This window comes from Symphalangus syndactylus, chromosome 17, assembly GCF_028878055.3.
Source record: "Symphalangus syndactylus isolate Jambi chromosome 17, NHGRI_mSymSyn1-v2.1_pri, whole genome shotgun sequence".
Lineage (NCBI taxonomy): Eukaryota > Metazoa > Chordata > Mammalia > Primates > Hylobatidae > Symphalangus > Symphalangus syndactylus.
In genome coordinates, this window is record NC_072439.2 from 50,998,076 (window position 1) to 51,122,687 (window position 124,612).

Consider the following 124,612-nt stretch of genomic DNA (forward strand, 5'->3'; position numbering starts at 1 on the left):
ACCTGTACAGTATATAACTATGCTGAATGCTGTAGACAATTGTAACACAATGATATTTGTGTATCTATACATCTGTAAACGTAGAAAAGGTACAGTAAAAATATGTTATTATAATCTTATGGGACCACCATCACATATGCAGTTTGTCATTGACTGAAACATTATTATGTAGTGCATGACTATTTCTAAAAGTCTAACAAATGATTAATTGCAGCTTTATGATATGAAACATGATATCTAGCATGCCAAATTTAAGTAAACAAAAATAAGAATTTAATTTGGAAGAATTTATCTGTTTTATGAGCTTGGACCACATCTGCATGAAAACTTTACCAGATCATTCTGTATTGCTATATGCAAATAACTAGCAGAGCCTAACAGGGGCTAATAACTTTCTTTTAATCATCAAATAAACAAACCATAACTAAACCTGTCTTCAGAGGCAAAGATTAGTCTTAGTAAATAGAAAGTACCCCAGTTTATTATTAGACTGAAATTTCTCTCTTTGAAGTGGATATGAATTTTAAGGTGGAAGGCTTTTTCTTAAAACCCTGTTTTTAGTCAGGAAGTGTATGTCTAAAAGTATGAAATGGCTTTTTTTTTTAGCTGAAGAAAATCCTGATAACAGTTGACACTTTGTGTTAGTATAATTTTTTTTTTCTCTCAAATACCTCAAAACATTGTGTATTTGCTAAAGGCTACTTGTTGAAATAGATTGGTATAGAAGAAAGCATGCGATATTTGAACAATTCTTTCATTTAGAAAATATTATTGAATGAGCCAAGTTCTGTTCTACTCACTGGGAATACAGCAGAGAACAAAACACCTACCATCATGCAACTTACATTCTACTTGGGGAAACTGAAAATATAAAAATGAAAAATGAAATACACAATATTAGTGGTGAGTGCTATGGAGAAAAATAAAGCAGAGAAGGAGAATAAGGAGTGCTAGGGAAAACAGCAGGGTGAAGATCAAAATCTGATGCTACCAAATGACCTCAAGTAAGATACTTCAAGCCCAGCTTCAGTTTCCTCATCTGAAAATCTCAGGTTAATTGAAATGACCTATGTTAAGGCAGACAGTGGAGGAGCTTCTCTCACCAGCTGGTAATAATCTTAACTAAATGGCTTGGTACAGAAAACTGAATCATGTTGCCCAGGATGCCCCAAGGCCTCCTTCTAGGACTGCCTTGAACAGTTGTGCCGTCCTGTCCACTGAGAGGAATGACGAAGGACTAAAATCTTGCTCAGATGCCACTGGCCATACCCTGTGCCTTGCAAGAAGCTGCTTTTCGGTCCACAGAGATGGGGGGCATCTTTCAGCCGTTTATCCTCCCCCAGGACAGTTTTTATTCTAATTGGCATGAAGCCGCGATGTGAACCAGCAACTGTCTCAGCCATTTGCTTTTCATTTTTCACTCAGTGCTCAAACTCAGCCCCAATCTTGTGGATGGAAAGATGTTGATCAGAGCACAGTAACCACTCCCAGAGTCACTTGTTTCAGCAAACTGTACCAACCAACCATCCAACAAACAAACCTGTTCAAATAGTTGCTGAGGGTTCCAGAATGTATGCATAGCACACCCCTCATATTGGTGGTGAAATGAAATGGTTAAACAGTAACACTGCGAGCAGTGCCCTTGTGAACGTTTTATGGTGTAATGCAAAAAAGGTCATGCAGTCCATATTTCTGTTCTGTTTTGTGGTAGTTACTCTTCTCATCAAAAGGCATGTGGCAGGAAGTGGGGAGAATTCTCTGAGCCTTAGGATTATTTAAATAGGAGGGAGAGGGGCCGGGCGGAATGGCTCATGCCTGTAATCCCAGCACTTTGGGAGGCCAAGGCAGGTGGATCACGAGGTCAGGAGATCGAGACCATCCTGGCTAACACGGTGAGACCCCCGTCTCTACTAAAAATAAAAAAAAAAGCAACAAAAAATTAGCCAGGCGTGGTGGCAGGCACCTGTAATCCCAGCTACTTGGGAGGCTGAGGCAGGAGAATGGCGTGAACCTGGGAGGTGGAACTTGCGGTGAGCCGAGATCAAGCCATTGCACTCTAGCCTGGGTGACAGAACAAGACTCTGTCTCAAAAAAATAAAAAATAAATAAATAATAAATAAATAAACAGTAAAATAGGAGGGAGAAGGCACTGGGAACTAATAAGCTCAGCCATTGGCAGAGTCATTTTGCACTGCAAACTTCATTACAGTGATTCCAGAGATAGTACTTAAAAATGAACTTTGGATAATGTTCCAGTTGAGAGTTTTCTGCACTCAAGGAATGCACCACAACAGCACAGACTGGGGTTAGACAAAAAGGAGCAGAGGGGCACCAGAAGAAGCCTAGGAAACTTAGAGCATTGCAAGAAAGAGAGGAATCTAGACTACCAAACAGCCTGTCCTCTTAGCTGTGCTTGTCAAAAGGTTTTTACCTCAGAATCTCAGGGTATATCTTTGTTATAAACAACTAGTATATGTCTAAGTTAACAGCTTAGTAACCTGAGTACAGTTATGTAGCAGAAGTTTTCATCATTTTCCACATTTTCTTTTTTTGTCGTCTTAAGGATTTCTGGACTGGATGAATCTTATCTGCATTTGGCAATCATGATTCTGAGACTGTGAGTGGCTAACGTTAAGGAAGCAGCCTCCTTTACAGAATAACCCTTCTGTTTATTTCTGTCTGGCAGGATGCAATCTCTATTTACTGCCACTATTCCCGTATATACCTTCTAGTTTCATTTTTTGCTGACCCTTGAGAACTGGCTCTTAACCCCTACTCCATGCCAACAGAATTATTAGGAAATCATCGAGAACTGTCCTTCACTTTGTGACAGCAGGAGACTCTAAGTACAAAATAGCGGGTCACTCTGACTATGACCAATCGGACAGATAACCACGCTGCTTTCTTTTTCACAGGAAATTGTGTAACTCTGGAATTTTAGAGGTGAGTGTGGTCACGTACAGACTTTGCTAATGAGTACACTGACTTGCCCTAGCACAGTGTGAGCATTGCTGATCCTATTCTCCCCTATCATTCAGGTCATGAATGTTTAGGAAATGATCTCTCAGATAGGTCTTCAGTCATGCCACCATCACCCTTTGGCTGCCTATTAATGATGGGTCATGGCCCTATTCATCAGCTCCTCGGATGTAAAATGGTCTCAGGCAAGGGAAGAGAGAAAGCCCAGACTCTAACATACAGAAAGCCTTAACATACAGTGGTACTATGGGAAAGAGACTTAAAAAAAAATGGCATAAGAATTTAACTGAATCCTTCATTCTTTTTTTTTCTTTTTTTTAATTATTATTATACTTTAAGTTTTAGGGTACATGTACACAATGTGCAGATTTGTTACATATGTATCCATGTGCCATGTTGGTGTGCTGCACCCATTAACTCGTCATTTAGCATTAGGTGTATCTCCTAATGCTGTCCCTTCCCCCTCCCCCGACCCCACAACACTCCCTGAAGTATGATCTTCATTCTTGTTCTCTCACTACCTTGACTGTTACAGAAATCAAAGCATGTGATTTATCAAAAATGAAATAGAACCACAATAATATAATTATAATTTTTAAAAAGATTAAAGAACAACCCTTTTTTGCAGGAATAACTTAATTCACTACTTTGACTACATAGAAATTTAATGCATGACTTTCTTGAGACACTCTCCTCTCATAACACCCCTGGCCCATTTTCTCTTGTTTTGACACCATGGGAGGGTTATGTACACTGCATAGCTCTTAATGCTCTGATTTGTGTCCTGGTCTTAATTTACAAAAGGTGACTGAGTGACAATTCTGAGAGGACAATATCATTGAGAGAAAAGTTTACTGCTACTCATGATGGTGCCCCTGGAAGCAGAAGACACAGCACGCTACAGAGGGCCATGTGGGAAAGCACCGGAGTAGCTCCAGGCCGGGCTTCCCAGTCTCTCTGCACTCTGGAAGGAGTTTGCCTGGGTTGGGGTTGTCACTTGGTAGATTCCAAACCTTCATTTTGTCAGTTTACTTAAAGGTGACTGGGTTTTAAGGGGCTGATTGATTGTAAATAACTTGGAGAATAAATCAATATTCATTAATAAAGTTAAATAATTCATGTAAAATTAAAGTATAATAGGCATAATTTATATTATTGTTTTTTTTTCAATTTAGGGGCATTCCCTCCTTGTTTATAGATTCACTCAGAAAATTGTATTATGGAACACAGTTTGCTTCATAAGTATAGAGTTTGAGCAAAAGGGTAGATATTCTTTTTTGTAAATTAATTTTAATTTGTACTTTAAGTTCTACGGTACATGTGCAGGTTGTGCAGGTTTGTTACATAGGTAAACGTGTGCCATGGTGGTTTGCTGCACCTATCAACCCATCATCTAGGTATTAAGCCCAGCATGCATTAGCTATCTTTCCCAATGCTCTCCCTCCCCCTTACCCCACCCCCCGACAGGCCCCAGTACGTGTTGTTCCCCTCCCTGTGCCCATGTGTTTTCATTGTTCAGCTCCCACTTATAAGTGAGAGCACCCGGTGTTTGTTTTTCTACTCCTGCGTTAGTTTGCTGAGGATAATGGCTTCCAGTTCCATCCATGTCCCTGCAGAGGACATGATCTCATACGCAAAAGGGAAGATACTCTTAAAGCATGTTTCTTTTCTTTTTTCTTTGACATTTTAAAAATTAACATGATTTCTGTCTAAATACTGGGTACTCATTATTAGAATAAGAGGACCTTCCAACAGCTGTGCAGGGGACATTCCATTGACACATTCTTAGTCTTTGACTCTCTTCTGTTAAGAATTCATACAGATTACTACCCTTCCATTCAAATCCATTTACTAAATCATACTTTGCCCACCTGATAAGTCAAACTTTGGAACTGTGTTCTTAAATGAATGAATGAATTAATTAAACATTATTCTTGGTGAAATTTGGGCATATCTTTTGCAGTTTATTAAAGAATATTCTAGTTTTATCAGCACCTTTGAAAGTCTCAGACTTGAATGTTTCTATGGAAGGAGTTAGTTGCACCCATATTTCATAAGTTCTTAATAGTTTTAATATCAAATAATGAGGTATTATTGCTAATGTTGTCTGATGTTATAATAGCATTATTACTATATTATTATTATTATTATTTTTGAGACAGAGTCTTGCTCTGTTGCCAGGCTGGAGTGCAGTGGTGTGATCTTAGTTCACTGCAGCCTCTGCCTCCTGGGTTCAAGTGATTCTCCTGCCTCAGCCTCCCGAGTAGCTGGGATTACAGGCATGCGCCACCAGGCCTAGCTAAATTTTGTATTTTTAGTAGAGACGAGGTTTCACCACATTGGCCAGGATGATCTCCATCTCTTGACCTCGTGATCTGCCTGCCTCAGCCTCCCAAAGTGCTGGGGTCACACCTGGCCACTATATTACTTTTTTAAAGTTTTTTTATGCTGGAGATACATATTGGAGTTAAATGATATAATGTCAGGAATTTACTTGATTATACTCCAGGTTTTCATGTACCGCCTACACAGCTAAGAAGCTAGAAAGTAAAAACATGAACTCTTTTGTTTAACCAAGCTCTGATTTCAAGTATTCTCACTTACTGTCTAAAGCAAAGGCTGTTAGCCAACCCACAAGACATTTCTAACCCAGTCTCCCTTGTTCCTTTCATGATAGAGGCTACAAAAGTTCTTTTCCAGTCTCCTTTGCGGTTAGGAGTAGCCAGATAATAATGGTTTTGACCAATAAGACAAAGGCAGAAATTGGCTGGTGTCTTCTCAGATGTGACTGATGCTCCCTCTTTTTCCATCTTCTCTGCTTTCAATGTGGATGTAATATGTGGAGCTGCAGCAACCACTTTGCAACCATGAGGCAGCAATTATGAGGAAAAGGCCAAGAGAATTAAAGACACTGGCCCTCATATCATCAAATTGCTAAGCCAGGCTGGGTGCAGTGGCTCATGCCTGTAACCCCAGCACTTTGGGAGGCCAAGGTGGGTGGATCACTTGAGGCCAGGAGTTCAAGACCAGCCTGGCCAACAAGGTGAAACCCTGTCTCTACTAAAAATACAAAAATTAGCCAGGTGTGGTGGTGCAGGCCTATAGTCCCAGCTACTGGGGAAGCTAAGGCAGGAGAATTGCTTGAACCAGGGAGGTGGAGGTTACAGTGAGGCAAGATCGTGCCAATGCACTCCAGCCTGGGCAACAGAGTGAGATTCTGTCTTAAAAGATTGCTAAACCAATCCTAGCAGCCACTTATCTCCAAACTTTTTTTTATTATATAAGACAAATAGCACTGATAATTCTCTCTTAGGTGGGTTTTCTGTTGCTTATAGAACACATCCTAACTGGTTAGTACTGCCAGATATGAGCTCAGAGCTTGAGTCCCCAGCTTTTTTTTTTTTTTCTTTTTTTGTTCTGGACAACTGAAAATTATATATTCTGTAATCTATCATCTTCCAATCCTAAGGCATAATATAATATATAGATTTACATTTCAAAGATTGATTTAAATGGTTACCATGCTATAAGAATTTCATTTTTTAAAGTTTTACAAGTGTTGCAGTCTATGGTAAAGTCTTGGGTTGCATAAATTTAGTACTTTTTATAACTGAGCAAGACTTTGCTGCTGCTCTCTTTGTCTCTCCTACCTAACCCCACTGCATTTGTTAAAAGCCTTATTACATTACTCATAGGCACAATACAGACACCACTTCAGAGTCAATTTATGAAAATAAGAAGCAGCTCTCACACAAAATTTACTAAGAAAACTTTTATTTCAAACCAGTTTTCCTGGTACATTGTCATGAAAGTCTTTAGCTGGTTCCTCCCAGACTCCTTGGTCCCTGGAGTTTTCCTTCTTTGGCAGCTTTACCTTGGTTTATAAGCTTGTCAATACTCATATCATATCAAATATTTATGCTGTAGAAAAGTAAGTTTCAAAAATAGGTAATATTATGTAATAGCATGCAGTTCTAAGTTAAAATACAAAGCTAAAATGATTACATACATTTAAGGAATAAATACAAAATTTATATTAGTCTTAAGAACATCCTTAAAATAACTACCATCGCTTTTGCCACAAAAAGTTTACTTACTAAGTTAATAGCAACATCAATATCACCCTTCTGTGGGAACAGATGACCTGTAAATCCAATCAAATTTGACTTTATATTCTTTGAAATGCAAAATCTACTTTCCCAAAGAAAGAATGATAGCAACGGGGGATTTATTTCATGGACAGCATACCAAAGTCTCTTTTACTAAGAATGTGCACGAACACTGATAGGAATAAGGGCAATGATTATTAGAACTGTATCAATAATGATATTATTGACATTAATAGGATGTTGTAGGTAAAAATTATATTGGTGGCTAATCAGTTTTTGGTTTTGTTGACAAACGTAGTCCTGATATTGAGAGAAGATTCTAAGAAACTGTTCATGCAGACTCTCCTTTCTCTGCTTCAGAGGTTCTGCTCCGTCAGCCCTGCATGGAGCCCCACAGAGAAAATATTCACATAACTTGAGAGCTGCATGGTGTATTTTAAATAGTGTATGATATATATGTGTTCAATAGTTTTCCTAATTTTGAAAGTAATTTAAACTTTACAGAAACCTTGGAAGAAACAGATTATTAGTGAGATGTATTATTTCTTAATAAATATCTTCTTATTTTCTTAATAAATCTCACTAATAATTTCACCACCTAGAGAGAGTCATCAGTAACATCTCATAAATTTCTATTCAGTCTTCATATATATATTTCAGATACTATTTTGTAGACTGCTTTTTTTGCCACCCAGTATGGTATTATAAGCATTTACTCATTAAAAATTTTAAGACATGATTTTTAAAGTTGGATATTTTAGATGATATGTTGCAGTTTTTTACACACATTGCAGTATATCTTTGCTTGTTTTCAGTTTTCCATTAGCATAAAATAATGTGGTGATACATATTTTTCTGCCTTGTTGATAATTTTCTGAGATCAAATGCCAGGTGGAAATACTGAGTCAAAATATGAGGATCATGATTTAGGTTCCTGCAAGATCTGCAGAACCAATTTACACATCCACCAAAGTATATGCAATGCACCCTATCTCACCACACTGTTATTGATGCTATCATTAAAAATAGATAAATATTTGCCAAAATATACTCAAAAAGGTATTTTATTGTTGCTTAAATGTGATGTTGAAGTGATTTGATTATTGGCAAGTTTGGATATTTTTATAGGTTCAAAAGATATTTGTTTTTGATCTATGAATTGTGTTTATACCTTATATGTATATCTTATGTGAATCTGGATATTACATTTAACTCTAGAGTATATTTTATCAGATCATGAAAAGTTATCTGAGTTTTACAAAGAAAATAAAACTAGAGTATCTTGGTCATCTCAAAATAGTAATCTTTGAATGAATGGCACATCACATTATGTGAATGTATGATGCATTAAATATCCTTACATAAACACTGCATTTGTTTAAATATCACTTTTAATTAACTTAGCCAATGGATCTTACCTTTTCTTTCAAGTACAGTGTAAGTGCTTTCCATTCCAGCACCAATGTGCTCAAAAACATGGCAATGAAATAACCAGGTTCCAACACTTCTTGGATACATTTTTACAGTTCGATAGACCCCAGGAGGAAGGTCATAAACATCAGATCGATACACTCCCCAATCCTTAACAAGGAGATTAAACACCATTACATGGCTTATAAAAGATATCACCACTTGCTATAATTCCCAAATTCTAATATACCTAATTAGGTGACAATTAGAAAGCATTAGGTGCTGGGCTGGGCACGGTGGCTTATGTCTGTAATCCGCTACTTGGGAGGCTGGGGCGGCTGGGGAGGATGACTTGAGCTCAGGAGTTCAAGACCAACCTGAGCAACATAGCAAGCTCCTCATCTCTAAAAATATATATATATATTTTTTAAAGATGTACACTGGTTCAGTCTGGAAAGGTGGGACAACTGGAGGAGGTGAGGCTTCCAGATCATAGGTAGATTCAAAGATTTCCTGATTGGCAATTGATTGAAAGAGTTTATCTAAAGACCTATAATCAACAGAAGGGAATGTCTGGGTTAAGATAAGGGGTTATGGAGACCAAGGTTTGTATAGTGCAGATGAAGCCTCCGGGTAGCAGGCTTCAGAGAGAATAGATTGTAAATGTTTCTTATCAGATTTAAAAAGTGTCAGGCTGGGCATGGTGGCTCACACCTGTAATCCTAGCACTTTGGGAGGCTGAGGTGGGCAGATTATGAGGTCAGGAGATTAAGACCATCTTGGCTAACACGGTGAAACCCTGTCTCTACTAAAATACAAAAAATTACCCAGGTATGGTGGCAGGCACCTGTAGTCCCAGCTACATGGGAGGCTGAAGCAGGAGAATGGCATGAACCCTGGAGGTGGAGCTTGCAGTGAGCTGAGATCGTGCCACTGCACTCCAGCCTGGGTGACAGAGCAAGGCTCTGTCTCAAAAAAAGAAAAAAAAAAGTGCCAGACTCTTTTAAGTTCATTCTCTCCTGGATCAGGAAAAAGACCTGGAAAGGGAAGAGGATTCGCTACAGAATGTAGATTTTCCCCATAAGGGTTAGATTTGCAGGGCCATTTCAAAAAATGTCAAAGAAATATATTTTGGGGTAAAATACTTTGATTTCCTTTAGGGACTGCTATCTGTCATGTTGGTATCTTATTACTACAAAGAGCCTGTTCTATCAGTCTTAAGGTCTTCATTTTAATGTTAATGCTGGTCAGCTGTGCCTGAATTTCAAAGGGTGGAGAATATAATGAGGCATATCCAACCCTCACTTCCCATCATGGCCTGAATTAGTTTTTCAGGTTAACTTAGGAATGCACTTGGTCTAGAGGGGACTTAGAATTTTATTCAATTTTTCAATTGTTTGGGGGACTTAGAATTTTATTTTTGGTTTACAATGAGGATTGGTAACCAGAAAGACCAGGGCAGGATTAGCGGATTGGGACTTTCAGCCCCATCCCCTAACCTCTGGGGAGGAAAGAGAGGCTGAAGGCTAAGTTGATCACCAATGGCCAATCATCTAGTCAATCATGCCTATGTAATGAAGCCTCCATAAAAACCCAAATGGACAGGATTCAGAGAGGCTCCAGATAGCCAAACATGGTTCCTGGAGGGTAGCTCCCCTGGAGAGGGGATGGAAGCTCCATGTGATTCTCCTGTACCTTACCCTAGCATCTCTTCTTCTGATATTCATTAATACACTTTCTAATATCCTTTTTGATAAACCAGTGAATGTAGGCAAGTGTTTCCCTTCATTCTATAAGTCATTCTAGGGAATTAATTGAATTCAAGGAGGGGGTCATAGGAATCCCAATTTATAGCCTGCTGCAGATTAGCATATGAAAACAACCTGGAGTTTGTGATTGGCATTGGAAGTGGGGGGAAGGCTTGTAGAACTGAGCTCTCAACCTGTGGGATCTGACACTGTATCCAGGTAGATAGTGTCGAAATTGAATTGGAGGACAACTAGCTGGTGTCCAATGCAGAATTGATTGATTGGTTGCAGATGGAGGGAAATCTCCACACATTTATTTGTGACCAGAGGTCAAAGAAGTCTTCTGTGTAACTGATTGTGAGTGAAAGAACAGGAAAATCACTTTGATATTGTTTCTATTCCTATATTCTCAATCACCTTAATCAAGTTCTCAAACTTAGCCTCAGCAATATGAGGACCTATTGCCATCATGTACCTCTTGATGCAATGTGTGGGGAGCATTCAACATCACCTTTGTGGTGTTCTTGGCAAATTTGTTAAACATGGATCCAATCATGAGGAAACTATCAGGCCAATGCAGAATATGGAACATTCTATGAAACAACTGGCCTGGACCCTTCAAAAATGAAATGTTATGAGGGAGGAATTTTTTTTAAAGTCAAGAGGATCTCTTCAGATTTTAGGAAAGCTATGGCAATGGCAACCAAATGCTATGTATGCATCTTGATAGATCCTAGATTTAAAAAAAACAGCTATAGGGAGCATTTTTAGGACAACTTGGGATATTTGAATGGATTGTACATCAGACTATATTATTGAATTAATGTTAATTTGGGGGTGTGATAATTTTATTGTAGTTGGGGTGGAGACTGTCCTTAATCTTAGGGATGATTCAGTATTTAGGGGTAAAGAGTCATAATGTTTGCAATGCACTTTGAATTGCATTCAGAAAAAAACATAGAAGAGAAAGCTAATGTGGCAAAATGCATATGAGCATTCAGAGTATTTTTCTTTGTGTTACTGAGGGCGTGAAAAAGTTTTTTTAAGTTAGGATAGAAAGTACAAAACTAGAAATGACTATAAATGTCTTAGTTATCTATTAACTAACAATAGATTAGAGTGAGAAATGTACTTCATTCTTTGGTCAGCATTCATCAAATGTTCATGGGATATAAAGAGCTAAATTATAATTATTTACTTGAACCTGATATATTATAGATGATATGGATCAAATTTCTGACTTGGTCATTTTCTTTCCAGCCGTGTTATCTTGCCATGCTACCCGATAACTGGTTTACAAGACATCACAGGATATGGACCCATTGAAGGCTCTTACCTTGTATTCAAAGCTATGGCCATGAAAGTGAACTGTGTGAAGGTCAGCTTCATTCCCTATGCCAATCAGATACCAATTCACTACATCCCCAACATGAAATGTTAGACCTTGGTTATTTCCAAACAGTCTTCCGTTAATTGCTGTGGGAGGCAGGGAAAGGCACGGTTTATTATATTCAAAAAGGTTTTAAAATAATGTGGGCTTTTTAAAAATAACCACTTTAAAAAAGTATTATCATCCTTATAGAAAATATCATGGATGTTTTAAGAAGCAGCGGGGATTTTAAAGCCAGACTGAGGAAGTTGTTAAATGTGACCAAGCCATCCATTCAAGGATGTGTCTAATTCTAAGGAGTTTTTCTTGCCCAAGGAAATGAGGCACTTTGTGTTAACACAATCAGGTTGGATTTGACTATTTCACAACTAAGCATACTTATATTGGTGAATTGTGTATTTAAAATTATCACAAGAGACTTAGAATATTAGGAATGGCCAGGCATGGTGGCTCATGATTGTAATCTTAGCACATTGGGAGGCTGAGGTGGGAGGATCACTTGAATTCAGGAGTTCGAGAACAGCCTGGGCAACATAGTGAGACCCTGTCTGCATAAAAGAAAAAGAAGAATATTAGGAGTGTGCATTCTTATTTAACTGCCCTAAGTCAAACCTTTGTGATCTGCCACTTGTATGTCTGGAATGGCCATTTGTGAGGTTCAGGCCCCCTCTTGTCCTCTACAGGTGTGGTCTCCAAAGGGTAATGTAAATAAAATATGAAGATTTTATATATATATATATATATATACACACACACACACACACACACACACACATATCCTCTTCTTACTTTGCTGTTTTGTGTGCATCTTTAAAATGTATAAAATGCATTGGTACAGTGGTGCAAGTATATAATCTGTAACTATATATCTATGGAGGCTGAGCTCTAATGCTTTCAGCTGATGGAGGGATGTAATAGAAGAAACTAGAAGACACTGCTCTAGACTAGTGCTTCTGACACTTTAATGTGAATATGGCCTGGGGATTTTGTTAAAATTCAGATTCTGACTTAGGTCTTTGAAGCCTGAAATTCTGCGTTTCTAACAAGCTCCCAAGTGATGCTGATGCTGCTGGTCCTTGGGCCACACTTGGAGTACAAGTGCCCATATGAGTGCCAGAGTTATTCCTAAAATCTATCTCACCACGCCCTAGCTCAGTGTTCTTGGTGCTTTAGTACAGTGGTTCTCTACAGAAGGTGATTTTTTTCCCCAGAGGACATTTGGCAATGCCTAGAAATATTTTTGGTTGTCATAACTTGTGGGGAGATGCTACTGGCATCTAGTAGGTGGAGGATATAGATGCTGATAAACATCTACAATGCACTGGATAGCTCCATACAACAAAGAGTTATCTAACCTAAAAGGTCAGGAAGTTAAGAAACCCTGGTTTAGATCAAGTCTAAATTCTTTTTTTTTTTTTTTTTTTTTTTTTTTTTTTTTTTTTTGAGACGGAGTCTTTGCTCTTTCACCCACGCTGGAGTGCAGTGGCGCAATCTCGGCTCACTGCAAGCTCCGCCTCCCGGGTTCACGCCATTCTCCTGCCTCAGCCTCTCCGAGTAGCTGGGACTACAGGCGCCCGCCACCACGCCCGGCTAATTTTTTGTATTTTTTAGTAGAGACGGGGTTTCACCGTGGTCTCGATCTCCTGACCTTGTGATCCGCCCGCCTCGGCCTCCCAAAGTGCTGGGATTACAAGCGTGAGCCACCGCGCCCGGCCGATCAAGTCTAAATTCTTAACAAGGTGTTTGAGGTCTTCCACAATTCTGTTGGCTCTTTCTTCCCAAGTGCTATGTGACTTAGATCACATTCTTCCATCTACTTGGAATGCCATTTCCCTCCTTTTCTAACTGGACAGACTCCTATACAACCTTAAAAAATCAACTTGAATGTCTCTTCCCTATCATGAAGCCTTTCCAAATCTTGCAAATAAGAATTTAAAGCACTGCACTGTGTTTAAATTTCCGTGACAGCATCCCACCCCGCGTCATCCTCCTTGGATTGTAGCAATGCGCAAGTCTGGCGTCCCTTAGACTGTAAACAACATGAGGGCAGATGACCCATATTATGGGCCTTTGCATCTCTTTAGGGCCTCGCAAGGTGCTTTGTGCCCTCTATGACACTTATTAAAAAGACTATTGGTAAAATGGATGTCACCCTTGAATTAACTTTAAATTTACATATATTTCTAAAAAAGAAAAAAAACAACCTTAGAAGTGGGAGATTATTATATTTGAATTTGCCTTAGTTAAGGCTCTTTTACCCAGTCATATCTCTGACACCCCTCAGCTGAGCGGCTTAAGATGAGAAGTTTCCCTGGCTAAGAAAGTAAGTGAGATTGTTTATGTGCTTTCTATTGGAATAATTGTCTTGTTACTGTGATTCTAGAGGTGGGGAGGTCATCTAGATGTACCTAGATGCATCTAGTCACAGTCAACCTATAAAATAATATTGGTTGATAAGCATGAAGTTTTCAAACGTTCTGCCTGTGAAGGTAATGTGATGGGGAAAGGTGGGTGGGGCCATGTTCACTTTGGTTTGCCCCAAGCCCCACCTCTCTCTAGGTTCATCCAGGCAAAATACTTAGAAAATTATGGTAGTAAGGCCCTCCTGAAATGACAGCCGACGTTCCTGTTTTTACGTTGTCTGCATAGCTCTAGAAAGCATGAGCATTTGCTGTGCTTGCTAAGTCAGTAGTCTGTGGCATATGGGCAAGGTTTAGCACACTGCCTCTGTTACCACAGCCCATGAGCTAAGAATGGTTTTAAAATTTCTAAACAGTTGAAAAAAAATTTAAATAGTATTATTTCTTAACGTGGTATATGAGATACAAATTTCAGCATCCATAAATGAAGGTTTTGGCTCTCAGCCACTTTCATTTGTTTTCCTATTGTCTATGACCACTTTCATTCTACAGTGGCAGAGTAGAGTATGGCTTATGACAGAGACCACGTGGCCTGCAAGCCTAACTTCTCTACTATTTGGCCCTTTGCAGAAAAAATTTGCTGACCCCTGGTCTACATGATCTATACAAGTTCTATGTAGTTGAATTCTATAAACTGTGTGGAGCGAGGCCCTTTCATCTGTTTCATTTGTGCAGAGCAACCTGTGGGTTACCATTGGTGAGTCAGTGAGAGAATGTTACCGTGCATTTGGTTGCTGAGTTGAAAATTATCATCTTCCTTGTCCACTTGGTTTGGTTTTGAAGCATAGGTGTTGATATTGTCTTCAAAGTACCAGGATTCGTTCTCATTGAATATCATGAAGTGGAGAACACGGTGAACTATGTTGGGGTTGATGTCTTTGCGGCATACAATCAGAGGGCCTACCAGTCCACTGTAAAGATCCTGAGGAGGCAAAGCAAGATCATTCACTGTGGCCACAACTAACATTTTCCCCCACAATAAAAGAGGTAGAATCACGTTTTAGTTTTTAATGAGGTCAGATCCTGAGTTTTTAATTATCAGGATTCTGAGAGTGAGGAACAAAATGTTTGACATGCTCAATGCTTGACTGAAGAAAAATTGTAACCTCATTCATTAAAGTTGAAGTCTAAAGAGAACACCAAACCTCTGAAAGGGATTTTAGATACATTTTTCAGTGGATTTAGCTCTATTTTTGACATTTTAATAAAAAAAAATTTTGGTTTCAATTAGAATTCCTGGCATTGAAGTTGGTTGGCAGGAAGTCTAAAGGAGTTAGTCCCTTCACCTTTGTGCTTTTGCCCCTGCAGCAGCTTTTAGCTGAGAGTCTTGGTTTGTTTGTCTTCATTTTGTTTTTGAATTAAATCTCTGTGTAGATTCTTGCTCCAGGCAGAGTGGGCCAAGACAAGAGTTCAAATAGAATATTTGCACTGTTGTTTTTTTTTAGTGCAAATAAACTTGAACCCTATCGTTGAGGGTTTTAAATATAAGCACACACACATACAATCCCCTACATACACACACACACTCTCACACACACACACACAATATGTATATATATATATATATACTTCTTATTAATCATAGAATTATATCATTCTTTATTTATTATTACTATTATTATTATTTAGAGACTGAGTCTTGCTGTGTCACCTAGGCAATGGAGTGACCATAGCTCAGCATAATCTTGAACTCCTGGACTCAAGTGATCCTCCTACCTCAGCCTCCCATAGCTAGGACTACAGGCATGTGCCACCGTGCCTGGCTAATTTTAAAATTTTTTGTATAGACATCAGCCACCACATCCAACTGAATTTTAAAATTCTTTAGTGTATGTTGTTTTCTGTAATTCGAATACTATTCAGTGGAACAAAGTATAGTCTATTATTGTATAATTAGATATATTTTTCAATTCACAGTGAGACTATGTAAAGAATTATAAACCTAAGTAATCATAATGTAATAATTTATTTTGCTCTTGAAAAATGCAGATCAATGTAGGAATAAAAGCTGAACAGTAGTTAAGTTACTTAATAGAAAGTTTACATAGAACTAAGATTTTTAAGAGCAATGATAAATACCTTCTTCCTTCCATTATAATTTCTAGGAGGAGATAGGATGAGAACTGTTATTTGATTTAAAGTTTACCTTAGCTGCAGATACAGTTGAATAGTAAAACCAAGGTATGCATTCAAAGTCCAGTGAGGTAGGACCAGTTCTATCAGGTATCTGCCAAGTATATATTTGAATCTCTCCTGAAATAAACAAATGAAGTGTATTTAAATAGAGCTTTTAAAATCAGACTTCTTTATGGAGAACCAGACAATGAGCAAACACTAAAGCTATAAAAATAGTAGGCAGCATAGTCCTAGCTTTCACTTCTGGTTTCACTTCTTGCTTTGTGATCTTAGTCAATGTGGCAATTACTCAATGTGACAAAGCCTTGAATCCCTGCTCTGAACCTTCCAATGTGTGGATCACATGTACCTTTTCCCTGCTCTCAAGGCTGTGCATATTAGTCCCATTGGATCTTAATTCTATATTCTATGTTGCAGTGAAGTTCTTTTGCTCCCTCCCCACCATAATCTTGTAACTCCCACTTCCAAATCTCCATGGGAGTTATAGTCCTATGACATTAACCAACCCCACCCCCAGCTCCCAAATCTGTAACAATCTACCTAGCACTAACCCTTGCCTTCCAGTACCTCACACAATGCCTGGCATACAGCAGGTAGAGTACTCAGAAGTGTTTGTGGAATGCATGTAGTAGATCCTTTCCTAACTAATCAGAGCAGAGGACTGACTTGCAAACTCCCTTGATATGAGACTCAACAGACCATAGGACTGTTTTTAAAAACAAAAAGAAATATTTTACCTACCATCAAAGTCTATTGTCAGTCCCTCTGCTTTACAAATCTTTTCTTTCTGAATTTGGCTTTCATTGATACTCTTAATTTCCAAAACTACTTGTTTTGGTGAGCAACTGTACTGGACATTCTGATGCCACCCCTAGATCCCCAATCAAGAATGAAGAATATTTCACTCCAGCAGGTGTCAGCCTCCTTTAGAGAGAGCCTTGGCTGAAGAAAGCCACCTTGCTCAAGATTGCATCTAATGACTGCTGCAGGGACATAACAGCCCAGCTCTCTCACTCCAGCTTAGGACAGCTGAAGGTCACCCTATCTTCAGAACTGGGTTGGTTGTGACTTCTGCTGAGGCTGCATCTCTGCTCAACTTCACTCCCCGTCCAATCCTACTCATTTCTCATTCTTTCCATATTAGTTGATTCCAAAAGCACTATCTACACACAAATCCTCATATCAGAGTCTGCTCACTGGGCATTTTTAATTAAAATATATTAATGTTCATCTGAGTTAATTATGTTGAATGGCATGCTGTGTAGCAGTGATTCCATTCCATGGAAATGTTATTACATGGGGTCCATCATTTCCTCTTATTGGCTCAATCCTCCTCTACTTTCTCACATATTGCATCTTGTACTCAACTCCTACTTTAGCACTTTAGTTGCAGAGATTGAATATAGTATAAGAATACCTGGCAGCTGGACAGGTACAGAAGTGGGAGGGAGGGTGGACCTAGAGGAGAAATTCGTACACTGGGGAGGTGGACCTTGAAGACCAAACCTTCACTTCACAGTTTTACTCATGGTGCCCCAACCTGGAAGTAAACTTGACTTGCAGAAGGAACTCCCCCGCCAAACGCTTTCTTCAGGCCCATCTTACTAGTCCACTAGTCTCTCTCATCTGGAACTGCACCCATATATTTAAAAGAACATTAGCCTCATAGTCCTGCATAAAAGCTTTGGGGAGTTTTTTTCTCCCAAAGTAGTTACCTGGCTGAGTTGGAACAACAGTGGAATTATTTGTTTTCACTCCATGAGCATGAATAGAATATGGTCGTGAGGCTTTATTTTTAAAGATAATTTGAATTTTTTGACCAGGGTTGAGCAATATTAATGGACCTAGGGAATATAAAAAGAAATATGTCTAATTGTTATTTATTTTACATTATGAGTCATCAGTCTTCTTAAGTATTTACACAGTGACTTATTCTTATCCTTTTACTTAACATGCAGCCAAATGAAATAAAAACTTTTAACAAGTAGATCATTGCTGATTTATGAAACATGATTTTTGCCTGAAATTTTTAAATCATTCAGAATTTTATAAGGTTTTTTTTTGCCAGAAAACTTATTTTAATGAACATCGGTTTATGCCTAGGAAAACATACAATTTAAAAATGAAACCCTTTCTTTTCTTTCCTGACCAATCTCACCTTTCAAGCCTTTTATTCTCTTGCTCCTTAATCTATTGGAGGATTGCAAGGAGCTGCGAGGCCTGTTTATTGACCCAAAGTGATTTTCTCTCTTATAGACTAAAAATCTTCATTTTACTTTCTCTCCCTTTCATCCTAAGCCAAAAACTACAGGTATAAAATTCATTTTAAATCTTCTTTCTATTTGGAAGCAGACTGAATCAGTGGCTCTGAAAAATTCTGAAACACAGGTGGTTTTGAGATGAGATAAGCAGCAAGAACTTTCTGCAAACTTGTGCTACAGTTACTAAAATTAGGGCCCTGAAGATGCCTGCTGGAGGCTAAATGCTAGCTAAAGACAGGGTCTCTTTGCTCCATGTGACCTTTTCACCTCCCCAAACAATATGTATATTTTTTTCTTTTTAATAAAGTGTTTTCCTTTTTGCATAAATAATAATGGAAGCTTGAGGGTCAGATTACATTATTTATCTTCATGCATTCATCCAGAATCCTAGAAAAAACAAACATCCTGTGGTTACTAAAGATAGGGGCCCACTCAAAAGCAGCAGCAACAGGATAGCACAGGCTTCCCTCCAGGGCTCACAAAGAGACAAGCTCTAGAGGCTGACAGAGAGCAAAGAAGAGCAAAAATTCCTCTCCATCAGCATGTAAATCCATCTCCTCAGGATCCCACATCATAAAATAACCTCTAATATAAACATAGATATTAAGACTGAAACAGGAGTTGGGCATGTGGAAATGTCACATGTGAGCACCTGGGGTGACTCAGAGGTTTCCTACTTGATCTATCAAGGGTGGAAGAAAGAGTTGTAATTTTCCTCACTCAGACAGAAGACACTTAAATTTACATAAAGAAGTTCCTTTCCTCACATATACTAGGGTCCCCTGGGCTTTGTTTTAATTGTATTGAAATGATCCCTACACGCTACTTCTAAACTCCTTTCTAGAATTTTTAAATTCTGAGAGCAAGAATCCAGGTCATCTGAAACTGAGCACATTACTTTTCTACATTCTCCTTATTTTTTAGGAAACAACACTTGAATCATTTTTTTCCCTAATGAAAATACCTATCAGCAAACAAATCCGAATTACAGGTACTTTCCTCTGTCGAAGTAGAGGTTGACAATGGCCTCCATGTGTACAACAATCTCTAATGGCTGAGGACAAGAAAAACTCGAAAACCAATCTTATGGCATATCAATACCTAGTATATCGAGATGTTTTTCATCTTCATTCCTTTTTGTTTGATTTGTGAATGTGTTATCATCATATTGACGATATAAGACTTTCTTGTATTTGGACCCAAGAAGTGTTCCACTTCTATCCACATACATGCTTGTTTGGCTTTAAGAAAATAAAAACAGAAACCAAAAAAACCCACAAAGTTAGTTAATTTAACCATTAATTTAGACAAATAACTCATATGGAAGAACTTCTTATATCTAGAAGCTGTTTTACCTAAAAATGTAAGTCATCTTTTTAAAAAAATATATATTAATTCTAGCAAGATAGTTAGATATTCATTCTACATTTTAAAGCTTATTTTCACGATAAAATTTAGTTTTTATAAATAAATATATAGTAAGAGAGAAAACCAGAGAGAGAAATCAAATTGTACAAAAAGAGAAAAACGGGTGTCTTTAATTTGAAGTTCTCAGAAGAATAGAGGTAGAAGAAAATGAAGACAAAAGAAACACCTGACTGACTGTAGACACTGAATGTAGCTGAAGTTATGTTACTATTCCTGTAGTGAGATCAGACAGTAACATATGTCCAGGAAGGATGCAAGAAGTGAAAAGACAGGCAGGAAGAAATAAAGCCCGTAAGTAAGTTATATAGATATTTAGAAAGATTTGAAGCCCTTTGCAATTGAATATGTCACACACACACACACACACACATTTTGAAGTGATTTATAATTGAGAATATCCTAAACACACAAATACCACATCCACATACCCATTATGCACACATACACCATAACAAACACAAATAAATATACCACACACACCCAACACACCAAACACAAATAAATACAACACACACACAGACACAGACACACACAGAGAGACTGAAAGGAGAGAGGAAGACTCAGAAAGAACCATTAGAACCTTTCCCATTTAGAGACTGGAGTTATCATGGTACTTCTCGCTTTGTAAGTGGTGGAGTTCCTTCTCCCACTTTCTGCTAGGAGAATAATCCCATTCCATTTCCTCGGCTGCAATGTAAATAATTTTCTCCTCCTGGTATTGTGTTTGATCAGGGTTTGGCTTTCCACATTGCCTCACGTGATATTTATGTTTCATGCCTCCTAGATTGTGCTTTATTGTTATGCAAACCAAATCAAAAGTTCCTACAGACGAATACGAAAGGAATGGTTAAAGCTTTGCCTTCAGATTTCTTTCCTCTGTAAAATTATTAATAAGCTGCAACACTCAAAAGAAATATAGTAAAATCATCCATTCATTCTTTCATTAATTCAACAAATATTTATTGATGACCTTCTTTGTGTCAGACGTATTTCTAGGCATTCGGGAAACATCAGAGAACAAAATAGTTAAAAATTCTTGCGCTCAGAGTTCATATTGCAAGGTGTTGTGGAGACAGACAATAAACATGTTAAGCAACTTGTATGTATGCTGGAAGGTGATAAGAGCTATGATTAAAGAAAAAAAGTAAAACAGCGTGAGGAGGACTGAGAATTCTGGGTGTGTGTTGGGAAGGGCTCAAGAGAGCAGTGAGCAATATCATAGGGTAAGCAGGGTAGGCCTTGATGAGAGGGTGATACCTGGGCAAAAATTTATAAGAGATGAGGTGGGTCTGGAGGAAAAGTGTGTTCTCTCTAGGCAGAAGAAACAGGTGGCAAAGGCCCCAGGCCAGGAGCCTGTTTGGTGTGTGTGAAGACCACCCAAGAGGCCGGTGTGTCTGGAGGGAGGGAGCAAGGGTGAGAGTACTAGGGAGCGGAGGGCTAGGTCATGGAGCCCTTGTGGGCCACTGAATACATGATGGCATTCACTGAGTGAAATGGAGAGCCACTGTGGGATTTTAAGTCAATGAAGGGTATAAGGACACTCTAGCAGCTGTGCTGAGAATAGACTGGCATGTACAATGGTGAAAGAAACGGGATCTGCTGAGAGGCTATTAAAAATAATCGATGAGAGATGATGGCTTTGATCAGAGTGGTAGGTAGCAGAGGAGGGAGCGAAAAAAAGTTCAATACATTAAAAATACATTAAAAATGCAAAACAATGACAAAAACAAAAAAAAAACCCACCATAACAAAAAAACTCTAGCCTGATTCCGACCAGAACATTCCACCTGAATTCTAGTTTTTTTTCTTTTACCTTGCTAATTTTAGGCCCACCACGTGCTGACACTGCTTCTTGACAAATGCTCTCTTTCAACTCTACATATTTCTGTTGTTGCTGTGACTTTTGTGGAGGGTAAGGTTTAAGAAGCTGTACAAGGAAGCAAAACCTTCAGACTCACAGAGTTTGAGAAAAAGAATTTGTTTAAAATGAAATAATCCCTGTATAAGCTCTAGCACCATGTTTAACACATAATGTACTACTTGTTTGCTACAGTTGATATGCTCTGGAAAAGAGAATGAGACAAGGTAGTTTTTAAATCCAGAAAAACACCTGCAGGGGAAAGGAGAGGAAGGACTGGGGCAGGAAAAAGAAGTAACTTGTCCCTGAATGAGCATGCAGGTACATCTGCTAACAAAGAGGAGAAGAAAAAAGCACCAGAGAAAGATCTCTCTCTCTCTTTTTTTTTTTTTTTTTTTTGTGAGACCGAGTCTCGCTCTGTCGCCCAGCCTGGAGTGCAGTGGCACGATCTCGGCTCACTGCAAGCTCCGCCTCCTGAGTTCATGCCATTCTCCAGCCTCAGCCTCCCGACTAGCTGGGACTACAGGCTCCTACCACCATGCCCGGCTAATTTTTTTGTATTTTTAGTAGACATAAGGTTTCACCGTGTTAGCCAGGATGGTCTCAATCTCCTGACTTCATGATCCGCCCGTCTCAGCCTCCCAAAGTGCTGGGATTACAGGCGTGAGCCACCACGCCGGGCCAAAGATCTCTTTCTTTTCCCCTCCAATTACTCTGAATCACAACTTTTGTTTGTTTGAAAAGTAAAATTTTAAATTTTGAAATGAAGAAAATGTAGTCAAATGAATATTTGGCATTACAGAGTCAAGATACCAATTCTTAGTATTTACAGAGTAGTTTGTTTATCATATAGCCAGGTTTTGGTTGGTATCAGTCATTTTTGACCAAGATAGATGGATTTTGAAGGGGCAGGTATATGGGACAAGGGTGGATCTACTGGATTAAAGAAGGAACTAGCATTTATTGAAAGTCTAACATATGCCAGGCACTTTACTATACTTTAGCTGTCTCATTGATCATTGTCTATTCATTTTTGCAAATTACAAGTTTTTACAATTCCTATTTTACAAATGAGGAAACGAGGTTCAGAAGGAAAGCTGGTTTCCTTTGATCCCCACACAGTTCTTTGATATGGGGTGCCTTCTTTAAAAAAAAATGTTGCCAGCAAGGATCAACTTCACTGAAGCTAAAACATTTATCTAGAGAGCAAAGCTAGTAAGGAGGATAGAAAAAGAAAGGCACAGGCAGTAGGGTACGGTCGAAGCAAGAGGAAGGCCTGGGAAACAAATGGACAGAAGAGTAAGAAATGCAGAAGACAACAGAATGAAAATGAGTTTAAAGGGTTTAAAACATCTTCATCATTTTTGAAGAGCATTGGGATGGTTTAAAGCCTAAAGGACTAAGAGGACCTGAAAAAACTTAGGGGATTTATGTGTATAGGAAAATGAGATACTAAGGCCCTTATAAATGAAGTGGAGCAGGGCAAAGGTTTCTCAAGCATTGTTTGTATCAGTTCAATTTTTTTTTCCTGTACAGAATATTCAGTGCATATAAAGATAGTGCTTCCGCATACTTTAATGTTTCAGGCTGAATGAGAAGACCCACTGCTCACCTATAGAATCAGGTGTCATCGAAAGCGTCTGAGAAGTATGAGGAAACATAGGTATTGTGTCCTTTCTTGCTCCTAAAGAAGTGAAGGTATTTCCTGAAAAATATATCCCGTGTAAATCTTCCGCTGATCCTACACTAAAAACGTGCCACAGAACGTTGTCTCCTAAGCACATATCCAATCCAGGCAGATTTCCATACGTGTATCCATTTATGGCTGCAAGGCATTTGTAACAAAGGAAAGAGTATTTAATATTGGTACTTGATATCTTTTGAAACCCAACAAAGCATTAATCATGAAGCAGCTCATTCATGTAAAAAAAGCAAAGCAATGTTTTCAACTTTCCTCTCCTCTATTGTTATTTAATCACTTCATGGGGGCTAAAAATGACATTATAGAATTAGAGAATGACAGAATTCCATGATACTCTCACTGGGCTATTCCAGTCAAGCTCTTTCTTTTAGAGTTGAGGAAACCAAGGCCAGAGAAGCAGGTACTTGTCCAATGTCATATGGCTAATAAATGAAAATGTTAAGATCAAAGTCCAAGACTCCAGATTCTGGATCAACCCTTTTCCCACTGCACCATACAGTCTTCAAAAACCAACAACCAACCAACCAGCCACCCACCAACCCACCCAACCAGCTCAACAAACACCATACTCCATCCACTCTATGAATTTGGCAATAGAGAAGTACATGACTTTTCATATTTAGCTATAGATAAAATATGTTGCACCAAGAAGGTGTTGGTAAATGTTTGGTAGGTTAAATTCAAAATAATCACCCTAGTAGACAGTATTCTTCTTGGGAAATGATATTTATTTATTATTTATATATTTATTTATTTTTTGATATGGAGTTTTGCTCTTGTTACCCAGGCTGGAGGGCAATAGTGTGATCTCAGCTCACTGCAACCTCCACTTCCCGGGTTCAAGCGATTCTCCTTCCTCAGCCTCCCAAGTAGCTGAGATTACAGGCACCTGCCACCACTCCCGGCTAATTTTTGTATTTTTAGTAGAGATGGGGTTTCACCATGTTGGCCAGGCTTTTCTCAAACTCCTGACCTCAGATGATTCACCCACCTCGGCCTCCCAAAGTGCTGGGATTGCAGGCGTGAGCCACCGCACATGGCTGGGATATTTAAAGGAAACATAAGTGTATTAGCCAACCGTTGTGGGGAAAACCTAAGTCTCTTTTAATCCATAATTCTTTGGGCAAAATAAAATTAAGTGTTTAATGCATTTATCTTGTAAGTTAAATTGTTTCTTACAGTACATCTTATTTGAGGCTTGGAAGTCTGGATCCTCTTTATCTACATTTTCAGGCTCTGTTACAAATGTTCTGATATTTTCATCCAAGAGATTACTTTCATTTTCATCAAATATTGTGGCAAGTAGGTAAAACTCTTTGTCTACTCTTTTCTGTGGATGAGAACAGAAAAAGGAATAGACATGAAGTATAGATGGTCCATATTCAAATCTAGCCAAATGGTTGATCTGCATATAGGCTTTCCCACACAAGGAGATTGTGTACTTGTGAAAAATTTGATCAATTGACTTCCTGATTTTGGATAGTCCATAGAAAGGCACAAGTCCCAGTGAATGAATTATCACAGAACTAAGAAGTTGGAAGGAATCTCTATGGCTTTTTTCATATAAAGTGTTTACTCCAGGGATTCCTATATCTAAACTTCATAAACTAAACCATAAGATGTTTATAGTGGCTTTTAACATAATGTACTCTATGGAAAGTAGGTTAAATAAATAGTTTTCAATTCTAGAAAGTTTGAATTTTTAGGGCTTTTGAACAAATTTAATATAAGCATATTACTAGATTAAATGTAAAAATTATATGTATTATAAGAATTATGACACTATAAATATGACATATAGATAAATATAAATACATATTTATAATTTTGAATAAGGTATACATTGTTATATATGTATGGATTTATAAAGCTTTGTTACCTATACTTTTTTATATAAATGTAGAAAAGAACTAGATATTCACTTCTGAGTGAGAAAAAAGGGAAACACATTTAGCTAACATTTATTGAGCATCTATTATATGCCCAAGAGGAGCTGTGGTTATTATAAAAAATTAATAAAATCTTGTGTACACTTTCTAGAAAATCTTGTGTATACTTCCACTAGAAACAGTCTAGTGGAAGAAGCAGGCCAATGAAAACAATTGCATGGATAAATATTCTAATAGAAATGTGCCTAAGGGACTATGGTAACCTGCAGGAGCTTCAACTAACTTTAGTTACGGAAGATTGTCCAAAGGAAGGTACTCTCAGTCTGAGTTTCAAAAATGTCTCCCACTTTTGGCAGATAAAACACTGAGGAAAGGCCATTCCAGATGGAGAGAAGAGGGGAAAATCAGAGATGTCAAATAGCTTTCCTTACTCAGGGCCTAATGAGCTAATTCCATCATAATGCAGAATTCTACTTTGCCATTTAGAAGAAGCTAATTCTCAGTGTAGGGGTGGGAGGAGACATAAATATGAAGTAATTGTCAAGATCTGATGTGTTGGCTTCTGAGCCAACAAATTGTGGGGAGATCTTTATTGCAGGGAGTGCTATAAACAGATTCCTTAGGGAGGGATGTGGACTAGCTGTATTAAAGCAAGATAAGAGTGAAGACAGAAGCTAAGAATGAAAGGAATTCAGAAAGAGATGATAGTGCCTAAAATAATGCAGAGGTATTGGAGACTTAGTGATAAATGTGTAGGTGAGACAGAAGGAGTTGCTGATGAAAGTCGAAGCTTTGGTGATATTATTAACTAAGGGACAGAACAGAGGAAGAAGAGGCTGATTGAGGAAAGGGAAGGACAGTAAAGGTCGGCCCAAAAGGATGAGATGTCTGTGAGACATGCCAGGGTGCAAGTTTAATGGGCAGATACAGGTGTTTAGTTGAGGTAAGAATAGAATTGGGAGACATCAGTACACAGAAGTTGAAGCTGCTGATTCTTCTGGCGCTGAGACATTGTCATTTCTCTGCAGTTCTGTCTCAGGCACCTCTCACCAAGGGTTACCTGGCCATACACGTCAGGACTCACCTGTCTGCCATTGTCTCCACTTCCATTTCTACATACAAGGAGAGGCCCCAGAAGGCCACTGTTGATGTCTCTTTTCCCATTTACTGAAGAGTAATAGAACCAGGTCAAGCAGTTGGGATCTGTGGAGGTGGGACTCACATCTTTTGGAACTTCCCATGTATAGACAAATGTTGTGCCAGGACTTACATGTGAAGAGGGTGGAGGGGTACCTAGCAAGAAATAAACATTTACAGAATAGAACCTAAGACCATAAGTACACTAGTCTAGACTGGGAGATCTCTGAGAGCAAGAACAGATGTTTCTCTTTGGGTGACAGTTGAATAGGAACTAAAGTAATAACTCTGCCACAATAAGTATATAGAGCTGTTACACTGTGACAGGTAGGCTGCACAAAAGGAGTTATATTTCTTGCTGGCATTATATGGAGGTATGGCTCACCTGGACCTCCCTTGAGCTCTACTTACTTCCTCCAGGTGTTTCGTAGAATGAGCCCTCTTTGCTCTTGTTGTAATGCAGTCCATGAGGCTGAATGCTGAGTGGCAGGGAAGCATTGTTATAGAAAGTGATTTTGATGGTCTGTCCCACCTCTGCCTTAATAACAGGGCCTAGAAACCAACAGAGTTAGTAGTTATCTTTGGTTTTCATAAAGGTAATTGTCAGGTTGTGTTACTTGAGTAAAGTTCTTTTAGGAAGAAATTAAAGGGATGATGCCACGAACCCAGAAATGGGTGCAACTGCAAGAAGTCTAGATGATTCACGGTCTTATAAGGTCACTTTGGATCAAAGATATTAGATATTAGAGGAAGATTAGTCTCTTTGGATTTATAGGAATAAAGAATGTAGTTAAAATCACTGGGTGGGCTGGGCTCGGTGGCTCATGCCTGTAATCCCAGCACTTTGGGAGGCCGAGATGGGCAGATGGCCTGAGCCCAGGAGTTCAAGACCAGCCTGGGCAACATGGTGAAACCTGGTCTCTACAAAAAATACAAAAATTAGCCAGATGTGTTGGTGTGTGTCTGTGGTCCCAGCTACTTGGGAGGCTGAGGTATGAGAATTGCTTGAATCTGAGAGGCAGAGGTTGCAGTGAGCTGAGATCATGCCATTGTACTCCAGCCTGGGCAAAAGAGTGAGACCCTGTCTCAAACAAAACAAAACAAAACAAAAAAACAAAAACATCACAAAAATTAGCTGAGTATGATGGTGCATTCCTGTAGTCCCAGCTATTCCAGAGGCTGAGATAAGAGGATCACTTGAGCCTGAGAGGCGAAGGTTGCAGTAAACAAAGGTCACACCACTGCACTCCAGCCTGGGCAACAGAGCAAGACTGTCTCAAATAATAAAATAAAATAAAGTAAAATAAAATAAAATAAAATAATAAAATAAAATAAGTAAAATAAAATAAAGTCATTGGGTAAATTGATGTATTATTTTCATAAGGCTATAATATTACAGCTAAAATCTCTAACTGGGTTGATGAATACAGGTTTGATTGCAGAATATTTATAAATAATGTTTATAACCCTACAGGCTATGAATAGAATTTTACCAAGGATTCCAAGGTGTTCTTCTCTTGCCTTCTGTGTTTGGAAGGAAGCATCTGTGTATTCACGGTAAACCAGTTTTTTGTAAGTTCCTCCAATTCTGGTTGGACTTCGTTCAAAAAATAACTGGGATTTACTGTGCAGAGAAGGTAATACACAAAGAACTTTTATAGTCACAGTTATCATGTGAAAAGAAAGAATCCAAACACATCTGTTTAAAATATTTGTAATTTATTTCTGATTATAAATCTAAAATTTGGAAAAGAAAGAAAAATACAACAAAGAAAATGGAAATCTCCATAATCCCACCATCTATATATTACCATAGTCAGTATTTTCTGTAAATATCCTTTCAGTCTTTTGTCTATGCACATATATATAATTATCTATATGTATCTACCTAGTTATTTGTCTGCTAACTTTCTTTTGGAATAAAAATTAAAAGATATTATATCTGACTTTTTCAGGCAGGTAATAACAAATATTGCTATTAAAACAACTATTTGCAGAGATGCTATAATATTAAAAAGATAGATGTTATTTTTTTTAATTGTTATAATAAAAGGGAGCCTCTGAGAAGAAGTATTTCCCAACAATGAAGTGGTAACTTGCTGTGCCAAAACATCATAGAATTTTACAGCCAGGAGGATCAAGCAAAATGAATCTATTAATTCATACTTATTTTAGTCAATACAAAATGAGAGCAAGCCCTAAATCTAAATCTAGTTTTTTGCTCTAAGCCCAGTTATCTTTCTGACATTTAATACAAAATTTCCATTACACAGATTGAGTAATTTATTGATGAGCTTAAAATGTAAGAAAAGGACTAAAGGCACCCAGCACTCACATTCACAAAGAAGGACCAAAACACTGAGTAGATAATCACGAGTCGGATAGAGCATCTAAGAGAGAACACTGGAATTCAGCAGGAAAGTGTCAAAGAACATCTGAGACACAGAAGGAAAGGGAAGCAAGGCAGCTGTCACTGCTCAGATTGGCTGGGAGCCAGGAGAGGCTCCCCAGTGTGGGAAAAAGGTGAGAGATCCTCATCAGTCCATACTTCTATCATAGATTCCTGCCAATCCTAGCCACAGGAGAGCCCCTCAGCCCTTGCAGGCCCTGAGATGAGTAGAGAGAGTGGCTTGGAGTTGATACAATGGCATTATTCCAGAGAGGGAGTTCATGCTGCGTCCCATAAAACCCCCGAGACCCAAGTAGCTATAGCATGGCACCATTTTGGGAGCCCAGCTCCAACCAGACTGTATTCTGCCCCAGGGCCCAACAGCCCTTGTATCTCCACATCCCTGGAACCCCACCGACATTCTCCTGTGTCCACTCAGCGGGCTGAAGCACTGTGACACTGAAGCCAGATCCAGTAGAGTGGCCAGGTCCCCAGCACTCTAGCCCATAGGATGTTCTACACTGTGGGGCATGGGCTGTGCCATGCACCAGAGAGGCTACCCCAGAACAAAGGGAGCTGTGCGTGCCCTCTCCAGAGCTTGAGAGCCACCTGCCTGGAGTGACTGCCACTGATAGCAAACACTGCCCTCTCAGCAGCAGGGCTGCCACACACTTGAATGCACCTTTGGTGGACATGAGACCAGCCCATCTAGATGCTCTCCTGGAGTCTGAGGACAGGCACACCTGCCCACTGCTGCTTCCACTCAAGTGTGCCATCTTGGGTTCTGGGTATCGACTTGCCCTGCCTGCCACAGCTGTTCCTCATGTGCACTATCAGGGGATCTGAAGACGGTCTTGCCCCACCTGCTGTTGGCACCCAGGCATGCCATCTAGGGGCCTGAGGGCGAGTCTGCCCACTCTGCTGGTGCCCACACACATTAACTGGGAACCTAGGGATTGACCCACCATATCCACCACAGTCTGCACTCATGCACACCATCGAGGGCCTGAGAACAGGTCCACTCTGCCTGATGCCACCTCTGCCATTGCCCACGTGTGCTGTCCAGGGACCTGGGAATCGATCTGCCCTGCCTGCCATCAGCAGCATCTATGCACTCTGCCTCCCCAGGAGTCTCAGGGGGCCTGCCTGGCCTGCCAGAGCCCACAAGTGTTATCGAAGCCTGAGGATCAACCTGCTCCACCAACCACAGCTGAATTTGTACACTACTTCCAGGGTATGAGGACACATCTGCCCAACCTGCTGCCATCACCACTGCTGGCACCCACCTGCATGTACCACCTGGGGGTCTAGGGAATGGCCTATTCAGACTGTTGCTTCCACCACTGGCACTTATGCATGTCACCTGGGGGCCTGAGGGTTGGCCTGCTACCACTCCTGCCTTCACCACCCTCCATGCCACCCAGGGACACAAAGATATGCCCAACTCACCATTGCCACTGCTGACACCTGAGAAAGCCACCTGGAGGCCCAATAATTAGCCTGTGTGGGTCCTCTAACACCAGTGCCCATGTATGCTGCTGGGCCCCAAGGATGGGAAGACTCAGCCTGCTGCCACCACCACTGGGGCCCAAGGACGGTCCCATCTGGCATCCCCATCCCCAGCAAAACCACAGCCTCCACTAACAACAACAGCATAAGCCACCAAGGAACTCACAAGCACCACTGATGCTGATTACAGCTGAAGAAATTGTACAGAAACCACATGACTGCACACAGCAAGAATCAAAGCTAAAGCATCCTACCCAATCCACACTATAAATACATCTATAGAAAATGTCTCTTTTGCTACAAAAGCCACCCCCCCACAAAAAATGGGAAGAAGTGCAGATATCAATGTAAAACACAAGAAGCATGAAAAAGCAAGGAAACACAACACTTCCAAAACAACACAATGATTCTCCAGTGACAGATTCTAATGAAAAAGGAATCTATGAAATGCCAAAAAAAGTCAAAATAACAATATTGGAGCTCAGTGAGATACGACGGAACACAGATAAGCAAAAGATAATACACCATGATCAAGTGGGTTTTTTTCCCAGGGATGCAAGGATGTTTCAACATATGCAAATCAATCAATGTGATATATTACATTAACAGAATAAAGGACAAAAACCATATGATCATATCAGTAGGTACAGAAAAAGTGTTTGATACTATCAGACTATCAGAAAAACTTTTTGCCCACGTTTCAATGCTAATGCCAGAGTAATGTATTTTAGTGTTAGTTTTTGGTTATTAAGACAACAATTGCTAATATAGTCTTAGGTGTTATTGAGTACATAATATGTATAGAATATAGTTTAAGGATATCACATTCAATGACTTAATTATGCCTTCAGATCTTAGCAGGCGTGTATAAGTTACACACAAAAAATGTTTTAAAATTTTAATAAAATGTTATTGATGACATTGTCTGCTATGTTGTTAAATGTTTCATAAGTATAAAATAAATCCATTTTAAAGTTTTATGCTAGGAAAAAGATGAATAGTATATTTTCCTTTACATTGTCAGCCAGCGCATTTAGAGAAGAATTTTGTCTAGCAATGCTCCTTGGCTTCAAAATTTTCCAATTATTTTCTTATATTTATTTTATCAGTATATTTTAATTAGATGCCTAAATCTTTTTTAAAAGTAACTAGATTATGAAATTTTTCAATTATCTTAATTATTTAACTACAAATATTTTAACCAGTGAATCATTACCTTCCAGCTGCTGTTAAATTTTTTTTAGTGAAGAAATCTATACCAGATGGAGCATAGTTCCAAAGAATTTCCTTAGCAGCAATATAGTAACGTATAACATGTGTCCCAGTAACGAAGGCTTCTGTTGAAGGTTTCTGGCAATTACTTACTTTGAAAAATGCCTGCATACTCTCTGAAAAACAGTAAACCCAGATTGAGAATGTTATTAAAACATTAAGACAATTTTCTTGGTCAATACATATTTTCAGTTTTAGCCAACAATATTGAGACTTCCTATTTCTTTGAGAAATATGATGTATGAAATCAATGGAAAAATTTAAGATGTATGAAATAAGTACAAAAGTCAGGATGCAAAAATGAATATTAAAGGCATATATATTATTAGAGAATAATAACCAGCTTTGGACCAACTCTTTTGTGAAGATGGTACCTACATACTGAGAAGAATTTGAGAGTCCAAGAACATCTTCCCTCATGAATATGAAATTACTACTACTAGTCATTAATGAGTTAGTTGGTTTATTCAATTAATCAGTTGGCTGGAAGAAAGAAACTCAAGGCATGAGAAAATCAGTCCTCCGTTTTAATTTCAGAGCACTGTTAGTGGGAATGTAAATTAATATAGACTTTATGGAAGACAATTTGGCAAAATTTGTTAAAATTAAAAGCGCTGGCAGGCAGTGGGTCACATGTGTAATCTCAGCACTTTTGGAGGCCAAGGCAAGCGGCCTCACTTGAGCCCAGGAGTTTGAGACTAGCCTGGGCAACATGACAAAACCCCATCTCTACAAAAAACAAAACAAAAAAATCAGCTGGGTGTGATGGTGTATGCCTGTAACACCAACTACTCTGGAGGCTAAGGTGGGAAGATTGCTTGAGCCCAGAAGATCGAGGTTGCAGTGAGCCATGACTGCACCACTGAACTCCAGCCTGAGCAACAGAGCATGACTCAAAAAAAAAAAAAAAAAAAGCTCTCTGCCATCATATAGTTTCACTTCTTGAGAGTCATGAGAAGTATTTTCACAGACATGAAGAGACATATAAAAAGATATTAAATAAGGTCAGTCATGGTGGCTCATGACTGTAATCCCAGCACTTTGGGAGGCCGAGAAGGGTGGATCACCTGAGGTCGGGAGTTCAAGACCAGCATGACCAACATGGAGAAACCTCATCTCTACTAAAAGTACAAAATAATCTGGGCATGGTGGCGCATGCCTGTAATCCCAGCTACTTGGGAGACTGAGGCAGGAGAATCACTTGAACTTGTGAGGCAGAGGTTGGGGTGAGCTGAGATCGCGCCACTGCACTCCAGCCTGGGCAACAAGAGGGAAACTCCATCTCAAAAAAAAAAAAGGGTATTAACTATAACTTTGTTAATAAACCAAAAAGGCAGTAGCAACTTAAACATCTGTCTGTAGGCAAATGGTTAAATAAATTACAGTACAACCAAAATATGGAAAACTATGCAACAGTTAAAAAGAATAAGTTAAATATATAGAGAATGCATGGAAAGAGACTTCAAGACTTTGATATGAGTGATGAAAACAACAGAATATTATATGCAGTGTGATCTACTTACATAAAACAAAACACAAAACATAGCTATGTATATTTATTTCTACATGTTCATGTTTATGTTGTGTGAAAGTGCATAGTGAACAGGTTTTCAAATACTTGCACAAATTCGTTACAGTGGCTAAGATGGTGGTGGGGTGGAATTGGACTAATGATGTGTCCTTAAAGCAGCTCTCCAAAACTAAACACAAACTCTGATTTATGTGCTAATTTTTTTGTGGTGTAAGCACTCCCATTGTGACCAATTTGAAGCTACCAATAATTTAACGGCTGGATTATTTAACTCTCAGCTCTTTTGAGCTGGAGGCTAACGAATACTGCACTAGCCTTCTTTCACTTTTTCTGCCTGCTTTCCTCCACCTATTTTTCGGCCTCTTTTCCTCCTTCCCTCCTTCCATTTCTCCCACTTTTTTTCCTCCTTTCTTTCCTTCCTACCTTTCTTTCCAGCAAAGGTCTATTCATATATTCTTGTAATTACTTTAAAAAAATGGAGTAAATTAAAGCACAGAAAAGCTTCAGAAGGACATAGAAAGAGAAGACACACAGGAGAAAGTGATGGGGTCCCATCAGCCAACTAGGCTTTGAGGCGTTTTTTCACTTGGTCTAGGGCTGACACTAGTCTTTCTGCAGGGTTGAGGTAGAAAGACTGGCTTGAGGGTATGGTCTGAGAATAAGGTAGATAGGAGGTATTGGTGGAGCCGAGTGTATATTTTAATCTGAAAATTATCATCTTTTCTAAGTGAAAACTTTTTATCACTAAATTCAGTCCTTGAGTTATAATAGCCGTGAGTGGTTCTTCTTTTTCTCACACCCCTGGGAGGGATGCAGCACATAGAAAATCCTGATAAATACTTGTCATCTATTTGTTTGAATAATTAATTGAAACACGACACTAACCAAAGTTCGGGACTTACAAAAAGAAAGGTTTTCATCAGAGAAGTAAACTCCATTTTTCTACCAAAAAAATAAAGTTAAATTCTGTAATTCTAATGAAAATTATGTTTTCTGATTGAAAAATAACACAGAACGTTTACGTGATCATATACAGAGTTTTGTCATATTCAAGAATAAAAAAGATAAATAACATCATAACTGACCATTCTGTTTTTAAATGGCAAATGTGATTGGAGAGGGAAATAAACAAAAATAAGGAGGTTTACTTGACTAATCAATTAGAATTATTGGGTTCTGCATAATTTCTTGCTCTGCTTCCCATAGGATTTTGATACTTGTTTCCTCAATTAAAGAAAAAGCTATAATAATATCTGCTCTGTCTGACACTCAGGGTTTATATTCTCACAATGAATATAAAAGTTTTTGTAAAAACAGCAACCCAATCCTATATACTTGAAAGGATTTAAAGTAATCGAATGAAAAGCTCTCAGGGACCTGGGCTCCATCACTGACTGTTTCCAAAAGGAATCATATCACCTTCTTGGATATCGGTTTCTTCATTTGTAAGGTAAGACATTTGTAATGGGCTATGACCTTGGATGTTCTCTGACTCTGTATTATGAAAAAGTAATAAATCCCTACCATATATCTGGCATCCCAACATCCACACTCCGGGGGCCTTGGCCACCATGAAGGCATCTTCCAGTGAGGAGGGGAAGAGCATAATGGTGTCCTTTCTGTGATTCCGAGAGATCAGAGTTTGTCCGCGGAGGTAGACGGGGTGTACGTCAGCCACGCCACCCATGCCAACAAAATACCACTTGACCCTATCTTCAGCACACATGGTGAGATTGGGCAGGTTTCCATAGATGTACCCATTTATTGCTGAAAATAAATGTATATTAATCAATCAGGCATGATAGATCAGTGCCACCTGGTAAAAATTCTATGTATTTCCTCATCATATTAATATAAACCTCACAATGTCAACATTGTTCTCACACATAATCTATAACATCTGATTTGTGTTTCATGGGAAAGGAGTCCATATGCATTGTGTATGATGAGAAGTGAGGGGAGCACAAAGGTTTAAAGGCAAGAGGAGAAAAAGTTCCTGAAAGGCATGAAGCAGTGAAATGGGGAAAAAAATAGAAACTAAGTTCATGAGAGAAGAAAGCAAGGATAAGGGTGACGGATTATGATGACATCATTTCTGAAAAATTCTATGTTGGATAAAAACACATATTCATAAAATATTTGGTCAATTATGTCTTTGTTATTCCATATTTTATTACTTAAAGTTACATCTTTCTTAGGTTTTTACTGTCTATTTTAAATCAATATCAGACTTCAGAAAACAAATATTGACCAAACTTTACTTGCTATCGAACTTAGGAAATGAGCAGGCTTTACTAGTGATTTGCATTTGCATGTCAACCCAGTATACTCTGAGTGAAATGCTGAAAAATATAAACTCAACTAAATAAACTTGAACAAAGGGAAATGACTGAATATGATTATAGAAGTTAGAATTATAAGATATTATGTATGAGAAAGTTCTTTTTAATCGTACATTGCATGCTCATGCTCTCCTCAAAACGGGGATCACTAGTATTAATTTTGCCAGATTCAGTAAATGCACGAATATTTTCATCACTATACCAGCTTCTGCTTTCATCAGTTGTAGAAAACATCAGAAAATAAGACCTGTCAATATCTTTTTCAGTGTCTCCTTTCAGTGTCCCTGAAACAAAAAACACATTTCTTACTTTTCATATAGACATTAATTAGAACCGTTGTTATAGATACAACTACTTTTACAATCTACAGTTTTGTTAATTGTTAGGGCACATGAAAAAGGTAAATGTTTGCGATGTGGGATGCCGGTTTTTGTAAAGTTTACAACAAACTTTAAAAAGCATATTCTCTACATGAAGCCATATTTAAAGAATCCATACTCATCTTTACATCAAATCAGTAACTTTCTGCAGTGTCTGCATCTGATGACCATTATCGCGTGAGATTGTTCAAAGTCTAAAAATTTGTGCTTCCTCAAATGAAGGATAACTTTAGTTCATACCAATTTATTTATTCTTCTATGCTTATATTCAACAAATATTTATTGAATATTTGTAACGTGTTAGGTACTATGGCAAGTGTTGAGTTCATAAAAGTGAACAAGACAGTTATCTACCCTTGCAGGGCATACAATCAAGGGTGGACGCCATCAATTAATAAGATATTATAGTGTGTAAAGTTCTATAGTAAGGAAGAGCTCAGTGTTTGGGAGCTGGTTAATTTAATCTTGGGTATGGAAATCTTTTCTGAAGGCAGTGACACCTCAGTTGATATTTAAAGGATGAGGAGTTTGCTGGGGTGTACCTGTAGAGAAGACTCCAGGCAGCAATTAAGATAAAAGGAATTTGGACTTTATCGTCAGAACAATCAGCAGTCATTGAAGGATTTTAAGCGAAGGAGTGACAGAATCAGAATCATCCTCCCACCTTCACCCTCCAGACAGAAAGCCAAGTGGGGATGAATTGAAAGGGGAAGCACTAGAGACTGGTGGGGCAGCTAAGAGGCTGTTGTGGGTATCCTAGCAAAAAGATGGCAGTGGCCTGAACTAGGTTAGAGTTCGTGGAGCTGAATAGAAGTGAGCCGACCTTGTGATGTGTAGGAAGTAGAGCTGGCGGGACTTGACTGATGTATTTAGCAAGTGATGAGGGACAGGGCAGTATCAAGAATGATACCCAGAGTTTTGTCTCCAGTGACTAATTGGAGCATACTGGGGCCGTTCCCCAAGGCAGGGAACACAGAAGGAAGGGAGAGATTCAGGGCAGGAACAAATGACGGGTTTTGGAATATGACATATTTAGGTGCCAATGAAATACCCAAGTAGAGACGCCAAGTTGCCAGGCCTGACCATCAGTAAAGGAGTTTGAACTAAAGTTACAGATTTCAGACTCATTAACCCACAGATGGAAACAAATGACTCAAAATGGATAAGATCCCTCTGCGCGCTTAGATTGAACACAAGAGAAAAGTGCTTAGGACCGTGGGAATAAAATAGTTATAATATAAAAAAGTATATAAAAATATAATATTCTATAAAATTATTATCAGTCCCAAATATTTTATATCAGCCTTATATTTAAAACCATAGGGCATAAATCAACATAACTGCAAGTGAGAAATTCTTTTTCTTTTTCTTTCTTTTTTTTTGTGGAGACACAGTTTCACTATGTTGCCCAGGCTGGTCTCGAACTCCTGGCCTTAAGTGATCCTCCCAGCCTGGCCTCCCAAAGTGCTGGGATTACAGGCATGAGCCACTGTATCCAACCAAGGAAGGCTTGATGGCAGTTTACATACTTGCCTTTGAGAATGCAAAGCATTAAGTTATCTTACTGTTTAAAAAGAAAAGGGAGAAAGTTTGGAATGTTCAGACTAGATAGCTAATGTTTAAGTTAAATATGATAAACACATATGCTTTATGTTGCCATTATGCAGTTGAGTTCCTTGCAATTTTGAGAAGGGCAAAAAGCTCTTCCAAAGTTGGTTTAAAAAGTTATCTCCCGGCCAGGCACAGTGGCTCACACCTTTAATCCCAGCACTTTGGGAGGCCGAGATGGGCGGATCACAAGGTCAGGAGTTCAAGACCAGCCTGGCTAATATGGTGAAACCCTGCCTCTACTAAAAATAAAAAAAATAAAAAAAGTTATCTCCCAAGGAATGTAATTTGTATTCATGAGACTATGTGTGTTTGCCATAGGAAACTGCAATTATTAAAATATTTATTGTGGAGAGCTGTTTGTTCACCTAAAATTTAAACTTTGATTGTCATAGGAAGTTAAATTTGCTCATTAACTTCATAATTAATCTAGTGCTGTCGCTTTGTTGATCTTGTTTTAAAGAACCAAATCAGAATTTTCAAAACTCTATATTCCTTTGCAAGTTAGAAACATATCAATAAAACTTCCTCCTTGCAAGAATTATTAATAAACTGGTGATTCTAACTGATTCACCTTAAAACATAAACACAAAAAGGTGGCAGTAATTTTGAATGAAGATGGCTGAAGTGAAGTTTATTGGGTTTGACTACCATCTAGTGACCAACCTGCATTATTGGTTGAACTGAGGGTTGGATTTGAGATCGCCATCTAGTGCTCAGCGTCCAAGATGGCAAATTTCCTTCCTTGACTGGAAAACCAAGGTCAAGGCAGGAAAATGGAGTGCCTTGGATAGTAAAATTCCTCTAGCAGAGCAGAAGACAGCCTACCCATTCTGGTTTAGTCTTTTACTGCAATGAGATTTTTTTTTAAAGTTACCTCTTTTACAAGTCAGAATTGGTCCAATAAGTCCCGAAGCTACATCTCTTGCGGTGTCTACATGGGAATGGTAAATCCTTGTCACACAATTACTGTCATTGGGGCCAGGTCCCTGATGTTCTTCTACATACCACCTGTAGGTATATTGTTTCCCTGGCTCCAGATAGTCATCTTCCTTTTGCAGGCCTGTCGTATTATCAGGATAGATAGCACCTAGAAAACATATTCTGCACTGTGGTTACAGCAAATATTGGATAACACTATTTTGAATGTGACTCGGGCTTCCTCCATCAAGCTGTTTTGTATTTCTCAAAAAGTGTGCGTTTCTCCCCACCATTTCCCAGATTCCTACCTCCCTTAATCCCTTTTAGTTGGCTTCTACCTGAATGCTCAGCTTGGCTGCAGTTTTTAGACTAAATTGGAATGGGGCAGGCAGTATATTAATAGACTATCATCACTCTTACTGATGGATTCAACAATATTTATTTTGCACCTACCATGTGCCTAGATCTCAGATGCAGAGGTAACCTCTGGACTCCTGAGTTGCCCTTCATATTTTCTTCATTGCCAGTCAGACTTGGGACCCAGGGCATCCAAGTGTGTCCCTGTTACTTCTAAGTAGCCCACCGCAGTCCGAAGGTGGCCCATGCCGTTACTCTGAACTATTACCTCAGTTCTGACTTTGGACCCTTGCTCTCCTTTCTTTCTTCTTCTCTGGCTAAAATGTTGCCTCAGATCCTTACCCCTCATGGCTGGGATCCTGCTAACTATGAATAAAATTCCCTTATTCAATAAAAGACTTTGAAAGATGAGCAGCCTCTGATTCTCTATTCTTCTTTTGGGACCCTCCTGTTCCACACTGAACATGAAGAAATTATGACTGACTGTTCTGTGCTTTCTTCCTGCCCAGCGGCCCATCTGGAACTGGCTCCAGTCATGGTCCAGTTTCCTCAGTCTGTTTTCAGTCCAGAGGATTAATTCAAGGCCTGTTTCTAGTTCTTCTTCATGCTTCCCTGACGGAATCATCAAACCTCAGTCCAAGTTTTGAGAGTTGATTAAAAAATAAACAAATAAAGCAAACTCTTGTTAACATTTTTCACATTATATGTCTATAATATAGACTATTTTTCTTTTATTTTTTTTATAAAATATATTTAAAGGGCAATCATCATTGCAAGGTGGTCATGTAACATGGCAAAATAATGATGACAGATGAAAGGAATGGCATATGGGATTTCCACTGCCCTGTATTATCATAGAGCCTCTGTTGGAAGGAGCACGTATCCTATAGGTGGTACTCTTATCAAGTTGGCCTAAAGTTCCAGTTTTCTAAAGGTCTATGCCAGGCCTTTTAAAAACCATATTTCAAACACTGGGAAAAAATATCTGTGTTCTACTAAAGACAAGTCCGAACTCTCTTTTCCTAGCTTTCCTTGTTGTCTTCCAAAAACTCACAAAATCCTATTTGTTGGCTTTCTCTTCCCTTCCTTTTTTTTTTCAAAATCATGATGTATCTGTGACCGTAGTTGTGTAGGAGAGAAGATTCTGCCTGGAAAGTAGTGATTTCTCTTGATACTGATATCTTCCCAGAGAGTGATCCTCATCTACTAGGAAATGGAAATAAGGTGGGGGCAGAACAGGATTTCTGCCAACCTAACATTTAGCTCATGAGTGTTTCCTACAAAACAAAACAAAAAAAACACCTTTTTTTTCTTTTCTGGTGAGTAAGGGAAAAGTGTTTTATTTCCTAGGAATTGCATAAGGGCTGTCACTCAATTAAGATGAGAAACTGAAAAGGGACTGTCTTGGGTATAAACGTTAAATACATCAGAAGTAGAGTCTGCATCCACTCTAAACTCCATGTAGCTCATAATGCTGACCAGTCCATGATTACCTGGCTTTTTCTAATGCAATGTGCTCATACTTTCCATAAGCAAAACTCAGGAATGTCAGGAAAGAGGATCCGCTTACCTTCATTTTCTTTGGAGTAGGTGAGCCCATGAGGATGATAACTATAAGCTCTTGAAGCATTATTTTTTACATGTACATAAATGAAGTCTCCAGTCTCTGCCTTAATCATTGGACCTAAAAATCCCAACCAGGATGGTTTTTCAATGATCGTTTGAAATGTATTATCAGTATATTGAAAATACAAAGCCTTTTTAAAAACAAAGCTCTTCCTCGCTTGACCTCCTTGTAGAAATTCTCTATAAACAAACAAAAAAGAGAGGACTTTAACAAATGTCGACTGGAAAGAAACAAAGTGTTAAATAAGCTAAAATGAAAAGTCAGAAGTTCTACAGCCTAATTTTGGCAAATAAAACCCAGAGGCTGGAGAAAATGTGATGGGAGTCAAAAACAGGTGTAATTGGTGAGAAGAATGTTGAAATACTGAATGAAGAGATCAAATACAAATGTAGTAAGTAAAACATGTGGCATTTTGGTTTAAAAGACATGCCAAATTCTTTAAACTGAACTGTGTCTATGTTTCTAACCCCACTTTAAGGTTACTTTAGCATTCAAGTAGTCGATCAGTTCCCATGATTTAGGACTGTTTACACATTTAAATGGATTTGTGGATTTGTTGGTAGTATTAAGGTGTTTTGCTCTTAAACCGTGGTAAATCAGAACCCCACTCATGTCCTCTATATTTCCCTCTCTCAATTATCTGAAGACAAAAATCGAGAAAACAGCTAAACACATATCAAAAGGAAAGTGTTGTTTTATACCTTATCACATGAACAAAATTAATGATAAACAGAATTCGCTATGATCTGCAAAATAACGTGTCAGGAAGACAACAGTGGCGATCGTTCCAGGAAAGAGCAATTTTGGATTTGTATTACTACCTCTTTTCCGTATCATGTTGGAGCTAAACAAACGAAGTGGTTCTAATGGCATATGTGCCCTGCAAGTGTCAATCATGAGAAAGTCTTCATCAGCATTTCATCAATGATCAACAATTATCAACTTTTGCTTCAGATAGTAACTTTTTAAATGCAGACGATTACTTACAGGTCTTCAGAAAAAGGCTTTCCATTGAGCATATTTTTACCAGAAGGAGCATAATTCCAAATGCTTTCTTCAATGCCTATGTAGTAGTGCCTATCTATTGCCCAACCTGGAGAACTAATAAAAAACAGAAAGGTCAATGGTAAAAGCACCTTCATTTTCAAATTCTGAGCCTGGAGAAGTTAACTGAGTAGGGCTTCCCTACCTTTTATAATCCAGGCTTTCTTCTTTCATTTCTGTCTGTTTACATACATTATCTGTCTTCATTAACATATATGTCATTTGCATTCCAAGTGATTTTGGATTTCATTGTCAGGTGAGGTGAAATGTTGCACAACACACTGAATCGTTAGGTTGCCCATCATCCACTGTCCCTTAATGATGGTTATCTATGCCTAAATTATAGGAATATTCTCCTGTCTAGTCTCTGGCCTCCACTTTCTTAGTATTTAGTCCATTCTACGTACCATTCCCGGAAAATTCTTGAAATGCTACCTTTATCAAGTTTTTCTACTAGATGATAATTTAAAATTTCTTGTCATTTAAGACTTTCATTAAGTTATTCTCAAATTTCTTAGCATTTAAGACTATCCATGTAATCTAGGCCCCAATCTGGTATCTCTGATATTCCAGATTTGTCCCCAAAATTCACTTATAGGATCCCTTCCCTTTGGGGAGTTTTCTTACTAGGAACACGGTGTGAGGTGGGAGAGAATGCAGAAAACATGGAATCAGACAGCCTGTGTTTGACTCTTAGTGCTGTCAGTTATCAGCAATGTGTAATTATGTAACTTCATTTCTTCATTTATAAAATGATAATATTACCTACCCAGTTAAGAAGTTGTGTAAATTCAATGACAGCCATCTTACAGAGGAGCTTGCGGACACACAAGGAAGCTGATGCATAGTCAACATTTAACAAGTGTTACTTACAGTATTTCCTGTTCCTTCATTGTTATAATGTGCTTTCTGAATTTATCTCATCTTATTTGTGCCCATTTCCCAGTCTGATTTTGCCTCCCTCAGCCTCTCTTTTTCTCGGCTAATCCAAATTTTTCCCACTCTTCAAGGCTCAACTGAAACTTCACCTTCTCAGTGAAGACTTCCCTGACCATTTCATCTTAGAAACATGCCCCTCTCTGAATTTGCCAGCTGTAACACAGACTGTCAACAAACCACATCTTGCTTCAGACTGTTGCTTAAATTTCCATGTGGTATTTACTTTACTCCAGTAGGTTATAACTTCTATAGATTAGGATAGGAAGATTAGATAGGAAGCATTTATTCTTTCTCTTTCCCGGAGATACCAAGAAATGTTAAATTTAAATGTCAAATTTATTGAACAAATAGAGTGCCTTGGCTGAGAATACAATAAGTAGGGAAAGGAGAAGGAATGTTTATAAGCCATTGATCTGATCTGGGTATCATCACGTATTGTAATATCTATTACTATTAGGTATTGTTTGAGATTTTAGAATTGGAAAGCCACAGTGTGTTTCAAAAGTTAGACTCTAATTTAGGTTTAGAAATCCATGGTTAGAAATATTAAGACAACACAATCGTATGATATATGAGTAAGACCTAGTATTTGATAACACAACAGGGTGACTATAGTCAATAATAACAAATATACATAAAATAACAAAGAATGTAATTGGATTGTTTGAAACTCAATGGATAAATGCTTGAGGGGATGGATACCCCGTTCTTCATAATGTGCTTATTTCACATTGCATGCCTGTATCAAAACATCTCATGTACCCCATAAATACAGACACCTACTATATACCCACCAAAATTTTTAAAAAATTAAAAGAATATGGTGTGTATAATTTTGTAGCTTGCTTTTATTCCTCAACTATATATCTTAGATGTCTTTTATGTCAGTACCTAGAAGTCTAGTTCTTTCGTTTTAACCTCAGCATAGCTTTTCCTATTTTGGATATACTATTAATACACAAATATACTATAATTTATTTTTTTCTTTTTTTTTTCTTTTTTTTTTTTTGAGACAGAGTTTCACTCTGTCGCTCAGGCTGGAATGCAGTGGCCTAATCTCAGCTCACTGCAACCTCTGCCTCCTGGGTTCAAGTGATTCTTGCGCCTCAGACTCTGAGTAGCTGGGATTACAGGTGTGTGCAACCACACCAGGCTAATTTTTGTGTTTTTAGTAGAGATGGGGTTTCACCATGTTTGCTAGGCTGGTCTCAAACTCCTGGCCTCAAGTGATCTGCCTGCCTAGGCCTTCCAAAGTGGCAGGATTACTGGCATGAGCCACGACACCCGGCCTATTTTTCAAAACACACAAAATCAAAGTATATTTTTCCCATGTGTACATGTAGATATCAATATGTATTTAAGAAAATGCCACATACTCCAAATGTCAATACTCCAAAAAGTGTTGGAGTTTTGGATGAAGAGGTCAAATATAAATGTTGCAAGTAATACATGTGGCATTTTGGTTTGAAAGACATACCAAATTCTTTGGGCTGAACCATCTATATGTTTCTAGCCTCACTTTAAGGTTACTTTAGCTCTTAAGGAGTAGATCACATTCCATGGCTTAGGATTGTTTACGCAATCTTTGCCTGAGCCACTGAGTGCTTTGGCAGATTTAAAGTCACCAGCAGATCTTGGAAGGAATTCAGAAAAGCTGGGTATCCTGGAGGGACCTTGGCACAGGAGAACCAAGAGAAGAGATTCACATCCCACACCTTTTGGGAAACAGTTGAAAGGGCTGGCAAGAAGACCCCAGTCAGACACAACGTATCACAAAAGGATTATACATGGGCTCTCTGCCTCAAGGAAGAAACTCAACTGGATTCGAATAGTTGGAAGCTATAGGCCCACAAATTTAGCTCTGTATGTGGAAGAACCATAAAACCTACCCTGTCACTGTGGCCTGGACCAGCAGCTGTAAAAGGACCCCACCCACCAGGTGGGAATGGGATTCTTTAAATGAGCTTTCAAAGGCCCCTTCTTCCCAACATTCTGTGACTTCTTCCTCATTCTCATAGGAACATTAATTTTACCCTGGAATATGGATAGCAAAGGATCGATTCAGCTGGCATTTTTTTTCTACACAACGTACCCCAAAAAGTGCAATAAAATCTCCTATATTCAATTCAAGCAGATCTACCTCCAGATCAACTCCACCATTTACTACCTGTGTAATGTGGGACGAGCTGCATAATCATTCTGACCCAGAGTCCTGTTATTTGTAATATAAGGGTAATAATAATTAAAGTTCATGGCTCCTGTGAGGACCTGGCCTCTACTTTTACACAGAGCAGGCACGTGGTAAAAGCTCTCGGCCTGCTGACAACGAAAATAGTAGAGCATGGTATTGGTAAATATTTGTTGTTTTGGTTCTTTTCAACAGGTTACTAGGAAAATTGGCTTCTGTTTTTTTTTTCTTGTTGAAGGGTGAAGGGTCAAGCACTTTTTCTTAGGTTATGTTACATATTATTGTTTGTCAATATGAAAATAATTGTTCCAATCCTTTCTGTTCCTCCCTGAATAGCCCTCATTAGATCAGCCTTTTGGTACAGCAGTGTTTAAAGTTGATCACTATCGTTTGATTGTATTGTTGGTTACAGCTCAAGAACATAACTCACTTTATTTAAGTTTACTTAGCCAAACTTTGTTGAATTTAGCCTGAAGGTGTGAGGCTAAATACCTTGGAGGAAATTTAGATTCCTTCCTGGTTTTTCCATTCCAGAACTGTAACTAAGTTTAATAAATAAGTAGAGCAAATAAAAATGTGCATAAGGGACTAGTGATAATAACATCTTATGTTTGTAAAAAACTCTGCTATATAGAAAATATTTTATAAATGAAAATTATTACCCTATGTAATTTTCCCAACAGTCTCTCCCTTACCCCTGCCCCTTCCTTACACCTGTTTTGTAGATAAGAGATCAAAAACTCAAAAGGTCAAGTAACTTGCTGTAGAATGTACATTTCCAAATTGTAGTGCCAGTAGTCAGATATAGATTACTGGATTCCAAATAAAATTTTCTGTTCTTTTCATACTACCTGTAATAGCAGTGGCTTTAATAGTTTAAGTGTGTAGACTTCTATATTATCTACAAATGCTCAGTTTTGCTCAGAGTATATGGCTCTAATTATATCTTCCAATAAAGCTGATAAATTAGATATAAAAGATGTTGGGGCAAGATGGGGAGTTTAAAGACACCATGGAGGATGTCAGTCACTGTTAGATCCATTTCTATTCTTTGTATTACTTCTACCAATAACCACCATTTGTTGAAAGTCAGCTCTTCCTTAGCCCTTTTGTAAATATTAGCTCTAATTGTGCCAGCAACTCTGAAAGGGAAGCTCATTAAGTTCTCTTTTACAGATAAGGAAATTGGAACTTGGAGATTTTAAACAACCAGCCAAAAGAACTAAATGTTATTGCCAGAATCTAAACCCAGGCCTTAAATCCTGGTGGATGCCCTACCATTAAACTCCTTGCTTTATAATCAAGGTTACTCTATGGAAAACTATCAACCAGATTAGAAAAATTTGAATAAGTAGAGCAGCTAGCAGCTGGGGCAGTGAGTTCCACTTGGGCTGGAGCTCTGAGTCCTTCGCAGTTTAAGGCTATGCAAATCACAAGCTTTCGCAGTATGGGGTAGACTACATAAGACACTGGAGGCCTACAAAGCAAGGCACAGAAGGGAATAGTGGGAAGATACTGAAGAACAGTAAGAAACAGAAAAGTAGCCCCTGACATCCAGGAGCTGTCCTGGTACTAGTGGCTAAGCTTTGCCCAACTAGGAGCTGGCCTGGCACTCACAGCTAGGCCCTGGTGTCCTCCTCCTTGGCATAAACAATCTCCCAGAACACCAACATCAGACAGCACCACTCTGTGACCCTAATGGAGCCAGAAAAAAAAATACCACTCCAGAAAATGTCTGAATATTGTTGATGAAAAGAGTCAAACTCTATAAAATATTTGAAGACATTTATTCTGAACCAAGTATGAGTGACCATGGCCTGTGACACAGCCCTTAGGAGGTCCTGAGAACATGTGCCCAAAGTGGTTGGGGTGCAGCTTGGTTTTATACCATTTTACGGAGGCATGAGACTTCAATCAAATACATTTAAGAAATACATTGGTTTGGTCAGAAAGGAGGGACAACTCCTCGTGGGGGCTTCCAGGCTATAAGTAAATTTAAACATTTTCTGGTTGACAATCGGTTGAGTTTGTCTAAAGACCGTGGATCAACAGAAAGGCATGTCTGGGTTAAGATAAAGAATTGTAGAGACCCGAGTTATTTACAGAGGAAGTTTTGGGTAGTAGGCTTCAGAGACAATATGTTGTAAAAATGTTTCTTATCAGACTTAAAGTCTGTGTTGGTGTAATGAGAGTTGTAATGAGGCATGTCCAACCCCCACTGCCCTTCAAGGCCTGAAACAGACTCCAGGTAAAATTTTAAAAGAGCCCTGGCTGAGGAGGAAGTCCTTTCAGATGGTTGGGGGGCCTTAGAATTTTATTTTTGGTTTACAGTATACATGAGAAACATCAACATTGTCCAAATCTCAAAAATAACCACGCATTCCCTGACTATATTTTATGGCTCTAGCTTTGTTTTACTCTTTACTAATTATAGCTTTAGCTTTATTTCATTCTTCTTTTCTTATAGATTACATTTATTAAGATACCCAGTCATAAATTTCCCCCACTTTCTCACTGCCCCTGATCCAGAGCAAAGCCCTGCTTCCTTAAACATCCCCCACAAATCACCTAACACAAACCCCAATCACACAATAAGTTCTTTTTAACACTGTTTTTTTTTCTGAGATATTTCAAGGTTCTTTATCATGTATGTTCTCTCTCAATGCGTTAAGCAAAAACACAACTTGTTCATCTACAGATGAGTTCCTGTGGTTTAGTTGGAGTGCACTGATACTAAAGTCCATAATGTAGGTCAGGGAATCTGTTTCATGGCTTAAAATAGTGCCAACACGACAAAAACTCAGAAATGTGTGTCTCTGGCTTGAACCTGTCTGCCTGACAGTATATACAATAATCTATGCCACATTTCCACTTAGATGGTTAATAAAGCAACTTCTTAAATGTTTATGCACAGAAAAATCATCTGGAGATTTTTTTAAAAGGAAAAATCTGTGTTCTATACTTCTGGGTGGGTCTGAAATTCTGCATTTCCTCACTGGCTCTCAGATGATGCCAGTGCTGCAGGTCCATGAACCACACTTTGAGAAGCAAGAGTCTAATGAACTCGTCAAACTCAACATGCCCAAATACGAACCCCTAAGACTTTCAGTTTCAGCTCCGGCATGTAAAGAGCATGGAAGTCATCATCCTTACAACAAGAGAAACTGGACAAAGAAAATCAACAGCTTTTCTTAAACCCATCAGATAATGGAGTTTGTAGGGCAAATCCTCATATCTGCAGAGACAGACAATCTAGAGTCACAGAAGAAATATGCTTACCTGGAGCAGAAGCCACTGGTACAATAAACTGGTAATTTCAGCAATTGCTGGAGGCTGAGTTTGGACTGGATAAAAGTCGGCTGAATTAAAAGGCTAACATCCAAGATGTGTGTGTGTGTGCATGTGTGCATGTTTATATTTGAAAGGCCTTCATGTTTTTGGTTTCGTTTGTTGGTTTGTTTTTCTCTTCTAAGACCTTGTCTTTTTGAGCAAAAGTTTATTTTTTTTCTCAGTTGACTGAATTCTGTTTTCACCTGATTTTCTTTTTTTTGACTAAAATAGTTATTGCAACAGAGACTACTCTTGGGATTTTAAGGAAGAGTGTAGTTTAATTTTATGTTTAATTTGGCTCAAAGAAAAATAAAAGTGTCTCCTTCTAGCACTGTCAGATTTTTTCTCTTTCTATAATGTAAATTTTGCTATTTGATTTTTACCTGAGTTGTTTCCTTTAATGTGGAAATTTTAGACTATTTAGCTGACAACTGCCTAGGGTTGTAAAACAGATTATCAAGAATCCGAAAGTCTAAGATAGGAAAAAAAAGGAGGGAGTCTTTGTAAATCTATAAAATGTACTGTAAACAACCAATGGGTTCACCTTGCCAAGACAGACTGATTTACCAAGATAGCAGAATTGCAATGGAGAAAGAATAATTCACACAGAGCCATTGTGCGGGAGACTGGAGTTTTATTATTTCTCAAATCAATCTCCCTGAGCCTCTGGGGATCAGAGTTTTTAAATATAATTTGGCAGGTAGGGGCTTGGAAAGTAGGGAGTGTTGACTGGTCAAGTTGGAGGTGGTGAGAGGTGACAGTGTGCTGGCAGTCTTTGCAGCCCTCACTGGCTCTCGGCGCCTCCTCTGCCTGGGCTCCCACTTTGGCTGCACTTAAGAAGCCACTCAGCCCGCCGCTGCACTGTGGGAGCCCCTTTCTGGGCTGGCCAAGGCTGGAGCCGGCTCCCTCAGCTTGCTGGGAGGTGTGGAGGAAGAGGCGCGGGTGGGAACTGGGGCTGCCCATGGTGCTTGCGGGCCACCACGAGTTCCCGGTGGGCGTGGGCTCCGTGGGCCCCACGCTCGCAGCAGCCGGCAGGGTCCGCCGGTCCCGGGCAGTGAAGGGCTTAGCAACTGGGCCAGCAGCTGCTGTGCTCAATTTCTCCTCAGGCCTTAGCTGCCTTCCCGCAGGGCAGGGCTCGGGATCTGCAGCCAGCCCACCATGCCTGAGCCTCCTCCTCCTCCCTGCCCGCGTGGGCTCCTGTGTGGCCCGAGCCTCCCCGACAAGTGCCGCCCCCTGCTCCACAGTGCCCAGTCCCATCGACCACCCAAGGGCTGAGGAGTGCGGGCGCACCGCATGGGACTGGCAGGCAGCTCCACCTGTGGCCCCAATGCGGGATACACTAGGTGAAGCCAGCTGGGCTCCTGAGTCTGGTGGGGACTTGGAGAACGTTTATGTCTAGCTAGGGGATTGTAAATACACCAGTCAGCACTCTGTATCTAGCTCAAGGTTTGTAAACACATCAATCAGCACCCTGTGTCTAGCTCAGGGTTTGTGAATGCGCCAATTGACACTCTGTGTCTAGCTACTCTGGTGGGGACTTGCAGAACCTTTTTGTCTAGCTCAGGGATTGTAAACACACCAATCAATGCCCTGTCAAAACAGACCACTCGGCTCTCTGTAAAATGGACCAATCAGCAGGATGTTGCTGGGGCCAGATAAAAGAATAAAAGCAGGCTGCCTGAGCCAGCAGTGGCAACCTGCTCGGGTCCCCTTCCACACTGTGGAAGGTTTGTTCTTTTGCTCTTTGTGATAAATCTTGCTGCTGCTCACTCTTTGGGTCCACACTGCCTTTATGAGCTGTAACACTCACTGCGAAGGTCTGCAGCTTCACTCCTGAAGCCAGCGAGACCACGAACCCACCAGGAGGAACAAACAACTCCAGACGTGCCGCCTTAAGAGCTGTTAACACTCACCATGAAGGTCCACAGCTTCACTCCTGAGCCAGCGAGACCACAAACCCCACCAGAAGGAAGAAACTCCAAACACATCTGAACATCAGAAGGAAAAACTCTGGACACTCCGCCTTTAAGAACTGCAACACTCACTGCAAGGGTCCACGGCTTCATTGCTGAAGTCAGTGAGACCAAGAACCCACCAATTCTGGACACATTTCGGATACCCAGATGGGACAATTGCCTATCGCCGAGCGGTGAGAGCATCGCCTATGGCTGAGTGGCGAGACAATCACCTATTGCCAAGCAGTGAGTACCATTGGACCCCTTTCGCTTGCTATTCTGTCCTATCTTTCCTTAGAATTCGGGGGCTAAATACCGGGCACCTGTCAGCCAGTTAAAAGCGACTAGCATGGCCGCCAGACTAAAGACATGGGTGTCAGGCTTCCTGGGAAAGAGGTCTCTAACAACCCCTGACTCTTCGGAGTTGGGACCGTTGGTTTGCCTAGAACCAGCTTCTGCCTTTCCTGTACTTCTGGGCTGAGCCGAGGGTCAACAGAGAGGAAAGCCATGCAGCTGCAGGGTCCCGACAACAAGTTGGTTGACCCTGCAGCCATGAGCGGAACTCTCAAAGGCATTTCGCCCAAGCGAGACTCGCCCATCTATCCTATCTATCCTGACCCTTGCCCCCTGGGTCCTAATGCCTGCCAGACAAACTTCCTCTGGCCTCTCTTCTCTGAGGTTAGCCTCGCTTCTAAAAATTGCTACCTGTCTCTGGTGCTTTTCTAGTTTCTCCTATAAGAATGATTTCTAGTATAAACTCCGGACACAATGCCTTTAAGAACTGTAACACTCACCGCGAGGGACCGCGGCTTCATTCTTGAAGTCAGTGAGACCGAGAACCCACCAATTCTGGACACAATGGAATCATAAGGGGTCAAACTTAGGTTTTCTTAATGTCTTCTGTTACGGGGTGCGATGGCAGAACTGGTTGGGCCAGATTACCAATCTGAGTGGTGTCCACTGATCCATCGAGTGCACTGATCTTAGGTTTTACAATAGTGTTGTTACCCCCAGGAGCAATTTGGTGAGGTTTAGACTCTTGGAGAGAGACGCTGCATTATCCCTAAACTGTTATTTCCAATCTTGTAGCTAATTGGTTAGTCCTAGAAAGGCAGACTGGACCCCAGGTAAGAAGGGGGGTCTTTTCGGGAAAGGGCTGTTACCAATTTTGTTTCAGAGTCAAACCTTGAGCTGAGTTCCTTCCCAAATTAGCTCGGCCTACACCCAGGAGTGAACAAGGACAGCTTGGAGGTTATGAGCAAGATGGAGCCAGTTAGGTCAAATCTTTTTTCAATGTCTTAGTTATAATTTTGCAATGGTGGTTTCACAACTTTAAATCATGACTATCATAGTTTTCATAAATAATCTAGGTAAACAATTAAAATAAAATTATTAGCTAAATGTAATGGGATAAATATGTGTAGATAAACTATTCATAATTTAGAATATAAAGTTATATTAAATTAAATAATAGATATTTTGCTATTTGGGCATTTTCCAATAAATATATATTGTAGGAAAACATTCTTGCTAAAAAAAAAAAAAAAAGTGTGTCTTTAAAAAAAAGGTGAACTATTCCAAAATTGACCACATAGTTGGAAGTAAAGCTCTCTTCAGCAAATGTAAAAGAACAGAAATTATAACAAACTGTCTCTCAGACCACAGTGCAATCAAACTAGAACTCAGGATTAAGAAACTCACTCAAAACCGCTCAACTACATGGAAACTGAACAAACTGCTCCTGAATGACTATTAGGTACATAATGAAATGAAGGCAGAAATAAAGATGTTCTTTGAAACCAACGAGAACAAAGACACAACATACCAGAATCTCTGGGATACATTCAAAGCAGTGTGTAGAGGGAAATTTATAGCACTAAATGCCCACAAGAGAAAGCAGGAAAGATCCAAAATTGACACCCTAACATCACAATTAAAAGAACTAGAAAAGCAAGAGCAAACACATTCAAAAGCTAGCAGAAGGCTAGAAATAACTAAAATCAGAGCAGAACTGAAGGAAATAGAGACACAAAAAACCCTTCAAAAAATTAATGAATCCAGGAGCTGGTTTTTGAAAAGATCAACAAAATTGATAGACCACTAGCAAGACTAATAAAGAAGAAAAGAGAGAAGAATCAAATAGATGCAATAAAAAATGAAAAAGGGGATATCACCACCGATCCCACAGAAATACAATCTACCATCAGAGAATACTACAAACACCTCTATGCAAATAAACTAGAAAATCTAGAAGAAATGGATAAATTCCTCGACAAATACACCCTCCCAAGACTAAACCAGGAAGAAGTTGAATCTCTGAATAGACCAATAACAAGTTCTGAAATTGTGGCGATAATCAATAGCTTACCAACCAAAAAGAGTCCAGGACCTGATGGATTCACAGCCGAATTCTACCAGAGATACAAGGAGGAACTGGTACCATTCCTTCTGAAACTATTCCAATCGATAGATAAAGAGGGAATCCTCCCTAACACATTTTATGAAGCCAGCATCGTCCTGATACCAAAGCCTGGCAGAGACATAACCAAAAAAAGAGACTTTCAGGCCAATATCCTTGATGAACACTGATGCAAAAATCCTCAATAAAATACTGGCAAACCAAATCCAGCAGCACATCAAAAAGCTTATCCACCATGATCAAGTGGGCTTCATCCCTGGGATGCAAGGCTGGTTCAACATACGCAAATCAATAAAGGTAATCCAGCATATAAACAGAACCAAAGACAAAAACCAAATGATTATCTCAATAGATGCAGAAAAGGCCTTTGACAAAATTCAACAACACTTCATGTTAAAAACTCTCAATAAATTAGGTATTGATGGGATGTATCTCAAAATAATAAGAGCTGTCTATGACAAACCCACAGCCAATATCATACTGAATGGGCAAAAACTGGAAGCATTCCCTCTGAAAACTGGCACAAGACAGGGATGCCCTCTGTCACCACTCCTATTCAACATAGTGCTGGAAGTTCTGGCCAGAGCAATCAGGCAGGAGAAGGAAATAAAGGGTATTCAATTAGGAAAAGAGGAAGTCAAACTGTCCCTGTTTGCAGATGACATGATTGTATATCTAGAAAACCCCATTGTCTCAGCCCAAAATCTCCTTAAGCTGATTAGCAACTTCAGCAAAGTCTCAGGATACAAAATCAATGTACAAAAATCACAAGCATTCTTGTACACCAATCACAGACAAACAGAGAGCCAAATCATGAGTGAACTCCCATTCACAATTGCTTCAAAGAGAATAAAATACCTAGGAATCCAACTTACAAGGGATGTGAAGGACCTCTTCAAGGAGAACTACAAACCACTGCTCAATGAAATAAAAGAGGATACAAACAAATGGAAGAACATTCCATGCTCATGGGTTGGAAGAATCAATATCGTGAAAATGGCCATACTGCCCAAGGTAATTTATAGATTCAATGCCATCCCCATCAAGCTACCAATGACTTTCTTCACAGAATTGGAAAAAACTACTTTAAAGTTCATATGGAACCAAAAAAGAGCCCACATTGCCAAGTCAATCCTAAGCCAAAAGAACAAAGCTGGAGGCATCACGCTACCTGACTTCAAACTATACTACAAGGCTACAGTAACCAAAACAGCATGGTACTGGTACCACAACAGAGACATAGATCAATGGAACAGAACAGAGCCCTCAGAAATGATGCCGCATATCTACAACTATCTGATCTTTGACAAACCTGACAAAAACAAGCAATGGGGAAAGGATTCCCTATTTAATAAATGGTGCTGAGAAAACTGGCTAGCCATATGTAGAAAGCTGAAACTGGATCCCTTCTTTACACCTTATACAAAAATTAATTCAAGATGGATTAAAGACTTAAATGTTAGACTTAAAACCATTAAAATCCTACAAGAAAACCTAGGCAATACCATTCAGGACATAGGCGTGGGCAAGGACTTCATGTCTAAAACACCAAAAGCAATGGCAACAAAAGCCAAAATTGACAAATGGGATCTAATTAAACTAAAGAGCTTCTGCACAGCAAAAGAAACTACCATCAGAGTGAACAGGCAACCTACAGAATGGGAGAAAATTTTTGCAACCTACTCATCTGACAAAGGGCTAATATCCAGAATCTACAATGAACTCAAACATATTTACAAGAAAAAAACAAACAACCCCATCAAAAAGTGGGCAAAGGACGTGAACAGACACTTCTCAAAAGACGACATTTATGCAGCCAAAAAACACATGCAAGAATGCTCATCATCACTGGCCATCAGAGAAATGCAAATCAAAACCACAGTGAGATACCATCTCACACCAGTTAGAATAGCCATCATTAAAAAAGCAGGAAACAACAGGTGCTGGAGAGGATGTGGAGAAATAGGAACACTTTTACACTGTTGGTGGGACTATAAACTAGTTCAACCATTGTGGAAGTCAGTGTGGCGATTCCTCAGGGATGTAGAACTAGAAATACCATTTGACCCAGACATCCCATTACTGGGTATATACCCAAAGGACTACAAATCATGCTGCTATAAAGACACATGCACACGTATGTTTATTGCGGCACTATTCACAATAGCAAAGACTTGGAACCAACCCAAATGTCCAACAACGATAGACTGGATTAAGAAAATGTGGCACATATACACCATGGAATACTATGCAGCCGTAAAAAATGATGAGTTCATGTCCTTTGTAGGGACATGGATGAAACTGGAAAACATCATTCTCAGTAAACTATCGCAAGGACAAAAAACCAAACACTGCATGTTCTCATTCATAGGTGGGAATTGAACAATGAGAACTCATGGACACAGGAAGGGGAACATCACACTCCAGGGACTGTTGTGGGGTGGGGGGAGGGGGGAGGGACATCATTAGGAGATATACCTAACGCTAAATGACGAGTTAATGGGTGCAGGAAATCAACATGGCACATGGATACATATGTAACAAACCTGCACATTGTGCACATGTACCCTAAAACCTGAAGTATAATAAAAATAAAAATAAAAAAAAAAAGGTGAACAAGTTTTGTCTAATTCAAAGCTTAACGGTTATGTGTAAAACAAGGTAAAAGGAACCAGGAAATAAAAATGATGCATAGAAAGTTATAAAAATAAAAGAGTTTTTTCATGTAAAAAATCTTAAAGAGAAGTAATTTTATGTAAGAAAGAATCTTGCATGGTAAATATAGTCCTAAAATAAAATAACTAGTTGTTTAAAAAGAATGTTCAGAACAAATTAGAAAGCCTGACCATGTCATGAGCAGTCAGTATAAGTCACAATAAGAGGAGATATATAATATGTATATATATATCTTTTATATAATCAAGTTGTCATATTATTATTGTTTTGGTTTGCTTAGAAATATATATATATATATATATAAACCTTTTATATAATCAAGCTGTTATATTACTAAGTTCTCATTTGCTTAGACAAAAACTGAGATAAATTTTTTAATTAAGGTTATTGTACTTATGTATCTTTCTTGTATATGCTTTTAAAATCTTTGTAACATTGAGTTACGGGGCTTTTTAACATCTGGGTCTATAAAGGACACAGTCCTGCTAAATTTTAAACACTGACAGCAGTTAAAGCCTCACCTTCAAGCCCCGTAGAAGATGCCAGTCAAAATAAACTGCATTCCTGAGACACAGGGCAAGAAATTAAAGCTATTCAACTCCTCAAGGCCCAAGGACAATTGTGGAAGAGGTAGGCATGTAAGATTGTAAGGGCTGATTTTGAAAGATTAAGTAAGTTCAGTTTCTCTATAAATTCATTATTAATGGCAAAGGCACACTGATGCAAAACCAGTATATGGACTCCTGCCAGATTAACAAGATTTTCTTAAAGCATTAACCAACTCCTTAATAAAGATTATAAATGTTATAAAAGGCTTATGAAAGTTATATTGTATAATCAAGATTAAATGTTATATATTGTTCACAGAATTTTGAAAAACAAATGTAATTGGCTTCCTGCTGTTTTTATTAGGGCTTCTTGTTTACAAAATTAAGTCTCCTCTCTCAAAGAATGAAGGTTTTAATGGTTTTTTGAAATCCTTGAATTATCATTTTGGTTAAATAAATGACTTTACAATGACCTGTAATCGTATTTTGCAATATCAAGTGTTTTAAACCTTTTATATTTGACAGGCTTTCCAAAATCAAATGTTAAATTATGTCTTTTTCTAACCTAATTAATCCTTTAAGACATTAGGTTTAGGCTCCCTAAAGTCCAAACATGACATAATTTGGCTTATTTGGTATAAAAGTTATAGAGGAAGCATTGTCAAATATGAAATGGTGTTTGGTTTTTGGGGGGCTGTATTTGCTGTATTTATATAAATATGTTATTGGTATGTGTTTCAAAATTATGGGAACCTCCTGAAATTCTAATATAACTTAGTGTACATTATCAGTAATAATTATATTGTTATGTTAAAATTATTGTGTGCCACAGAGGTCACAAATTTCCTTGTGAATTGTGTCACTTATGACTGCCTTGAAACTATGTTTTTCATCCACAGACAATTGTCTTGTTTTGTCTTGTTTTAAACCCTTTTTAAAACATGGGTTTATAATCAGCTATAAGATTCTAACAGGTGTACATAAATGCAGGTTTTCTGTTAACTTTGGAAATTGTGACATTGGAATAAAGGAAAAGAATTTCAGAACTTTCATGGAGATCTGAAATGTTCATGACTACCAAACAGAACAGGAGTTAACTGAATTAACTGAATCAATAGAAAACTGAAGTAATATTTTTGACTTTTTGCTTGAAAGGTCACTGATACTTTGTTTTGTTTTTCAGAATTAGGAAAACTTTTCTTTTAAGCTATTTATAGCTTTTAACACTTCAGTAAAGTATACTCCTGTGAACAAAATTTGGAGCATATTTGTTTCTCTCACCTGATTTCTCCAGAATTTGGAAACTATTTGTCAGTATTCTTAATTTATTGCAATATAATTATTTGCATAAGTACAATAAGAATCTGTTTTCTTTTGCAATAGGACACAATTGGAGAAATTGGTTATTTTACCAAGGCTTTGACTGGAATGGTGTGCTTTCCTTTAAGAAATCAAACTTGACTTATGGAGCCAATAAAGCCCCTGGAAAAACTGATCTCATATTTTGTGTACACAGTTCCTGTACAGGGTTTCTGACCTGTGGTAAGTAAAGAATGTAACCTTCTGACAGGCACAGAAGCCCCAGGTTTATCTTGGAACCTCAAGAGGAGAGGAAATTCACCCAACTTATAGGTATCTAATGGCACAGCTCCATGGCTGGGTTCAGCTTTCAAAAAGTCTTATCTGAGATTCCTCCTGTGGAACAAAGTTCCATCAAAGTCAATTTAAAAGCCAATGTAAAAAATAATTATTCTTGCTGCACTGTTTACAAATAATTACAGCAAGTATAATAAAGCAAACCAGTCCTATCATGATTTGTATTTAGTAAAAATGAGAAAATGGAGAAAGAAAAATTATGTTTCAAAACTACAGTAGACCTGTTGTTATATTCTAGTCTTAACTAATGTTTTCTATTTTTTTATTATTTTCTACAGTTTGGACCAAATTCTAATTTTTCTTGGTTACAAGTCTTCAGAATAATGTTTTCATTTTTTTCCTCCTTTGTTCTTTTCCCATCTTAACTAATTTGGAGTCCTTGAAAACTAAGCTCTGGTTTCTTAAAACCCTGCAAACTGAAGCCAGACAACTTAAACTTCAGATGAAAATAGCAGAAACCTGTTTATATACATAAGCCACTTTCATACCTGCTTACTCACGTATAGACTTTAGAGTAATGTGGCCTATAACGATTTTTCCAGGATTGTTCTTTTGTTTGTTGTTGTTTTTTCTTCCTTCCTCCCCCTTATTTTATCTTCACAGGACATGAGACTTCAAAACCTGCTAAAAATGAGCTTTTGGGACCCATCCATCTAGGAATAAACCATCCTAGATATCAGAGATCAGATGAAACCTGAGACCAGAGGCTCATTTTCTTGTAAAATGCTTTCTCCAAAAGATTTTTAAAAAGAAAAGGAGGGAAATGTGAAAGGAAAATATCTTGGGCCCCCAAAATCACTAGGAAAATTCAAGCTGGAAAATGCTTAAGGCAAACCTGCCTCCCATTCTATTCAAAGTCATCCCTCCACTGAGATAGATGCCTATCTGATTGCCTCATTTGGAAAGGCTTATCAGAAACTCAAAAGAATGTAACTGTTTTTATATCACCTATCTGTAACCTGGAAGCTCCCTCTCCACTTCCAGTCTTCCTGTCTTTGCGTCAAGTTGTCCTGCCTTTCCAGATCAAACCATTGTCCTTCTTACATATATTGATTGATGTCTCATGTCTCCCTAAAATGTACAAAACCAAGCTGTTCCCTGATTGTCTTGGGCACATGTCGTCAGGACTTCCCGAGGCTGCGTCATGGGCGTGTCCTCAACCGTGGCAAAATAAACTTTCTAAATTAACTGAGACCTGTCTTCAGTTTTGGGAGTTCACAAGGGAAACAAGGGTAAGAATTATTAAACTTAACTAATATTTCTCACCCTCCAAAGTTACTTCAACTGCAGCCTTTCTCATTTCAGTTAATAGCAACTCCAGTCTTCCAGCAGTTGAGGCTGCAAAACCTTAGCTCCTCTCTGTCTTACACTTCACATCCAATCTGTCACCTATTCAAAGTATCCCCCAAATCGAACAGTTTCTCACTATCTCTTACTAATACACCTCAGGTCCAAATCACCAGTATACCTCCCTAGAGTACTCCAATAGTCTCCTAAATAGCTTTCTTGCTTCTATCTCCCTTCAGTTTATTCTTAACAAAGCAGCCTAAGTGGCCCTTTAAAAATATAAATCCAATCAGGTAATTCCTCTGCTCATTGCCTTATAATGGGCCATATTTTGATAAGGACAGGAGACAGGGAAATACTGGATAGAAGAGGGCAGTTCCCTGGCAAAGGCCCCACCCTCAAGCTTGGAGACCCATGGCCTTAAATGGGAACAGCCATTTCTGTTTTTGCACCCCCAAAATTGCCTTTTGTCCTGCCATGCTCCCCTGTCCTGTACCCATATAAACCCCAAACCTCAGGCTCCAGAAGCAGATGAGCAGATGAGGAGATGCCTCTATTCCCTGTCGTTTAGAATGAGCAAACAGTTGTCTTCACCATCCCAGACAAGCAGATGAATGGTGAAACGATACAGCAGAGAAAGAGAGAAGAGGAACATGTGAACGCCGAGAGGAGTTCAGCTGAGGGTGGTTGGAGAGGAGTTTGGCTATCCAGCAGGGAGATTATCTTCCCACTCCATCCCCTCTTCCAGCTCTGCATCCATCCTTCAGAGAGCCACCTCCACCACTCAGTAAAATCCTGCATTCAACCTTCAAGCCCATGTGTGGCCTGATTCTTCCAGGATGCTGGGCAAGAGCTAGGGATACAAAAAGTGGTCACACTGGCCCTCTGCCCCTGTGAAAAGGCAGAGGGTCCATTGAGCTGATTAACAATCAAGCCATCCATGGACAGCAGGGCTAAAAGGACACACTGTAACGCACGCCCACTTAGGTTCCTGCACCTGTCCATCTGCATGCTCCCCTCCCCTCAGGGGTTTGAGAGTGTAGCAACAGAACAGGCAAGCCACACCCTGTAAAGCCCTGGGGCAACTGAAGGTGTTTTTTGCTGGAAGGCCCCAGGACTGAAGTTTGTTGGCCCAAACCCCCAGATTTTGCTTGGTGTCTTCTCTTCTCTCACAGTTTGAAATGGCTCTTATCTCTTCCTTTATAATGTTACGGGTTTTGGTTCAGGTTGTGCAATATTAAATAGAATGAGCATTTGGCTTAGCCATCAAAAGTGCAATTCAGGCCGAGTGTGGTGGCTCACACCTGTAATCCCAGCACTTTGGGAGGCCGAGGCAGGCAGATCGTGAGGTCAAGACATCAAGACCAGCCTGGCCAAACCCTGTCTCTTCTAAACCCTGTCTCTTCTAAAAGTACAAAAATTAGCCAGACGTGGTGGTGTGCACCTGTAGTCCCAGCTACTCGGGAGGCTGAGGCAGGAGAATCGCTTGAACCCGGGAGGTGGAGGTTGCAGTGAGCTGAGATTGCACCACTGTACTCCAGCCTGGTGACACAGTGAAACTCCATCTCAAAAAAAAAAAAAAAGAAAAGAAAAGAAAAGAAAAAAAGAAAAAAAAAGTGCAATTCAGAACGATGTGATTTCTGTTTATTCTTAGAGGTATCATCACCACCCCCACCCCAACAGTCTCAGGTGTACATGGCACCTCCTTTTCTCACCCCCTCCCCTCCTAGCCCGGGCACCTGGGCATGTCCACAGCATGCAAAAGCTCAAACCCCCACGAGGGGCAGGAGAAAACTGCAGCTGCCACCAGGACCCTGTATAGCCGGCTGGCTGGTGCTTCCCACCTGTGGCGTCAGTGGAACTTTTCCTCTCCTGGCCAAGGAGTTCAGCTGAGTTCAAACTGGGGGAAGGACCCATTTGCGTGAGCAAGGGCTTCTTCCCTCAGGACCTCCCCGTTTTGATCCTTTACCTTTTTCTCTTTTTAAATTAAAGGGTTCCTATCCCCCTGATAACTGCAAATTCATCAGGGCTCATTTGAGGTTTAATCTAAACAGATACATGCAGCCCCCTAAAATACTTTTTAGTCCCAAACTTGACTCCAAGATTCAGGCTGAGGCCCTAGAAAGGAAAACCAAATCTGAGAGGTCCAAAGCCAGGCAACAGGCACAATGTAAATGGGCAGGACCAATTCCTGCTGACTAAACCCCTCACCTCATGGAAGGCGGCCATGCTCCATGGCATAAATGAAGCCCAGGGAACCCAAGGGTTGCTGGCAGTAGGAAAAATGGAGGCAAAGGTAAGGGCAAATAATTCCTATTCTCTAGGCCTTCCCTGCTTCATGGGTGCATGCCGGATCAGTAACCATGGGTGGCAACTGCCAAGGTTGCCGAGACTCAGGGACAAAAAGATGGAAGAAAAAGAAATGACACTTGCTACATATGTATACATGTGCCATGCTGGTGCACATTGTGCACATGTACCCTAAAACTTAAAGTATAACAATAATGAAGAAAAGAAAAGAAAAGAAAAGAAAAGAAAAGAAAAGAAAAAAAAGAAAAGAAAGGACACTTGCTTCCTCTCTCCATCATACCCCAAGTTTTCACTGCAATAAGGAAGGGAAATGAGGGACACCTCTATTCCCTGTCTTTCGTAATGGGCAACCAGTTCTCTTCACCACTGCCAGCCTATACTCCTCTGGAGTGTATCCTGAACCACTGGGACTGCTTTGACCCTCAGAATTCAGAGGAAAAATGCCTCATAGCCCTGTGCACAAAGGTTTGTCCAAATTATGAAGGACTATGATGGCCTCAGGAATGAACCATTCATTTTGATACCATCCGGCAGTTGGACCATTTCCATAGACATGAGTACTGATGGTCTGAGACCCCACATATGCAGGCTTTCTCCACCTTGCAAGGCAATCCAGACTTTTGCTGACAGCATAAGATTTGTCCAGGCCTGCTGTTTGCCATCTCAGGAAAGGCTGCAATGGGCAAGCCGTGGGAACTAAAGATACAAATCCTAGAGGCACTCCCAGCAGGGGAGGCAGCTCCCTCCAGCCCTGCTCCTCTGGGTCCACCCGACCTCCCTATCCAGCTTCAGCTTCTCACTTGCTCCCTCCTAGAAATCCTCAACCTAGACAAGCCCCAGTCTCAATCTTGCCCCTCCAACAGATGCCTGTTGAATCTGACCTCAGTAAGGTTCAGGTCCCCTTCTCTCTACTGGACTTAAAGCAAATTAAGGGTGGATCTTGGCAAGTTTTCAGATAACCCTGGCAGATATATAGAGGCTTTCCAGAATTTCACCCAAGTATTTGAATTCTCCTGGAGAGACGTTATTTTACTTTTGAATCAGGCCCTAACGGACACTGAGAAGCAGCCCGCTCTGCAAGCAGCAGAGAGATCTGGGGATGAGCTTTGTATCATATATAGTGTCGGAAAGGGGATGAACATTATCCAACTGGAAGAGAAGCAGTACCAATGGATGACCCTGGATGGGATCCCAATGACGAAATGGGAGACTAGAAGAAGAGGCACTTTCAGATGTGTATAATGGAGGGCTAGTAAGACTAGGAGCAAGCCTCTCGATTATACTAAGTAATCCATGATTGACCAGAGAATTCATGAAGATCCCACTGCCTTCCTGGAAAGGCTAAGAGAGGCCTTGGTAAAGCACACCTCTCTATCTCCTGATTCTGTTGAGGGACAACTAAACCTAAAGGATAAATTTATAATCCAGGCAGCTCCTGATATCAGGAGGAAGTTGCAGAAATGGGCCCTGGGACCAGATAGTATTTTGGAGACCCTTGATAGATAGTACTTTAGTAGCCACCCTGGTCTTTTATAATAGAGATAGGGAGGCCCAGGAGAGACAGAGGAATTACAGGAAAGATACAGAGGCTTCAATAGCTGCCACGCAAGCCCACAAACCCCAGAATTCCCAGGGTGCACCTGTTAACTGCTACAGATGTGGCAAGCCAGGGCATTTCAAGAAGGATTACCCAGGCAGCATGAGGAAGCCACCTCAACCCTGTCCAATCTGCAGTGGGGACCATTGGAGGGTGGACTGTCCCTGGGGATGCTGGTCACCAGGTTCAGAACCAATCTCTACATGTTCCAGCAGCCCGACTGATGGGTCCTGGGTCTTCTCTCCCTGGCTCCAGTGGTCCAGACCATCATTACCATCCAAGAGCCCTGGGTAATTCTGGAAATTGAAGGGAGGAAAGTGGACCTCCTTTTGGACACCAGGACTGGTCTCTGAGTTCTCCCCTCCAGTCCTGGGCCCTTCTGCTCTCTTAGCACAATCATGAAGTGTGTCTCAGGGAGGACTTTAACCCGATATTATCCCCAACCCCTTAGTTGTAGCTGGGGAGACCTTTTGTGCACCCATGCTTTCCTAACTATGCCTGAAAGCCAAACTCCTCTGTTGGGCAGGGATATTCTGGCCTCTATAGGGACCACCATCCTGATGGCACTTGGGCAAACTCATTGTCTCCCCCTGGTGGAGATCGATATTAACTCAGAAGTTTGGGCAACTTGAAGGAAGATTGGCTGAGCCACACCTGACATACTGGTCTGGGTTCATCTTAAAGATCCCACCTCCTTTCCTAACCAGAAACAATATTCCCTGAAACCAGAAGTTAGGAAAGGACTAGAAGCCATCATTGATAACTTGAAGATGTAGAGCCTCCTCAAACCCTGCAACAGCTCTTGTAATACCCCAATATTGGGGATACAAAAACCCAACAAGGATGAAGACTAGTTCAAGACCTCCACCTTGTTAATGAGGCTGGTAAGAGATTTCACTCTAGTTTCACTCTTCTGCATATGCATATCCAGTTTTCCCAGCATCATTTATTGAAGAGACTGTCCTTTCCCCAATGTATGTTCTTGGTACTTTTGTTGAAACTGAGTTCACTGTAGATGTATCATTTTGTTTCTGGGTTCTCTGTTCTGTTCCATTGGTCTATGTGTCTGTTTTTATGCTAGTACCATGCTATTTTAGTTACTATAGCTCTGTAGTATAATTTGAAGTCAGGTAATGTGATTCCTCTGGTTTTGTTCTTTTTTGCTCAGGATAGCTCTGGCTATTCTGAGTCTTTTGTGATTTATAAATTTTAAGTTTTTTTTTCTATGTCTGTGAAGAATGTCATTGGTATTTTGATAGGGATTACACTGATCTGTAGATTGCTTTGGGCAGTGTGAACATTTTAACAATATTAGTTTTCCAGTCCATGAATATGGAATATCTTTCCATTTTTTGGTGTTCTCTTTAATTTCTTACATACATGTTTTATAGTTTTCATTGTACAGCTCTTTCATATCTTTGGTTAAATTAATTCCTAGGTATTTTATTTTATTTGTAGCTATTGTAAATGGCTTGATTTCTTTTTTAGATTGTTCATTGTTGGCATATAGAAATGTAACTTTACTGAATTTGCTTATCAGTTCTAATAGTTTTTTTTGTGGAGTTTTTAGGTTTTTACAAATATAAAATTATATCATCTGAAAACAGAATAATTTGACTTCTTCCTTTCCAATTCATATGTCTTTTATTTCTTTCTCTTGTCTGATGGCTCTAGCTAGGATTTTCAGTACTATGCTGAATAACAGTGGTGAAAGTGGGCATACTTGTGTTTCAGGGCTTAGAGGAAAGGCTTTCAGTTTTCCCCCATTCAGTATAATACTAGCTGTAGGTCTGTTGTATATGGCTTTTATTATGTTGAGGTATGTTCCTGCTATACGCATTTTTTATATTGAATTAGTGCAAAAATAATTGAGGTTTCACAATTAAAAGTAATGGCAAAAACTGCAATTACTTTTGCACCAAGCTAATATCATGAAGGGATGTTGAATTTTATCAAATGCTTTTTCACTGTCAATTAAAATGATCATTTGGTTTTTATCCTTCTTTCTGTTGATATTGTGTATTACATTGATTGATTTGCATGTGTTGAACCATCCTTCCATCCTAGGATATCCACTTGGTCATGGTGAATGATCTTGTTATAATAATGTGCTGTTGAATTTGGTTTGCTAGCATTTTGTTGGGGATTTTTGCATCAGTATTCATCAGGGATATTGGCCTGTAGTTTTATTTTTATGATGTGTCTTTCTCTAGTTTGGGTATCAGGGTCTTGTAAAATGAGTTTGGAAGTGTTCTCTCCTCTTCTATTTTTTTGGAATAGTTTGAGTAGGATTGGTATTAATTTTTCTTTAAATGTTTGATAGAATTCAGCAGTGAAGTCATCAGGTCCCAGGCTTCTCTTTGCTGGGAAACTTTTTATTATGGCTTTGGTCTTATTATTTGTTGTTGGTCTGTTCAGGTTTTGGATTTCTTCATGATTCAATCTTGGGGGCAATTGTATGTGTCTAGAAATGTATCCATTTCTTCCAGATTTTCCAATTTATTGGCTTATAGTTGCTCATAGTAGCCACTAATGATCTTTTGAGTTTCTGTGGTATTGGTTGAAATGCCTCCTTTTTCATCCCTGATTTTATTTATTTGGGGCTTCTCTCTTTTTTCATAGTTAGTTTGGCTAAACGTTTGTCAATTTTGTTTATCTTTTCAAAAAACCAACTTTTTGTTTTGTTGATTTTTTGTACTGTTTTCTTCATTTCAATTTCTTTTATTTTTGCTCTGATCTTATTTCTTTGATTCTACTAATTTTGGATTTGGTTTGCTCTTGTTTTTCTAGTTAAGAAGCATCGTTATGTTATTTACTCGAAGTTTTTCTTCTTTTTTGATGTAGACTCTTATGGCTATGAACTTCCTTCTTAGTACTGCTTTTGCTGTATCCAGTAGGTTTTGGTATGTTCTGTTTCCTTTATCATTTGTTTCAAGAAACTTTTTAATTCTCTTCTTAATTTCTTTATTGACTCACTGGTCATTCAGGAGCATATTATTTAATTTCTATGTATTTGTATAGTTTCCAAGATTTTTCTTGTTGTTGATTTCTAGTTTTATTCCATTGTGGTCAGAGAAGATGCCTTATATTATTTCAATTTTTTGAATGTTTTACAACTTGTTTTGTGGCCTAACATATGATCTATCCCTGAGAATGATCCATTTGCTGAGAAGAATGTATATTCTGTAGCTGTTGGATGAAATGTTCTATAAATGTCTGTTGGATCCATTTGGTCTATAGTGCAGATTAAGCCCAATGTTTCTTGGTTGATTTTTTTCCCTAGAAGACGTGTCCAAAGCTGAAAGTGGTGTGCTGAAATCCCTAGCTATTATTTTATTGGGGCCTATCTCTCTCTTTAGCTTTATATGTCGCTTTATATATCTGGGTGTATAAATATATCTGGGTATATAAATACTCCAAAGTTGGGTGTCTATATATTTACAATTGTTATATCATCTTGCTCAATTGACATTCTTATTATTATATAATGACCTTCTTTGTCTCTTATAGTTTTTGACTTGAAATCTATTTTGTCCAATATAAGTATAGCTACTCCTCTTCTTTTTTGGTTTCATTGGCATGGAATATCTTTCCATCTCTTTATTTTCAATCCATGTGTGTCTTTATAGGTGAAGTGTGTTTCTTATAGAAAACAGATCATGGGGTCTTGTTTTTGTATCCATTCAGCCACTCTATGTCTTTTGATTGGAGAGTTTAGTTCATTTATATTCAATTTTGTTTGATAAGTAAGGACTTACTCCTGCCACTTTGTTATTTGTTTTCTGGTTGTTTTGTGGTATTCTTTCATTTCTTTCCTTCCTTCCTTGCTTCCTGTCTTCCTTTTAGTGAAGGTGATTTTCTCTGATGGTGTGATTTGATTTTTTGCTTTTTATTTTGTGTATCTGTCATATGTTTTTTTGATTTGAGGTTACCACAAGGCCTGCAAATACTATCTTATAACCCATTATTTTAAACTGACAACAACTTAACACCGATTGCATAAACAAACAAACAAGAAGAAAAATAATAAAAACTCTACTGCTTTAACTTCATCTCCCCACTTTTTCACTTTTTGTTGTTTATCTTTATGTCTTATTGTGCTGTTTATGTCTTGAAAGGTTGCAGTCATTATTATTCTTGAGTGGTTCATCTTTTAGTCATTCTACTTAAGAGTAGTTTATGCACTACAATTACAGTGTTATAATATTCTGTGTCTTTCTGTGTACTTACTATTACCTATGAGTTTTGTACCTTCAGACTATTGCTTATTGCTGTTAATGTTCCTTTCTTTCAGATTGAAGAACTCCCTTTAGTATTTCTTGTAGGAAAGGGTGTAGCGTTGATGAAATCACTCAAGTTTTGTTTGTCCGGGAAAGTCTATTTCTAATTCATGTTTGAAGGATATTTTCACCAGATTTGCTATTCTAGGGTAAAAGTCTTTTCTTCAGTACTTTAAATATGTCATGCCGCTCTCTCTGACTGATAAGATTTCCACTGAAAAGTCTGCTGCCAGACGTATTGGAGCTCCATAGTATGTTATTTGTTTCTTTTCTCTTGCTGCTTTTAGGATGCTTTCTTTATCCTTAACCTTTGGGAGTTTGATTACTGAATGCATTGAGACAGTCTTCTATAGATTAAATCTGCTTAGTGTTCTATAACCTTCTTGTACTTAAATGTTGATATCTTTCTCGAAGCATGGGAGGGTCTCTGTTACTATCCTTTCAAATAAACTTTCTACCCCATCTCTTTCTCTTTATTGGCCTTTCAGGCCAATAACTCTCAGATTTGTTCTTTTGAGGCTATATCCTAGATCTTATAGATGTGCTTTATTCTTTTTTATTCTTTTTTCATTTGCCTCCCCTGACCATGTATTTTCAAATAGCCCACCATCAAGCTGACTAATTCTCTCTTCTGCTTGATGAATTCTGCTGGTGAGAGACTCTGATGCATCCTTCAGTATGTCAATTTCATTTTTCAACTCCAGAATTTCTGCTTGATTCTTTTAAATTGTTTCAATCTCTTTGTTGGCCAGGTGCAGTGGCTCATGCCTGTAATTCCAGCACTTTGGGAGGCCCAGGAGGGCAGATCACTTGAGGTCAGAAGTTCAAGACCAGCCTGGTCAACATGATGAAACTCGGTCTCTACCAAAAAAATACAAGAATTAGCTGGACATGGTGGTGCATTCCTGTAGTCTCAGCTACTTGGGAAGCTGAGGCACAAGAATTGCTTGAACCCTGCAGGCCAAGTCTTCAGGGAACTGAGATCATGCCACTGCACTTCAGCCTGGGTGACAGAGTAAGACTCTGTCTCAAAAAATTTATTTCAATTTCTTTATTAAATTTATCTGATATAATTCTGAATTTATTCTCTGTGTTATCTTGAATTTTTTTGAGTTTCCCCAACACAGCTATTTTGAATTCTCTGTCTGAAAGCTCACATATCTCTGTCTCTCCAGAAATGGTCCCTGGTGCCTTATTAAGATCATGTGGTTAGGTCATGTTTTCCTGAATAGACTTGATGTTTGTGGATGTTTTTCAGTGTCTGGGCTCTGCAGAGTTAGATATTTATTGTAGTCTTTTGCAGTCTGAGCTTCTTTGTACCTGTCCTTAGGAAGGCTTTTCAAGTATTTGAAGGGATTGGGTGTTGTGATCTAAACTGTATCAGCATTAGGGAGCACCCCAAGCTTAGTAATGCTGTAGTTCTTGGAAACTTGTAGAGAAACTGCCGTAGTGGTCTTGAATAAGATCTGGAAAAATTCTCTTGACTACAAAGCAGAGACTCTTGGTCTCTTCCCTTACTTTCTCCCAAACACATGGAATGTCTCCCTGTACTGAGCTCCCTAGAGCTAGGGTTAGGGTGACACAAGGACCCCTGTGGCCACCAATACTCGGACTGTGCTGAGTCAGACCTGAAACCAGCACAGCACTGGGCCTCGCCCCAGGCCCACTTAAGACCTTTAGGGCTACTGCCTATGTTCACTTAAGACACTTAGGGCTCTACAATCAGCAGGTGGTGAAGCCAGCCAGGCTTATGTCCTTCCCTTCAGAGTGGCAAGTTCCCCCAGGCCCTTGGTTGGTCCAGAGATCCCTTCTGAGAGGCAGGAACTCAAGTTAAAAATCTTAGAAATCTACTTGGTGCTTTTTCTGTTGCAGCTAAGCTGGCACTCAAACACTGAGACAAAGTCCTTTCCACTCTTCCTTCCTCTTTCCACAGGCAGAGCAGCCTCTCCTGATGGCCGCCACCATCACAAGCCCTTGGGAACTACTGCCAGGGTGCTAATGATGTTCTCTTAAGGCCCAAGGGCTCTTCTGTCAACTTATAGTGAACACCGCCAGGCCTGGCTCTCACCTTTCAACACAGTGGGCTCCTCTCTGGCCCAGGGCAGGTCCAGAAATGCCATCCAAATGTCAAGGCCTAGAATTGGGGACCCCAAGAGGCTGCTTGGTGCTCTACATTACTGTCATTGAGCTGGTACCTAAGGTGCAAGACAAAGTTCTCTCTAGTTTTCTCTCTGCTTTTCTCAAGCAGAATGAATCTTTCCTCTTAGCCACCATAGCTGGGAATGTGCTGGGTCTCACCTGAAGCCAGCACATCTCAGAGTCTCACCCAAGGCCCATGGTGTCTTGCTGATGGTTACTCAGGGCCTGAGGGCTCTTTAGTCAGCAGGTGATGAATCCTGGCAGGACTGGATCCTTACCTTCAAGGCAATGGGTTCCCTTTTTGCCCAAGGTGTGTCAAGAGACATCATCCTGGAGCTAGGGCCTGGAATGGGAGCCTCATGACTCTGCCCGGTGCCCTACCCTACTGTGGCTGAGCTGGTATCCAAGATGCAAGACAAAGTCCTCTTTACTACTCTCTTCTCCTCAAGTAGAAGGAAAGAGTCACTTTCATTGCTACAAGCTGTGCTGCCTGGTTTGGGGGAGGAGTGGCACCATCATTCTCTTAGCCACCCTTACTGGTGTCTCACTAGCTTATGTGCTGCCCAAGTTCACTGGCTCCCAGCTCAGCACAGCACTAGTACTTGCCTAGGAGTTGCAATCCTTGTGGCCTAGACTGCCTTTCATTTATTTGGGATCCCAGAGCAAGCACTTTAGCCCATGGTGGCACTCAACTTGGTCACTTGAAGAAGGTGGTGTCTGCCAGAGCTCTTCATTATAAAGGTATCTTTCCCTTTTTGTAATTTATAAGTAATATCAAAGGTAAGATTTTGAGATTAAATGGATGTATTAATACCCAAGCACATTTTCACTTAATCTTAGTATTATTCATTCATAACTCCTTAACACAATGGATCAGATCCTAGTTCTGATCTCTGAGCTCCAAAAATGTGTAGTTAATGAAGTTTAACCTCACCTGAGCTCCTGATGCCTTTGAATCTTCCCCTCTGGCTATGCTCTTAGGTCTTCTGGTTCAAAGGAACTCATCCCTAGCGTTTTTCTAGTGTTATAGAATCTGACCCAAGATGCCAGGAACTGCCTCCAGGATTCTTGCACATGTTTTTCTTTCAATCTCTCTGTCCCTATGCCTGCAGCTGGGTCCATCTGCACTTTGCCAAACTAGATAAAAAGGAAAGGCCTAGAGCTCAGAGGCAGAACAAAGAGACTTACTCTCTCATATTCAAGAACACTAAGAGACTCTTAGGAACCTCATTTTTCAGCTCAAGAGAAGATGAAGGACTCCTCCATGGCAGGCAGTGTTTGTACTTACTAGAGTTCTCATTATGGTAGACTTGATGGATTCCCTAGAGCAGCAGGACTCAGCCAACATACTCTAGCCTGCCTTCTGAGGTAGAAGCTCCCATGTCCCATTCATTTTCCAGGCTTCTCATTTCTAGGGCCCTTTTTTCTCTAGATCCCTCAGGAATAGCTTCATCTGGATGCCCTGAGGCCAAGAAAGCTCCTTCAGTTCCCATTTAGCAGGGTTTTGTGTCCTTTGTCTGCAGAGGAAATTCCAGCTCCCAGCCCAAGCAAACCTAAACAAGCTCCAACTACAAATGAGTGCCTTCTGTTATATCCCTACTAGGTATAGTGTTTCTGGAAGTGGAGAAACAGAACCACACTGAAGATAAAAGGGGGATTGGGGAGCCCAGAAACTGTATTGAGTTGCTCTGTAAGGATTTCAGTCTCCGAAGTTTGTCTATAGACCCAAGTGGGTTCCTCTCAACATGTTTAGAATCACTCGATATATGAGTCTTTGTGCCTAGAGTGGTAGGTTATGAGCTCTACCACAACCAGAGTTCTCAAAGGTACTTAAACATCTGAGGGCAGATGGAGCAGGACCAGATCTGGGTTATACAGAGGTTACTTACAAATTTTGGAGAATATGATAAAGGCCCCAAGACCTCAGTATTAATATCAGTTCTTGGGCTGCTGTGCTTGAGGCTTTTTGTAAACTTGAATTCCTCAAGATTCTTCCAATTAAGACTTTTTGCATAAAATCCAAAACTTATTGTTAATGACCCAGCAATAGCCAAAGTGACACTGGAATCCACCTTGGTGAACACAGCTCATTTCCTGGAAAATGCTCTACTCTCTCCTGTATCATGTATCACCTGTATTTCTAACCCTAAACAATATATTGTTTATTTTTGAAGAAAAAAGAATACCAAATGATATGGTTTGGATCTGTGTCCCGACCCAAATCTCATATTGAAATGTAATCTCCAATGTTAGAGGTGGGGCCTGGTGGGAGGTGATTGGATTTTGGGGGCAGATTTCTCATGAATGGTTTAGTACCATCTCCTTGGTACTGTCCTTGTGATAGTGAGTGAGTTCTTGCAATATCTTGTCATTTAAAAGTGTGCGGCACCTCCCTTCTCTCTCTTTTGCTCCTGGTCTTGCCATGTGAAATGACTGCTGCCCCTCTGCATTCTGCCATGATTGTAAGTTTCCTGAGGCCTCCCCAGAAGCTGAGCAGATGTCGGCATCACGCTTCCTGTACAACCTGCAGAAACATGAGACAATTAAAACACTTTTCTTTATAAATTACCCAGTCTCAGGTATTTCTTTATAGCAATGTGAGAATGTAGTAATACAGCAAGTATAACCTAGTCTCAATCAATTTAGAAGTTTATTTTGCCAAGGCTGAGTTATGCCTGGGAAATCAGTCTGTGTCTTTCTCCAAAGATGGTTTTGAGGGATTCAATATTTAAAGCGGAAAAGCAGGCTGGAGGCAAAAAAGGAAGGATATAGTCACAATACTGAATCCACATGTTGCAAGAGAAAATAAGCAGATAGGGGAATAGTCAATTGTCTATTCATCTCATACGCAGTAAATTGGGATTTTTACTTAAGATAAGGTGAACACAGAACAGCTACCCGTGAAGATATTTAACCTTTTATCTGTAGCTGTTTACTTAGGAACAAAAGGAAAGGCAGCTTCTTGCATGACTCAGATTTCAGCTTAAATTTTCCTGTTGCCATAGTGAATTAGGTTCCCAAGTTTTTATTTTCCTTTCGCAAAGCTATTTGTGAGAAAAGGGAAACTGTGCTACTGTTAGATGAAGGTTCCTGGGAGAAGATCAGCTGAGGTGTTTTTTAAGTCACAGTTTGGTTTCAGCTACCTGAAGTTTTAAGAGTCTTGGAAAGTCAGGAGTGACTTCTGCTAAATACAGGGCTCGCCAGAGTCAGAGAAGCTAGCAAGCCTGTGGTTTGGACCAGGTACTAAATATTTGACAAGAGTATGCCAGATGTAATGAGCTACTGTCCACTCCCCTTTAAAGCTCTCATGGCCTAACTCCAGCTCTCAGGAGTAGGCCAAGAGAAGTACTTCTGTGTAGGAAAAAGAGCGTTCTTAGCTGATCCAAACAGAAGAAAGTAGAAGGGAAAGCAGGAACATCTTCAGCACAAAGTTAAGTCAAGCCAAGTAAAGATGAGACTTTCACCCAGGCATGCTTTCCTGAAGTTAAAAGAAATGTACATTGGCAGTGGGAATCTTGCTGACGAGCACCCTTGGCATAGCTAACTCTCAGGTCATACAGCTCCCATGGACTGGTTGCTCTATACCTGCTGAACAACTGTCATTCTGGGACGCTCTTTACTGGGCATTCCTCTCGCCTCTCTCCTGTGCCCTATCTCATGTTTCCTGAATCCCATTTCTTCCTGTTCTTGGAAGAAGAGGAAATCTCTCATTTTGGTGGAGTGCATTCCCCAGTGGCTTCTTGGGAGGGAGAGTTTTTGAGAATTTGCTCATTTGAAAATGTGGAAATCATGGAAATAATTTTCTTCAGAATCTTAAAGGCATTGCTCCACAGTGTTAATCCAATTTAGCTACTCAGAAGTCTGAAGCTCATATAATTCCCTACACTTTCTTTGTGACCTTTGCTACTTTTCTTGGAGGCTTGTAACTATCCATATTACCTCAGGGTTTTAAAACAGTGAATTGTGCCTTCCAATCCTATGTTCTTTCTTTCAAGAAATTCCTATTACTTGGGATGGGACTACATAGACTTGACTGGCTTTCTAATTTTCTTAGCTTTTCTCTCCATTAAAAAAGACCTCTTATTCTTTTTGCTTTAGTCTCTGGATGATTCCTTGACTTCATTTTACAAATTTTTGATTGAGTTTCTCATTTATGCTATCTTATTTTTAAATCTCAAGAATTATTTTTGTGTTACTCTGTGAATGGGTTTTTATTAATAGCACTCTCATATTGCTTCCTGAACAGATAATCATTTTTTACCCCTCTAAGAATATTGATAACCGTTTTTTAAAAAGTTTTCTTCTCTCCAAGATTGTTTCATCCAAATTGATCTTTTAAAAAAATTGTTTGTTCTTTAAAAAAACAACATAAGGGTAAATAAAATAAAAAGTTGGTTTTTTGAAAGGATAAACAAGATTGATATACCACTAGCTAGATTAACAAAGAAAAAAGAAGGAAGATCCAAACAAGCACAATTAGAAATTAATAAAGGTGACATCACAATAGATCCCACAGAAATGCAAAAGATCCTCAGAAGCTACTATGAGCACATCTATTTACACAAACTAGAGGAAATGAATAAATTAATGGAAACACAAGGAATTGAACAAGGAAGACTGAACAAAGTTGAACAAGGAAGGAACAGAAATATTGAATAGAACAGAAACAAGTAATGAAATTGAAGCAGTAGTTAAAAACCTACCAGTAAAATAAGCCCTGAAATGAGAAAGAGGGACTCCTCCTTAACTCATCCTATAAAACCTGTATCATCCTGATACTAAAAATTTAGCAAAGAACAATAAAAAAGAAAATGACAGACTGATGTCCCTGATGAACATAGATGCAAAAATCCTCAACAAAATACTAGCAAACCAAATCCAGCAGCACATCAAAAAGTTATTTCAAGTGAGCTTTTTTCCTGGGATGTAAGTTTCAACATATACGAATCAATAAATGTAATTTACCACATACACAGAATTAAAAACAAAAACCATATGATCATCTCAATGATGCAGAAAAACATTCAATAAAGTCCAACATCCTTTCATAATAAAAACCCTCAACAAACTAGGTATCAAAAGAGCATGCCTTAAAGTAATAAGAGCCATCTATGACAAACACACAGCCAACATCATACTGAATGGGAAAAAGCTGGAAGCCTTCCCCCTAAGAACTGGAACAAGGTACCAACTGTCACTACTCCTGTTCAACATAGTAATGGAAGTCCTAACCAGAACAATCAGGCAAAAGAAATAAAAGGCATCCAAATAGAAAATGAGGAAATTAAATGACCCCCCTCTTTGCTGGGGATTGATCTATACCTAGAAAATCCAAAAGATTCCATCAAAAGGCTCCTAGCCCTGGTAAACAAATCCAGGAAAGTCTGTGGACACAAAAAATCGATGTACAAAAATCAGTAGCATTTCTGTACACTGATAACATTCAAGCTGAGAACCAAATCAAGAATGCAATTCCATTTACAATAGCCACACACACACACACACAAAATAACCTGGAAATACATCTAACCAAAGAGGTGAACTATGTCTATGAGGAAAACTACAAAACACTGCTGAAAGAAATAATAGATAACAAAAAGAAATGGAAAATCGTTCCATGCTCATGGGTTGAGAGAATCAATATTGTTCAAATTTCCATACTGTCCAAAGCAATCTACAGATTCAACACTTTTCCTATCAAATAACAAGTGTCATTTTTCACAAAATTAGAAAAACTTTTAAAATTTATATGTAACCCAAAAAGAGCCCAAATAGTCAAAGCAATCCTAGGCAAAAATAACAAAGCCAGTTCAAACTATAATACAAGGCTGCAGTAACTATTAATAAAACACCATGGTACTGGTACAAAAATAGACACATAGACCAATGGACCAGAATAGCGACCCCTGAAATAAAGCCTCACCCCTACAACCAACTGATCTTTGACAAAGTTGACAGAAATAAACAATCCAGAAGGGACACCCTATTCAATGAATCCTGCTGGGATAACTGGCTAACCATATGCAGAAGAATAAAACTGGACCCTTATCTGTCACTACATACAAAAATTAACTCAAAATGGATTAAAGACTTAAATGTAATACCTGAAACTATAAAAATTCTAAAAGAAAAACTAGGAAATACTCTTTTAGACATTGGCCTACCCAAATAATTTATGATGAAGACCCTTAAAGCAAACACAACAAAATTAAAAAATAGACAAATGGGACTTAATTAAATGAAGAGCTTCTGCACAGCAAAAGAAACTATCAACAGAGTAAACAGACAACCTACAGAATGGGAGAAAGTATTTTCAAACTATGCATCTGGCTAAGATCTAATATCCAGAACCTATAAGAAACTTAAATGAATCAACAAGAAAAAAACAAAAACCTCATTTAAAAGTGGTCAAAGAACATGATCAGATGCTTCTCAAAATAAGACATACAAGTGGCCAACAAATGCATGAAAAAATGCTCAACATCACTAATCATCAGAGAGATGCAAATCAAAACCACAATGAGATATCATCTCACACTAGTCAGAATGGCTATTATTAAAAAGTCAAAAAATAACAGATGTTGGTGAGGTTGCAGAGAAAAGGGAATGCTTATACATTGTTGGTGGGAATGGAAATTAGTTCAGCCTTTGTGGAAAGCAGTTAGGAGATTTCTCAAAGAACTAAGACTAGAACTACCATTTGACCCAGCAATCCCATTACTGAGTATATACCCAATGGAAAATAAATTGTTCTACAAAAAAGACGTGCACATGTATATTCACTGCAGCACTATTTACAATAACAAAGACATGGAATTATCCTAAAAGTTCATCAATGGGAGAGTGGATAAAGAAACTGTTGCACATTTATACCATGAAATACTATGCAGCCATTAAAAAAATGATTTCATGTCATTTGCAGCAAGATGAATGCAGCTGGAGGCCATTATCCTAAGCGAATTAATGCAGAAACAGAAAAACAAATATTGCATGTTCTCACTTATAAGTGAGAGCTAAATCTTTGGTTCACTCAGACATAAAGATGGAAACAATAAACACTGAGGATTCCAGAAGGAGGGAGGAAGGGAGTGGGACAAGGGCTGCAAAACTTCCTATTGGGTACTATGTTCACTAACTGGGTAATGGAATCAACAGCAGCCTCATCCTCAGCATCATGCAATATACCCTTATAACAAACCTGCATATGTACCCCTGAATCTAAAACTCAAATGGAAAATAAATTTAAAAAATAAAAACGTATTTGCTCTCTGTCTTTCACGTAAGAGACTTTCATCAGATGTCTAGGACACTTGACTATTTACTCTCATACTCACGAGTCAAGAAAAGGGCTGCTTGGAAACTCAGAGTGAGCTTCAAGCTTATTTCCTCTGAATTTCACTGTTGTGTGAATTGGGTGAACCATTGACTGAGGAATTTCAAATGCCAAGATATTAGTTTCTTATTGCTCCTGTGAAAAATAACCACAGACTTAGTGACCAAACAACACAACTTTATTATCTGCAGTATCTGCAGTTCTAAAGAGCAAAAATCCAGAATCAGTTTCACTGGACTAAAACAAAGGTGTTGGCAGGCTTGTGTTCTTCTGGCAGCTCTAGGGTGAGAATCTGCTTCCTTATCTTTTCCAGTTACTAGAGGCCACACACTCCTTGGTTAGCGCCCCTTCCTTCATGTTCAATGCCAGCAGTGTAGTAACTTCTGTCTTCTCTGATTCCTACTTCCATCTTTACATATTTTCTCTCTGAATCTAATACTGTTACCTCCCTCTATAAGGACTGTATGATTACATTGGGCTCCCCTGGAAAATCCAGGAACCCTTCCACCCCCCATTTTAAGATCCTTAATTTAATCACAACTGCAAAATCCATTTCCATCCTTTCCTGTGTACCATATTCACAGGTCCCATGGATTAGGATATGGCATTTTGTCGGGGCTATTATTTAGCCTACTACATCCAATATCTAAAATTTTCCCCTCATACTGGCCAGACTTGCTAGAGAGTCTCCAGCTGAGAAGGTCAAGCTCTGACTGGCCACCAGCATTCTGAGATCTGAGTGGGTTAAGAGGGCTTTGTGGGAGGAGTGCCTCAGCATTCATCCTTCAGGATATACCAGTTACTTAATTCTTCTGATTTTGGAGGTTATATTCATATCTTTAGTAAATCTAGTTTCCTTCAACTCAGAGAAGACCGTCTATTTTACCCTGCCCAGAGAATTTTCAGATGCCAGTCACTTCCCAGTGGTATGGAGAGAATAGATGCAGGGACTCACAGAATTCCTGTTTTAATGGTCTTCCTTCACTTCCAGGTCCAGAGGCCTCTGATACTATCAATTTGGGAGTCTCTGGAAAATTCTGAGGTATAAATCAGGTTAGCCTTCAGCTTCCCCCACTGACAGCTCAGGATTCTCATGTTTCTTGAGTTGGTTTGGTAAGTTACCTGTCATCAATGTGTTTTGTAGCTTCCAAAATTTTATTGCTTTTGACACCTCTCCTAATCTCCCCATATTTATGGTTTTATGTCTTAAAAAAAAAACTTTTATTGTAAAGTTAGTGTGATTTAGGCAGGAGTGAAATTAGTGTGTGTGTGTGTGTGTGTGTGTGTGTTTTCATCTTAACCCAGATAAAGCATTTTATCTGAATTGATTAAGTTCCTTGGACTGACTAGGCATGGGGTGATCTCTGACCTGGGTAGCCAGGCACCACATCCAGTGCTCTTTCTAAAGTAAAAAGATTTCAGTGGCTAGGTTTGTGTATCTTGCCCTGCCTGTCCAGTTGCACACACTCAAGCTTGACTCCTTAACTTAATTTCCTGCCATATATCTCGATTCTTCTAGAACTTGAATCTTGTCCTTAATTTTCAGCTTCGTCTCACAAAGCAGGAAGCAGAGCTAGCAGGATTCTTTCTGAATACAAATAGTTATGGTTTTCACAATAGTAACCTTGGATTGCCCCTATTCCTTATAGCTTTCCAAAGGAATGGAAATGTATAGGCCAGAGGCAGGGGTTTTAGGAATCTGAATATGATGTCTGTTAAGCTCACAGTCTCCAAGCATGTGACAAAAGGTAAGGCAGTGCTGGCTTCTTGTGCACTTTGTCTAGCCTAACAATGCCTACCTACCTTCACCTTCTTTCTCTCCCAAAATGGCTGACCCTTTGCTGTCCCTATAACCCTATGACCTTTTTCCATCCCCTTCCCCTTCTGTTGTTTTTGTGGCATTTGCATGTCCCCACCATCCCAAATCTGCTCCAACTGCACCTGGGTTCTGATTTAAGTCACCCAGGCACTAAGAACTTTACATGTTTGAACTCAATTAATCTTCACAACAACCCTATTATTATTCCTGTTTTACAAACTCAGAAACTGGTGCACACAGAGGTTAAGTAAACTTGACCAAAGTCACACACCTAATAAGGCAGAGCCCAGATTTGAACCCAAGCAACTTGACTCCAAAGTACATCTTTATTCCACTGTGCTATAGGCCACTTATAAATCATATCCATGTGCCAAATACTGTTTTCTCATATGTATGTCAATAAAAGTATAAAATTCCTCTCTCTGTATATTCATTTAATCCTCACAGCAACCCTAAATCAAGCAAACAACCAAACAGAATATTGAAGACCTGAACAAAATTAACAACTTGACCTAATTTTAGTCTGCATATAGAATTCTGCCCTCAATATTTGGAGAAAACGTATACTTTTACAGCACATAGAACATTTACAAAAAGTAATCATAAAATAAATCTTAAAAACTTTCAAATTATAGGAATCATACAGACCACTTTCTGTGATCATAATACAATTAAGTTCAAATCATAAAAAAGTAACATAAACTCATATGCTTGGAAAGTTTTTTTTTTTTTTTTTGAGATGGAGTCTCACACTGTCATCTGGGCTGGAGTGCGGTGGCACAATCTTGGCTCACTGCAACCTCTGCCTCCAAGGTTCAAGCAATTCTCCCTCCTCAGCCTCCAGAGTAGCTGGGATTACAGGCACCCGCTACCATGCCCGGCTAATTTTTTTGTATTTTTGGTAGAGACGAGGTTTCACTATGTCGGCCAGGCTGGTCTCAAACTCCTCACCTTGTGATCCGCCCTCCTCAGCCTCCCAAAGTGCTAGGATTACAGGCATGAGCCACTGCGCCCAGCCATATACTTGGAAATTTTAAAGCACATTAAAAATCTCACAGATCAAAAAATAAATCATAAAGAAAACTAGAAAATATTTATAACTAAACAAGGAAAATGCAACATTTTAAAATTTGTGAGATTCAGCCAAAGTGGTAAAGAATGTCTAGTCTTAAATGCTTATTTTAAGAAAAAAAGAAAGTTAGAAAATCAATAAGCTAGGTATTCAATTTAAGAAGTTAGGAAAATAAAAATGAGGTAGAAGCAAGGAGAATAGTAGATAAATAATAAGTGCAGAAACGCATAAAACATAAATCATTCTCAATCAGGATTAGCTCATAATACTCTTTCAGAATTAGAAAATGGAAAGATTATTTCTGGAAAGAGTAAGAGAAGGCCAGTCATATACATACCTATATATATTTTCTATTTTAACTCCTTAAATGAATTTTACAGAAAGAATTAGAGGACCATTGCTTTTTAAATGACATTTATTTTTTCTAATAATTCAAGTACATAACACATTTTCAAAGGGAAATTTGAAAATACTGAACAATGTAAAGGGAAGAGATAGAACTCATGGTCCTATCATTAGGAGATAATTATTAAGTATTAACTTGTGCATAGTTATGCTTTCTTTTTTCAGCCTATAGCATCTGGTCTCCCATCCAAGTAATAACCTGGACCAACCCTGCTTAAGTTTCCAATATTAGGCATTTTCAGGGTGTTATGACCACAGATGATGTAACTATTAACTTTTAAATATTTTTCTGGTCTTTACATATCTGAAGGTTTATACATGTCTACATGTAATTATATGGTTACTTAATTAAAAATTTGGGCTCAAACTCATACATATATTTGGTTTTTGAGTTTTTTTCCTTTTTACTTTGAATTCACAAGGATATAAAACACACATATTCAGCTTTTGTTGTATTCCACTTTTTTTTACTTAAAATTGCATGATTAGCATATACTCTTCAAATATAGAATATTTGGTGGCTGTGTTAAAATTTAATTTTCCTGATAGAGGTATCATGCTGCATTTGGCTGTACCCCGATGTGTCCAATGCTGTGGTGGAGTCATTCAGCAAACATCTGTTAATAGTCCATTCAATGTACGGTGCCATGCTGAATCTAAACAAGAGATAGACAGTCTGAAAGTATATAACAAACTGATGAGGTGGACCTTCCAGAAGTCTGTTTACAAGAGGGCTGAGGAGACTTTGAGAGAATTTGTAACAAGATGGTCCTGGATATGACTAGCTTATGGACTTGATAGAGAAATCCTGGGCTGTCAGAGGGGAGAGGTCACTCTGAGTACAACATGATGTCTGTAGCTTGGGTTTGCCTCTTGGCCCAAGTCCTTCAGACCTCATGGTTAAGTTCTTTGGAAAGTAGAGTGTTATTGAATGAGGCTCCGTGAAACTCTGGAGCCTAAGCATCTTTGTCTTAGCATCCCTCCAACCCAACATCTAGAAAAGGGAGACTTTGGTTGGGTCGTTTTGGTTGCAATAAACAGAGCTGCACTGATTTAGTGGGGGGTTTACTGAAATGATCAGCACAGTGACAAAGAAGAAAGACTATCTAGGAATCCAAGAACAGAAACCAGGCCTAGTGTACACTGTCACTGTTCATCGTGGGCAAAGGCAGTTTTAGGAGCTTTTGGAGTAGAAGTTCACGTTATCTCCCTTTTAATATGATAGATGCCATTATTAAAATGAACCAGATACTCTCTGAATGTTGGCTTCCTTCTTCATCCTTTAATAATTTTTCGATCGTAATGCTCCAGTTGCCTCATTCTTGGCTTCCTAATTCAAATTCTCATGCTTGAATAACCACCAGTCTGGTTTGGACAGTGTTTTACTCCAGGCTAATTCAGAGGCCATTAGCAAGACAATAGGCTGCCCATGACTCTGGGGCCTGCCCCAGTTCAGTCAACTGGGCCCAGAGCATGAAGGCCATGTGGTATATAACATGGCTTGCTTTCAAGATGCTTGTTTCAGCAAAGGCTGTGAACAAGGCTTAAAGGGAGTTGTTGGCACAGCAGGCATCAAGGAGAAAGATATTCTCTTTCGTATCCCCCCAGCCTACTCCCTGGCTTTGGCACAGAGCAGGTGTTGACAGACCATTGTTGACAGTGTCCATGGAGGAGATGAATGGGGAAATGGCAGAAGTGTTGAGGCCCAGTGCACCTGTGATGGAAGCAGTGCTCAGCAGGGTAACTACAGGAAGCAGAAAACCTGGTGTGAGCATTCAACACTGAGTGCCTACTGTGTTCACTGTGTGCTGGGTCCTACGGATGGTGGGAAATATATAAGATGTGGCTACTGTCCCCGAGGAAGTCATGGCATGTATAGGTGGAAAATTTGTAAGTGTTCTACTTTTTAATTACTTTAAAAATAAATATAGGTACTGGTAACTCCCCCGACACAGGTATTGACTGGTCAGTGGTCATTTTCTCTTGCACATTGAGCATGTTCCCTAGCTGCTCACTTATTTTAAGGCTACTTCTTCTAGTCCATCACACTCACCATCAGGAGTCAGAAAGGAAGAGCAAGAGTTTAGATTGTATAAGTTTATATAAAACTCTTTTTGGCTCATCTATATCACTACTTTCCTCATTGAATATTGATGGAAGTGTCATTTCATGATGTTTGCAAATAATGTTGAGGAATGTGGAAAGAGCATATGCCTCAAAGTTTGGAAAAATAAAAAAAATTTTAATAGTGAAAATATGAGTTTAGAAAATATTTATAGTAAAATATATTCAATAAAGAAATCTTGGAAAATATAGAAAAGTGGGAAGAAGGGTCATCAATGCCCCAAACCAAGCATAATTGGCATTTTGTTATATTTCCTTTTAGATTTAGTTTTCATCCTAAATTTTGATTATTAGTGTTCGTTTGCTTTAAATAGTTATACAGTAAACATGAATCTGTAACCTGCTTTTTGATGTAGCATTATTCATAATTTAAAAAACACCATTTGTAATGACTATAATTTTACAACCATGTAGTACTCTTTATTTATTTATTTTTTTAATATCAGAAAGCATTTACAGTATGTACCACTCTTTACTTAATCCTTCCTCTGAGTTTAGAATTTTGGGGTGTTTTCAATTTTCCAGAATATTAAATAATGTTGCAATATACATATTTGCATAAAGTTTTCTCTCATATTCTTATTTACTTCCCAGTACAGTTTCTTGGAAATGGATTTGTTTGATCAAAGGGCAGAAGTATTTCTGAAGTTTCTGATGCATATTACTTAAAAAACATACTAAATGGAAGGGTGGTATACCTGCATGTGCAGTGAGGACTGCAAATTTTACGAATAAACACCAAATGCAGAAAGCACCATCATTTCAATATTGCCCTCAAGTCTACACAGTTGATATAATATTTAGATAGATGGCCATGTCTTGATAATGGCAAACATTTTGTCCTTATTCAAATGATTCCAGGCTATAGGAAAAAAGGAAAAACAAAGTGATTAAAGTTATAAACTTGGCTTGGATTAATCCATAATCCAGGTAGCAACTTAAACTTATATTTCATATTCAAAATATGATAGAACTGCCTGCCTGCCTGCCTGCCTGCCTGCCTGCCTTCCTTCCTTCCTTCCTTCCTTCCTTCCTTCCTTCCTTCCTTCCTTCCTTCCTTTCTTTCTTCTTTCTTTCTTCTTTTCCCTCTCTGGCCCAGGCTGCAATCTACTCGGCTTGCTGCTGCCCGCGCCGCGGACTGCCTGGGTCTGCCGGCGCGCGCCACCGCGCGCCTTTTCTCCCTTCGCTGCACGCACCCGTTCGTCATCTTGGCCACGCTGGTCGCCAGCTCCTCACGCCGAGTGCTCTGCCCGCCTCAGCCTCCCGAGCTACTGGAACTACAGACGGAGTCTCGCTCACCCAGTGCTCCGTGTTGCCCAGGCTGGAGTGCGGTGGCGTGGTCTGGCCTCGCGGCAGCCTCCGCCCCCGAGCCGCCTGCCTTGGCCTACCAGGGTGCTGGGATTGCAGCCCCTGCCCGGCCGCCGCCCCATCTGGGAGGTGGGGAGCGCCTCTGCCCGGCCGCCCCGTCTGGGAAGTGAGGAGCGCCTCTGCCTGGCCACCCACCTTCTGGGAAGTGTGGAGAGCCTCTGCCCGGCGACCCACCGTCTGGGAAGTGAGGAGCGCCTCTGCCCGGCCACCCACCGTCTGGGAAGTGAGGAGCGCCTCTGCCCGGCCGCCCCGTCTGGGAAGTGAGGAGCGCCTCTGCCCGGCCACCCCGTCTGGGAAGTGAGGAGCGCCTCTGCCCGGCCGCCCCATCTGGGAGGTGAGGAGCGCCTCTGCCTGGCCACCCATCGTCTAGGAGGTGAGGAGCGCCTCTGCCCAGCCTCCCATCGTCTGGCAGGTGAGGAGCGCCTCTGCCCGGCCGCCCCGTCCGGGAAGAAGTGAGGAGCGCCTCTGCCCGGCCGCCCCGTCTGGGAAATGAGGAGCGCCTCTGCCTGGCCGCCCCGTCTGGGAAGTGAGGTGCGCCTCTGCCCGGCCACCCACCGTCTGGGAAGTGAGGAGCGCCTCTGCCCGGCCACCCACCGTCTGGGAAGTGAGGAGCGCCTCTGCCCGGCCACCCACCGTCTGGGAAGTGAGCAGCGCCTCTGCCCGGCCACCCACCGTCTGGGAAGTGAGGAGCGCCTCTGCCCGGCCACCCACCGTCTGGGAAGTGAGGAGCGCCTCTGCCCGGCCACCCACCGTCTGGGAAGTGAGGAGCGCCTCTGCCCGGCCACCCACCGTCTGGGAAGTGAGGAGCGCCACTGCCTGGCCACCCACCGTCTGGGAAGTGAGGAGCGCCTCTGCCCGGCCACCCCGTCTGGGAAGTGAGGAGCACCTCTGCCCGGCCGCCCCGTCTGGGAAGTGAGGAGCGCCTCTGCTCGGCCACCCATCGTCTGGGAAGTGAGGAGCGCCTCTGCCCGGCCTCCCATCGTCTGGGAGGTGAGGAGCGCCTCTGCCTGGCCGCCCCATCCGGGAGGAAGTGAGGAGCGCCTCTGCCCGGCCGCCCCGTCCGGGAAGAAGTGAGGAGCACCTCTGCCCGGCTGCCCCGTCCGGGAAGAAGTGAGGAGCGCCTCTGCCCGGCCGCCCCGTCTGGGAAGAAATGAGGAGCGCCTCTGCCCGCCCGCCCCATCTGGGAGGTGAGGAGCGCCTCTGCCGGGCCACCCATCGTCTGGGAAGTGAGGAGCGCCTCTGCCGGGCCACCCACCGTCTGGGAAGTGAGGAGCGCCTCTACCCGGCCACCCACCGTCTGGGAAGTGAGGAGCGCCTCTGCCCGGCCGCCCCGTCTGGGAAGTGAGGAGCGCCTCTGCCCGGCCGCCCCATCTGGGAAGTGAGGAGCGCCTCTGCCCGGCCGCCCCGTCCGGGAAGAAGTGAGGAGAACCTCTGCCCAGCCGCCCCGTCCGGGAAGTGAGGAGTGCCTCTGCCCGGCCGCCCCGTCCAGGAAGAAGTGAGGAGTGCCTCTGCCCGGCCGCCCCATCCGGGAAGAAGTGAGGAGCGCCTCTGCCCGGCCGCCCCGTCTGGGAAGTGAGGAGCGCCTCTGCCCGGCCACCCAACGTCTGGGAAGTGAGGAGCGCCTCTGCCCGGCCACCCACCGTCTGGGAAGTGAGGAGCGCCTCTGCCCGGCCGCCCCGTCCGGGAAGAAGTGAGGAGCGCCTCTGCCCGGCCGCCCTGTCCGGGAAGAAGTGAGGAGCGCCTCTGCCCGGCCGCCCCGTCCGGGAAGAAGTGAGGAGCGCCTCTGCCCGGCCGCTCCGTCTGGGAAGTGAGGAGCGCCTCTGCCCGGCCGCCCCGTCCGGGAAGAAATGAGGAGCGCCTCTGCCCGGGTGCCCCGTCTGGGAAGAAGTGAGGAGCGCCTCTGCCCGGCCGCCCCATCCGGGAAGAAGTGAGGAGCGCCTCTGCCCAGCCGCCCCGTCTGGGAAGTGAGGAGCGCCTCTGCCCGGCCACCCACCGTCTGGGAAGTGAGGAGCGCCTCTGCCCGGCCGCCCCGTCCGGGAAGAAGTGAGGAGAACCTCTGCCCGGCTGCCCCGTCCGGGAAGTGAGGAGTGCCTCTGCCCGGCCGCCCCGTCCGGGAAGAAGTGAGGAGCGCCTCTGCCCGGCCGCCCCGTCCGGGAAGAAGTGAGGAGCGCCTCTGCCCGGCCGCCCCGTCTGGGAAAAAGTGAGGAGCGCCTCTGCCCGGCCACCCATCGTCTGGGAGGTGAGGAGCGCCTCTGCCCGGCCACCCACCGTCTGGGAAGTGAGGAGCGCCTCTGCCCGGCCACCCACCGTCTGGGAAGTGAGGAGCGCCTCTGCCCGGCCGCCCCGTCCGGGAAGAAGTGAGGAGAACCTCTGCCCGGCCGCCCCGTCCGGGAAGTGAGGAGTGCCTCTGCCCGGCCGCCCCATCCGGGAAGAAGTGAGGAGCGCCTCTGCCCGGCCGCCCCGTCCGGGAAGAAGTGAGAAGCGCCTCTGCCCGGCCGCCCCGTCCGGGAAGAAGTGAGGAGCGCCTCTGCCCGGCCGCCCCGTCCGGGAAGAAGTGAGGAGCGCCTCTGCCCGGCCGCCCCGTGTGGGAAGAAGTGAGGAGTGCCTCTGCCCGGCCGCCCCGTCTGGGAAAAAGTGAGGAGCGCCTCTGCCCGGCCACCCATCGTCTGGGAGGTGAGGAGCGCCTCTGCCCGGCCACCCACCGTCTGGGAAGTGAGGAGCGCCTCTGCCCGGCCTCCCATCGTCTGGGGGGTGAGGAGCGCCTCTGCCCGGCCGCCCCGTCCGGGAAGAAGTGAGGAGCGCCTCTGCCCGGCCGCCCCGTCCGGGAAGAAGTGAGGAGCGCCTCTGCCCGGCCGCCCCGTCTGGGAAATGAGGAGCGCCTCTGCCCGGCCGCCCCATCCGGGAAGAAATGAGGAGCGCCTCTGCCCGGGCCCCCCATCCGGGAAGAAGTGAGGAGCGCCTCTGCCCGGCCGCCCCGTCTGGTAAATGAGGAGCGCCTCTGCCCGGCCACCCACCGTCTGGGAAGTGAGGAGCGCCTCTGCCCGGCCACCCACCGTCTGGGAAGTGAGAAGAGCCTCTGCCCGGCCACCCACTGTCTGGGAAGTGAGGAGCGCCTCTGCCCGGCCGCCCTGTGTCTGGGTAGAAGTGAGGAGCTCTCTGCCTGGCCGCTCCGTTTGGGAGGTCTACCACAGAGGCCAGAAGCAATGTGGGGGCTGGACGTGGTGGCTCACGCCTGTGGTCCCGGCACTCTGGGGGGCGAGGCGGGTTGATCACTTCGGGCTAGGAGTTCGAGACCAGTCTGGCCAACTTGGCGAAACATGAAGAATATAACAGACAAACCAACCAACCAACTCAGTGACAACAAAACAGGTCTACCCTGGAGTCATACTCTAATTTTTTCTATTTTCTTCCCTTTCTGATCCTTTATCCCACTTTCTTTTTCTTCCTCTTCCTTCTCCCTCTTCTTTGTCAAATAGAGGATTGAGTTATTATCACTGATCCATATAAAGTCCCTCTCTCATTTATTTTAACTCCCACCCCCATTTCTATTCCCCGACTTCCCATGTGCAACCTTCCTAATATGTTTGATATGCATCTTTTTGTTTGTATGTATTTTTAGAAAATGTTTATTGTTTTTGTATGCAAAAATTAATAAAAAAAATATGATAGAACAGAAAAAACATCTCTTAGAAATTGCTAGGAAAGGTATTACACATTCTATGTTGTTAAACAAAATACAAGTGATCTCATTCATAATTTCTCTTCACTCTGGACTTATTGATAGCAGTTTCAACCATAACTAAATTAACATTAGTATTTTAGCAGACGAAGTAGAAGTAGTTTCAATGGGATAAATACATATTTCCCTTCTTCAAAAGCACTCACTATGCACTCAAGATAAAGGTTTATTAGTTGAATGTAGCAGCATTCAGAAGATAAGTTATTTCAATGAGATAAGGTTCTGAGCCTTTGCTTAACTTATGAACAGGGAAATTCTTGATAAATAGTAAAATTTCATCATGCTTTGAGTTATCTCTATGTAGAATACTAAAACATTGCTCATTCAAAACACTTATGAAGCCTTACCATACAACAAGAAATGCAGATTTTACAATTACTGAGTTGATTCAACCCTTATAGATAAGCCAAGACACATTGGGATATCAGAAAAAATTGAGATATTAGAGCTTGAATAAAGATGAGGGCAATAGAAATGGGGGGAAAGTGATGGAATTCTAGAGTCTTTTCAAAAAGCCTCATTGAATCCTGGGAAGTGGGGGAAATATGGATGAGCTACAGGTACCCATGAGAATCTGTTACCTGGATGATCACTGAATAGCTTCCACACAGTATCTTGGATAGTTGCATGACTACCCTGATGAGGCAGATGATCACTTGAAGCCCACTGAGGGTTATGAGAATGGAAAATAAAATGATGTTCCACTCCACAACATGTGCAGGTTCCAGGCACTGAATCCATATGCTAGAATCTGTAAGGAAACTGAGAGAGACCCATGGCCAAATCTACATACTGGGTCCAAGGAAGAAAGCTACAAGCATTTGTATGTTTGAGAAATTACTGTATAACTAAAATATATAGTTATTAGATATGAATTAATACATTTTAAAAACCATTCAGGTACACATATTGGACATATCTTATGCATAGCACTGAGCTAGATACTTAGTTTATTATAAATGTTGTGCTTGCCTTATCGCCCCCATGGCCTCTTTGTTTTTATTCCTCTTCCATTTCTTTCCTACTTCCTTCTTTTTTACTCTTTCCCCACCTTTATTTATTTTCTACTTTGTAATGCTCCAGGAAATAGAGGCACTCTGAGAATTTCTTTATATTGTTAATGGCTCTTGTCTCCAATGGGAAAGAGCACTGTACATGAAATCAGAATTCCTGGATCTGGATCTGCAGGATGTTGAGCAAAGAACTTTACCCCTCTGGCCTCCAGACATGTTTTTTTTTTTTTGAGATGGAGTCTTGCCCTGTTGCCCAGGCTGGAGTGCAGTGGCGCATCTTCTCTCACTGCAAGCTCTGCCTCCTGGGTTCACACCATTCTCCTGCCTCAGCCTCCCGAGTAGCTGGGACTACAGGCACCCACCACCATGCCTGGCTAATTTTTTGTATTTTTTTAGTAGAGATGGGGTTTCACCATGTTAGCCAGGGTGGTCTCGATCTCCTGACCTCATGGTCTGCCCGCCTCACCCTCCCAAAGTGCTGGGATTACAGGCATGAGCCACCACGCCTGGCCCTCCAGACTCTTATCTTGATAATGGGGTTAAAATATCTAACCCCAGAGTTATTGTGAATATTTGGTAAGAATGTGTATACAAACAGTTTGGAACCTGTAAAGTACAATACAGATGTGGTTTTCTGTTAAATTTCCCTAAACCTGTCTCACACTCCCATTTACCCCTATCTCCATCTCAGCCGCCAGGGAAATGAGTCCCTCCAGATCCCTCCTCTAGACTGTTCCTAGTACATGCTCTGCACAGATCATCTAGCAATTTAAAACAAGATGACTTGCAATGTTGCAGGAAGTCAGGGACCCCAAATGGTGGGACTGGCTGGAGCCGTGACAGAGGAACATAAATTGTGAAGATTTCATGGACATTTGTCAGTTCCCAAATAATACTTTTATAATTTCTTACGCCTGTTTTTACTCTAATGTCTTAATCCTGTTATCTTCGTAAGTTGAGGATGTACATCACCTCAGGACCACTGTGATAAGTGTGTTAACTGTACAAACTGATTGTAAAACATGTGGTTTGAACAATATGAAATCAGTGCACCTTGAAAAAGAGCAGAATAACAGAGATTTTTAGAGAACAGGGGAAGACAACCATAAGGTCTGACTGCCTGCAGGGTCGGGCAAAAAGAGCCATATTTTTCTTCTTACAGAGAGCCTATAAATGGATGTGCAAGTAGGAGAGACCTGAGGGAGAGTCATGTTTGCTAAGAAAGGTCATGGTATATGGCACCATGTAAAAATCTTCAGAATCAAGGCAGCTACAGTCACAGAAGCAGCTCTGCCATGTAGGCCTAGATGCACATGTAAGACTTTGGATGGGCCTTGAACATGGAGAGTTAAGAAGAAAATATAACTTCCCCCAGTGAATGGTACAGACATTCCCTCATTTTACTCCATTAGAATTCTGGACCTCTTCTGTATTTCTTTCTGGGCCCTGCTACCTCCCAATCTGCATCCGGTGCTGGGAACCCAATAAGCCCAGCACAATGCCAGTGTGAGGCATTCTGAGATCCGGGATTGGGTTGTGAGACTCCTGACTGAATTACTAGCCTTCTGAGCAAGGCTACCTCTTTAGACCCTTCTCCAGTATAAGCTGCATAAGCTCTGGCTCATTCCACAAACTCCTGCACCTAATCATGTTCCTGGACCTCAGACTGCACTTTCCTGCTCATCCTGCCTTGTTCTATCTCTTTATCATCCCTCCTACTATAGCCCTGAGTGGCACCATCCAAGAGCACCATGGTTTCTCTCCTTCTCAAGCCCTTTCACACTTGTAACAGACCACATGTCCAACCTGGCCATCAAACAAAACTGAGTTCCTGGATCCACCCAGGCCATAAGCTCCAGCTGTTACCAGACCAGACCATAGTAACCACACAACTTTAATCTGAGGTATGGGAGAAACACACCTTTCATTTGGATAGCTCCATGACAGCCTCAAGACATTGAATGAAAATGGCATTAAAAGACTGAAGAAAAAAATCTAAACAAAGATCTGTGCAAGAACAAATTGGTCTGGATATTAGTAAACTAACGGGAAAATTCTGCACTAAAACAGCCACATGGAACCGCAAAGTGACCATGGAAAATGAGCGTGAGCTTGAGCATGAGGCCAGGTATTTCTGATTTTCCGACCTCCTTGGTTTGGGGAATTATTCCTTACCGTCCAGCAGTGCCTTCAAAAGCATACTCCCAGCCATCAAGGGTGCGGCAATATGGCCCCTGGACAAGACCCAAGGCAGAGATGACCAGGCAGTATCCAGAAAAAGCAATTCCAAGGGAAGAAAAGATAATTGACAGCAGTGTCTAAATTAAAACATAGAAGCAGGTTAGTACCATAGAATGCAACAAGGGGATATTGTGGATAAATTATCAGATAGCTACATTCCCCTATTCACTCAAGCTCATGCAGTCTATACAATACTAAATGCCCACAAAGAAATAAAAAAAAAGCAATCCAAACCTATTTGATCTTAAAAATAAGTTTTTAAATAACATTTTGTTTGGCATCACATAGAGGTAACTAGGTAATTTACTAAATTTATTCTTTCCTTCTGGAATTTTGATATCAAAATAATGATCTCCTCTTATGCAAATGCAGTGAAGGATGTGATCAATCAACCCATAACTATTTATTGAAGACCTGTTATTTTCTAGGTAGAGTGGGTTCTCTAAGAATTATTAGCTATGACCTCTGCTTTCCTCTTATAAAGATATTAAAATATCTTTACAAGAATATAAAGGAAAACATCAGGTATAGTATTGATATTTATATTCATATTCAAGTGAGGATAGGATTCATGGAGAGGGGGGTGTTTTCATTTGAGTAGAGAGAATGAGTGTTATTCACAGGCAGATCAGTGCAACCAGAGTTGTGAGAAAGTAGGTTTAATCTAAGAGGATTTTATTCAGGTGAGTGAGGAGAAAGGCTCTAAAGACAGATTGACATGGTACTAATGCTGGGAAAACAAGGTTGATAGGACACAATTCAGCCCTTGAGTAGCTTAAAAAGTGAGTACAGCTTGGTAGATCCAGGCCAGAGCTGGCCTTGAATGCCAGATTAAGAAATCTGGACTTTATCCTTCAGGGCAAGGGACTTCCCTCCTCCCAACCTTAAAAAATTTCAAATCTACAAAAAAGTTGAAAGTATAGTATAATAAACCCCTACATATCCTTTATCTAGAATCACCTACATGAATATTTTACCATATTTGTTTGTGCTTTCTCTCTTTCTCTGTGTGTATGTGCGTATATATTCATGCAAAGTATATATGTACACCTGTACACATATACACATGTGTATTTATTACGTGTTTTTGTTACTGAGCCATTAGGTTGCAGACATTATGATAGTTCACCCCTAAATATTTCAGCATACATCTCCTAAGAATAAAAACATTCTATTATTTTGTAACTTTTAAATTTTTTTTGTACAGGATCCAATAAAGGTTTATGTACAAGATTACATCTCTTTAGTTTCCTTTAATTTACACTAGTCTTTCTGCCTTTTTGTTTTTTGGGGTGTTAAACTGTTTTTAAGAATCCCAGACAGTTGTCTTGTAGATGTCTCACATTCTGGGATTTTCTGATTATTTTCTCACAATTCAATTCAAACATTTTAGCGAGAATACTTAATGGGTGTGGGGTACATCGTGGGCCTTTCATGCTAAGGGTGGTGCTAAGTTTGATCTCTTGGTTAAGAGTGTCCTTCAGATCTCTTCCCTGGAAAAGTACATTTTCCACTTGGCAATTAGTAAATAACTGCCAAGGTGATGCTTTGAGACAGTGTCATATTCTGTTTCTTAATAACATTTCAACTGATGGATTTAGCATCCACTGATGATCCTCGTATTCATTGATTACCAGCAATCACTGTGGTTCCAATGTGCTGCTTTCATAATGCTATAATTTCTCTGCATTTATGTTATCATTTTTCTGCACAGAACAACTTCCATTTCTCATTCCTCTCTCCTTTGCCTCTGTCTATGTTTTCTGGACTCACGGATCTTCTAATTCATTGTGCTATAATCCATAAATGCGATTATTCTTTTAGATGCACAGATGGTCCAAATTTAGCCAATGGGAACATCCCTGTAGGTCAACTCCTATGCCCTTTGACATACTCCTGTCATTCTTTGAACATTTTCTTGCTTTCTGGCACAAGATTTTCCAGGTTCATTTTGAGCTTACCCTGCCATAGACCCGGGAAGAAGCTGGGGTTTTGTTGTTGTTGTTGTTGTTTTGTTGTTATTTTTGAGTTGTAGTCTCACTCTGTCACCCAGGCTGGAGTGCAGTGGCCTGATCATGGCTCACTGCAACCTCCACCTCCTGGGTTCAAAGGATTCTCCTGCCTCAGCCTCCTGAGTAGCTGGGACTACAGGCACGTGCTGCCATGCCTAGCTAATTTTTGTATTTTTAGTAGATATGGGGTTTCACCATGTTGGCCAGGCTGCTCTCAAATTCCTGACCTCAGGGGATCCACCTGCCTTGGCCTCCCAAAGTTCTGGGATTACAGGCATGAGCCACTGTGCCCAGCCAGAAACTATTTTTTAAACAAGTCTTGTAATTGGTTTTTGAGCAGCAAGTGATATGCCCAAAATGTGTCTTTTGGAAAATTACTCTGGCAGTGGTCACACAAGCTGGAAGTAAGAGACCTCAAAGATCAGGATCCAGCTTGGGGACAGATGCAAGTTGAGGTGACAAAGACACACACTGGAGGAAAACACATTAAGGAGGAAATGAGTAGCTGGAGATGAAAAAAAAAATCCAGAGCTGGGGCTTGGATAAAAAGGAGACAGAAATAAGGATACCAAGAGGGGTTATTTGGTTTGGAAGAAAAATTAGCTTTAGAAACGTTGATTGCAGGGTGAGAGCAGGCAGCAGGAGAGTACCATGTAGTAACCAATTGATAATACATTCAAAGGCTGAGACCAGAAAAAGTAAGACCAACAAATCTGTGATTTTAGGAATAAAAATCATCTCAATACCATTTCTTTGTTTGAAATTATTTCACTGAGTATAACATTAATATATCCTCTTTATGGAAAACTGGAAAAAATATTCACTGGGAAGATCAATGAAGAATTTCTTCATTGGAGGAAACTGGCAACCATAGCATACACACACACACACACACACCCACACACGCACACACACACACTACAATCTAATGAGTGGGTACCATTGCTCTATCAAGGTAAGCCTCAAAATAAAGTGGGAATAAGAATTTGAATCATAGTTTTCTTTTCTGTAAACTGTAGATGATGTAGACAGGAATGGTACCTATGTAACAGGGCAATTTCAAAAATAAAATGTAATAAAATATTAGCTATTATTTCAAGTGCCCTTATTTGGCCAATATTTGCTTTCCAGGAATAATTGTCCAAGAATTTTGGCAGAAAACCAGACTCCACGTAGGAATGGATAGTGCCTTAGTTCCTGCTGCTATAACAAAAATACCCTAGACTGAGTAATTAATAACAGAATTTTATTATTCACACTTCTGGAAGCTGGAAAGTCCAAGATCACTGGCAGATTCAGTGTCTGGTGAGGGCTCATTCCTTGTAAATGGCACCTTCTATGTGTCCTCGCATGGTGCAAGGGAGGTAAGAGTACTCCCCTTAACCCGTTTTATAAGGGCACCACTCTCATTCATGAGGGAAGAGCCATCATAACTTAGTCACTTCCAAAAACATCCCACCTCTTAATACCGCCACAGTGAGAATTAGGTTTCCATGTGAATTTTAGAGGAACACATTCAGGCCATAGCAGATAACAACCAAGAAATGAATCAATTTTTATTACATTTTGGAAGTTAATGAAACTGAAACTGACGCAGATTCAGATTTTCCCGCAATATGTACTTTGTTTGGTTTAAATGAAGATTAATTGCCAATATTTTACAATTGAAAAGTTTTACATAAAAATCCATATTTTTACTTTCTACTGAAAACTGAGAATTATTGCCCTACTTCATCAAGGCAACAACTGGCTGGACTTCAGTAGCAGCTCCTTCTCCTCCTTAGATGGAAATTGTGCTCTGATGCCTACCAGGCTCATTTAATTCATTTACATCACACACATGGCTTCTGGGGGCATTTGAATTGGGACTTCTCTTCTAGAACTTACCTTGAAAAGGCCAAAAAGGGAATCCAAAGAATCCTCTCTTCCTTTCTCCTGCTGTTCCCAAAGAGATGTCGGTCATCTAATTTAATGCTGATTATAAGACCCTTTTCAGACTATTTCTAGCATCTATTTGTGCTGGAAGTGCTAATAGTGAGTTAAGGCAAACTGAACATGTTAATTTTTATTATATACTTAATATCACATATATTTGTTTTCTAGAAATTCTCTGAGTATCATAACTTGAATCTATACCTGAATTTATTATTTCCCCTAGGCAATTTTGAAATCTCTTCCATAAGTATATTACAAGTAGCTACTGGGGGATGACTGAGTCAACTGGCCACACACACACACACACACACACACAGTGTTTTTTAAATTTTCAATTCTTCTCCATCAGGGACACTGTACTAAATAAAGCAACGAATTTAATTTTTAAAAGACATTGGTCAAAGAAAGTTTGCCATACAATCTTGACTATGCGTTAAAATATCCTGGGGAGATTTAAAACATATCCATGCCCAGGTTGTACCTCAGACTAACTAAATCAGGGACTCTGGGGATGGGATTCAGGCATTAGTATTGTTCCAAGCTCCCAGATGATTGCAATATGAAGCTAACAGGTAGAAGCACTGCTGCAAAAAATGCCTACCAGATATCATCGTAAAACTCCTCCTAGCTAATAATCACTTGTTCTCTTTGAGCCACAAGTGCTTCATCTATAAAACAGGAGCAATAATGGCTTAATTTACTGAGTAAATGTGAAAGACCTATAAAGTGCTATGTAAGTGTGAATAAACGATGAAGAGGAGGAAGAGGATGAGAAGGAGAATGGTAGAAATGCAGGAGCACTGGCTTAGAAAATGTGGTTGTATTATTCACCCTGATACTATTTTAATTATTTTAAAGCGCCAACTTAAAAAATGCACATCACATACACCCAACAATATGGATGAATCTAAAAATTATTATTCTGGATTAAAAAACCCAGATAAAAAAGACAAATACTGTATGATTCCACATATACAAAATACAAACTGTAATGACAAAAAGTAAATCAAAGGTTAATCTTTGGGGATTGGCAGAAATATTCTGTTATCTTGAATGCAATGGTGGTTTCATGAGTGTAGTCAACTGTTAAACTCATCATATTGCATACTTTTAATGGATGCCACTTATTATATGTAATTTAGCCCTCAATAAAGTTTATAAAGAAAAAATAGACTAATGGAAACTCAGTTAGGAAAAAGTATTATTTCCTAATTTTGGGTATCTTTAAATGCTGATTTTCTGAAAGTGCATCAGTAGAACAAAAGTAGAGGAAACATTAAGCAAAATGGAAGATGATCTTGGCAGTAAACTCTTGATCTCTGCACTGTACTCAACAGTAGTGAGGGTACAATACTGTCAATACTTTTGTGTTTCTGAGTGAGAGGAAAGAAAGCTGGAGCCCACTCAACCATCCTCAAAAAAACTGTTTCTCTTACCACATATTTTTTGCTGCAGTTCTCACTCTGGCAACATTTATAGTTGTTATTATTCTCCAGTACCAGAAGAACTGTTGTTACTATAAGCATCTATAGGAGGGAAGACATAAAATGTTAGCAATGAAACGCTAGTTTACATTTGTGCTTATAATCAGAGGACTGCGACTTCAAGCATACAGTCTGGGGTCAGGTAGATCTGGATTTGAATCCAATCTCTGTCACTTTCTAGCTGTGTGAATTTGAGACACCTTCTCTACAAAATGGTATCAAGAGGTTGTCACGAGGTAATATATGTGACATTTTGAGTATAGTGGTTGATTCATAGTGACTGATAAATGTTAGCTATTATTATCATGGTTAGCAACCATCGAAAGCTAATGATTAAGGAGAAGTAAATGGATGGACAGGAGAATACCACCCAGGGCAGCAAAACCTGCCTTTCTCAATGACTCAGTTGTGGAGAACCAAGGAAAATCATTCAGCAGGCTTGGTAGTTTGCCAACCTCTCTTCATTTACTGTCCTCTGGGAATGGAGGTGAGAGGCTCAGTTAATCTGAAACCATATCTCTTTAAAGTGACTTCAATTTCCCCATGCATTCAAACCATCTCAGGTTTAAATTGTTTCAATGTGTTTTGTCTGTATCAAGCCAACAAAGTGGGAGAATCAATGCATCTTATTTCCTTTTTTTAAATTTTATTTTAGGCAAAAGGCCAGAGCTCTGGAAAGAACATGTATTTCTTTACCATTATAATTTCTGGTTAGGCTAGATACAGACCATGAATTTCTTATGGGAAATTCTCCACCATTTTTTTACTGTCACTATTCAGGACTGAATCCTACAGCTGAGTTCACTGTTATTTTACTCTTCGTAGCCAATGTTTCTAGTTTCCAAATTTCTTCAGCTTTCATTAACTTTTTTGTTCATTTTATTATTTACCTATATGCTTCTCCTTTATCCTAAAAGGATTTGATGCAGTTATAGTAATATATTTTAATAGTTCCTGGAAAATGAAAAAAAATAGAGAACAGGTTTCTTTTCCTAGTTTTAATTTTTACATGGAACATAAGCAAAAGAGTCCTATATTCCCCTCCTTTCAACATTGTTAGTTATGACAGATTGAAAGAAAATCTGGTCTAATCTTAATTATGTCTTGCAAGTCTTCCATCTATTGCAATTGCATATTGAGGGAAACAATGATGAGACAAGGCCAAATCATAGTAACCAGCTTCATTACAATATTGATAGAGATCATTTGACCTAGAGCCTGTAGTCTTATTGCTCAGGCATCAACTGTTGAAAGAGACACTGCCTTCTTTTTTTGTTTTAAAATATAACTTCAGTACAGAGGAGTCAAGAATAACGGAGGTAAATTACACATAATTCCACCACCCTCGTGTGTCTTCCTGCATTTATTTCTGGTGCTTTCCCACATGTGTCTATTTCACACAGCTGCAATAGTCATTTACCCACAACGTTATTGTGTCTTTTTTCACTTAACATGAAATAATGTGCATTTTCCGTGTTGTTACATCTTCATATTTATAATTTTCACCACTGTATGAAGTGAATGTACCATAATTTATTTCGCTACTTCTCTGTAAGATGCTTCTTCTAGTTATTTACTATTATACCGATGCAGCCACAAACATCTGTACACATAGCTCTTTCCTTATTTTGGATGATTTCCTCAGAATAAATGATGAGATGTAGGATTACTGAGCCAAAGGACATAGGCGTTTCCATAGATCTTGATATATTATACTAAACTCTTCCCGAAAAGACTGACATTTATTTGTAGTGCAGCCAATATTAGTTATGTACTTATTTCATAGCAACTTCGATAGCACTGGATATTAATATTTTAAAGTTTATTAATTTAATGTGCAAAAATTGCTTTACAACATAGCTATTCAAATGTAATAATTAAAAACCCCTAAAAAATGTAGAAATCGATTATAATGAATTTTCTTCTACATTATTGGTGGTCTGATTAGCTTACAGTCCATAATGCACTATTTTTAGAAATGACTTGACCAGGAAATTGTCTTTTCCTCTGAGTTGCCAACATGATTTGCTATCAGTTTGTTTATTTTTAAAGAGCACAAAGTCATCAGGAAAACGTTCATGGATTCTTGCCATCGATAATTCAATTTACTTTTCAAAAACTCCCTCCATTATTGGGGTCTAATGTAGGACTATTTTAATGATGACACAGCTCATTCTTTAATAATCATAATTACAACAGTCACTGGCTATCTACTACATGTCAGTCTGTCTCCTGGGCACTTTATATATATTTTATCTTTAAAAGTAAATGCCATTATTCACATTTTTCACATTAGAACACTGAGGCTCAAAGATACTGAGTAACTCGCTGAAGGTCTCATGGAACAAATGACGGAGCTTAGATTTACATGCAGGTTTGTCTGAATAGCCAAGTCTCTGCTTTTTTTTTTCATGCCGTCCTAATGCCCCTTCAAGCTAGAAAAACATGAGTGCAGACAGAAAATCTGTTCTAGAAAACAGTAATGCCACTGAAGATCAGATAGCTTAAATTGATATGCAGGGTTCATGAGAACATACTGTTTTTACAGGCCAGTGTCCCACAAACTTTCATTAGGACTAATTTCCTGCATTACTGAAGCTGCATTGCCGAGCAGCTTATTGAAAACAGAGCTATGTCCCAAATCCTAGCAGATTACCTGCCCCTTCACCCCCACCCCTCTTTCAAATCCTACACCCAAGATTAGCAGAATGATTTTTCCATTATTCATTATTTTTACTAGTTACAAGGTAAGTCTCAATTACAACTCTCCCTTCTCTCCCAAGTCTCCAAAGTCACACTTACCATGATGCCTGAGAAACAGATTCCTTCAAAATACCACACGTAGTTGGTGAGTTTATTGCTGGATGCATAGGAAGTTTGCCCATTCGGGAAATACAATAATATGTTCACGATTATACTCCAAAGTGCAAGCGGAATCAGCAGACAACTTAGGCAGCCTCCACACTTCTGAGACCCCATTTTGCCCTGCTTAGAACCTGCGGGAGATTTCAAGAGTACACAGTCACAGAAAGTCTATTTTTCTTCTTCCTACCTGACCTTTTCTCTTTTTTTTTTTTTTTTTTTTTTTTTTTGAGATTACCTACCACTTTCAGGGTCAGAGCCCTTCACTTCATAGTCATGAGGAGACGGGGAATTGGAATATACCGGCAGCCGACAATCTCAGTGTGAAATAGTGGTTTACTGTTTGGAGAACAATAGACAATGATCAACAACTGAAGAGCTGAGCTGGTCTTCATCCTGTGCCAAAGGAATGCAGTGTTTTTCACTGCTTTTTAAAATAAGTCATTTTCCTCTGGATTAAAGCATTGAAGGCTTAACCCTGACCCTGTGTTAAGAAGGAAGTTGGGGTGGGGACTGGAATTGAATGTAGCAAATTTCATCCAACAGTGGAGAGAGGGTTAAAGAGAAAAATACCAAGGAGGCTTATATTTAGAGCTTGATAGGTTTGTTAAAATGTCCTGACTTTACCCTCTTTATGTATCTGTCTTTCACCTAGTGTGCTTTTTGTGTGCACACTATTCACCAAGCTTTGTTCAAATTGCAAGGGATACAGAAAGGACTGAGAAAGTGACTGGTGGATGAGAAAAACAAAATATCTTGGTTAGATCAGTACAGCTTTCCTTCCAAGAGTTTGCATCTATTATCTCTACCTCTCTGAAAAATCATAACAGAAATAAAGAAATATTTTTCCTGCTATTAAGAAAACAAAGGTAGGGCTGGTGCAGTGGCTCATGCCTGTAATCTCAACACTTTGAGAGGCTGAGGCGGGTGGATCATCTGAGGTCAGGAGTTCGAGACCAGCCTGGCCAACATGGTGACACCCCATCTCTACTAAAAATACAAAAATTAGCCGGGCATGGTGGTGGGCACCTGTAATCCCAGCTACTCCGGAGGCTGAGGAAGGAGAATCACTTTAACCTGGGAGACAGAGGTTGCAGTGAGCCGAGATCGTTCCACCACAGTCCAAGCTGGGTGACAAAGTGAGACTCCATTTCAAAAAAGAAAGAAAGGAAGGAAGGAAGGAAGGAAGGAAGGAAGGAAGGAAGGAAGGAAGGAAGGAAGGAAGGAAGGAAGGGAAAGAAAGAAACTAGCAGTCCAGGTTCCAAAGAGGTTTCTTAGCATCCCCTTGTGGATATGATTTTTTTTCCCTCTAGTGCTTTTGATCTAAGTGCATCAAAAAATCTGGGCATTAGACTTTTTTTCCAGTCACATAGAAGCAGCATAAAATCGTATTTACTAGAGTTCCTGGGATGATTGGGAAGAGAATAACATTGTTGGTTGAGTATTCATTGAGCATCTCTTATGTGGCAGGCACTGTGCTTGACATTTTAAAAGGTTCATTCTGGCTGCTGTGTTGTAAATAGGTGGTAAAGGGTGTGGAGGACATAGAGATGAGTTCTGAAGCCATTTCCACCATCCGGGTAAGAAATGATGATGACTCAGATCATGATGGTAGTAGCAGCAGAGGTGGTAAAAGGAAGCTGGATTGGGGATATATTTTGAAGCTTGTGCCAACAGGATTGGTGGCAGATTGGATGTGGGTATAAGAGAAAGAGAGAAGTAAAAGACGACATAATTTGGGTCCGAGAAACTGGGAGAATAAAATTGTCATTAACAGAAATGAGCAAGTCAGCTGAATGAGCAGGGTTGGGAGAAGAGGAATGACATGGTCAGTTTCGAATGTACTAAGTTTTGAAATACCTTTTAGAAATCCAAGTGGAGATGTCAACTCGGCAGCTGGATATACAAATATGAAGTTCAAGGAAGAGGTCTGGGTGACATATAAATATGACAGTTGTCAGCATATAAATGGTATTTAAACCCATGAGACACTAAGGAAATGCACGTTGATGGAAAAGAGGCCCAAGGACTAAATCCTGGGCAGCCCAGGACTGAGTTTGGGGATATGACAGGAAGGCAGAAAGGATACTGAGAAATGGCCAGTGAGTCAGAAATGAAGATCAGGAGCTTATTCTCAAAGTTGACTTTCTAAGAAGAAGGCATGATCAACTAAGTTAACTGTTGTCAAAGGGCACATCATACGAAAGAACTGAGAATCGGCTATTGGGTTGAGCAATGTGGAAGTCACTGGTGGCCTTGATAAGAGGAGCTTTCTTGGTAAGTTAGAGATGAGATGACAGTCCAGCTGGAGTGGGTTCATGAGAGAATGGGAGGAGAGAAATTGGAAATAGACGAGGTAACTCTTTTGGAGAGTTTTGCTGTAAAGGAGGGCAGAGAAATGGGGCAGCAGCTAGAGGAAAAGTAGAAGTCAAGGAACAAAAATTAATGGAAAAAATGGTAGCATATTTGTATACTGTTGTGGGAGGGGGGATGAGGGAGAGTAGGTATGTATTTACCATAAAGGAGATAAAGGAAAGAATTGCTGGCACAGGCTCCTTGAGTAGGTGAGAAAGGGTGGGAGTGTGTGCACAGATGGAGGAGCTGACCTTAGATGGCAGCAGGGCAGGTCAGTGTCAGCAATAGAAGGAGGACATAGCAATGGGCTTGGAGGTGGTTAGCAGGAACTTCTGATTATTATACTTCTGTTTTCTCAGTGAAACAGGAGGCAATTTTATCAGCTGAGAAGGAGGATGGGGAGAGGGTGTTAAAGATTTAAAGGAAGAGAGGAGAAGTTCAAACAGTTGGCTTGAAAAGTGGGAGAATGAACAGGCTAGAGAAATGTGGCAGGTGCTAAGGGACCACTTGAGTCTGTGACCGTGAATGGATAGTGAGACTGGACAGGAGACTTGGGTATTTTTCCTAGTAAGGTTCAGTGGCAGAGGTGTAGCCAGCAAGTAGGAAGAAAGCTGGAGTCAACCAGGATTGGGACTTTGCCAGGCAGATACCATGAAGAGAGGGGTGGGCAAAGGATTCAAGAATGTATGCAAGTGAATGGTTACAATGATGGACTGTGGAACTTAAGCTGAGTAAGGAGGGAAGTAAGGACGTGAAGGAGTGTGAGAAATAGTAAAAGAGGCACTGGATTTGTAAATTGTGTGTCCCAGTGTGGCTGAAAAATTACTGGTTTTAGGTAACACACAGAGTGAGCTAGAAAGAGAGGAGGTAGTGATTGAGAAGTGTGATGCTGGAATTTGAGATTTTAGAGATGTTTCAGGAATAGGTGAAGAAAAAGTCCGGAGGTGTGTTATGGGCTGATCATGTCTCTCCTAAATGCATATGTTGAAGCTCTAACCCCCCAGAATCTCAAACGTGACTGTATTTCGATAGGGCCTTTAAAGAGGTGATGAAGTTAAAATGAGGACAGCATGGTGGGGATAATCCAATCAGATTATAAAAAGAGGGAATTTGGACACACAAAGAGATTCCAGGGGTGCAAAGAGAAAAGACCGTGTGAAGCACAGTGAGAAGTGGCTATCTGCAAGCCAAAGAGAGAAAGGCCCCAGGAGAAACCAATCTGCCAACACAGATTTGGCCACAATTTACAAATCTGCTTTGAGATTTGGCCACAATTTACAAATCTGCTTTGAGATTTGGCCACAATTTACAAATCTGCTTTGAGATTTGGCCACAATTTACAAATCTGCTTTGAGATTTGGCGCATAATTTACAAATCTGCTTTGACCTTGGACTTCTGGCCTCCAGAACTGTGAGAAAATAAATGTCTTTTGTTCAAGTCACCCAGTCTGTGGTGTTTTGTTATATCAGTCCTAGCAGACTGACACAAGCTGTGAACCTAGGAGTGAGTAGCGTAGGGAGGTGGAGGACAAGATGACTGGCAAAAAGGAATGGAAAAGGCTGTGTATTGGAATGATCATTTATGATGAATACTAAAATAAAAAATTAGACAATGTCAGTTTGGGACAGAATGACTACATTTAGAAAGCCAGGTGCTAGACTCTTCAAGGAATGAAAGAAAGTAGGTTTGAGGGAGGATTTAGAACTAGAAATACCATTTGATCCAGCCATCCCATTACTGGGTATATACCCAAAGGATTATAAATAATGCTGCCATAAAGACATATGCACATGTATGTTTATTGTGGCACTATTCACAATAGCAATGACTCGGAACCAACCCAAATGCCCATCAATGATAGACTGGATTAAGAAAATGTGGCACATATACACCATGGAATACTACGCAGCCATAAAAAAGGATGAGTTCATGTCCTTTGTAAGGACATGGATGAAGCTGGAAACCATCCTTCTCAGCAAACTATAGCAAGGACGGAAAACCAAACACCGCATGTTCTCACTGATAGGTGGGAATTGAACAATGAGAACACTTGGACACAGGAAGGGGACCATCACACACCAGGGCCTGTCGTTGGGTGGGAGGAGGGGGGAGGGATAGCATTAGGAGATATACCTAATGTAAATGACGAGTTAATGGGGGAAGCACACCAACATGGCACATGTATACATATGTAACAAACCTGCACGTTGTGCACATGTACCCTAGAACTTAAAGTATAATAATAAAAAATAAATGCATAAATAAATGAATAAATTAATTTTTTAAGAAAGAAAGTAACCTTGAGGGGGACTGAACTGCAGGTAGGAGATGGAAATATCATCTAGCATTGAAATTTACAGTGTCTTAAACCAATAGTCACCATTCCCCTTCCCAATGACTTTTAAGCAGAATTCAAAAAAAAATGAAAATGTTTGATTTGGCTCTTAGTTTTCCTCTATGTGAAACCTTCTCTCATAGAAGTTCTAACAGGCAACAAAACGAGAATTAAGAAGGGGTAGGAGCAGAATAATCGCTGAAGGGGGGGTCATTGGCTACCAGGAAACCCAGAAGTAGCTGTGTTCTACCAGACATACTTGCAAGGTTCTAAGGAGGTTTAACTTAATTGAGATTTGATTTAAAAAAACCACTTTTTATTGCCAATATTTTGCTCTTTGGAGAGCAGTGACTAAGATTACATTTTGTTAATGTTTGTGGGGAGCAGAATCATTGAGCATTTTCTGCCTTGTAAAAATGCTGTGGTTCCCAGGAATCTTCAGTGTCAGTGAAGTGAGCTGTCACTCTCAGTCAGGGTCTCCCTCCAATTAACTATGATAAATTGACATCTATTCAGTATCTTCTGTATGGAGGCACTGTGCTAGAAGTTTTCATATGCATTAAAAACAAAAGGCCAAAAAATGAATTCTTACAATAACACTAAGGTAACGGCATTATTAACCCCATTATGCATGCATAAAAAAATGGATATAAGAAAAAAAACTGTCCTTTTTACTTTATTGTTATTTAAAAAATAATTTCGACTTTTATTTTAGGTTCAGAAGGTACATGTGCAGGTTTGTTACATGGGTATGTTGCATGATGCTGAGGTTTTGGACCATTTGGTATAAATGGTCCCATCACCCAGATAGTGAGTATAGTACTCGATAGGTAGTTTTAAAGTCCTTCCTTTCCTCCTTCTTCGCTCTGGTGGTCCCCAGTGTCTGTTATTGCTATCTTTATGTCCATGAGTGCCTAATACTTAGTTTCCACTTGTAAGTGAGAACATGAGGTATTTGGTTTTCTGTTCCTGCATTAATTCACTTAGAATAATGGCCTCCAGATGCATCCATGTTGCCACAAAGGACATGATTTCATTCCCTTTTATGGCTGCCTAGTATTCCATGGTGTATATCTACCACATTTTCTTTATCCTATCTACCATTGATGGGCACCTAGGTTGATTCTATGTCTTTGCTATTGTGAATAGTGCTGTGATGAGCATACAAGTGTCTTTTGGGTAGAACATGGATTTTTCTACAAAAGAAATTTAAAAACGTGCTCAGAAACTAGAAGTTAAGTCTGACTTTCACATTCTTTATGCTATTCCACCATGTTCACCCTTGCCTGATAACATTGTTGTGCATTACCCCTCTCTTCTTCATTGTAAATTTGTTTTAAATCTGGAGGTTCTGATTCCTTGGTAGTAGCTTCCAGCAGTGCTATTTTGAAGGCACACTGGTTTCAGTGGGAGAGATACACAGATGAGCTAGATAGATTAGTGATGTCTGCAGTGGAGATGGGGTCAGAGAAGAACAATACGCATGGCTAGTATTCCCTAGTCTTTGTCCAGCCCCAAACGATGTCTCTACTGATGGTATCATGTCACAGGTAGTTATGAAGACTTGGTGAGGAAGTACATGATCAATTGTTATTTGGAAGATGGTTCCAGAAGAATGACAGAAGTGAATGAAGAGGATATTCCTGGTTGGAAAACTTGATAAAATTGTTGAAAAGAGAGTTGAGTAATTTCTTTGTCTTTGGTTACCCTATTAGTGAAAATAGCTAATGAAGTCTCCCCAGATAACTCAACATTTTACTTAATTTCATCTCTAAGAAAACACTTTTAACCTGCCTCTGGAAAAAAACATGTTTGCTCATAAATAACATTCTTGAAGACATTTGCCTCCAGTAAACTCTTAATTTTTTTTGCCAAAGAATTCTTACTAAATCAGGATTTTCTTGATGGTCCTCCAGTAACTGGGAGGAGCCACTGGGATGCCGTGCTTGTTGGCTGCTTCTGGCCTTGGCTTCCTGTTCTCCACCGCAGAGCTGAGGAAATCCGCAGGATGCCTGCTACCAGGGGACAGGGTGACTCAGGAGGAAAGACTCCACCTAAAATAGTCGTGGTATGCAGTCTCTGAGTCACTTCATTTTGAAATCAGTTAATAAAAGATCCTGGAATTAGCCCCACAGGTGATGGGAAGTGGGGAAGAAGGAAATATCTGAAAAAAAGTTTATCCAAAAGAGAAATTGTCCATGAATACGACTTTTTAACAGCAGAAAAGGCTAATATTCAGGGAGAAATTTCACCTTGAGAGTTTAAAGTAGATAAACTGTGATTTCTTCCATGGAGCATGGGCATAAAACACTGGTCTGGGTCCAATTTAAGGACCCACTGGGAGTGAATGTTTGCTTAAAAACACATTAGAAAAGCAGCAGCAGGGCAGCTGTGTAAACAGAAGTGCGCTGTTTTGATGCAGTTTTCCTGAATGTTGTGTTTATAATCCTTTCTCTAGAATTATCTGGCCAAAATGTCCATATTGCCAATAGATTCCAGGTTTATCTCTAACTAACGATAAACAATAAGCTCTTTCCCTACTGAGACAGGGAGAAGAGTGTTCCTGTTTCTATTCAAAGTTCCCCAAAGCAGCTTTCTGTATTTGAAATGTCCTCTCAGACCATTGTCGAATCCTCCCTTTACTCCCTTCTGACTGGCTCCCAGCCTCCTAGAATTAATTTATTTATTCAAGCTCTTCATAGTAGGGGAGCAAGGAACTGTATTCAGTCATTTATTCTTAAAACGTGTATTGAACATTTACATGATGACACATGATGACTGAGGCAAAGGACACCCATTCCTTCAAAATGCTCAGAGTCTGGTTGAGGAAATAAAAAAGTTTAACAACAAATTTGTAATACAAAATGTTGAATATCCAGTAGGTTTAACCATAGGCTTTTTGAAAGACACAGGAACCTTAAATGGAGCTGGAGTTCAAGTGAGATTTCTTGGAAGTCTGGGGGACAAAACTGAGTCTTCAAGGTTAAGATGCAAGTATCTAGGTAAACTGAGCCTCAATCAAAGCTAAAGGTTGCCAGGTGTGGTGGCTCATTCCTGTAATCTCAACACTTCAGGAGACAGAGGCAGGAGAATCACTTGAGCCCAGGAGTTAGAGACCAGCCTGAACAATATAGCGAGACCTCATCTCTGCACAAAATTTTTAAAAAATTAGCCAGGCATGGTGGCACATGTCTGTAGTCCCAACTAACTATTTGGGAGGCTGAGGTGAGAAGATCGCTTGAGCCTGGGAGGATGAAGCACAGTGAGCCGTGATTGTGCCACTGTATTTCAACCAGGGTGACAGAGTGAGATCCTGTCACACACACACACACACACAAAGCTATATATTCGGCCGGGCGCGGTGGCTCACGCTTGTAATCCCAGCACTCTGGGAGGCCGAGGCGGGCGGATCAGAAGGTCAGGAGATCGAGACCACGGTGAAACCCCGTCTCTACTAAAAATACAAAAAAAAAAAAATTAGCCGGGCGTGGTGGCGGGCGCCTGTAGTCCCAGCTACTCGGAGAGGCTGAGGCAGGAGAATGGCGTGAACCCGGGAGGCGGAGCTTGCAGTGAGCCGAGATTGCGCCACTGCACTCCAGCCTGGGCGACAGAGCGAGACTCCATCTCAAAAAAAAAAAAAAAAAAAAAAAAGCTATATATTCACTGGTAGATAAATGCAGTGTGAAGCTTGATTGGATATTGGTTTGGAAAAAACATGGTGAGACACATTTTGGGGATGATTGGAAAAATCTGAATATATGAATGTAGACCATATTAGACAATATTAGAAGGTTGTTATTAACTTGGATGTAATGATGGTGTTATGAAGGAGTTGCTCTAAATTTTAGGAGATGCATACGTCTTCCTTGAAATGGTTTAGCAAAAGAATGAGGAAAAGGAGGAGAAGAAGAATGGTAGATAGATAAATGAAACAAATGTGACAAAATATTAACAATTGTTGGACTTAAATCTGAATGTTCATTGTACTAGTTTTTCCACTTTCCTGAAATTTTCGTAAAAAGTAGTTGCAAAAGAATACCCTAGTAGACACTCAGTTACATGAATGGCAATGTTTTCCAGAATTCAGAGGGTAATTTCATCTTAGGAATACAAAGAAGAAAATAAATGCTCTGTCCAAACAGCTGCACTTGCCTGCACAGGCGCACTTGTTAGAAAAGAGAGTGGCACCCTCTGTAACTTGGAGCCAATTAAGCTTAGCTGTGTCCAGCTGCTTGTTGGATGCAAGAGATATGATTGGGAGGGTGGGTGGGGATGGAGCTCAGAGCTTGAAGGATCTTCTCTATGTCATGCTGAGTAATCTGGACTTTATCCTGAGGATGTTAGTGACACTAAAGAGTTGAGGGCATTTTTAGAGACTCATTTTGGTTTCATTTGAAGGACAAATTAGAGTTTGGAAGGTATAGGACTAAGAGATTAGCCCAGAGACAATTACAGTAGTTCCATCAGAGATAAAGGGCAAATGCTGATGTGAAGGGGGAGCAACAGAAATTCTTTCATTGCTGGTGGGAATGCAAAATGGTACAGACACTTTGGAAGGCAGTTTGGCAGTTTTTTTTTTTCAAACTTAAACATGCACATACCATATAATTCAGCAATTCCACTCCTGGATTTTTATTAATGAAAAATGAAAATTTGTTCACATAAAAACCTTTAGAGGAATATTTAGAGTAGCTTTATTCGTAATCACCAAAAACTGGAGGCATTGACTGGCAAATACTTAGATAAATTGTACATTCATAAATGGAATACTAAACAACAAAAAGGAAAGAACTCCTGATACTACAACACGGAAAAAATCTCAAAAGCGTTATGCTAAGTGAAAGAAGCCAGACTACATACTAAGTGATTTCATTCATATGACATTCTGAAAAAGACAAAGCTATTGGGGCAGAAATCAGATCAGTAGTTACCAGGAGCTGGGGTAGGGGAAGGAGTTGATGACAAAGGGGCACATAAAACTTGCTGGGGTCATGGAAATACTTTATACAGCATCTTTCTGGCAGTAGTTACACAACTGTATACATTTATCAAAACCGTGTACCTGTAAGTATACATTTACTCAATAGAAAAATTCTATAGGAAAAGTGAAAGATGTTTTAGTGATCAAAAGATGGATACACTAACAAAAGAAGTAGCAATATGAGAGAATAGCACCTGATACAGCCAAGTGACTACCCCAAGGATGAAATGCTGAACCAAGTAACATCTAGGAGTAATTCAGAATGTACTAAAATATTTTTGTCCATTTTCATGTTGTTACGTTAGAGGCTACTGTGATCTGAGTGTTGGTATTCCCCCTAAATCCATATGTTGAAACCTAACTCACAGTGCAATAATATGAAGAGGTGGGGCCTTTAGAGGGTCATTAAGTCATGAGGGCTCTGCCTCATGAATTGAATTAATGCCCTTATAAAAGAGGTTGAAGGGAGCTGCCTGGCCCTCCTGCCATGTGACGACACATAGAAGGCGCCACCCATGGAGCAGAGAACAACTCTCACCAGATACTGAATTTGCTGATGTCTTGATCGTGGACTTCCCAGACTCTAGAACTGTGAGAAATAAATTTCTGTTGTTTGTAAATTAGTGGGTTTAAAATATTTCGTTATAGCAACTTGAATGGAGGCAGAGACTAATTTGGCACGAGTATTATTAACTTTAAATGTGTATAACTTTAAAAAGTGTGTAAAGGATTCTCAAGAAGAAATTTGTGTTCTAGGATCACACAGAGTTAAGTTTCTCTGTGTCTATACAGGCATGGGCATGCCTGTCTCAAAGCACTTCCTTGGAATATATTTTTCATTGATTTTACATGTTCTTTAAACAATTAAAATGTATAAAAATGCTTTCTTAATTCTAATCTATAAAAAGTACTAGACATCCATCTTTTATAAATGAGGAACACCTATAATATGGTGGTGGCACTGAACGTGGAGAAAATTTAAGAGTAGAATCTTTTCCAGGAATAATTTTTCAGATAAGATATGTTTGCACATGGGCATACAAACCTATCAAATAAGAATTCTACTGTGGAAAGAAAGGACTGGAAATCTGTCTCTCCATCCATAGAAAACTGGTGAAATAGATTATGGAATTATTTATGCAATGAATTACTATACACTTGTTAAAAATGAGATAAATATATTTTTGCTGATATGCAATGATGGCTAAGTTTAAAAACAAACAAACAAACAAACAAACATGTGACTGGGCACAGTGGCTGATACCTGTAATCCTAGCACTTTGGGAGACCGAAGCGGGAGGATCACTTGAGTCCAAAAGTTTGAGACCAGCCTGGGCAATGTAACCAGACCCTGACTCTACAAAAGATTTAAAAATTGGCTGTCCATGGTGGCACACACCTGTAGTCCCAGCTACTCAGAAGACTGAGGCAAGAGGATGGCTTGAGCCCAGGAGTTCGAGGTTACAATGACAGAAAGAGACCCTATTTTCACAAAAAAGAAAAAGACAGTGTATAAAGTGTTCCCATTACATAACAAAAGCGTGTGTATACACACATACACTTGCGTAGGCATAAAAGATCTCTGGAAGACTACAACAGGAAGCTGCTGCATTAGTCAGGAGCCATTCAGGGGACAGAAACCACAAATAATTTGAATACAGAAGGTTTAATATGAAGAATGAGTATTTACAGGGAATTTACTAAAAAGGAACACTAGGAGAACTCGAAGAATACCCTTGGGCTGACAAAGAGTACCCAAGGAAGAAATGAGCTTGGAAGTGGTGCCCCTCAAGGTTGGATCCAGATTTCCTGGGATAGGGTGCAGCCCTCTGGATGTGCATTTTGCTGGATTGCTTCAGGTCAGAGCTGATCCACAGTTGACAGGTTGGGAGTCATAAGCCAGGGCTGGCAAGGTGGAAATTCCCCCAGTGGGAAACCAGCAGGCTGAGGCTGGCAGGCAAGAAATCAATGGCTGAGGGGTGCTGACAAAATTCATGGGGAAACTGCCCATGGGGAGTGCTGTTGAACTTGTGGGAAACTGGTTGGGCCATGGTGGGGACACACTGGAAAGCTTCCAGGATGCTGCTGCAGGACCGTTGAGGAACTGGCTGCAGGGAAACCAGCCGGGGCACCCACGAAACTTGTTGGCGTGAGCTCCATCACTGCGTCGCTCACATACCAGCCCAGCACCACAGGAGCAAGAGCAGAAAGTCTACCAGAATCAGGAAGGAAGATAATCCCCTTTTTCTTCCAGAGTCCCTCCAGGCCTTCTACTGGCAAAACTTAACACTGTGTCAGCTGGCAAAGGAAAGACATTTCAGTATCTCAAGCAGAGAAAGGAAGGGTGCATTTGGCACAGAAAGGCAATAGGTTCATAAATGCCACAGCTGGGAACAGTCATATCTAGGGAGAAAAACTGGATGATGAGGCTCAGATGTGAGACAGAAACTTACTTTTCACTGTAAATCTTTGTACTGCTTGATTTGTGGGAAAAACATTGAGAAATTTCCTTACTACATCAAGTATCAGTTTCATACTTCAGAATAATAATGATGCTGCTGATAGTAAATGACAGCCATTGTTAAATGCTTTTGGTATATTAACTCACCAAATCCTTGTGAGTTACGACTATTAGATCTCATTTTTACACAGGAAGAAATTGAGGCACAAAGAGGTTAAATAACTTGCCAAAGTTTCGCTAGCAAGCGGCTCAGCTATAACTATGATAATCTGGCTGCAGAATCTGTGCTCTTGACCACTACACTGTACTAATTTACTGCATCTATCAGTGTTTACTGCGGCATGAAACACAGCAAATGAATGGAGTGATAGTCATTAACACTATTCATCAGATATTTCCAAATCATTGACTCCCCCTAGGGGTGAATTGGGTCATGTGATTAATGAGCTGTATGTGTCATTTCCAGTCAAGCATTTTAATTGCGAGAGACTCTCCATGGCTGTTTTTTTCTTTTTTATTTTATTTTATTTTATTTTATTTTATTTTATTTTATTTTATTTTATTATTATACTTTAGGTTTTAGGGTACATGTGCACAATGTGCAGGTTTGTTACATATGTATCCATGTGCCATGTTGGTTTGCTGCACCCATTAACTCGTCATTTAGCATTAGGTATATCTCCTAATGCTGTCCCTTCCCCCTCCCCCCACTCCACAACAGGCCCCAGAGTGTGATGTTCCCCTTCCTGTGTCCATGAGTTCTCATTGTTTAATTCCCACCTATGAGTGAGAACATGCGGTGTTTGGTTTTTTGTCCTTGCGATAGTTTACTGAGAATGATAGTTTCCAGTTTCATCCATGTCCTTACAAAGGACATGAACTCATCATTTTTTATGGCTGCATAGTATTCCATGGTGTATATAGTACATAGTATTCCATGTGCCACATTTTCTTAATCCAGTCTATCGTTGTTGGACATTTGGGTTGGTTCCAAGTCTTTGCTATTGTGAATAGTGCCACAATAAACATACGTGTGCATGTGTCTTTATAGCAGCATGTTTTATAGTCCTTTGGGTATATACCCAGTAATGGGATGGCTGGGTCAAATGGTATTTCTAGTTCTAGATCCCTGAGGAATCGCCACACTGTCTTCCATAATGGTTGAACTAGTTTACAGTCCCACCAACAGTGTCAAAGTGTTCCTATTTCTCCACATCCTCTCCAGCACCTGTTGTTTCCTGCTTTTTTAATGATGACCATTCTAACTGGTGTGAGATGGTATCTCATTGTGGTTTTGATTTGCATTTCTCTGATGGCCAGTGATGATGAGCGTTTTTGCATGTGGTTTTTGGCTGCATAAATGTCTTCTTTTGAGAAGTGTCTGTTCATGTCCTTCGCCCACTTTTTGATGGGATTGTTTGTTTTTTTCTTGTAAATTTGTTTGAGTTCATTGTAGATTCTGGTTATTAGCCCTTTGTCAGATGAGTAGGTTGCAAAAATTTTCTCACATTCTGTAAGTTGTCTGTTCACTCTGATGGTAGTTTCTTTTGCTGTGCAGAAGCTCTTTAGTTTAATTAGATCCCATTTGTCAACTTTGGCTTTTGTTGCCATTGCTTTTGGTGTTTTAGACATGAAGTCCTTGCCCAGCCTATGTCCTGAATGGTATTGCCTAGGTTTTCTTCTAGGGTTTTTATGGTTTTAGGTCTAACATGTAAGTCTTTAATCCATCTTGAATTAATTTTTATATAAGGTGTAAGGAAGGGATCCAGTTTCAGCTTTCTACATATGGCTAGCCAGTTTTCCCAGCACCATTTATTACATAGGGAATCCTTTCCCCATTGCTTGTTTTTGTCAGGTTTGTCAAAGATCAGATAGTTGTAGATATGCGGCATTATTTCTGATGGCTCTGTTCTGTTCCATTGATCTATGTCTCTGTTGTGGTAGCAGTACCATGCTGTTTTGGTTACTGTAGCCTTGTAGTGTAGTTTGAAGTCAGGTAGCGTGATGCATGGCTGGTTTTTTCATCTTGCATGGAGAATGGCAATGTTAGAGATGACTCTACAATTGGAGCATGATGAATAGACTTTCTATATTGACTGTAATGGCCATATCACATGAGCAAGAAGTAAACCTCTGATTTTCTAAGCCCTTGCTATTTTGATGCTGCTGCTTACTGAAGCATAATTTAGCTCATTTTACCGATATAAATGATGTGTTTCTGATTAGAGTTAAGGAGAAAAACACATGTTTTTAAAAATTTCAAAAAAGTGAATATATTACTTTATTCTAAAATGTTTCTCCTAAAAGTTTTGAACTTAGAAAAACTGAAGGAATAATACAATGATCACTGTTTATCTTTCAACTAGATTCATCAATTGCTCATTTTTTATCCTCTTTATCTTTCTCACATAATTTCTTTCTGAATCATTTGAAAGTTGTAGACATCACGAAACTTCACTGAAAAAAACTTCATAGGCATCTTCTAAGACCAAGAACATTATTCTACTTGACCACATTGAAAATGGAAAATCTTGATTCCTTATTGAATTAGCATATTTTAAAATTCTACAATATACATAAAATAGCTTTAGAATACCAATATAACTATAAATTATACATCTATGAATAAAGTCCCTTTTTTTCTTTAGAATATAAAGACATTAAGCATGTGTCATCAGGGTATTGTGTTTGGTATGGAAAAGAGTAATTCAAGTAACCTTTGGGTTTATTTTTACTTTTCAGATATTAAAAATGGAATCTCATTATGTTGTCCAGGCTGGTCTCAAATTCCTGGTCTCAAGTAATCCTCCCTTCTTAGCCTCCTGACTAGCTGGGACTACAGACATGAGCCACCATGTCCAGCTCTCAAGTAACTTTGAAAACAGTACTCTGACCGTATATTCTTAGTAAGATGTGTTCTAAGGACAAAAGGGTCTTGCAAAACTAAATATCGATAATAATTTGATATAGACATTAATTTGTTTTCTTTTATATTCTCCTTTAGGGTTTGCTTTTTAAAATCTTTTAATTAGATGGATCACTTTTACTTGGTTCAACAGTCAGAACAATATAAAAAGGTATATTTAAAGAAGTGCCACTCCAATCTTTTGCTTCCATTCTGTTCCCACCCTCCTCCATAAGTAGATATTTTCGTTAGTCTCTGTTTTATCCCTTTTGTTTCTTTTTTTTTTTTTTGCAAAATAAGCACACACACACACACACACATTTCTCCTTATTTTCCACACAGTGTCCTATATATGTCCTCTTTTTTTTCACTTAATAACATTCATAGAAGTCACTGTATACTAGTATATAGATATCTTGTTGGCCAGGTGTGGTGGCTCATGCCTGTAATCTCAGTACTTTGGGAGGCCAAGGCAGGTGGATTACTTGAGGTCAGGAGTTCAAGACCAGCCTGGCCAACATGGTGAAATCCCATCTCTACTAAAATACAAAAATTAGCCAGATGTGGTGGCATGCACCTGTAATCCCAGCTACTCGGGAGGCTGAGGCAGAAGAATGGCTTGAACCCAGGAGGTGGAGGTTGCAGTGAGCCGAGATTGCGCCACTGCACTCCAGCCTGGGCAATAGAGTGAAACTCTGTCTCAAAAAAAAAAAAAAAAACAAAAAAAACTTGTTATTGTTATTACATCTACATAGTACTCCATCATGTAGCTGTGCTACAGTTTAATTTATTAGTGACAGCTCAGGTTGTTTCCATTATTTTACTGTTATAAATGATACTGTGATGAAAAACTTTGTATGCGTGTTCTTTCATATTTGTGGAGATGTACCTTCAAGGTAGTTTCCCAGAAGTGCATTTTCTGAATGGAAAGGTAAATAGCATAATCCTAATTGTTAGATATTTCCCAGTTTCCTCCATCAGGGGTTGTATCATTCTGCATTTCCACCAGCATTGTATGACAGTGCTTGGCTCTCCCCAGCCTCAACCAACAAAGTTTGTTCTCAAGTGTTTGAATTATTGCCAGTGTAATAAATAAGAAATTATATCTCCATGTACTTTTAATTTACATTTTTCTTATTATCAGTAAAGTTGAGCATCTTTTTATATGGTTAAGGGCCATTTATAGATCTCTTTCTGTGAACTGTTTATGATTGTGTCAATTTTTCCATCAGGTTTTTAAATTTTATTCTTTTTGATTTTTAGTCACTCTTTATATATTAAAGAGATTAGTCCTTTGCAATATAAGTTACAAGTATTTTTACTAGTATTTATTTGTCTTTGACTTTGCTTATGATGTTGTATGCCCTGCCAAAAAAAAAAACCCTTTATTTTCATGTAGTCAAATTTATCAAGATTTTCTATTATTGCTTTGGGATCTCATTTTATAGCCTTGAAAATAATTATCTCCAAACCCAGTTATAAAAATTTATTCATGCTTTCTTCTAGTACTTTTTTTTTACATTTAGATTGCTGATCCACTTGAAATTTATTCTGGTATATGTTGTGAGATAGGGATCTGAATTTATCTTTTTGAAATGTCTATTGTAGTTATCACTACACCATTTTTTTTTTTTTTTTTTTTTTTGAGACGGAGTCTCGCTCTGTCGCCCAGGCTGGAGTGCAGTGGCGCAATCTCGGCTCACTGCAGGCTCCGCGTCCCAGTTTCACGCCATTCTCCTCCCTCAGCCTCCCACGTAGCTGGGACTACAGGCACCCGCCACCTCGCCCGGCTAATTTTTTGTATTTTTAGTAGAGAGGGGGTTTCACCGTGTTAGCCAGGATGGTCTCGATCTCCTGACCTCGTGATCGGCCCGCCTCGGCCCCCCAAAGTGCTGGGATTACAGGTGTGAGCCACCGCGCCCGGCCATCACTACACCATTTTTAAAACTTATTTGTTTCTTTAGTGATCATCTTTGTTATTTACTAATTCTTATATGTCAAAAACAAAATCAGATCAAGTTAGAAAATTTTAAAGAATGTATCGTACTTAAGAAAAGAACAGTTTTCCAACCAGGAGATTTTGAATAAATGTAAGAAGGTAATAATGGTAAGAAGCTCACCTTACAGCAGTTAGAGCACAGTGTATAAAGCATAAAGGAGAAATTATATGGACTTTTTTCATGATTGGCTATTACACATTGACGTTCTTTTTAGGACAAATAGTGCTGTTTAATCAATCAAGCTAATTTTTCTATAGCTGATTGGCTTAATTTCACTGAATTATACTGGCAAGGACATAAAGATATGTTTTGTGTTTTGTTTATGATTAGAAATTAGCATTTCAGGAAAATCGAGATGAATGAAGTTTTGGTTACATGGTTAAAGATGGTTAGCCTTGGGGTATATCTAAACTGTTGCCTCTGTATTTTTCTTTAACACATAAATACTTGGGTCTATTTGGAAATGTCTAATCTGTTCCATTTGTTTGTCTTTCTATTCACGTTGTATATTTTTTAATCATATGCAAGTGTTACTCTCCTATTTCTCTTGAAAGATAATTATAAGGAAAAAGTGCTGTGCCCATGGGACTTGGTGACTAATTGAATGTGGAGTTTGGAAGAGAGGAAAGTGTCCAGGCTAACTCCCATACTTCTTTCCCAGATGACTGGGGTGGAAAGTAAGGCTGTTTGCCAAGATGTGGCATGGAGACAGTATAAAGAGAGAGTATTAACAAAGGATGGAAACTTTGTATTGCACTATATATATGTATGCCTACGAAAAGGAAACCAGAAAAAGGACTAAGAACAAAGAGTTAAAGAGATGTGTATTCGTTTTGTTACCTACCATGGGGGTCTTGGGCTCTCAATGCAATAAAAATTGAGGCCAAGGTTGGTGGCTTATGCTTGTAGTCCTAGCACTTTGGGAGGCTGAGGCAGGAGGATCCCTCCAGGCCAGGAGTTTGAAACCAGCCTGGACAGGATAGTGAGACTCTGTCTCTTAAAGAAAAAGAAATTGACATGAGATCAAAAGAGTTTTCTCAGACAAGGCTCAAGCATAAAGGAGGTAGCACAAGAAAGAGATTCTCTGGCTGGCCTCCTCGGTAGGTGATAGAAAGGCAGTTTTAAAGGAGTGAGGTTTAGGCATGCAGAGGCGGGGAACTTTTAACACCTGCACAGTTTGATTTCATGCTCCTTCAAACATCACATGTCTTATTAGCATATTAACTCTCTACCTCTGGATGTGATTTTTAGTATTATAATGAAGCTAACATTAAGGATTGGTTATTCTCCTGGCCTTGTACGCATGCGGGAGATAGGGTTAACTTCCTTGAGTAAGATTTGTGGTGGGAGCTGCTTATTTCAGCTTCCTTAAGGTCCTGAAATCAGTGGGTATAGCACCTTGAGCAAGATTTATAGTGCAAGGTCTGGATGGTCTGTTTGGGGTCTGGTCCATGCTTGCCCGCAACAGCTTGCAGTAGAGGTCCTCGGCTGTCACAGGGCAAGTAGGCAGGGAGTTCATTCCAGATCTATTGCAGCCTCTTATAACTGGTATAACAAATTACCACAAACTAGGTGGCTTAAAACAACAGAATTGTCTGTATTGTATTGTCTCCCAGTTCAGGTGACTAAAGGTCTGAAATTAAGCTGCTGGCAGGGTTGGTTTCTTCCGGAAGTTTGGAGAGAAAGTCTGTTCCATGCCCATGTCCTAGGAGGTTGCCAGCGATCCTTGATGTTCCTTAGTTAAGCAGCATCACTCCAATCTCTGCACTTTGCACAGAGTAGATTCTTTATAACTGTTTGCTGAATGAATGAACTAATGAACGTATTTTAAAGTTAATGACAATACAAAACATATTATTCTATAAATTGCTTTTTTGTTGTTGTCATAATTTCCTTTTTTTCCTCTTAACAGTAAATTAATTTACCTGGTACCTTCTGGCACAGATTTACATAGTAATATTTGAAACTCTTCTCTAACCACTCCTGGAGTGAGGACTCTCAAATTGGGTATTTCAGTGTTAGTTTCTCACCACTAAGATGTAGATTAATTTAAAGTGCCATATAGTCTGTTTATACTAATGCATCTTGGAGTAAATTACAGATGATATAAAACTGAGTTAAAAAGTATATTTTATTTAGCACTTATATGGTGCTTACTATCTTCCAGCTACTGTTTTAAGTATTCTACCAATACTAGCTCATTTAATCCTCACAACAATCCAGTGAAGTGGGTACCATTACTATCTTCAGGAAATTAAGGCACAGCGAGGTGCCTTATGCACAGATGCATTCATACTGCTGGTAAGAGTTAAGCTGAGATTCAAACTGGGTAATGTGGCTCTGCATGGAGTCTATGCTCTAGGCTGTCTCTTGAGAAAGTGCCTTTAACATTTTGTTAGGTTGACAGTTGCCTTTTTCTGCGGTGTGGGATGAAGAGATCAGCCTGCATGTTTCTCCTGTGATCCCCATCTACAAGCACCACACCTGCATCCAGCTGCTCACAACACAACACACAGAACTCTGTAAGAACACACAATCACGTACACACACACACTAGGCAGTCCCAATCAGAGAACAAGAAGCCATTTTCCAAAGTCACCACAAAACAGAAGGCATCTTTCTGCTTAAAAAGCATCCTCCCACCCCCAAATTGACTTGACTAATTAAAATCCTTAATTCGAATTCTGGTTACTTTTTATCTTTCTCTATAAAATTTCATGAACTTTGGTGCTCTATATTTGCATAACGAAAAAATATAGCAATTATTTTTCCATAACAAAGGAGTCATTAGGCAGAGCCTGCTGGGTAAATGGGTGTTTTTAGATGAATGTTTTAGATTTGTCATGATAGGTCATTGATTAGGATAGAAAATAGAGTGCACTGCAGTATTGTTTTTGTGAAACCTTGTATACAGAATTTCTATTTTATATATAACAATTCCCTATACAAGGTAATTCTGTATGCAAGATTTTATATGCCTGAATTAACACAGCTCTGCTACAAGGTGGTAGAAAAGTTAGCGCTGGATAGCAAAAGCTATGACTTATGAAACAGCAGTTTTGACAGTTTTGAAAAGTATCATGTCTAATCTCTACTGGGTACTTAATTCCATTCATATATCATGGTTTACAACGTACTTTACTGACACAGTCTCATGGACCTAACAACTACTCTGCTAGGTGTGTAGGAAGGACACTGTCATCTCCATTAACACGCAAAGAGATAAGAAAGCCAAGATCGGAGAGGTGGGAGACGCAGTCTCTTGGCTGTGCTAGGATGGAGCTGCCCCTGGAATCCACCTTTCTAGGCATTCCACAGTTGCTGGTTGAGGAACCTGCCCTGGTACTGATAGGGTCACAAATGCCTCAAGGGGTTAACAGGATGGGAGATACAGTTAATTTTGATCACCAGTTGGTAGAGGTGACTCCCTTTCCCAGTGGTGTTTCCAAGACCACTTCTAGCTCAGAATGTGGGTGTATAAGGGGAAAGTCCTCATCAGCAACTGCTCTGGTTGCCTGTGAGCCGAGCATAGATCTGCTCAACCCCCATAGTCAGTTAAACCAGTGGGTCCCAACCCTGGCTGCACATTAATTCCTGATTAAAAATCCTAAACCCCAAAGCACACTGCAGACCAATTGTATCACACTATTTGGGGTTGGGGTCTGGGCAACAGTATTTTTAAAACTCCCCAGGTAATAGTATTTTTAAAACTCCCCAGGTGATTTTAATGTGTAGCTGAGGTCAGGATCCGTAGAATTAGAGAAATATGGTGTTCAGTGAAATTCAGCCTAAAGCTGCCTGCTTACATATTTTAAATCTGGCCTAAAGTTTTCTCCGTACATAATGAACTATTACCTAACTGGATGTGTAAACAGGCTGTTACCTACTCTTTTACTCTTTTACCAGTCACTGAGTTTTGGCCACTAAAAGTGGCCAACTGTTCAAACCATGTTCAAATAATGCAAATGCCAAGCTGTAACCAAGCCAACTATTTCTCTTCATCACTTGTTTTCTGTATGCCACTTTCCTTTTTCTGTCCGTAAATTTTCTTCCATCACACGACAGTGCCAGAGTCTCTCTGAACCTATTTTGGTTGAGGAGGCTGCCCAATTCATGAATCCTTTTTTGCTCAGTTAAAGTCTGTTAAATTTAAATTGTCTAAATTTTTATAAAGAGATAGGGTCTCACTCTATCACCCAGGGTGAAGTACAGTGGCATGATCATAGGTCACTGCAGCCTCAAATTTCTGGGCTCAAGCCTCCTGCCTCAGCCTCCTAAGTATCTGGGACTACAGGTGTGGGCCACTATACTTGGCTATTTTTTTTATTATTTTTTAAAAATGGGGTCTTGGTATGTCGACCAAGCTTGTCTCAAACTCTTGGCCTTAAGTGGTCCTCCTACCTCAGCCTCCTGAGTTGATGGGAGTACAGGCATAAGCCACTGTGCCCAGCTAGAAAGTTTTTCTTTTAACAATGGTGAATCTCATCCGGTCTAAACCTGTAGCTCTTTATTAAATGGATTCAACTCTTGATTTGAACATAAGAAAAATGCATCGATGATCTGATCGATCTACAAATTTTTGACTCAATTTCATGATTATAATAAAGCTCAATTTATAAAGCAATCCTGCTCAGCATTTGACTTTGCCAGTATTATCTAATTTAAACCTCTCTTAAGGTAGATGTATATTCTTTCTAAATCACAGATGAGAAGGCTGAGGCACATAGGGTGATGTGCTCAGATCACACAGTTAGTAAATGTGGAACTGGGATTCAAAACCAAGTATCCTTGACTCCAACACCTGACAATTTCTGAGCAGCATTCCCTCCCATGTAAATTATTGATTTCATGAACTGGTTCTACTTTTGGTTTTTGGTATTTGTACATGCCTTTATGTCTCTTAAAGTTAGCAGTGGCAACTGAAATTAGCTCAGATCTTCCTCCTCTCTGCTCCTAAAACTGTCCTGTGCTTCTCTCCAGCCAAGTAGATTCCTTGAGTGAAGAGGTTGTGTTCTAGTCTATACTGCTGTCTGTTCCATGCCCAGAACAATGCCTGACACTTACTGGGGCTCACACTCTAAACCACATGAACTATAGACATTGACTAATTCACACAGTCATATTCCTATGTATTAAAAAATGCCATAAGAAACAGACTGCGGTGTTCAACTAGAAATAAAATCGAACATTCCAACTATAAGACCATAGTGAGTGGCATGAATAACTTTCCCAGGAGATTCTTTAAAAATTAAACAGTTCTATATAAAAATTGCAGACATTTCAACTGAAAGATACGTTAGAGAAAATTACCTAATAATTCAGTGTAGTGTTATTTGAAATTCAAAAATTGGGTCATCCCACTCTTCCCTCTTCCTCTTTTAAAAACAACAACAACAACAACAACAAAAAACAAGTTTGCATACCATGAAGTGAAACAAGAAATGAAACGAAGCTGTGTTCAGTGGCCTGGAGTGCGATGCTCAAGGGCTCCCAAAAACTTGCAAAAGTCAATATTATGTGGTTATGAATTTCCAGAAATATAAGTAAAGTCAACTTGTAACATTTGATTTAACCAATAGGAACTGCTCCAACAACTCAATGTATCAACTCTGAAAACAAATTACTGTATCCCCTGCCTACCCTAGTAATTAGAAAGTCAGTGTCTCCCTCCTGAAGTGTACCTCTCAACGGCCCAAGTTTGGGTTTAGGCTAGCCGGGCATCTTCAACCCCAGGGGAGAGACCATTGGTCAGGGTGTCTTTACTTCTCTAGACCACACGGTGTCACTATTGAAGACCATTTGGTTCACCAAACATCTCTGCTGTGAGGAGCGGGGGCGGGGGGAGGGGGTGGTGCCAGTCCTTCCTGGGGCCACATGGCCCTTTTTGGAGGACAATGGCCTCCCACAACATGTAGCTCTGCCCGGGGCCCCAGTGTGGCAGCCCTTTAAATTCATAAAATCAGTTTACATACACCGGAGCTGGCCCCAGAAGCTTTGAGTCAAATGGATTCCACTGTTTACAGAAATGCCTCCCATTGTTTCTTTCTAATCATGGCCAAAGGGTAGGCGGCAGTGCTATTTCCAACACAACTCTGCAACTCAAAAAACATAAAGGGTCTCTCTAAGACCACCTTTTTCTAGACAATCTAGGTTACTCACCCTTTACTTACCTCTCTTCTGTGGTTTAAATGATATGTATCCCCTTAAGAAAAAACTCCTCCTGGGAGTTCATAAGGGTATTTTTCATCCTGGCCCATAATAAAAAGTTGCTTGCACTTCTCTTACTAAAAACTGAAGAGCCACAAGAGAAGATTAGCTTCTCTTGTAGGGCTAAGATAAAATAATACCAAATATATTTTCATTCTATCATTTTTATTTTTTAGTAAAGCTATAGATCTGTGACATAATACCTTTGTGATTTTAAATATATCTAATCCCTCAGGGGTATTTTATCCTTTTATTTTCCCCACTCTCAGACCTGCCCACATTTTCGCCATACTCTGCTTAAATATTGTCTTGCCTAATGCCATGTTTCTTGAGAAGGAAGTGAACTTGATCAAGTCAGGGGCAAATGTGAGACTGAGGGCCCTGACTACTAGTACATGCTCTTTCCACAGCATGATCCTGTGTCTCCATTTCTGGAGGTATTATTAGGTTTGGAAGGCCAAAGAATTACGTACTGACTGGATGGAAGCTGGAAGTGAGTCGAGGTGGGTGGTTAAGTTAGGTCTGTCAGCATCTGCACTGGTTTTCTACTTTCCAGCACTGAATACACAAGCATTTGACTGGGGCCACTGAGTTCCAATTGCAACTGGTCATTGGAGCCACCTCACTGTGCTCTCTATTTTCCATGTCCCTCTCTCCACCCCAGGTACTTGTGAGGTTCCCACCATGTCCACTCATAGCAACTATTTATTATTGTTTTGACCACCTGGAATCTCCTTTTTCTTGCCTTTTGAGAACTACCCTCTAGCATTCCTGTGATCCTGTTCAGTTGGCCAATTACAGTGGTCTGTTCCAGCTACCCACTGAATTAGGTAGATAGACTTTGCATGGACTGTCAAAATATCTCAACTCTGGGGCCACAGTGAGTTGTTCTTGTGACCTATCTTAACCCTTTTGTACTGCTATAACAAAATACTACACTCTGGGTCATTTATACACAGTAGAAATTTATTTCTCACAGTTCTGGAAGCTGAGATGTCCAAGGTCAAGACACTGGAATTTGGTGTCTGATGAGGGCCTTTTTGTTGTGTCCTCATATGACAGAAGCCAGAAGGACAAAAAAGGGCCTAAGCTAGCTTTCTTCAGCATTTCTTTCAAAACAGATATCAGTAAAATTCTAAGATTTTCCAACTTGATACAAGATAGGTGAAAGCTCTTCATCTGTCACTAACAAAACCAACTAGTCAAACACAAAATACTCTCTTCAGCATCTTTCTCTCATTCCAGTTGCCACTCCAGATATACAACTGGAGTTGATATAGACTGAAGTTATTGAGTTTGATGGTAATACAAATTCAAGTGTAGACTCGATCTCTTTCAACAGCATCCACATGAGGTAAAAAGGAAAGAAACTAACACTTATTTCTTACTTTATTTTCATCATTCGGTGCGTTGGGTTCTATGATGGCCAGTCTCCTAGGTGGTTCCCAGTGATCCCTGCCTCCTGTGTAGTCCCTTCCCGTCTTGTACTATTGTTGGCCAGTGTTACCAATAGAATATGAAAGAAGGAATAATAGGTAACTTCCAAGATTAGGTATAAAAGACTGCAGCTTCCATCTTGGGCTCTCTTTCTCATCACTCACTGTAGAAGAAGCCAGTTGCCTTATTGTAAGAAGCTCTGTGGAGAGGCTCACAATGTGGAGAACTGAAGCCTTCTACCAGCAGCTGTGTGGGTGATTTTGGAAGTGGATCGTCCACTAGCAAGCCATAGATGATAGCAGACCCAGCTGACACCTTGACTGTAACCTCTTCAGAGACCCTGAGGTAGAACCTCAGCTAATCTGCTCCTGGATTCCTGGCCCGCAGAAACTGTGAGAAAAAAAACTGTTGTTTTAAACTCTTATGTTTTGAAGTAATCTGCTATGTAGCAGTAAATAATGAGTAAGGGCTTTTCCAAGGTTATCCCCTGAACAATCCTGAGAGATAGTTACTGTCATATTTAACTTAATCTAAGATGCCTCAATTTGAAGATGACCCATCTATGAGCCCTTCTTCTGTCCATGAGTTAGTCTATGACATAGTTAAAAGGGCAAAAAATGCTGCTAATGAATCTATGACCTGCCCTCAGTTGTGAGATACACACAAATTTCAGGCATGTTATCGGGTGACAAAAATGTGCATCTTATAATTGATGAAACATGTTATCTGCATTTTGTAACAGGGATTTCTTCTCATGCACTGGGAAAATAAAAGCTTTCTTTTCATCCCCATTATTTGGCTTCATGAGGAGTAGCCAGTCAGTATATGTTTGTTGAAAGGTTTTGTTCTTAATAGAGATGGATATAACATGACTTCTAGGGTAAAGCAGGACTCAGCAGAGAGTTTTTTGCTTGTTTGTTTGTTTTTGAGATGGAGTCTCGCTCTGTCGCCCAGGCTGGAGTGCAGTGGCGTGATCTTGGCTCACTGTAAGCTCCGCCTCCAGGGTTCACGCCATTCTCTTGCCTCAGCCTCCCGAGTAGCTGGGACTACATGCACCTGAAACCACACCCAGCTAACTTTTTGTATTTTTAGTAGAGACGGTCTACTAAAAATACAAAAAGTAGAGGATGGTCTCAATCTCCTGACCTCGTGATCCGCCCGCCTCGGCCTCTCAGAGTGAACACAGATCTTGTTCTTAACTATTGATCCACATGGAAAGTGTTTTGAAGACATAAATTCTTCTCATTCTCATGTTAATCAAAGGAAGGCTCTTTTCCAGATTCTTAATCAGCACTGTCCTCTACATTTTATTTTGCTTAATTGAGAACGTACTGCCTATGTGGCCCTCTAAAATCAGCCTAAGGCAGTTCCCAGCTCCTTAGAATAACTGACACTGAATGTCTACTCCATGCCAGCATTCTCACTTACGTTACCTGAGCCAGACATTATCATTCCCATCGGACATATGAGGGAAGAGAAGCTGAAGGATGCTATGAAACTTGCTTAAGATCACAAAACTAAAAAGCGATAGAGGCCGGAGTTCAACCAGGCTGTTCTCACCACTCCCCTTCCCATGTCACTGCACTTTCTCTAAAGAATGGTGGTGTGGCCCGTCCCTTGGCCTTAAAGGATTTTCACCGCAAAGCAAAAAAGGCAGCCAAGTTGGGCGAGAGTTTTCAGAGACCTCTCAATGTGCCTTTTACATGAATAACATGCTATCTCTCATCTTGGGAACACAGAGTGTTTCATAAA

General features: G+C 40.1%; 2 protein-coding genes and 1 long non-coding RNA gene across 6 annotated transcripts; 1 reads left to right on the forward strand and 2 right to left on the reverse strand.

The window, feature by feature from the left end:
* Window positions 1-6,739: 6,739 nt before the first annotated feature.
* Window positions 6,740-41,545, reverse strand: LOC129466281 (ceruloplasmin-like). The gene is made up of 19 exons (XM_055249590.2): window positions 41,391-41,545; window positions 40,347-40,582; window positions 38,376-38,588; window positions 35,624-35,794; window positions 34,693-34,935; window positions 31,582-31,753; window positions 27,961-28,091; window positions 26,879-27,019; window positions 26,415-26,623; window positions 24,621-24,771; window positions 23,352-23,564; window positions 20,496-20,703; window positions 19,555-19,694; window positions 17,908-18,036; window positions 16,203-16,309; window positions 14,777-14,978; window positions 11,583-11,722; window positions 8,507-8,669; window positions 6,740-6,900 (listed from the first exon to the last, which is right to left on the reverse strand). The coding sequence occupies exons 1-19, from the start codon at window positions 41,543-41,545 to the stop codon at window positions 6,896-6,898; spliced, it is 3,129 nt and encodes a 1,042-aa protein (XP_055105565.2). The 3' UTR covers window positions 6,740-6,895.
* An 8,050-nt stretch (window positions 41,546-49,595) lies between these two features.
* Window positions 49,596-98,660, forward strand: LOC134732888 (uncharacterized). Its single transcript, XR_010116457.1, has 3 exons — window positions 49,596-49,721; window positions 49,825-50,105; window positions 98,412-98,660. It is a non-coding gene; the product is annotated as an uncharacterized lncRNA (long non-coding RNA).
* Window positions 79,393-98,506, reverse strand: TM4SF18 (transmembrane 4 L six family member 18). Of its 4 annotated transcripts, XM_055247904.2 has the most exons (6): window positions 98,421-98,506; window positions 98,119-98,312; window positions 95,269-95,358; window positions 89,820-89,962; window positions 87,213-87,393; window positions 79,393-82,386 (listed from the first exon to the last, which is right to left on the reverse strand). In XM_055247904.2, the coding sequence occupies exons 2-6, from the start codon at window positions 98,293-98,295 to the stop codon at window positions 82,372-82,374; spliced, it is 606 nt and encodes a 201-aa protein (XP_055103879.1). In that variant the 5' UTR covers window positions 98,296-98,312; window positions 98,421-98,506; the 3' UTR covers window positions 79,393-82,371. The 4 variants fall into 4 exon arrangements, with proteins under 4 accessions (XP_055103879.1, XP_063476312.1, XP_055103878.1 ...); XM_063620242.1 differs by having other exon boundaries at window positions 98,119-98,467; XM_055247903.2 differs by lacking the exon at window positions 79,393-82,386 and having other exon boundaries at window positions 86,942-87,393.
* Window positions 98,661-124,612: the final 25,952 nt, after the last annotated feature.

Coding starts and splice junctions, on each gene's coding strand:
- LOC129466281 (XM_055249590.2), bottom strand. CDS start 41,545: ATGAAGGTGCTTTTACCATTGACCTTTCTGTTTTTTATTAGTTCTCCA. Junction 34,936..35,623: donor GGAGAGCATGAGCATGCAAT/GTACGATTAAAA, acceptor ATTTATTTTCAG/CAATAAATGGGTACATCTAT. Junction 26,624..26,878: donor CTACGAAACACCTGGAGGAA/GTAAGTAGAGCT, acceptor ATTTCTTGCTAG/GTACCCCTCCACCCTCTTCA.
- TM4SF18 (XM_055247903.2), bottom strand. CDS start 98,295: ATGGGGTCTCAGAAGTGTGGAGGCTGCCTAAGTTGTCTGCTGATTCCG. Junction 89,963..95,268: donor ACTGCAGCAAAAAATATGTG/GTAAGAGAAACA, acceptor GTTTTAATTTAG/ACACTGCTGTCAATTATCTT. Junction 87,394..89,819: donor TTTGAAGGCACTGCTGGACG/GTAAGGAATAAT, acceptor GGTCTCTCTCAG/TTTCCTTACAGATTCTAGCA.